This window comes from Leptidea sinapis, chromosome 23 (genome assembly GCF_905404315.1).
Source record: "Leptidea sinapis chromosome 23, ilLepSina1.1, whole genome shotgun sequence".
In the NCBI taxonomy this organism is placed as follows: Eukaryota; Metazoa; Arthropoda; class Insecta; order Lepidoptera; family Pieridae; genus Leptidea; species Leptidea sinapis.
Genome location: NC_066287.1, coordinates 8,705,255 through 8,849,433, shown reverse-complemented (window position 1 = coordinate 8,849,433; position 144,179 = coordinate 8,705,255). Strand labels below are relative to the sequence as shown.

Genomic DNA, 144,179 nt, shown 5'->3' with positions numbered 1-144,179 from the left:
ATCATAACGAACGAAACAAACAAAAACAATATCGGTCAAGCCGTTTTTGAGTTTTAGCGAGACTACCGCACAGCAATTCATTTTTATATATATAGATATCTAATCAGAAATTATAATCGCATTTTTGTAATTAAAATGAGATAGTTTTAACTATCACTGCTGTAATGTGAGTTCTAATCATACACTTACAATATACTAGCGTATATACAAACACAGAACATCTCTAACGAAGATACATCATGATACACTGACCTACTACATACCACTGGACTGGCGGCTGTCAAAGTGCTTTTGTGCCTGTTTGATATCCGCCATTTTGGCGCTGTAGCGAGTCTGTGGTACTAAAACTAGTGACGACAACCTCCGCAAACATCGATAGATGGAGGGAAAGTATTTACATCTTAATATATATAAATCTCGTGTCACAATGTTTGTCCTCAATGGACTCCAAAACTAATGGTGATTACTTCATGGAGTACAGTTTGGTCCAACTTGAGAGATAGGGTAGTTTTTATTTCGATTTGGGACCCATAAATATTTTTATTTTCAATTTTTGTTTTGTATGGACATATTTTCTATGAGAGTATTTAGTGACGCACGGTTTGACAGTTCCGCTGTGAAACAATTTCATTCTAACAACAGGGAGCATATTTACGAAATAATTTTTGATGTTTTGAAATATAAAACAGTTGTTTTTTTACTATCTACAGAGCAACGTCTGTCGGGTCAGCTAGTATAGTATAAATAACACGGAAAACGGACGAAATTAATTCAAAATGCAATAATACTTCAGATTACTCTACGCTTTATACGCTGATCGTTTATACGCTAGAAAATTAAGTCTACGATTCAAATAGGAAATGTGAATCAAATCAAATCAAATCAAATCGTCTTTATTTGCAAGATAAGGCAATAATAAGATGTTGTTGGCATAAGGCATGCAAACTTATAGTGGAATACATAGTCAGTTCACGTTTTAATTTCTGTATCAAATATAATATACTGTACTAAACTAAAAAAAAAAACACCCCAAACAAACTTAGCTTAACATCAATCATACAATAGTTATAATTTCATAGGCTTATTCATTTTAATTTATAATATAATGTCATTAGCTACACAATGATATTGAGTTCAGTCGAAGTTAATTTTTATTATTTACTATTTTATCGTCAAGAAAATCTTGTAATGAGTAGTATGCTTTTTTTATTAAGTAAGATTTGACTGACTAAAAGTAGAATATAATATATTTTAGCGCTTAATATTGTCAGGTAACTTATTGTAAATTGTTGGTCCCATGCAAAAGATGCTGTTACGATACAACTCTGTTCTGGACTTCAAAGGTCGTATCTTTGTTGTCGTTTCGTTTCGAAATTAGGGTTTCATATTTATTGAATAATTCTTTACCATAACTGCTATTTCATAAATATATATTGAAGGCATGCTAAGAATATTTAATTTAATGTGTAGTAGTAAATTATAGTCATATATAAATTATCATTTCTGCTTATTCTAGTACCTTACTGTCTCCGATGTCACCTTGTCCGATAGTCACTTTGTATCGTCGTATCACATACCGTTACTAAAATATTTTAATTTAAACATTAGATAATAGAAGAAGGCAATACGAGCTTGTATTGATTCAGGACATTTTATAAAGTAAAGTAGATTGCAGCAAACTACCTACTTGCAAAAATTTTCTTATTAGTATATTATTATTTCAAATGCCAAATATACCAATTATGAATTATGCTCGAAACTCCGCTCTGCGGAAGAAAATGCTGTATTGCACAAACATATAACATTTATTATTCTAACATAGATCTATTTCATATGTCGAAGTATAAACGAAAGTAACAAAAATGTACAGAATAAAATAAAAACACGCAATAAAATCTACCATCTGCGAGCTATTCTGGCGTGCGGTGTAAAAACCGTTGGAGGAAATTGATATCTTAAATAGTCCTACAAAAAAGCCCGCGACAGCACATAAGCTATCTTTTATGTGTTATCGCCAAAATAGTGAACCATAAATAAAATAAAAATTAATAAGTACTTTATTTCTAGTGCCATTAAGTAGTAACAAATTATCCTTATATCAAAATTAATATATGATATTTTAACTATATTCTTAATAGTTACGACGATGACTCAACCGAGTGCGCGACACTATGGTGCGGTCCGGCGGCGGGTGAACTATTGAATAAATTTAATTCAAATTTGCAATTTCACCAAGAAGTCAGGACAACATATTGTCTACATATTGTCAACTAGATGCAGGCATAAATATATATATAATAAATAAATAAAATAAACATATTATATATATATATATTGTACAAACCTCTAGGATTTCTCTTTTTTATAATCTTCTCGGGCCGAATAGTTCTACGAGGTACGTCATCTTGCAGGTGCCATTTTGTCAATACTGGTAAGAATTTCTCTACGCAATAGCGTTCCGTCCAATCCAATTTTCCAGACATTATTTTCTAGAAAAGAAGGAATAAGTGGAGCTTACAATAACATTAAAAATTACTCTTCTGAGAGAAATTAAGTAGAATCATGTGCGTTGTTTAATCGAAATAAAAAATAACCGAATACAACAAAGTAACAGCAAATTCAAACTAAAAAAAACACATTGGTTCATTTAGGTCTCATTACACTAATGAATGTCCAAGTTATACATTTGACCATTGCATGATTGCATCGAGCATTGGTCCATAGCAATATAAACTCTTCACGGTTATATTTAAAATTACCAATAAACATGGTTTATTCTACATAGACCCGACCTATTTTTTTTTCGATAGTAAAATTGCACCAATTATTCACGTTGCACTAATGTAAGCAGAGGATATCCGACGAGAACAAACAAAAAAAAAAACTATCGAAGTTTTATTTATTGTTGCAGTAAAATTTGTAAAAATCGTTTTAGGATTTATTGTACTAGACTCGCTCCTGCACACAAACTGTGTAAACAGTTTTACAGGATTTTGTATTAGTTTAAGTTTATAATAAATAAAAAAAAAGCGAGAGGACAAAAATAGTTCTTAGAATATATGTTTGTCAGTTTGTTTGTGCATTTGTTAAATTATTACTCACTGCACTTACTACAGTCGTTAAATACAACCTTAAGTATTAGACATATACCTGACCCGTTGAATGCAAACTTCGCCAAAAGCCGATTCAACCAAGTATTCAAGATCAAATTCGAATAACAATGCGTTGAGCAAGATAATAGAGATAATTGATTCAAAGACAAATACCACAAATTGAATTAAACTGGGCTGCGGAATGGCCGCGTCTAGGTCCACGTCGTCTTCAGTTGCATCGAGGAATTCCTTCATAACTTTCGGTTCGGGGAACGGCATTCCGCACGATAGCGCCCGCTTGCGGAGAGACAGCTCCCGTTTTGTTTCGGCAACTCTAGCCCTAAGTATAATAATAATAATTATTATTATTTAGACAAGTCTAAAAAAAGATATGGTTACACAATGTTTTGTACCCTACCCTCTGCGGTAGGATAGGAGGTCAATGCGCCAGGTCGACTGATATAGTTAATTGTTGGATGCGATTACTAATTATGACAGTAATCACGACCGCCATGCTCACGAAGCCTCCTATACAAACATTAAATTTAAGATCAAAAGGTTAGAATGGAAAATTTATATTAATAAAATTTGTTCTTTATTACTTTTTATGAAATATTTCATCTATTTAATGCTTTTAACTTTGAACTAGATTCATATATTGGATGATTGGATTGGACCTTACAAACTAATTTGTTATGTATATTACAGCCATTGTAAAAAACTCTATTTGATTGAAAAGAGTGGCCGTTGACCATGTTCTCTCGTTTGTTCGTTCTCTCTACTTTGTCCGAACATATTATGGGAGATTGAGTAATTTAAAAGAAATATTTATTTAAAGTGACGATTCAAAAGCGCTTAGCCTAATTAAAAAGAATTAATTTGACTTTAGGACCTTACGAAGGCTTATGACTTGATTATTGGCAAACTATTCATAAACTTATAATGCCTACTACTCGGCTCAGTCGAGTTAGTAAGTCTTTTGTGGGGCGATGTATATGCTTTTATGCAACAAGATCCCAGAAATGGTCAAAACAAAAGTATTACGTTATTCAAAAGAATTGTTGAAAACGTTTGTGTGGCAAAGGTTACTATAACATAAATGACTTTCTTAATGATACCACAGATCGGGGATGGAGCGACCGCCTTCAGGCTATTAAATAATTAGTTTAATTGTACAATACTACTTTGTAAACATTTTTTTGATGAGAAATAAAACCCGGTGAGTTTGTTGCGCCCGTTCTTCTCAGGTCTGAAGCATTCGATTTGGAATGGGTGGTAGTTTTTGACTTTCAATAAGTGATGTCACATACTATTTTGAATAAAAATATTTGAATTTTAAACTCACCAAAAAACGAAATTATTTCATCCGCGCGCCGGTGCTTGCGTGCGTTCGTATGTGTGCGTGAGTGTGAAATTTTGTTTATGTTATATGTTAGTGTGTCAAACTGTTTTACGTGCACAAGATAAAATAAGTGTCAGTCTAGATCTTTTATACGTCTAGATAGACTATTACAGCTGTGAAAACGTCGAACACAGATTGAGTTTAGAGTAAACCTCTATTATGTGGAATGCACGCACACTGACACACAGTGTCATACAAGTCGCGAGTGTAAGACGTCACCATCACTTTAGCCTCTTACCCGTTTACCTCCTCTTATACACAAAAAAAGCCACCATGCAACTATAGTTACCACTTATAAAACAAATCACTTTTAAAAGATTTAGCCTGAGATCTATAGAGCGTACTTTGACTTTGCTCAGACATTACTTACGTAAAACTTAGCTGAGTGTAATAAGCTTAGCATAGTAAAATAGGTTGGAGAGGAGTCCCAATATTATTTTGAAGGTGATAGCCGACAGACAGGACAGCGCATTGAAAGCGCACTGGATGTCTGCTTTAGTTTGTAATTTTACTAATGATATCAACTAAAATAGAATAAGTTTGTTACTAACATATATGTAATTTATTATTGTATTTCCTAACATAGGTTAGGACTATTTCACTAACATTTATATATGGACCTTTAGTTGTCTTAAATAAATAAATAAATAGTAAGAGACCCCGCAAACTGCAGACTTTCGATCGGCCGATAGTTTGGTTGAGTTCGGCTGTTAAGTGCGCACACTGGCCCGACTAAACAGTTGGGTCTGTGATGAGTGCGCATACTAGACAACTATCGGCCGACAGTTTTTTAAATCGGCTATTGATGAGTCTGGCCGACTAAACAATCGGTGGTGTGCGCGCCTAGAAGAGCGCTGTACTGATTTAACAGTCGGCCGATAATTTGCTGACGGTTCAGTTTGAAGGCAATCGTGTAGCCCATCAAACTTTTTTGTCGGCCAATACCGAATCGTTATAATGTGCGCACTCTCATACATCTTCATACTGATTAAGAAACCAACCAAACTATCGGCCGATCAAAAGTCTGCAGTTTGCGGGTTCTCTAAATAGTAAAAATAATCTTTGATTTCGTTTTTATAGTCATAATCTTTGATTCCGTTTTTATAGTGGTTTGACACCTGAAATTAGTCTGTGCTTAAGCTAAGACAGCCCAATGCAAAAGTCACGTTCGCGTTTTTTCACACCGAACTGAGTTTAACGTAAGTAAAATCTGAGCAAAGTCTAACGGCCTTACAAATAAAATTGGCATAAAGTTATAACTAATAATAAACCAAGAATATGTAAAATTTTTACAAATAGACTTTTGCTTACGAATGATTTGTTCGGACGTATAACGTTTCCCGCGTTTATTTGCAAGGCAGCTTGTCATTCGGAAAACTTCAGAATTATCATTGTATTGACAGTGTTGTCAACGATATTGTAAACATTTTGCATATTCTTTGTTTATGCTTAGTTATAACTTTAAACCAAGTTTATTTGTAAGCCCGTAAGTATACAGGACTTTCACCAGTGGGTGGCTCCTTTGCACTAGATGCCGGCTAGATTATGTGTACCACAACGGCGCCTATTTCTGCCGTGAAGCAGTAATGTGCCAACATTACTGTGTTTCAGTCTGAACCCAAATATTCTGAGTAACATGTTAAGTCTCATTTGCACAGTAATTTCACAAGCAACGTCGCCTTTTAAGCCAAAACACAATTTGCGGCAGAAAAAGGCGCCGTTATGATATCCATAATCTAGACGGCATCCTGTGCAACGGAGCCTCCCATTCGTGAATGCCCTAAGTCGCCACTTACGACACCTTTAGGCCTGGGACTTCCATAGTCTTTTTATGCCCGGGGAAAGCACAGGGCTTACTATTACAATTTTTACAAGCTTAGCTTACTTGTGCCCTAAGTCATTGCAACCACGATGCGAAGCACACACGGGACAGCCGTTCTTGAGATGAGTGCGTCCAACGTGCCCACACCGATCGCACCTTCCCGGTTGCGACACCCAACGTTCCTGCTCCGTGTACTCCTTGGTGTCTGTCACCCAGGACAACAACCTACAAGTTATATCGTCTATATATATATATATCTGCACCAAGGGCGTGCATTGGTTTTCTAGCAAGGTAGGCACTGTAGATCTAATAAGGCGTAGTTACGCTTTAGGGACTACGCGCACTTTTTCAGCTCCATTCGCGTTTCGCTGAACGATTTTGGTCACACTTATACATCTCTGCTTCTATCAGCCGCGTACGGCGTCGTAAGAATGAGAATAATGACTTTAAATCACGTCTGCACTCTTTAATCTTTGCGTGCATAATGATTACGTCAAATCAATGCAGGAACAATACAGGACGCAACTTGTCGACAACGAGTCCCGAACCATCCCTGTAAAGAGCTGTTCCGCCGCAATCGACGGCGAACAGCGCTGTACGCGGCGGAACAGCGCCGAACGCTCTCTATAGCATTCGCATAATAAAAACACATTTATCCTCATTTTATGCTTGTTTGCCGCGAAAGCAGAATGGACGCGGAAAGCTGAATCGACGCGTACACGTCTCCATACAAAATTGTTGTTTTCTATGGACAAAAGCTGAAAAGAGCTGAATAAGTGCGCGTAGTCACTTACTCCGACAATACGACATAAGTTATATGAAACGCTTTTTGCATCGTATATGCAATCTGTAGACTCCCTATCGTAGGTAATAAATTAACTCTCAACATTTAGCTTCATAACGAGGTACTGCCTAATTGCGTATATTATGATGTGCACGCCCTTGATCTGCACAGAAGTGGAATAATCTTCCACCGTGAATAACAAAACGTCAAAAATTTTCGTCGGAATTGTTTGCAATGAAAAGCTTTGGTTGCATTGATGGTGAAAATATAGTTGTATTTCTCTATTATAGAAATATTCTTGTCGCTATACTTTTAATTGAATACTTATGAATGATTTTATTATCGACAATTATATGAGATTTATGTATATACAATATAATAAATTATTTATTTTATTTAGAGCGCACTATATCTTCAGAGTTAAATGGTCGAGTAAATGCTGTTTCATAGCTACGGCCGTGTCAAAGATAATCCTGAGTCGGTGGCCCATTTCCGGCACTACACAGGAACTTGATCTAACATTGAATGATAATTCAAACATTACTTAAATACGTTCGTTTTGTAGGTACCTTAATTTAATTTTATTAAGTATATCCTATGAGTGTATTGTGAAATAAATGTTTTTTCTTTCTTTCTTAAGGTTTGGGTTTTTGGTATTGTGGAGTTTTATATTGTAACAAAAGTGCCCTTGAATTTTCGTCACAAAAATACAACAGCGTAAAGCACTTATGGATTAAAAAACCCGTACAGTTAGAAAAACAGATTGCAACTACATTTGAAGATGACTGTACCGAGTACCAACTACACATTTTTGACACGTACCTACTAGACCATCCCCCATCCACAAACAATATTCTAACATTGTTATGTTAGAATATTGTTTGTGGATGTTGGCTAGGTTTTACAAAATAGTCAAATGGCAGTTATTACTAACACTTAAAACACCACATCCTAAGATTTACCTTGATATGATAATACTATCTGGAATCGTGTGTAAAAATGACAAAACTGTATTTATTGAAGTACCACACGCACCGACTCCATAGTCGCAGCCACAAAGAAGTGCCAGCGCAATCATCTTTTTACGTCCAAAGCCTAAAACACAAAAAATAAAAAATACACACAGATTTTATCTCTGTGGTGTACCACACTACCACACTTTTTCTGTTGACTGTAGTCAACAGAAAAAGTAAGGTAGCCATTTTAGTCACAGTTAAAGTTTGTTTAAAAAGGCACTGGACAAATTAATTAAAGATTATAAATAGATCATCTTCTTTTGACGCTGACTGTACACGTAAATCTAGCACCCATCCGTGCCAAAAATTATAAAATGTTGGGGAAATGATTTTGATTATGCGGGAACCACCACCTTTGCACGACACGCCACAAGTTAGGATATCATCCCCACCATCTGGATGTGTGGCGCTCCTCCATCAAGGAGCTTTCTTCCACGTACTACAAAGCTCTGGAATGAGCTTCCTTGTGCGGTGTTTCCGGGACGATACGACATGGGTACCCCTTCGCGTACACCTTCCTTAAAGGCCGGCAACGCTCTTGTGATCCTCTGGTGTTGCAAGAGAATGTGGGCGTGGGTATAAATATATAAATTTATTCGGTGGTGAAGCGTTGCCGGCACTTTAAAGAAGTATACGCGCTTTTTTTGATAGTACCCCTGTCGTATCGTCCTGGAAACACCGCTCAAGATAGCTCATTACACAGCTTAGTTGTACGTGGAAAAAAGTTCCTTGAATATCGCACTGTGGAGGAACGCCAAATATCCCAGATGGTGTGGATGATATTATCCTAATTTGAGGCGTGTCGTGCGAAGGTAGAATTCGGCGGCAGGAATCAAGTGAAACAGCTCTTCGGAACACTCCGCGTGATAATTGGGGTAGAAGACAAACAATGAAGTGACGTCCCAACGCAACGCCAAGTTATCTAGCCGTTCACAGAGCACTGGGACTCGACTAAACCTACCATTAGTTTGGAACATCTTCTCAGCGTCGTAGAGGTCTACGGAGCCCTGCATCGCTCCTCCACCAGCTGAACTCGACACGCTAAAGTTACGATATACGCGCCGGGCGCCGTACGCGAAACAATCAGAGTCCTGAGATATTACTGCATCCACGAGCTAAATAAATACAAATAAATTATTTATAATAAGTATATAATAATATCTCTGTTTTATGATGATAGGCGGATTTCAGTTAGTAACGGATGAACGTAGTTCAGTAACGAACGCTTATTTTAAGAAAATAATTTACATAAAAAGTATTTACACCAACGACATTGTGAACTGTGAAGCTTAGTAATATTTTAGTTTTAGTAATTTGACACCGGAAATTATACGGAGCTTAAGCTGAGACAGCCCAATGCAAAAGTCAAGTTCGCATTTTATCACACTCGGCTAGATTATGGGTACCACAACGGCGCCTATTTCTGCCGTGAAGGAGTAATGTGTAAGCATTACTGTGTTTCGGTCTGAAGGGCACCGTAGCTAGTGAAATTACTGGGCAAATGAGACTTAACATCCGCAAGACGTTCAGCTGAGGGTAATTGATATGCCCTGCCAATAACAATGCAATGCCGCTCTGGATTCTTGAATAATACCAAAAATTCTGAACGGCACTACAGTTGCGCTCGTCACCTTAAGACATATGATGTTAAGTCTCATTTGCCCACGGACGAGTAAAAAAAAGGACTCCGCGCCGTGATATTAGCAAGTGAAGCACCGTTACTGTGTGTGCGGTTACGGGGGATACTAGTTAACTAAATTTTAAAGGGTTTTTGGTTAAGACCCGGTCTAATATTGTATATAAGGCCTTTTCGTAGTAATGAAATTTCGGGGGGAGAAAGTTGTGTTGTTGAAAGATTTTTGACGCGCATATAGAATTGGTGGACCGTGTTTTGTGCATAATCGTGATAGGACTTATTATTTTGACTATCCCGTAATAGCTGTGCCAATTTCCTAGACTGTATTTGATATTTTTCTTGTACTAGTCTATTGGCTAATTCCCGCGCTTTATTGTCTAAAATGTCAAACTCGATATTATGTCATTTTAAATGTCAATTCGGAATATAACACTCTCAAGTAAGCTTGAGATTGTCTCTAACTGAAAACCAATATCGGCACTCTTTGTTTAACCATATTTGTTTACATTTATTTACGGCTATAGTACTTACGAGTGAATGTGTTTTAGATCGGATGTTGATATAATTAGGGATGACTTTTAGATGTTTACACTGTTGATTGAACCAAACTTGGTCAACTTGATGTATAATTTCGCCTGTTCAGCTATATCTGCCGATTTAAGAAAATTTATTGAAGTAGGCGTTACTTTGCGGAAATCCATAATTATACAAATGATTAAAGTTTTCTTTAGTGTTCATTCCGCCAATATTTGTTTTTAAACAATTCGACACGTGTTTCGCCTTTACACGAGGCATCCTCAGGACGTGTTGTGTCGCCAAATTCTGGCACGAACGACAGTCTTGAGTCTTGTGCCTATAATAAATTAGATTTAGTATTTCATTGCATAATCATGAAATGCAAATTACCAAATACACAGTGTAAACAAATTAAAAATTATTTTATGATTAAGGCTGCAGTACATTATTCAGTATGTATGTATGTATGTATGCAATCTACGAATGTGTGAATAATATGGAAAATGCATCTCTAAATAATTTCTAAACAAACATTGATTGATTCATATTATACACAAAACCCAATTTTCTTCATACATTCAATTATCCGGATTTTCATATAATCCTCACGACAACAATTAGTTCTGTTAATCGAGTTTCTATGGTACAATCATCAGATATTATTAAGTATTAAATGTAACACTAACCCCCTTAGCATTGAGCCTGGCACATGTGGCCTCTGCCTCGCCAGATCCTTTAACACACCTTACACCCATACTCCGTAAGAGGTTTTCACACTGTAATTTTATTTGAACATTAGTTATTCTACTATATAGGTACACTTAATGTTAATATGAACAAGTAAAGAAACAAGGAAGGCTAGTTCTATACTACTTACTTAAAAAAGATAATTAATAATATTTAAAACATATAAAGCTTCTACTTAGGTTATAGGTTATCAAAGGCTACTATCCGCAACTCGGCGACTATGGCGCGCCTATTTTGCGTGGTGAGGTGGGCGGCTAATCTTGCCATCCCAGCTCCTCAAGGTAGTTAATCACACCACTGATGTCACCCATGACCTCGGGGAGTGTCCTCGGAGACCCCAGGTGTTTGGCCCGGTAAGTGGCCACACGCCGACACTCCAGAATGATGTGTGTCTAGCATTAGAGTAGTCGCTTTTACCCGGTTTCGGTATGAAGATTACTTTCACCTCCCTCTATTTCCTAGGGATGTATCCATGCACTAGACATGCCCTGAAAAATGTTAGTTAACCGGATGTGAAGGGACTCTCCTCCCCATTGCAATAATGTGGGAAAAATCTCATCCGGTCCCGCCGATTTAAAGGGGTGGAAGGAATTTATAGCCCACTTCGTCTTATCGTTCCTCACAACCAACAAAGCTTCTACTTAATATTTATGAATCATCAGCCGGAAGACATCCGGACTGCTCGACAAAGGCCTCCCCGAAAGATTTCCATGACAATAGGTCCTGCACTGCCCTCATCCAATGTATTCCGGCATTTATTAATAATGAAGCAAAATTTAAATAAAATACTATCCCATTGATCAAGCTATCGGAGCAATTTAACACTTTAATTCAAGTGTGAGAGGTTGAACAATAATCACTCTTATTATTTTCATATGAACCCATTAATAAATATTGAGTACAGTATAATAAGAATCCAAATACTGTAGATAGTTTATATATATGTAAAGGTCGCATTAGGTAATACCTGTAATGATAGTTGCTATGTGTGTGAAATAAATAAATATTTAAATTTTCGTTACCTTGCCTTGTTTATATAACAATGTGACTAAAATTGTTTTATTTTGTATTGTTTCTTACCAAAACATAGAAAAAAAATGTTTAACTAACTTTTGGACAGTTAGAACCTAAAGGCTACAATTTATGTAAAACATACTTCTTTCAAGACACCTTTAAATCTTGCCCTAGTTACACTCGGCGCCTTGCTTTTGGCTGTGTCAGATTTAGGAGCTGCCCCTCGAAACTGAATAGCATTCCTAGAAGCCATGACATCCTGTTTCAGTTCTGGAGCATCACCTTCAAGAACAAACACTGGAGTGATATCAGCCAGTAATAGATATACTGTCCTGAAGAAAAGGTTCCTAAAACAAACTTAATATATTTAATTGATAAAACTATTACAATCTCGTACAATTGTAGCCTGATATATTAACAGTAGATAATTTACAAGCTCTCCTATCAGTTGTTGAGTGTAAACATAAGAGAAATATTAAGATGATAATTTTTTTGTTTTGGTAAATTATAGATAATTTTGTCACTACTTGTGAGATGTATAAGGTGCTATTTATCTATAACAGCCTAGTGATTAAGAGTAAGGAAATGATATATATCATCCCCACCATCTGTATGTGTGGCAGTCCTGCACAGTATGTATGTAAAAAGGTCAAAATAAACAGGTACACATTCCTTAAAGGCTGGCACACTCCTGTGATTACTCTGGTGTTGCCAGAAAATGTGGGTGGTGGTGATCACTTAACACCAGGTGATCCATACGCACCATACGTTTGTCCTCCTTTTCCATAAAAAAAATATGTAGCCAAATTGTTATTGACTCTGCCTTATATGCCTAGTTTGTATCAAGATAATTTGTGTAAATTGTGTCAATATTATTATTATATTCATCTGCTTATTCACGTTGGAATCTCATTGTAACCATATTATATTTATTATTTAATTTATTACCTTAAGTATAATTTCGGTTGAATATAATAATCAGTTACGTTTTGGCTGTCACAGACCCAACCGGAAAGATCAACGGCAACAGTTTCTCCTCTTATCTGTCAATGCACAGTTTATATAATATTTAGGTGAAATTAATAAATAGAAATAAATATTGGCTTTTCACTGTGTTGAAAGTACCTCGTGAAGGGATTTTTTCTCGCAGAAAGGAGATAAAACGCTCCATAATCCCTTGATTCCCATATCATTGTATTGTTATAAACAAGTTTTTAAATTTTCTCCAGCAACCAATAGTAAGGAATCGGGTATATAAATATAATTAAAGAATATTTTAAATCTGAATCCTGATTAAGTAATAAATAATAATATAACAATAACACAATATTGACAAAGAGCGCGACGTTTTGAAATTAAATAGTTCGTTACTGCCCTGCCAATGCAGGTCAACAACATTTAGTGCAAAGTGTTATCTGAATTCTGATTAGTCTACAGTTTGACAGATGCCACTATTTTAAAATTCAGAGCTGAGGCTATCAGCTTTTAGCCACCTTGGCATCAAAACCAAAAGCCACGTGGCTCTGAGAGAGTACTTTTAGCTGTTATTCTTGGCTGTTTCAGTTAGCAGCAGAAATGACAATTAGTTGAGTTGTATATTAATAAGCTTAACTTTTTCTAACCTACGTGAAATGGAATGTACTGAAAAGGAACAGACCAACACAAAACAATAACTTGAAACCATTTTGCTTCATTTTGGTGTCTAGTCTCGTGATCATCTCGTGTGTGAATTAAAATAATGTATTAAAACAAAAAAAAAGTGTATTTAGATTTACATTATTCAAATCCGTAGCATTGGAAAATCAAATGAAGGCGAGAATTCCTCATTCAACAGGTTAGTGTTATGAGCTATTTTTGTGTTATAAAATATTGAATTTTGAATTTACTTTGTAAAACGCTTATGTTTACGGTTTTAATTAAATTACTCATAATTTAACAATTTTTTTTGAAAAATATGCTAAATATTTGGTTTCATAGTGCTGTGCAAACACAATTTTGTTATCGATACGATGGACTTCGTAATAAATAGTAAATATGACTGCTCCAAATCAAATAGATTGTATTACCTAAAAAAAAACACCAATTTATCTGTTCATAAAACTCTGGGACCAATAAAAATTTGCCATGCTCTTCTTAAGGTACAAAATAAGTAAGAAAATCAATTTTGTTTTCTACCGATTATATTGTTATGTGGATGACAAGAAAAACAAGTTCTTTGCAGACATGCTGTGCTGACCATACTCAAAAGTTATCCTATTAATAATGAATGGTATAATCCAAAATATATATGAATAAGCTCTCTTGCTTCCCTATTGAAATTAAACGCCACATATCATTTCTGTCTAAGTTTCCTTTTTTGTACTTTTGAAGTGAAACTTCTTTAGAATCGTTGTGATTTGAAACCGGATAGAACGGAAAAAACTACAGTTAAGAGACACAAATACAAAAATGTGTAGGATGAAGCCGGCAAAGTATGAGACAGAAATATGCATAATATTGAAGTGAAAACTTCTTTATCATCGTTGTAATTTGAAAGTCAATGAAACGAAAAAGCGACAGTAAAAAGAGCAGACACATCAATTCATAATATTTCATAACGTGGGAGATAATGAGATAGGAAGCATAATACAATGTTTTGGTACCAGGCGATCATAGTTAAAGAAGAGATTGTCTTAAGCATGGCGCGAGTATACCTTAATATATTCTGACTCCTAGCGCACGACGTATTACTACATAGACACTAGGAGAACATATTATTATATACATATATTAGTGGTGGTAGGAATGTATTTCATAGCTGTTGAAATCATGTGTCATCCTAGCAACACCTACCAGGAATTCACATACAGTATAGAGGTTCATGCACCATGCAGGTTTCACTTCTGACATGTGTACTTTGTACACACGCAATGTTTTTTTATATTACAGTTCAGTTCACATTTCATCGGAAAGTATCATCAAAATTGGTTCAGTCATTATTGATAACACACCTCGAAAAAAGATACTTAAGAATATTATTCTGTAACAATCAACAATCTCTTCACAGCGTCTCAAAGTTAGTTAACTAAAAAAACGTTTACAACCTTATTAAGCGTTGAATAAACGTTATAATTAATTATAAAACTATTTTATTTGTTATTCAACTGCAGTTTCAGCTCGCGGCGAGCAGTCGGAATGTTCTGTTAGGTTATCAATAATTCTCTATAATCCATACATTCAATTTTAGTATTACAAACAATGATAATATACTTCATGCAAAAATGTATCGGCAGATTTTTTGAATTTCTTATATTGAAGATTTTGAATGATTTTTTGAAGATAGTGAATAAGGTTTCTGGATACAAGAGCTACATTAATTTAACCCAACAGCATGTTTCATTATTTCTTATATTCATATTATTATATTATTTGCTTCCTCGGGGCGTAAAAAGAATAGGGTAGTCCCAGGCCCAAGGGTGTCGTAAGAGGCGACTACGGGCTTATTGAAAGTGGGAGAGTCACGCTACCGTCTCTTGACGTCAGCACTATCGGGCCAGACTCGTCCGGGTTACTTACCACACTCGCACAGAATACCGGCGTAAAGTATCGGCCTAGTGCCGCTATGTTTCGCATAGGTAAGTGTTGAGGACCGGAGGCCATTCCCCCCCCCCCTTCCTCCAACAAAATATGAGAGCGGTATTTAAAGAGAAATTACCCCGAGCATTCGCGCTCGGGCTGCCCGTCGTATTCTGGGGAGGGCACAGTACCACGTATGTCACAGGACAAACAGGGCACCAACACTATGGCACCCCACTCCACGCTTAATGTGGACTTTTGTAATATCAGGGGAATTCACTCCAACTTAAACGCCGTCCACCACCACCTTGAGACGAAAACCGATCTCCTGTGCGCTCTTTTCTCGACTCGACTCTTGACGCCAACAGAAAAACACCGCTGACCATCCCGCGGTTTCAGAGCTCTATGTCTGAAGTACAGTTCAGACAGAAAACTGTTAGGTAAGCTCTGTTTTCGTTGGAAGGCAGGAAGGCGAGTGGGCTGGATGGCATTTCTCCAATCGTGCTTAGAACTTGTGCCCCTGACTTGACGCCGGTGCTAACGCGTTTATTCCGGCACTCTTATTCAAAAGGCGTAGTCCCTGACTCATGGATGTCAGCTCTTGTCCATCCGATCCAAAAAAAGGAGACAGTTCGGATCCGGCAAACTACAGGCCTATTGCCATTACCTCCCTCCCTGCTCTCCAAAATCATGGAGAGCATAATAAGCCGCCAGCTTTTAGTATACCTGGAGGGTCACCAGTTGATCAACGACCGACAGTACGGCTTTCGCCATGGACGGTCGGCAGGTGATCATCTGGTATACCTAACACATAGATGGGCGGCGGCTATTGAAAGCTAGGGGTAGGCCTGGCAGTTAGCCTGAAGTAAGAAAACTTCCATCATTTAGGCTTCCTGAGAGCTTATGTAAGTGACCTCCAGCTTCCTCACTGGGCGCAGCATACAAGTCGTTTTTGACGGTTTTTGCTCGAATCCTATGCCCGTGAACGCTGGAGTGCCCCAAGGCTGTGTGCTATCTCCCACGCTGTTTCTTCTGCATATCAATGATATGTTGGACACCTCCAACATACATTGCTATGCAGACGACAGCACTGGTGATGCCGTATACACGGGCTATGCAGGTTTCTCTCGGGAAAACGTCGACCAGTGCCGGGAGAAACTTGTGATAGAAGTGTGTGAATAGAAGACTATCGAGTCCTCTCTCGAGAAGGTCCCGCAATGGGGTAAATTGAACCTTGTCCAATTTAACCCCCAGAAGACTCAAGTTTGCGCGTCTACCACTAAAAAAATCCCATTTGTCGTATCACCGCTCTTCGATAACACTTCCCTTAAAGCCGCGCCTAGTATCGGAATATTCCGTGGCCATCTGGAGGGCAAAGCCAAATTGGCTTCGAAGAAGCTGGGCGTCATCAATAGAGCACGGTAATACTTCAAGCCGGCCCACATTCTAGCGCTCTACAAAGCGCAGGTCCGGCCACACATGGAGTATTGCTGTCATCTCTGGTCTGGCGCACCCCAGTATCAGCTCGATCCATTGAACCGCGTGCAACGCAGAGCAGCTCGAATTATTGTCGGGGACCCAGTGCTCTGTGAACGGCTGGATCACTTAGCGTTGCGTAGAGACGTCGCTTCATTGCGTATCTTCTACCGCATTTATCACGGGGAGTGTTCCGAAGAGCTGTTTAACCTGATTCCTACCGCCGAATTCCACCTTCGCACGACACGCCACAAGTTAGGATATCATCCCCACCATCTGGATGTGTGGCGGTCCTCCACAGTGCGGTTTTCAAGGAGCCTTCTTCCACGTACTACAAAGCTGTGGAATGAGCTTCCTTGTGCGGTGTTTCCGGGACGATACGACATGGGTACCTTCAAAAAAAGCGTGTACACCTTCCTTAAAGGCCGGCAACGCTCTTTTGATTCCTCTGGTGTTGCAAGACAATGTGGGCGGCGGTGATCACTTAACACCAGGTGACCCGTACGCTCGTTTGTCCTCCTATTCCATAAAAAAATTCACACTTTTTTATTTATCGATATTAAAGTGGCAAGCAATACCTGACTAGAATAAAAAACGGCTACATATTCATTAGAATTGAAGTTGATTGCCGCATGTCGTCTCCTTCTATCGCAATCCTAGGTGTATTATTTGATCAAAGAGTGCAACAACCTAGAAAATAAACAAATAAAATCGCGCTCTCCAGGCTAATTTATATTGCTCCGCAGCTCTGTGATCAAGTTATCATTGCTTTACTAACCCGCGAGGCAATCAGACGTCTGACGTCTGCTATCAAAACTACCTTTGAGTGCCAAACCGGACGTCGTACGTCTGCTTGGCACGCAACGGTAGCAGATATTTTTTCGTTAAATATACACAGTATCTATTGTTTATGTAATCTAACAAAGCGCTAGTTTGTTTTATAACAAAAGCATTGACGTTCGTTTTTATAAACAAGCCGAAACACTTCAAAAGCAATAAATTTTATTGTAACACGAGCCCGTTGAAATTGGCGTCGGTAACGCGCGGCGTCTTAAGACGGGCATGAGCGCCACGCGCTTTGTGGCAGCTTAGCCAGTGACGGGCTACCAATATTTCAATATTTAGGTGGCAGACGTCAACTTGGTTTTCAGTTGTTACTGTACATTGTTTATCATTTGTCAGTAATGTCAATTGTCAAACAATATTAAACATAATATTGTTATTACTAGCTAAAGTAAAGTACAAATGTACTTTGTACTTGTAAGTTTTAGGTTTACTGATAATGATAATGATGTATGAAATACAAGATAATTATTATTCAAATTCTTATTTACAATTCAGAATGTGTTATCAGCACATTCATTATGTATTGAAACGGACTAAGCGCTATTATTCTTCTCTTATAACGATTAAAAGATAGCGAGTTGAAGAATTTTTGTTGCGAAACACGTTTTGTTGTTCTGAAAAACATGTATTTGAATAGATTGGTAAAAAATTGGTAAGTATATTATCTTGTTCCCAATCAATTGTAATTGTTAACTTTGTGTTAAAAGTTACACAAAAATACGTACTCAGTACAGTTAACTATATTTGATAGCATTATAACATATATTTGAAATGTGTTATGAAATATTCTAAAAATGAAATAATACAGACAATAATTATCTTAATGGCTTCACATGAGGTTATGCCCTCTCATTGGACTGATGAAATGGGGCGAAACAAAAGTTAAAATTGTTTTAAAGCCACATAAAAAATTCATATTTTTAGTTATATATTATACATATATTTTTTTTTTAATGAAAATAAGGGATGAGACGAGCAGGATGGTCAGCTGATGGTATTCGATACGCCCTGCCCATTCCAATGCAGTGCCACTCAGGATTCTTGCTGCAAAACCAAAAACCCCAAAAATTCTGAGTGGCACTACAACTGCGGTCATCACCTTGAGACATAAGTCTCATTTGCCCAGTAACTTCGCTAGCTATGGCACCCTTCAGACCGAAACATAGTAATGCTTACACATTACTGCTTCACGGCAGAAATATGCTTCGTTGTTGTACCCAAAATCTAGGCGGCTTCATGACGAAAATTAAAGTCAAACGTCAAACATATCTCCATGCACCACCACTCTGGAAAAGTTAAGCTTTAATGTGATTAAGTGGCAAGAACTTCTTTGCTTCATTTATAAGAAATATTTATAGTGATGATTCAAAACCGCTTAGTTTAAGCCTAATTGAATAAAGTTTATTTGACTTGACTTGACTAAAATTTATTCACCGATATTATGATGTCAATGTTTGGCAGATTTATATCTGCCATATTATTATGGGTTAGGTGTGAGGGGACCAGTTATAGTATAAATATTGTACTATACACTATAAATATTAGGTAGTTTATTGCATTCCAAAATCAATTTAGAATATTATATTTACTTATTGGGTCTATTCTATTCTATTCTTTCTACTATGGCTCCTGTGGAAGGTATACCACAAGTTTGCCAATGTCACGTTAAAGTAGACCACCAAGCTTAGAGAGTTTTTGTATTCTTATTTGATTGGTAGTGATTGGTGCTAAAGATTGAAACAAGTTTTATTTTCTTATTTAATGATATTTACAAATTAACCTTATTTTTGTTGGGTGATGTATATGCTTCTATAATATGATCCCAGAAAATGTACAAAACAAATGTGTTACGAAATTTAAAAGAATTGTTAAAAAACGTTTGTGTGGGAAAGGTTATTATAGCATAAATGATTTTCTTAATGACACCACGGACTGGGAATAAAGCGAACACCCTCAGGCTCTTTAATTATAAATGTTTATTGTACGATATTTCATTGTAATCCATATTTTATATTAAAAAAAAAGCCCGCTGAGTTTCTTGCGCCCATTCTTCTCAGGTCTGAGGCAGTCTCTTTTGAATGGGTGGTAGTTTTTGACGTTCAATAAGTGATTTTAAATACTATTTTGAATAAAAATATTTGAATTTGAATTCTTTTTAATATATTTACACAAAATATTTACAAATAGAGTGAAAATTAGGGAGAGGAGACATTTAAAGGAAGTTGGGCGGGGAACTTCAGGAGGTATAAGTAAGGATGTATAAGGTTGCACAAAGAAGGTTGCATTAAAGGGCAATATTAGAATAAATGATCCACATTTCCCTCATCTAGACCACATTCACAAAGGGAATTGTCCCTAATTGTATTCCAAAATCAATTTAGAATATTATATTTACTTATTGGGTCTACCGACAGACACTTCTATTCAGAATAAAAAAATAAATTAGTTTATTCTGAATGATTGACACATACAGTACCTCAACATCAGTGTTGGTGAATACCAAAGAGTTCATTTGATATTAACTTATCAATGTAACTTACAGGATAATTAACTATATTAAGACTATAAAATAATTACGACTATTTTCATGATATCCATATTGTTACAGGCAAAATCTTCATCTACAAAATGGATTTAGATATAATCACACACAGACTATCAAAGATGTACAAAGGAGAAAAATAGCTAAAGTACTCATTGCAAACCGCGGAGAAATAGCATGTAGAGTCATTAGAACTGCAAAAAAGCTTGGTATAAGAACAGTCTCTGTCTATTCTGATGCTGACAAACATGCAATGCATGTTGAAATGGTAAGATCTAAATTTCTCCATATATAATAATATCAGGAGGAAGATGTCCACTAGTGGACAAAGCTCTCCCCCAAACATCTACACATTGATCTCTCTTGTGTTGCCCTTATCCAATATAAGTTTTTATTGAAAACCTGTATACATAATATGTTACTCAATACATATCACTTTATATGATATACCAGTGAATATAACTTTTTTTTAACTCTTACATCAGTCATCATATTATAATTAGACACATATAGACATATTCCACCTTCGCATGACACGCCACAAATTAGGATATCATCCCCACCATCTGGATGTGTGGCGGTCCTACACAGTGCGGTTTTCAAGGAGCTTTCTTCTATGTACTACAAAGCTGTGGGATGAGCTTCCTTGTGCGGTGTTTCCGGGATGATATGACATGGGTACCTTTAAAAAGCGCGTTCACCTTCCTTAAAGGCCAGCAACACTCTTGTGATTCCTCTGGTGTTGCAAGAGAATGTGGGCGGCGGTGATCACTTAACACCGGTACGCTCGTTTGTCCTCCTATTCCATAAAAAAAAAGACATGTATATGTTTGTGTTAACTGGGGTCATATGTAAGTTTTACAGCTTTAGACTTATTGGTATGTGCCTTCCTCCTGTGAATATATTTTACTTCAATGCATTCTAATGCAGGAATGTTTGGTTAATTATATATTGAAAGAAAGGTTTCAATTGGTCTATGGTGGCGAGATCTTTGCAGAAGATGCGGGCTAAATGGGTACCACAATGCCTTTTCTGTCATGAAGCAGTACTGCAAGCATTATTGTGCTTTGGTTTGAAGGCAGCCGTGGCTAGTGAAATAACTGGGCTAATGAGACCATTGTTGTCACCAGAATTTTGTATTGAAGATTCCTGTCACAGCATTGTAGTGCGCAGGGCATCATGTGGTCTAGCCTTTCTCTGATAAAAATAATTTAGAGGGACATATTGAAATAAAATGTTGGGATATCTTGTGCTTGTTTTTATTTTATAATATACTATAATGTGTCAAGAAGATACTGCTTCGAATATGCGGCAGGGCTTGATCTCGAGCTATAGCCTATAAGTATGAGTGGCAAACACAATAGTTCAACTCTGAACCCAGTTTATAGGACTCATTACGACTTGACAAATAAATAAATAAATTATACTAATTAAATTTTATAATATTTTTATGTTTTTTATTTTAGGCAGATGAAGCTTATCATATTGGGCCTGCAGCTTCAGCACAGAGCTATTTAAATGGGGAAAAGATATTACAAGTTGCCAAAAAATCTCAAAGTCAGGCAATACATCCAGGCTATGGATTTTTATCAGAAAATGTTGAGTTTTGTGAAAGGTGTGCAAATGAGGGTGTAATTTTTATAGGACCACCTACGTCTGCTATTAGGGATATGGGCATAAAAAGGTATAAGCGTTCAGTATTCGATTACATATTTAATAGAATGAAATAAGACCCTATTACAAATTCAATTAACAGTGTTGTATAAATAAATTTGTAACCAAAATTTATGAGTAATGCATTTAGTAATTGATGTTTGAGTATTTTTGTTGCATCACTTTGCATATATTGTAATTTAAATTATTTATAAATTTAATTAATAATAAGAACTTGAATACCATTCTGTTTTGAAAAGAGCAACCTTAGATTGTCTTGCTCGTTCAGAAAAGAAAAGAAATCTGAAAATACTTCCAAACAAGCTGTATGAAAAAATGACATTTTTCAAGTGTTATGCAATTTACTTACGAAATAAAATATTTTTGGTTTGATTTGACTTGATTTATGAACGATGCGGTACTCAAACCGGCGACCTCTAGGGTTCCATCCGAGCGCTCTTTCCAACTGAGCCAACCCTACGAGGTTGGGGTTGAGCAGCTTATCAACTGTAAAGTAAATCCTGTAGATATAGCCACAACCTGAGAGTTGAACAAGATATTCCAAAATTTACGACCCATGCGCTACTCAAACGGTTGGCTCAGTAGGAAAGAGCGTTCGGACGGAACCCAAAAGGTCGCGGGTTTTAGGCACGCATCGTTCATAAATTTTGGTTACAAATTTAATCTGTATGATTATTAATCCCAGAAGTGAGGGTTATCACTTTTAAAAATAACAAAATTAATAGTATTGGTCACATACCAAAATAATAGTGAAAATACAAAAAAGGATTTAGTAAAAAAAATCCGTTTGAATTGCGTTTTTATTTATGTGGTGTTTTTTTTTTAATTTAATGTAATTTTATCTTAGTACTTCAAAGGCGATCATGTCAAACGCAGGAGTGCCTATAGTGAAAGGCTATCATGGGGAAGACCAAAGTATTGAAAAATTGAAGGCAGAAGCACTAAGAATAGGTTTTCCTATAATGATTAAGGCTGTGAGAGGAGGTGGGGGTAAGGTGAGTCAATGTTTTCATGTTTGTGATACGTAATTTATCATTATTCCTGACTTTATATTGACTTCAGATTCAATTATTATAAACACCTGAGAAATAATGAAAAATAATAATGATAATATTAAACACTTAAACGATTATTCGAGATAATACTACTCCTCTAATATCATTAGATTATCATCAGAGATAAAACCAAAATTGCCACAGAAATAGCAATTCCTACTTATTTTCAAATAAGAAATGTCAATATTTTTAGCACGACTTTTTTCTGCATCAAGTGTAATCTATATACATATATAAAAATGAATTGCTGTTCGTTAGTCTCGCTAAAACTCGGGAACGGCTGGACTGATTTGGCTAATAATTTTGGTCTTGAATTATTCGTCGAAGTCCAGAGAAGGTTTAAAAGGTGAATAAATATGAAAATACTCGGAATTAAAAAGAAACACAACAATATTGTTTTTCTTTTGAAATGTGGGGGTCGTTCAGAAATCAAATTGAAAGAATAGTTTATAGTGAATAACTAATTATAACTTTCTCAGGAGGTAAAAAATAAACTTAATGTTAGCTAATTATAGTTTTAGATTTACTACAATTGTTAATTATCTATCACATTATTATTACATGTATGTATGTAGATTGATAAATCTTAAGTTTTGTCACAAATTAAAATCATTATTCTATTTATTATATTATACAGAACAACGTCTGTCGGGTCAGCTAGTGCTGTAATAAATACTTGCTTTAATATGGACTTGTCTTAATAATATTATGTGACTAGTATCTATTATTGAAGTGAAACTTCTTTAGCGACGTAGGAGAGAAATTTTATAGCAAATTGTCACAATTTTCGGTGACGCGCCATGTTGTTTTTGTAAGCCATACAACAGACATCTCTGTCATTTAAAGTTTATTAAATACTTAGTCTATGCCAATTGAATTTTTGAAGTGAAACTTCTATATCGACGCAGAATTAAAAAAAAGAAAAGAAATCGTAACACTTTTCTGTGACGTTGATGATTATGATGTTTATAATCACTACATATTATAAACCAGTCTGTCTGTTCGCGATAAACTCAAAAACTACTACACCGATTTTCATGCTGTATTTACTAATGGATAGAATGGTTCTCGAGGAAAGTTTAAGTATATAATCTGTTAAGCTTTTGTATACATTATTTTTATGGAATAGGAGGACAAACGAGCCTACTGGTCTCCTGGTGTTAAGTGATCACCGCCGCCCATATTCTCTTGCAACAACCAGAGGAATCACAAGAGCGTTGCCGGCCTTTAAGGAAGGTGTACGCGCTTTTTTTGAAGGCACCCATGTCGTATCGTCCCGGAAACACCGCACAAGGAAGCTCATTCCACAGCTTAGTAGTAAGAGGAAGAAAGCTCCTTGAAAACCGCACTGTGGAGGAGCGCCACACATCCAGATGGTGGGGATGATATCCTAACATTGGCTAAAATGGAACGATATTTATTGAGCTCTGACGCGCACTAATTACGCGATCTGTTTGAAAAATCCTTTATTGTATAGAACACGCACTTGCCTTATAACACCAATGCTTGTTTCAGGGTATGAGAATTGCTATGACAGAGTCTGAGTTTCTGCCTCAACTTGAGTCGGCAAAAAGAGAATCTCTCAAATCATTTGGTGACGACAACATGCTGCTGGAACAATACATCACGGACCCAAGGCATGTTGAAGTACAGGTAAAATAAAAAACATTATTATATACACAATTCAAATTCAAATTTTTTTTTATTCTTATTGAAAGTCAAAAAACTACCACCCATTCCAAAATGAATGCCTTAGGCCTGAGAAGAATGGGCGCAACAAACTCAGCGAGCTTTTTTTTTCATCGAATAAATATGTTTACAAAGTAATATTGTACAATTAAACTTATTATTTAATAGCCTGAGGGCGGTCACTCCATTCCCAATCTGTGGTATCATTAAGATTGTCATTTATGTTATAGTAACCTTTACCACACAAACGTTTTTTAACAATTCTTTTGAATCACGTTATACTTTTGTTTTGAACATTTTCTGGGATCTTGTTGTAAAAGCATATACATTGCCGCACAAAAGACTTACTAACTCGATTTAGCCGAGTAGTAGGCATTATCAGTTTATGTCTGTTCCTGGTGTTAACATTATGGTTATGACAGTTTCTGGCAAATTCACTTATGTGCCTTATTATGCATTATTTACGGTAGTATATGAATTTTCAATTCTATCAAGGAATTGGAGTTGCATTGTATTATTATTAAACTGTCAGGTTTAAATGTATTTATATAAAGGCCAAAGGGTGCCCATTACTAATAACATTCGCATATACAATTCCGATTGAATCTGTTAAGTGCTTGAAGTTAAATTGTTCTCAAAGCACGAGTTTTCCTTTATGTTAGAGTAGGACGAACGACCACACATATACACAGAACACAGAAATATATATATATATATATATATATATATATATATATAGTTTTGTGCAATTCTGCAAATGTTCATTTCATCATTCAATTCTAGTAGGCTTCATAAGATACATAATAGCTTTAAGGGTAAATGTATACACTTCTATAATAAAGTCCCAGCCACTGTTCAGACATTATCTATAAATAAATTTAAATATTTTATAAAAAAAAGGTTCTGTCCTAAATCCTATTACTCCACTGCTGAATATCTAAATGATCGGACAGCCTGGGACTAGATTGTGATTATTTTATAGCGATAGAAATGACTGTACAATATTGTATATTTTTATTGAAAAGAGCGCAAAAAAGAATGCTGGGAGAGTTTCTTGCGCCGCTTCTTCTCTCTCAGAGCGCCATTTGTTTCCGAAGCGGTAGTAGTATCTAGTTGTTATTAGAAATGACATCAAAAATAATTCTAAAGGAATCAATTTTGAGAAAATAATTGCCTTTTATGCCTTTTTTTATACGCGCTCCGTATATCAGTCCGTTTATAACAACCGTTTAATAAATAACTACAAACTTTAATTACTTAATAAATTTATTATTATTATTATTATATTATTAAACTGCCGCTTGAGAGTGCAAGAACGATAGCCAAACTTAAAACGTATGTACCTAATGGAGGTATATCGTGGCGGTGATGATAGTCGAGGTTGATATTCATTTAATTGTATACGTTTATTCTATTGAATATATCATTAATCTCAATATTTAAAAAAAAAAACTACATTTAAAAAAAACCGACTTCAAAAACTGAAAAGTATCAAATAACTAAAAATTTAATTTAATACACCTTTACCTTTAATATTAATAAAATGCTATTATTTATATGTGCTAGCTATTGATAGGTTTTAAGTCGGTGCGGTCGGTGCTTTTTTTACTTTTTAGTGTCAGTTAATAATTATACTATAATATTAATAACATTCAGGTTGATTATATATAATCCTAAAATAGCCGTACACTAAATACAATTATATCATCGAGGTAAACAAAAATTTTCATAAAAAATGATCATAAAATGAAAACTACTGGGCCAAACTATGTAAAATTTTTATGGGACCAAATGGCATGTATTCTGCATCGAACTAAAGAAAAATTACATAAATCGGATCATAAATCTCAGAGAAATCGGTGTACATACATAAAAAAAAATATAGATCGAATTGATAACCTCCGCCTTTTTGAAGTCGGTCAAAAACAAAACTAGGTAATTTTTTGAATCTTTTCTTCACGTATCTTTCTTCAAACCATTAATTATTCTTTGATGCCATTGTACCCTAGGTATTCGCTGACATGTATGGTAACGCCGTCCACTTGTTTGAACGTGATTGCTCCGTGCAGCGACGTCATCAGAAGATTATTGAAGAAGCGCCAGCGGTGAGTTTAATATTAATGAGTGCTCATATAGAAAGCTAAGCTAGTGAAATTACTGGGCAAATGAGACTTAACATCTTATGTCTCAAGGTGAAGGTTTCCTAGAATCCAGAGCGCCACTGCATTGTAATAGGCAGGGCGTATCAATTACCATCAGCTGAACGTCCTGCTCTTTTCCTCCCTTATTGTCATAAAAAAGTTGCTTCTTAAGCCGTTTACCGGGTGCCTCCTATAAAAATCTGTTTATTGTGATAATTTTGAATGTATTTGGGATAGTTGTATAATGTTTTGTGGAAAAAGAGATTCTATTGATGGTAAGTGATGACAACACACTCTCTCTCTTGTCACAGAACCAAAAGAGTCACAGAAGTTTCGTTACACGCTATGTTTAAAGGTATCTATTTCGTATTAATCTGGAAACTTTGTACAAGGATCTATATTCCACAGTTTAGTTGTACGCTGACGAAAGTTCCTTAAAATATTTACATTGACCGTATAACCCAGTAGACTCTTAATATCGATGTAGACATATTTGCCATACAAACAGTTCAGTCAACCAAGTGAGGTCAGCGGGCGTGGGTTCTGAATGCTCATTGGCCAGTTAGTGATCACAGCATTAGTACAAAATATCTAGAACATTATGTAAGATGTGTGTTCCTAATGTGGTATCTAAAAGCTTTCGGTCTTTATTAGACGTCTCGTGTTATGTTAAACTAATTTTAACACGGACGTGCATCCGTTTTTTTAGTACAAAACTTAATGAGTTCAATAGAACTTTGGTTATAGAATAACTGAACCTAAACTAAATGAACTTTAACACTAGTGCTATATATATACTAACGAGGTAGGCACTGCCTAATTCCCTATATGGTATACACGCCCCTGATTTGTAAGATTGCATATCCAGTGCCCTGGATTCACCGTTTTTATCATTTGTTTTTTTTTTATGGAATAGCAGGACAAACGAGCGTACGGGTCACCTGGTGTTAAGTGATCACCGCCGCCCACAATCTCTTGCAGAGAGAATCACAGGAGCGTTGCCGGCCTGTAAGGAAGGTGTATGCGCCTTTTTGAGGGTACCCATGTCGTATCGTCGCGGAAACACCGCATAAGGAAGCTTATTCCACAGCTTTGTAGTACGTGGAAGAAAGCTCCTTGAAAACCGCACTGTGGAGGACCGCCACACATCCAGATGTTACGTACTTTGTAAAAAAACACAACATGCGATTTCTTTATCTTTTTTTTTTTTCACTAAATTATAGCCAGGCTTATCAGAAGAGACACGCCGTGCGTTAGGAGAGGCTGCAGTAAGAGCAGCTAAGGCCGTCGGCTATGTCGGCGCTGGAACGGTCGAGTTTATACTGCACAGACAGACCCATGAGTTCCATTTCATGGAAATGAACACACGGTTGCAAGTTGAACATCCTATCACCGAAATGATTACAGGTATCCCACCTGAATTTTTAATTCATTCCAGTAAAATCAACAGTAGACCTTATTAAAAACAGTATATTAGGAATCAATATCCAGACGACCGAGCCTTGCTCGTATTTTTAAGAATGTACAGAAAAAAATAGGACATCTGGATTCGAACCGGGGTCTTCTGCTTTCCGGATCACCCAATGTCCCTATATAATCTTTATTATAGTCTTTTATTTAGTGGCGAAATTTACCTTTGTATTCTAATGTTATTGTAACTGTGTGTTATTAAAACACGGATAAAACTACATTTTTTTAAATTGAAACCTAGCTATATCTATTTATCGTCCCCTAAATCCCCTGTATACAAAATTATATGGAAATCGTTGGGGCCGTTTCCGAGATTCAGATTATATATATATACAAGATTTGCTCGTTTAAGATAGAACAAATTTCTTTTTGATGTTAGTCTTTCTCTTTCATTGAACGAAGTGACAATTTCGCCCATGTAGTAAATCTATAAATTATACTAACTGACCCAGCAAACGTTGTATTGCCGATATTAAAATCGCGATACAAAAGTAACTGTTGATCGTTGATGGGTGAAAATTTGAAGTTGTATGTATTTTTAATGCTGACTCATAATCAAACAAATTTAAAAAAAATGTCAAAAAATTTAAAAAAATGTTTCGTGTGGACCACCCTTAACATTTAGGGGGATGAAAAATAGATGTTGCCCGATTCTCAGACCTACCCAATATGCACTCAAAATTTCATGAGAATCGGTCAAGCCGTTTCGGAGGAGTTCGGTCCCGCACACCGTGACACGAGATTTTTATATATTAGATATAAGAGATTTCCACCTATGTATTGACTCATCACGATATCTCTGGAACCATAAGGCGTAGAACCATTAGCTAGTATAGTATATAAATCTTATTTCATTGCAATGTTAATTCTTTTCATTCTGTCACTAACATTGTTTTTCTTTTTTCATTTTATTCCTCTGTTACACGAGGGAGTAGCACGTGGTCTTGAATACATCCTTCGTTTGCGCTTTTTATAAAAATCAATCGTGCTTTCAAGGTTCTTGTTTTAAAATACTATCTGACTTGACAAATTTTATCATATATCCCTCGTTCAATGGGTTAGTAAGGTTTTTAACATTCAAAATTCACGCTGTACCGTTTAGCATTTTGACGTTTATTAATTCTTAATCTCGAATTAATTCTTCTAAATTATAATTTAAATCCACGTTGGAAGTTTCAAGTTTTTATTGTTTTATAGTTACAATGGCTCAGTGAAATGTGTTTTGCAATTTTCGCTAGTCGTTGTGCAGTCTGAAGATGGCCGCGGACACGTCGTGGCTCACTCGTTCGCTTTAGTCACACCTCCATGATATAGATGGCGCCAACACCCTTGTATATTTTGTGAGACATTATATAATAACCCATAGCAGCTAAGGAGTGTTTTTTCTCATACTGACTTAGGTCAATAGAAGAAGACAGATTGAGAATTAGCAATGCTTTAAGTTAGCAGACTATTATGAATAAGGGGGCATAGGTATATTCCATCGTTAAGTATCTCAGTGACATGTGTTACGATCCAGATCATACCGACACCGGTGTGGGCAGATTATGCCATTTAGCACCTCTAGTTCTGCCACATACTTCCAATTTATAAAAATATCTCTCTCCAGGCACTGACTTAGTAGAATGGCAGATAAGGGCAGCCGCGGGTGAGCCTTTGTCAGTGACCCAAGATGACATAATCCGACGCGGCCACGCTGTAGAGTGCAGGATATACGCCGAGGAGCCACGCGCTGGTTTCATGCCACGGGCCGGGACTCTTCATCGTCTCACTCAACCCCTACCAGAGCAGAATGTTAGGGTGAGTGATAACGTGACAGCTTAGTTATTTTATTTATTTCAATCGGTTTAGGTTCAACAGTTTTCCAATACACGGGGTTCACACATCAGTTGCAGTTACTGCAAAATGAAAGATCCGGTGCAGTCGCATAGCTCATTCAATACACGGGAAGCGATGTCAAGCGACATAAGCATTCGGTCATTTGCCGGATCTTGGAACCAACTGTTGCTCGTCTTTGTAGTATTGAGTTTAACCACTTTTTTTTACCACGTCGCTGATGGCGATAAAATCAGTATACTAAAAAATTAAAAACGTTTTGTTGCAAATTTTATAGGCTTAATTCTTAGAAACTAAAGTTATACATTAGTAACATTTTAAACTTAAAAAAGATAAAACAATGAAAATAGGCATTTTTAGTTTAGTGTAAAAAATTCAACAAAAATGTAACATGTTATTTAATTTTTAATAACTGGTATTGCCTCCTCGAGCTCTGATTACAGCTTCGAGCCGATTTGGCATACTGAACACTAGGTTTCGGAGCCGATGTTGGGGAATATTCTTCCATTCTTCTACCAGGGCCTGCTTTAGTGCCCTGAGGGTAGTAGGTAGTGGTCATCGATTTCTGACTAGCCTCCCAAGCTCATCCCAGGCGTGTTCAATCGGGTTGAGATCAGGACTTCTTGATGGCAAAGCCATCACGACCTCCTGTATATACTCTTGTACGATATAAGCCGTGTGTGGCCGGGCATTATCATGCATCAGCATCGATCCATCAACCATATTTGCTAAATACGGCCCTGCATACTCATTGAGAATCTCTTGAGCATATCTTTGCCCAGTGAGGGTGCCATTTTGTATGGCTACTAGCTCTGTGCGACCTTCTGAAGATATGCCAGCCCATACATGTACACTGCCTTCACCATATTGGACTCTTTCTGAGATGCAGGCTTGAAGGTATCGCTCACCAGGTCGCCTGTAAACACTTCGCCTTCCATCAAAAGTGTAAAGGGAGAATCGAGACTCATCTGCAAACAAAATTCTTGACCATTCTTCTTCATCCCACTGCATGTGTTCACGGGAGTATCGCAGTCTCGCTACTCGATGCTGTCTCTCGAGTTTTGGGCCACTCGCTGGTCTTCGGGGTTTCAAATTTGCTTCAGCAAGTCTTCTTCTCACTGTACTGGCACTAATGTAGTCCCTCCGGGTCTGAAGTAGCTGTTGCTGGACTTCAACTGCATTTTTGTGGAAATAATGGACAGTGGAAATAATATAACGAACTTCTCGGGAACTGGTACACCTGGGTCTGCCATTACAAGGTCTCCTCAGATGGTGTCCAGTCTCTTCGTACCTTCGGTTTACCTTCTGGACCCTTCGTACCGTCACACCCACCATTCTTGCAGTACGACGCATACTGATGCCTAGTTCCAGAAAAGCCATGCACATTCTTCAACTGAAAGAGGCATGATAAATAAATGTTATGTGCTTTTTAGCATCAATCTTGAAAAAAATTTAAAACAGAAAGAAAAATGTGATTGGTAAAATTGTAATTCGGAAACGTCCACTTTGAAAAAGGAATGGTTTTGTTTTTGAAGTTTTTTTTCAGGCAATTCTTAAAAGAAGGTTACCGACTATAAAGTTTTTATGTACAAAATTAAATTCTCTTTGGAGTCCTTTTAATTTCGAAAGTATATCTTGTGAACTTAGAACGTTATCCCAATTTTAAAAGTGTGATACTTACTTTTGAAGGCCAGTGTATAGCAAGACTTCATGTCCATTGCTTCCACATGAGGGATAGTCTCTCATGTGGAAGGCGTATTCTTGCAAAAAACCGGATGGTGTGTTCACACGGGATCACGACCGCCGGATACGGCAATGCAAGAAGTGCTGTGTGACCAGGGGGCCTACTCCTAAAATCGAAATTCGATATATCGTTGCATTAGTCGTGTCGAATCGTACTCTTAGTTGGTTTATCGTATTCAATGTCGAAACGATGATTGAACAAACGAAACATTTTTCGATATTATTGGTCCTAACCCTACTCTTAGTTGAAAATGTCAGAGACGAATATTCGAATTAGACAAACAATCAAACGTCATTTTTACGATAATCTCATCGACACCTTATAAGCTGTCGTTGCTTTTATCGTTTCAAGTTGTATAGATATATTTGCCATACAATATACATGCTTAGTAAATAAAATTAATATAATTATATGTGATTTAGAATAGATGTTGAATAGTCAACAGGATTTATTTACTACCAAGTAATTTAAGTCATTTTGTTGATCGTTTATGCGTAGAAAGTTATACAAATGGCCGCCTGAGAAATAGGAAGTCGACGAGAAGGGTTGAGTTATATTTTTTTTAATTTTATTTTCCGCAAGTTTTGTACTATTTATTCAATTTTAAATGGTCATATTATATTCATTACATAATTTTTGAATATTTACGTATTTACTTTGTTTTGACTTTTGACACTTAGCAGTGACATATCACGGATATACATAGTTTGCGCATAATTCATTCACTCTAACATCGTAAAAAAATCTAAATATGTTTCTATGGTTACGATGTTGTTACGATAAACGATATGGAATACGAACATTTGTTAGAGTAGGCAGGTGCGATATATTCGGGTTATTATCATATCGTTCCGAATATATTGCGAGTAGACCGCCAGAACCGATGGAAATAAGTTTCGGCAAAATCTGACTGTGTGATCGTAACGTAATTCGGATCAACAAAATGTGTGTTTCGGGACGCCCGAAAGAAGCGATAACTTAAACTAAGCTAAATTGAACTATTTAACATTGAATTTGTTTAACTTGTGAAAATCTTAGGTTATTACTTAAATTCTATGTATATTAATATGATAATATAAGGAAAGGTTACTTATTAATTGAATCTTTTATTGATTTTAAAGTTTATTTTATTCATAGTTCAAATTCATGAATATGTGTATGTACATTATTAAATCCTATAAGAGTAACAATTGGTAAAAGTGAGAGGGGAGGAGCCTGCCTACCGCTGCCGTATACGTGAGAGAATAGAAAGCCATACAGACTGGCGTCGTAACGCGTTACCTTACGAAGCGGTTTACTCTACCATAAGAAATTATCACTTCAATAAAACCAATTTTAATCTATATTTTATACGCAAATAAAATTTGAAAACAAAACTCAAACCTGAGAGTTGAAGAAAGGATAGATGATTTTATGACGATACGTCACTCGAACGGTTAGCTCAGTTGGCAGAGCACTACCACGGAACGCTAGAGGTCGTGGGTTCGAGTCCCGCATCGTTCATAAAATTTTGTTGTCAAATTTTATTTGTGTATTAATCCTAGAAGTGAGGGTTATCACTTTAAAAAACATAACGAAATGTCTATATTTTTTATGTATGCAGGTCGAAACTGGCGTTCGGGAAGGTCAAGATGTATCCGTGCACTACGATCCCATGATTGCAAAGCTTGTGGTATGGGGCAGCGACCGCACTGAGGCGTTGGCTAAAACACGAATGAAGCTATCTGAATATCAAGTATGTACATATTATTCGCTACAATTAACAAGAGGAGGCGGTTTGTAAATAAATAAGGGAATAATTATACAGAAGTACAGATATTAAAGTTTTTTATTCAAATCAACTATTCAATGTGAAAGTTGCTATGGGCAGGGACAGATGGCCGTTGGGGCAGTAAAGCCCTCGAATGGAGACCACGTACTTGAAGGCGGAGTGTTGGTAGGCCCCCACACGATGGATGATGATCGTGATCTGCTCAATATCCTCGGTATATGTTGGATGAGGGCAGCGCAGGACGGATCATGGCAATCTTTGGGGGAGGCCTTTGTCCAGCAGTGGAAAATCCGACCTATCCCGGCGATTTAGACCAGATTGTCGGTTCATCTTGTGGGCGGCCAACCAACACTGCGTCTTCCGCTATGTAGTCACCATTCGAGGACTTTACTGCCTCAACGGCCATCTGTCCGTCGTGCTATGTGCCCTGCCCACTACGATTTCAGTTTCGCAACCGTTTGCCATGTCGGTGACTTTGGTTCTCTAAGGATCTCCTCGTTTCTAATTCGATCTCGCAGTAAAACTTCGATCAGTAGGTTATTTTTCTGGTAATTAAAAACTAGTGCGGTGTATAGGTGGCTGGTTTAGAGACGAACATAAACTTCCTGCTGCGTCTTAGCGGTGCGAGCGCGTTCGTAGCCGGCGACGTGCACACTGCGTTCATCCCACAACACGAGGCGGAACTGTTCCCCGACAGCGACCTGCATCTCACCGAGGAAAGAGCGATTCAGGCCGCTCTTGGACATGTGAGTAGATCTCATTTTCTTTACATAGTTGACTTTAACCAATTCTAGTAGGCTTTGTAAGATATATGATAGCTTTAAGGGTAAATGTATACACTTTTATAATAAAGTCGCAGCCACTGTTCAGGCCTTATCTACAAATAAATTTAAATGTTTTATTTAAAAAAAATACCGACGAATTGAGAACCTCCTCCTTTTTTGAAGTCGGTTAAAATGGCTCTGTCGTAAATCCTACTACTCCACAGGTGAATGTCTAAGTGATCCAACAGCCAAGGACTAGATTATGATTATTTTATAGAAATAGTAATGACAGTACAATATTGTACATTTGTTAAAAAAAGAGCGCAAAAAAAGAATGCTGAGAGAGTTTCTTGCGCCGCTTCTTTTCTTCTTCTCTCTCAGAGCTCTTCTGTTTCCGAAGCGGTGGTAGTGTCTAGTGTATTAGAAATGACATCAAAAAGAATTCTAAAGGAATCAATTTTAACATAAATGCTTTTTATGCCTTTTTAGTACTAGTTACTTAGTGCTTAGTCGCGATTTGCCATATGAACTAATGTCGTAACACAACCGAGACTCCACTAGTGAGACACACATGTTGACCAACGACTTCATTCGATTTCTCGCCTTATTTTGTTATTGCTTTTTTCCTTTGAACTTTTAATAGAATAAAAGTCCGTTAAATTGTGTACAAATTTGAACAAAGACAATGAGATGTTGGCATACAAAAGTTAACTTACTTTGCAAATCCAAGTACCACAAAAAAGTAATTTCATTTTTCATGTTAATATATAGCCTATAACACTCACAAACAAAGTGGCTTTGTTTTCAAAATCGGTTCAGTAAGTCCAGAGGTTACCCAACCGCACAAACTTAACTCTTTATAATATTAGTATAGATAACAGGGATGTTGCAGATGCCGATATTTTCACATCCGCGGATACGGATGCGGATGCGGAGTTTAGCAGGCTCACATCCGCGGATGCAGATGCGGATGCGGATGTATAAGATATTATGTAAATAAAGTCTATCCATGAAGAATTAAAACAATGACAACGTAATTATTAACATTTTTATTGTAATCAAACATAATTAAGTACTTATTTTTATGTTAAAAATATAAGTCATGTATAATGTAACTGAACACCTTCTGTTTTTTATATCAGTAGTTGAATTTAAAAATAGGAGCATTATACTTGATGAAGAGTAGTATTGCCGCCTTTTCTGGTTCTAGTCTGTTACGCAGAGGTTCGTAAATTAATCCCGCGCTACTAAATAGTTGTTCGCTAGGAACACTGCCCGGTGGAGCAGATAAAAATCTTCGTACTATCGGCGATAATACCTTGAATTCCCCTCGATGTACACTCCACCAGTTTAAAGGATTTTCACTCACATTTATTCTTTTTTTAGTACGGTAAGCAAGTAACTCTTTTTTTAATACAGCTTCAACGCTACTATTTTCTGGCTCATCTTGACTTTCGTCTTCACTCGACGAATCTAACATCATAGCCAGGTCGTTTTTTAAGCATGGCTTTTTGTTGAAACCTGAAGTCCCTGGTCCTAGTTGTTCTGTTTCATTTTCCATGCAATCAGTTATTTTAGCCCTTTTGGCATTGGTATTAACTGATTCAAAATTGTCATTCTCAATATTTATCATTTTTAAAATGTCATCTTTAATCTTTTCTTCAGTCACCGGTGTGAAAAATTTGTGCTTATAGCGAGGATCTAAGTAGGTAGCGATGGTATATAAATTGTTTTCTCCCAAGCTAGAAAACTTTGTAGAAAGTTCGTTTTTCAAAGTCGTTACAGCCTGACGAATCGGATCAAACTCTTGCGATCTTGTTAAATATAAATAGTCATCAACTTTTTTTTCAAGCATTTGTATTATCGGTATCACAGATGAAATAAGAGCAGAAGAGCTGCTCAGTTCCCGTGTTGCTTCCTCAAAAGGTCCCAGTAATTGAATGAAACTTTCAATCATTTTCCATTCTTCTGGTAGAATAGGGTCAATTTCATTATCATTCATGTAAAGGCTCAGAGCATCCTTTATCTTTGAAAAACGCTCGAACATGTAGAATGTACTGTTCCATCGTGTTACACAATCTTGAAACACTTTCAGGTGCGGTTGATTCAGTCTGTCCTGAATTGATTGCAGTTGTTTCTGGGCAATGGTAGAGTGATTGAAATGGGTCGTAATTCTCTTACATTTTTGTTTTAGTATTTTTATGTTTTCTTGAGAACCTAAACAACTACGGATAGCCAGTTGTATCTTGTGAACAGTACAGTCTATATCATTTAATGCTGCTAATCGCGCGGCTCGTTTCATATTAGACCCTTCATCTCTGATTAGGCAATGCAGTTGTTGTTTTTTAATGTTCCATTCAGAAAGCATGTTACTGAATTTTTCAGCAACTATGTCACCAGTGTGACGGCCGTCAAATGTCTCACATTTCAATATTATCGATGATCTATCAAAGTTTTCTGCAATTCCATGGCAAGTCAGGCTAAGCAAAGAAGCGTTTGAGCTAGGATCCGACCAAATGTCAGACGTAAACGACATGTTATCAAAATTTTCGATTAATCCTTTAACTTTTTGAGCCACTTTGCTATATAATTCCTTGCATACAAAATCTGTAAAAAAATTGCGTCCCCTAAAGTTATATCTTGGTGCTAATTCTTGCATCAGTCTACGAAAACCTAGCCCTTCAACAAAATTAAACGGCAAATTTTGAAGTGCAATCATTTCTCCAATGAGTTTATCAATTTTTTTAGAATTCAAGTTATTGACGTCCCACTTCTTTTCTTTTAGAACCATTTCCTCTAATGAAAGTTGTTTCTTTGATTCTTGCAGAGGAGTGGTAACTTTATCTGAAAAATACACAAATAAATAAAAATTTTCGTTGTAAAAAACTATTTACTTAAAAGTAATTAAAAAGTGAGGACATTTTAAAACACCAGAAAACCTTTCTATCAAATGTCCAACTTATATTGCAAAAAATAAAAATAAAAGGAGTTTATTCCTTATAAATATTTATAAGAAGGAAGGATCCCTAATGTTTTCTGGCATTAACATTAAATATAGCGTGAAGCTAAACTACACTAAAAAGAAAAGGTACACTTTTTGATAGTGATAAAATTTTTGCAATCAGCCGAATAGTTTTTGAGTTAAGTAATTCACTATTCATATTTTAATATCATATTAAAAATATACATTTATGTACAGGTTGTTTTATTTTGAAACAATAAAAAAGTAGATAAATGAATTACATATATTAGTCTTTTTACAACTGACGTTTTATATGACAGCAAATAACTATAATATTGAGTGGAAACTTAGCCAATAAACCACAACTAAAACTATTCTTTTATTAAACTAACCAAACAATGCCTCAAGTAAATATTAATTAATTAAAACTATTAATTATGAAACTTACTTGCGTCAGATTTCATCTGTTGTAATTTTTTTTCTTTACTAATGTTCTCAAATGTAGAAAATTCTTCTGAGTGCATCGACTTAAGATGGTTTTTTAAAGACGACGTGGTGCGGCCCTTGCGAGAGTAGCTTTTTTTGCATATTTTACAATCAGCTTTATCCTGGTCTTCTTTATTTGGTTCAAAATAATCCCATACATTACTTTTGGTCGGTGGTGACATTGTTGACTAAATAGTTAGATAGATAAACTATCAATAACGGGAATCACACTGGAAAAATAACGAATTTCGTCATAAAACGATATTTTTTCCTACAATAAAACGTATTACCGGCGTAATATAATAGAAGTTACCCTGTGATCTTATGGATATTAGTCTTAAATAATATAAAGTTTTCTTGTAAACTCTTCTTATTTACACACTGTATCACAATAACATTAAAAATACCTATTTATCTTTATGATACGATAAGTAGTTCACTTTCACTTCACAACGCAAACAAACACGTATTTATTCACTTCCACTTGCAAGGAAAGGAACAAACAAATGATGCACTAGCGAAAACAAACAAACGTGTCGAATCTTGTCACTAATTTCTTCGCTCCCATTGGTTATTGTCACGTGCGACCGGCACGCGTCAATCACCGGCCCCGCCCAATTTCTTTCTTGTCGCTACTTGTATAATATTCGCATCCGCATGAACATTCGCATTGATTAATGCGGATGCGGAAGCAGATGCAGATGTCCAAAACAATGCGGATGTTCCGCATTTGCGGATGCAGATGCGAATGTTCGCAACATCCCTGATAGATAATACAAAGTTGCTGTCGATACATCTGAATCTCAGAAACGGCTCCAACGATCTTCATCAAATTTAGTATGTAGATATGTATGTATGTATATAGTAGTAGAGTGCAATATAACAATGCGTTTCGTAACCCCATCTCTACTGGGGTTGCCATGGAGGTGTAGCGCGTCGGGTATGTTTGCGATGCACAGGGTTGACGATTTTTATACTGTAATGTGTAGGGCTAGAGCGGGATTTCTGACGAGATTATATAATAATCGTAAAAATTGTATATTGAAAACGGTAAGACATTACCACCGAAATATACAAAAATTTTTTCTTATATAATAATGTTATTTTTAATATTTTTAATTTTCCATTTGTAATTTTTAATTTATACTTTTTAATTCTAATTTATATAAATTTTCTTTTTACTAATTAATGTTATCTAATTAATTAAGTAATGTTGTATACCTTTTTTATTTTTATTAGTACACAAAATCGATCTAGCTAGGTTTCAATTAAAAAAAAAAGTAGTTTTATCCGTGTTTTAAAGAGAAACAGCTACAATAACATTAGAATACAATGGTAAATTTTGCCACTATATATAAGACTGTAATAGCTCAGATGGGACATTGGGTGATCTGGAAAGCAGAAGACCCCGGTTCGAATCCAGATGTCCTATTGGTTTTTTTTTTTGTACAAGTTTTGTACATTCTTAAAAATCCGAGCAAGGCGCGGTCATCCGCATATTATAATTTAAATAATATAAAACTATTATTACAATATAACCTCCACCATACTCGAGTATTTATTGATACTTTTTTTTCTGAATTTCAGCTCATTAAATCTAAGTTAGAAAGCTCACCGAACGACACTTGGAAAGGGATATCTGTTACACCGACCGCGTGGAGACCTAATTATCAGCTGCAGAAAACTGTACACCTGAAATTTGGAGATAAAGGTATCATCTATTTCGAATTTTTCATAAGAGTTATATGTAAATGTAATTTTTTAATAACTTGCTATGATTGGTTTACAATGAGATACTGCTCAGGCCCACCTACTGCTAGGTCGCTCGCGCATATTTTATATTGAGCACTATACGACATTTATGTGTGCTGGACACTGACCTCTACTATTTACCACTGGACTAGTGGCTGTCAAAGTGCTTTTGTGCCTGTTTGATATTCGCCATTTTGGCGCAGTTGGGCATATAGCAAGAGTCTGCGGTTCTAAAACTAGTTATGACAACCTCAGCTAACCAAACATCGATAGTAAAACTATTTACAAAAAAAAATGTTTACTATATTACATTGATTCCTGAAGTATAAATAACACGGAAAACGACCGAAATTAATTTAAAATGCAAAAATACTTCAGAGTACTGTACGTTTCTCTCGCAGCCATTTGTATTATACGTCAAAATTAGTTCTCTAGACGCTCGCGTGTGGCGCTTCAAATAGGCACAAAAAATTTGCTCTCTAACATATGGAACAGCCTGTCAGTGGTTTATGACCGCCGAGCCGAGCAAACCTAAGACTTTCAGCGCCTGCTGCAGTTCGATCTTGAAGAACCGTGTCTTTATTTATACAGTCCACCGCCAACAAGTTTCCTTTAAGGCGAAGAGTAAGCAGACAAGCAGTTTAGACAAGTTTTGTGGTGAAAGTATAGCATTTGGAGCAATGAACACTACATAATACTGTTACACATATACTTAAGACTTATTTGTAGGTTGCTAATGCTTGCTGTTGGTTATAGTTAACACTGCCGAGCCTTTTTGAACACCACATTTCTTTGAAGTTAAACAAATTTTATGGCATGGCGTGACGCATTTTTTTGGTACTTCTCTCAGAAAAGTTATTCTTATAGCTTGTACTTTTTTGTGTAGGTTCATTTATTCAGATTAGTAGTGAATAACGAGGATTGTAAGCATATAAACTGTTTTCCACGCAAGAATTTTGAAAATATTGGCTATGTTACATAGATGGCGGGCCGGCAGCCGTGAACTCAGATTGTTCAAGGTCGCTGGCATTTAGTGTCGCCTTAAGATAATATCGAAACTAACATGCTGTCAATTATTAATTTCACATCAAATTATTTCAGATATCAAAGTATCAGTTAAATACGAAGACAGTCCAAACAGTTACCTCGCGCAAGTAAACGATGGTGCATGGGTACAGACTGAAGCATATCTCAAACAGAGCGAGCTGGGTCTTAGACTTGTAACTAAGATACACGACAAAACCAGCAACGTGGGACTGCTGTCGTATGATCGAGAAATACACGTTTACGACGAGGTAATCTTTTTTTTTTTGACAATAAGGGATGACACGAGCAGGACTTTCAGGGGGCCTACTCCTAAAATCGATGAGAAATAGGAAGTCGACGAGAAGGGCTGAGTTACTTTTTTTTTACATTTTATTATGCGCAAGTTTTGTATTATTGATTCAATTTTAAATGATCATATTATATTCATTACATAATTTTTTAATATTTACATTATGTGTAAATGATACCAAATTGATGGTGCAGTCTGGAATGATCCTTAGCGCCTAAACTATGTTTTGACTTTTGACACTTAAAAGCGACATAGCACAGATAATATTTAGGTTTGAACATATTTTATTCACACTAATATCGTAAAAAAATTAAAATATTAGTCTATGGTAACGATAAACGATAAGGAAATCGAACATTTATTAGAGTAGGACAGTTGCGATATATTCGGAGTATTATCGTATCGTTCTGAATGTATCGTTGTCGATTTTGCGAGTAGACCTCCAGCTGATGGTAATTGATAATGCAGTGCCGCTCACGATTCTTGAAAAACCCAATGATTTTGAGCGGAACTGCAAGCTGTCCACTGGGAAAGTTTTTATTTAAACAATGTTTAGAAGGATGGTGGCTGAGGCGAGGAAGCGGGGAGGTGGACGAGTGGCAAATCGTACGCCGAAGCCAGGCACAAGTTTTGATCTCACTACAATATGTGTCGTTTTACAAAAAACAAACGCTAAAAGATTTTTAACTCAATTTTCCCTGTTTGGAAACCTGGTCAGGCCACCCAGGTCCCCGGATATCACACTAGCTAATATTTTTTGGAGATACCTACTGTCTAAAGTTTATTCAAACCAGCCGCGTACAATTAATGATCTTATAACAAATCAAAACAGAAATCGAAAACATTTCTCCGCAGCCCTGTAGGAAGGTTTTCATCAAGTTATAGACTCGCTTACAGGGGGCTACGATTGGATGGCAATAAAAGGCCGATAAGATACGAGCAAAAGTTTATTACTGTTTAGACTTTTGACTGTTTAGAAGGCTCTTTTTCCTCTCACAGAATAGATGCACACACACACACTCGCGCCTTGTTCCCGTGGGGGTAGGCAGAGACAATAGAATGCCATTTGCTTCTATCCTTACAAACCTCACGCGCTTCCTCTACATTCATTACTCTTTTCATACATGCTCGCCGGTTGCGGGTGCTTCGGACCTCTCCTTTTCTCAAAACGTCCCCAATTTGGTCGACGAATGTTCTACGAGGTTTCCCGCGACCGACTTGCCCACACACACTTGCCTTATATATTTGATGCGAAATTCTTTCTTCACTCATTCGCTCCATGTGTCCAAACCATTTCAGCATTCCTTTTTCAGTCCTTGTCACAACATCCTCTTTCAAACCACAGCGAGCTCGTATTACCGCATTCGGAATTCTATCAGTCAGTCTTACCCCACACATACTACGCAGTGATCGCATCTCAACTGCGTTAATTCTGCTTTTATGCTTCTTCTGCCATACCCAACTCTCACTTCGATACATTAACGTGGCGAGAAGCACTCCATTATGTACAGCCATTCGCGTTTCTATTGGCACAGTCTGACCGTTTATAAAGGCATGCAGCGCTCCATTCACACAATTTCTCGCAGTCACTCTCCTTTCAATATCATCTTCATATCTTCCGTCCGTTCCGTCCAGAATAAATACTGTATAATCAAAGAGATTTACTGCAACTGCAAACTTACGCCACACCCCTAATCTTCTGTACAAATATAGAATCTCATCATTAAAATGACATATAGAATCTCATCATTAAAACAATACGAATTTGTCTTAATATAGGTAGGTCGTAGGCTTCAATAGATTCGAATATCTAATATATAAAATTCTCACGTCGCGGTGTTTGTAGTTAAACTCCTTCGAAACGGCTTGACCGATTCTCATGAAATTTTGAGTGCACATGGGTAGGTCTGAGAATCGGACAACATCTATTTTTCATTCCCCTAAATGTTAAAGGTTGATTATAAGTCAGCATAAAAAAATACATTTAACTTCAAATTTTCACCCATCTACGATCAACAGTTACTTTTGTATCACGATTTTAATATCGGCAATACAACGTTTGCTGGGTCAGCTAGTCTTAATATATATATTTCTTTTCTGCGTCTGTTGTAACTGAACTCCTCCTAAACGGCTGGATCGATTTTAATGAAACTTTCTGTGTGTCTTCAGGTGGATTCGAGAATGGTCCAGATTCACAATTGAACTACCTCCTTAAAGGCTGAACCGATTTTGATGACTTTTTTGTGTGTTCCAGTGAATTTGAGATTGGTTTAGATTCTCAATTCCGTCCATATAATATAATTCTCCTGCTCATGTGTATGTTAGTGAACTCTTCCTAACGGCCGGACCATTTTTTCAAATTTAGGACGTGTGTACAGGACAACGTCTGTCGGGTCCACTAGTTTTTATATATAAAAATGTCGTGTCACATTGTTTGTCTGCGATGAACTATTGCACTGCTTAACCGATTTTAATCAAATTTTTCTCACTATGTGCAGTTTGATCTAACTTGAGAAATAGGATAGTTTATATTTCGATTCGTGAACTTTAATATCTTTTATTTTCAAATTTTGTAATTTTTGGCGCCCAGTTTATTAGTTAGTTCTAATCTAGAATCTAATAAAATTATTGGTATTAGCGCATTGTGGATAAGAGCGTGGCAATAGTTAATAGTTAATGAATTATAGTTTTCATATGGTACATCGATGCGAGATAATGCAAGTGACATATTCAATTAAAAAAAGTTAATGTGTGTTTTTTTTTTATTTTTTTTTAACAGGAAGGACAAACAGTGGTATGTCTCCCCGCTCCTAAATACCAGTCGATGACAGGGTCTGCCAATGCGGCGTCTGCAGATAGTGCCAGTTCACCTACACCTGGGGTGTTCGAGAAGATACTTGTCAGTAAAGGGGATAAGGTAACTTTAAATTTGATTGAATCTAAAATTTTATAGTTTTAATATATTGACCTTAGGTCATTTATACGTCTAAATTGAATGTGACAGCTGTGAATACGTTAAAAAAATTGAGGTTGACATTTAACCTCTATTTTGAGCAATGCACGTACACTACCAGAAAGTGACACAACAAATCGCGAGTTTAAGATGTAGCTTGTCACGCACTCTAAAGTTATAAACCTAGCCTGTTTTCATCGGTTGTCTAGCAGCAAGAGGCTCTATTTAGACGTATAAATTATCTAAGATATTGACCTTATAACTGGTAGATGCATATTAAAGGGTTTTCAGATATCGCATTATCCACTATCGGCCGTTTTCAATAACCTATCTATCCTTTGTTTAACTTACTAGAGGTAGACAAATCTGTCCTTTTACGCTTACTTACATTTCAATAACCTATCGACATAAAGCATTGGACTATAACTATATTGGACATAACTATGGATAGATAAGATCTTGTCATTAAACGGTGACAGCAATGTATCCGTAACTAGAGATACGTTATTGAAAACGGCCGTAAAATGACATCAATAACCTTCTAACCGTTTAGAGCTTCAATTCATTGTTTGTGTAAAAATGCTTCGTGAACGTGATGGTCGTGATTACTGTCATAATTAGTAATCGCATCCAACAAATACAATGATTTATTAACTATAACAGGTCGACCTGGCACCACACCCGAGTTGACCCATGTAAATAACTAAAATTTTCTCGCACAGGTAGTGAAGGGTCAACCACTGTTCGTAGTGATAGCAATGAAGATGGAATACGTGGTCCGGTCTCCCCGCGACGGCACCGTTGCGGAGGTGACCAGCTTCAAGCAGGGAGACCCGGTGGGGAAGGGTGCAAAGGTCGTCCAACTGGAACCAATCACCGAATAACTTGATTTAACAACTAGATACTAGGATTGACTAGCAATATTTAACATATCGTAGCATAATCAATTTTATGCAACAGTTGTATAAAGGGTCAAAAATACGAGTGGCGTGGCTTCTGCAATAAATGACGCCACGAGAGTTTTTTGACTTAGTTTTTCTACGACTAGGTAGTTTTAAATAAAACCAAAAATTAAACAAACATATATCACGGGTTTTCAAGTTGCCGCTTAAAAAAGCGGGTAATGTATTATATACATACTTATCTCTAGTGAGTAATTTCATTTTCCTTTAAGGAATAGCAAAGGTACACGTTGGTAAAATTGAACGACCACAATGACAACGTAAATATATCATTTAATATTACGTAGTGAAGTAAAATAAAAGATAACTTCTTCTATATCTCTCGCTCGCCACATATACTCTTTCTCTTTCGTTTCATAGCCTTCTTACGCCGTCGTTAGTTATATGTGAATTTGGCCTTAACTTTAAATAAACATCAAATCTCGCCTTTCTACCCACAGTCTGCTTTGAAAGATAGTGAAATCTTTTAACCATAGACTTAATTCGTATAGACGACCTAAGGTCCGATAATGTAACAATGGATTCTCTTTCCTTTTCTATGTTCCTGTACCTATTGTAAGTATATGGTTCTGTCACATTGAAATGAAAATCAAAGTCAAATATTTTTACTCACAAACACTTATGTATCGTTAAATATTTTTTTAATCTACCAGTGATTCTTAATTCTACTTATGTTGAGAAGAACCTATATATTTATAACATCATTACAGAAATGGTATGAAGGTACCTACTGTTATCAAATAATAACATTTAATTAAGCGGAGGTCAAATAATTAAAAACTAAATGAAAAGTTTTTTTATTTAATAATAAATAATAAATTAATGCTAATCATTATTATAGTGTGGAAAATCAGTTATTAATGGTAACATTATTTGGTACCTGACAGTTTTAGGCCCGGTATCCACCAATGCGAAGAGGAGAGGAGATGTATTTTGATAACCAATCTGATTTCGTTATTTCTACATCTCCCATCCGCCTAGTTTGGTGGGAATGGATCAAGCGAAGAGGAGAGGATATGTATCATTTTTCTATAAAATTTTGTGCCGCGTCGAGTGCCCCTGCAGAGCGGACGTGTAGACGGGTGACAAGGCGGCGCCCTCGTTCTCGCCCCTTTCCCCGCTGACTTCGCCCCGCGCCTCGCATACCTGAACGCGTTGTTATAAGTATAGCACACCTCCTCTCCGCTTTAGTGGATACCGGGCCTTATACTTATGTACACATTTACATTGTAATATCCTTCCTGAGTAAAATTCGCCTAATATCACTATTACATCTATTTAAACTCAGTACCACAATATATTCTGGAAGGTCGTTGAAAAACCTCACACAGTCAGTGAAATCTTAAAAGAGCCACTTTGCCAGTTGTAAGGTGCTATCAAATTAAAACTCAAAAATATGTGTTCCAATATAAATATTTACTTTACATTTTTCTAATTGTAACCGAATTACTGAACATAAATTATACGTCTAGATAGAACGTCTTGTTGCTAGACAATCCATAAAACAGGCCAAGTTTATTAGTTTAGTAGTGTGTGTGACAAACTATGTCTTACACTCGCGATTTGTATGACACTTTGTGTTAGTGTGCGTGTGTTGTTTAAAATAGAGGTTAAAAGTTAACCTCAATTTTATTCGACGTTTTCACAGCTGTCACAGTCTATCTAGACGTATAAATGATCTACTTAAGTGAATTTAAATTGCTAGGAAGAGAGAAACTTTTATAATCTGTTTTTATTTATTGTGTTAGGTTTTATGTTAAGTTATACCATTGTTTGCATTTATTTTGTAATTCTGTTTTTTTTTGTTAATTATATTTGTACAATATTTTACCGTGATTAAATGTCGCCGGTGCTAGACTAAGAGTCTAGTATTAATTTAGCTTTTAATGAAAAAATTCAATAATTTTTACAAGAAATATATTTTTTAATAAAGTTATTGTGTAATAATTTAATTCCTCTGGTGTTGCGAGAGATTGTGGGCGGCGGTGATCACTTAACATCAGGTGACAGGAACGCTCATTGTCCTCCTCTTCCATAAAAAAAACCCAAAGATTGGTACTAATTTCATCATCATCAGCCGGAAGACGTCTACTGCTGGACAAAGGCCTCCCCAAAAGATCTCCACCACGGTGTCCTTCGCGCCAATGGAGAGGCCATTGCCCTCTGAGCGACCATGAGCTTTTCCTCATCAGGCCAAAAAAATGTACAAAATTTTTGTGTGTAAATAAGGATTATTTAGGATCACCTATATCTATAACCTTATAACAGAATCCCCCAACGAAATTATTACCACCTTCAAGAATAAAGAAGTCAAATTTACTTACTTGAAAACTACTACTAAAATTACTTAGATAATTTATATCTCTAGACTCTTGCTACACAACCGATTTAAACAGGCCAGGTTTATTAATTTAGTGTGTGTGATAAGCTGCGTCTTACAGTCGCGATTTGTATGACACTTTGTTTAAGTGAGCGTGCATTGCTCAAAATAGAAGTTAACTATCAGCCTCAATTTTTTCGACGTTTTCACAGCTGTCACAGTCTTTCTAGACGTATAAATGATCTAAGAGTGATAACATAACTTTGGCCTTATATTGATACCAGAGTCATCAGAACAATTTGACTTACTTATAACAAAACGACTTTTTAATCAAACGGTATCATTACTTACAGTACTTTATAAGCTATTTTGGGATGAAATAAATTATAGTTTAAAAAGCTAAAAAAGCACCCATCCACGCACTTTTTTAATTTTAGGTAGTTATTGAATGAAAATTTAAATAAGCCGTATAGAAGACACTTGTAAGACAGTTGAAAATCTAAGCGACCTTACATATAAACTTCGTATAAAGTTATACCTGAGAATAAACCAAAAATATGCAAAATGTTGACTATATCGGTGACAACACTGTCAATACAATGATAATTCTGAAGTTTTCCGAATGTTAAGCAGACTTACAAATATACGCGGGAATCATTATACGTCCGAATAATGATTCCCGCGTTTATTTGTAAGTCTGTCCAATCATAAGCAAAATGTCTATTTGTTTACATTTTGCATATCCTTCAGTCAGTCCGGATAACCGCAGAAATTGGCAATCGCCGGAGATTTCGACATCCAATTTTCCTATACTAGGCTGGGCAATAAGGAGAGTTCTTGAAGAGCGATGATACGACATATTGAGTGTTTAGTCATTAACGCGCTACTGAGATTTAAATTGATCAAGGTGTATTTTACCCCATACGGCAACCTTGTCATGATTCGATAGAAGAGATTACTGCTGGACGATTTCACAAGATAGACCTCCAAGCGGTATCTTCAGCACTGTTATCTGCATATCCGTCCACAATGATATGTGCCAAGCCTACGCTGTACTGTGTCAAGTGAGGAAGCTGGTAGTCCACTTGCATAGTTGAAGAGCCTTAATGATAGAAGTTTCGAGAGAAGCGCGTTGTACCTAACAGGATCGAAGGTCTTTACAATATCCAGACAAGTGCGAGGCCTTCCCCTTGCTTGCGACAGCCTCCGTCCATATATTCCGTCCGTATTCGCTATACCATCGCCGATCAACCATACAGAAAGCCGAACTGTCGGTTGATGGTCAATTGGTCTTTCCACTGCCGTTCAGTAAAGGTGATTCTGCATGTTCAATCTGTTTGCTGAAGGGAACAAGAGCACATTTAGACAACACCCAACCTTTCGTGTTCCGGACGGGTACTGAAAGCTACTCGACGATTATGCCAGCGTACATTTCGCATGGACGATTTTTCGCCTAAAGAAAACCTTTTTTTTTTCATGACAATAAGGGACCAAATAAGCAGGACGTTCAGCTAATGGTAATTGATACCCATTACAATGCAGTGCCGCTTTGGATTCTTGAGAAACCCAATCATTCTGAGCGGCACTACAATAATTGCGCTTGTCACCTTGACACATAAGATTCTAAGTCTCATGTGCTCAGTAATTTCACTAGCTACGACCCCCTTCAGGCCGAAACATAATGCTTACACATTACTGCTTCACGGCAGAAGAAGGTGCCGTTGTGATACCTATAATCTAGCATCCTGTGTAAGGAAGCCTCCCACTGGTAAATGCCCTGAGTCGTTACAACACCCTTGAGCCTGGGACTTGGATATGAAGGCACGGTTGTGTTTTCTCTTTAGAACTTTGCAGTCAGATTATTTGTGTCCAGCGCTGCAACTCAATACACCCAGGCAGCTGCTGCTTAAACTGACTCATCTAACCAGGGATGTAAATATCTTTACCCACGCGCGCTCCATTCTATTCACATGTATTACTGTTTGTTGCATATAATTAATTCCGAAATAATAGTCAATAATAGTCAAATAGTGTAACATTACATATTTTTGAGTAGCCAGTGAAACGACCTAACTTTTGTTGAAATCAGTTGTATAATATACGAATTTAATAAAACGTAATCAGTGATTAAAATTCAAACTTAAATTACGTGTGTCGGTACAATCAAAACTATTCATAAGCGTACTTGTTTGTGCCGTCAAGTCTGTCATCGTGCGTGAGTCATCTTCACCGTGCAGTGCTGCGTTCAAACGAGCGAGTCAACTTGCCAGCCGCCGAGCTCCGTTTAATATCGTATTTCGTGCTAGTAAGTTTATAGTCGGATCGGATAAAATATATTATGTCGCAAAATAAAACAAAATTTGGATGTTGTGAACGCCAGACTACTTCATCAAACATTTTAAACTGTGTTTCCTGCAGATTCAAATTTCATTTAAACTGTGTCAACATTAACAAGGGATTAAAGGACTTATCGGAGGAATTTAAGTCAAAGTGGATATGCCCAGGTTGTCATAGTAAGCAGCCTAAATCGGATAATACCAATATACCAATTCGACCAGCCGTAAATCACCAATCACCGGAGTCATTTAGTAATATAAATTGTAGAAGAGGAGGACAAATAGTACAAAACAATACGTCAGAAATATCAATAGAAAGTGTTCGACAAATTATCCGCGAAGAACTCCAAACTATATCAGACAATTTTAAAACGAATATATTTACACAATTTGAAATACAAACCAAAGAACTACTGGACAGTTTTAAACGGGTATCAGATTCCTTAAATACAATTAAGAAACAACAAGAAATCAACACTTCAGAAATAAAACAGTTAAAATCCGAGAACGAGACGTTACGGAATACGGTCTCAGACCTTAACTCAAGGATCACTCGCATGGAACAACACGCTCGAGCCAGTAATCTAGAAATACAGAACATTCCCGAGCACAAATCTGAGAACCTAATTACTATTGCTAAGCAACTTGCTTCTGTTACAAATTATAAGTTGAACGAGGCGGACATTCATCTATGCACAAGAGTTGCTAAAATAAACAGTGGAAGTCCCCGTCCTAGATCCGTAATTGTAAAATTCAGTTCTCCTAGAATTAGAGACGATTTTCTTGCAGCGACACTCAGATTTAATAAAAAAGCAAGCAACGCAATTGATAAGCTTAACACATCTCACATTGGTATCAGTGGTACAAAAAAACCCGTATTCGTTGTTGAACATCTCTCACCATCACAAAAAGCCCTCCACGCAGCGTCCCGTAATAAAGCAAAGGAGCTTGGTTACAAGTTTGTCTGGGTAAAGTCAGGAAGGATTTTCATGCGTAAAACCGAAACATCAGAATACAAATTAATTAAAAGTGCTGAAGATCTAACCCAACTAACCTAGACCTTATTCCTTATCTCAATTTAATAACCTAAATAGTAATTCTTACTAATTATAATAATTAAGTATTGCTAATTGTTTCAATTTTCGTCAATCTTTGTCTTGGTCAATTACATATTTATTATTAAATACATACACAAATTATCCTTACCAATTTGTATGTCAACTGATAACATTAAAATTTACTATCAGAATGTAAGAGGATTGAATTCTAATGCAGCTGAGGTACGTCAACAAATGCTAAATAATAACTATGATATTTATATATTTACAGAAACTTGGCTTAATAGTGGATGTTTTGATGCTGAAATTTTTGAAAAAGGTTATTTAGTATATAGGCGGGACCGCGAAACTTCTTCAGTTACTAGTTCCATAAGAGGAGGGGGGGTGCTGATAGCAGTATCCAATCAACTGAGTTCTAAGCGAATCAATGAGTATGGAAGCAATTGTGAGGATCTCTGGGTGTCAGTTACTACTGCTGGAGCTCGACCAGGCAAAAGTGCTACATCAATTTTATTATGTGCTGTATATCTGCCACCGCCAATCACCAATGAGAATGTAAAAATTTTCGTTGGCAAAGTCATTGTAAATCTGGAAACCTGCACCAATTACCAATGCAGTTTGATTTTAGGTGATTTTAACATGAGTGGAATTACATGGCTATCAAATCAAAATGACGAAATATTGAATTATACAAAACCTTCAGGATATGAAAACCGTGAACTGCTTTGCAAATTCGTAGACTTTATGATGCTCAATGACCTCAAACAATTTAACTATGTGACAAACAAGCAACATAAAATTCTTGATTTGGTACTATGTAATGAAGATCTTCTACAAGTTTCTGAATGTTTGCACCCTGTAAGAAATTTTGATAAATTACATCCTCCTCTTGACATCTTGTTAAAAGTTAAAACGAAAAGAAATACCATACCACTCACCAGTCGACATAATTTTTTTAAGGCCGATTATAAAGCAATTAATAAATACTTAGAATCTGTACAATGGAGTGATGAATTTAAATCGTGTATATGCGTAAATGAAATGGTAAAGAAATTTTACGAAATATTACGAAAGACTATTAAAAAGTACGTTCCAATGACAAAATCTGGAAATTTTTCTTACCCTGTCTGGTTTTCTCAGCACTTAATATATCTGCTAAAGCAAAAAAATAATTATTTTAACAAAATTAAGAAATACAATAATCCTTTGGACAAAATAGAATTTGAATACCTAAGAGATGATTGCAAAAGACTGATAAAGGAATGTTACGTCAAATACATCAATGGACTCGAATATGAACTTATGAAGAATCCGAAAAAATTTTGGACACATTAAAAACATGAGAAAGAATAGTTCGTTGTATCCAGACACTATGACCCTAAACTATAATGTATCATCAAATCCTAACGATATACCAGACATGTTTGGAATACATTTCTCTTCGGTATATGAAAATGATATTAGCGATAACAACAACGACTTAAAAAATCCAGAATCATGGACTGAACCACTAGACGTCATAGGACATTTTGAATTCACGCCTGAAGAAGTCGCAAAGAAGCTTAAAATGATTGATACCACTAAAGGCAGAGGTCCAGATAATATACATCCACTATTCTTAGTTAATTGTGCTAATATGCTAGGCTTTCCCCTCGCATATTTGTTCAAAGAATCCCTGCTGTCAGGAACATTCCCAGATGTCTGGAAGGAAGCAAGAGTAGTTCCTATATACAAAAACGGAAAGAAAGACCATATAACTAATTACCGCCCAATCTCTATCCTATCTTCAATATCTAAAGTATTTGAATCACTGGTGCATAACGTTATTTATTCACATGTACAAAAATATATTACCACTAAACAACATGGATTTATGGCTAAGAGATCGACCAATACAAATCTTACACTTTTTATGTCCGAATTGAAAGAAACTGTAGATCAAAACATACAGGTAGACGCGGTCTATACTGACTTTTCAAAAGCGTTTGACAAGGTTAACCATAAAATTCTCATTGGAAAATTACATAGATTTGGGATAACTGATAACCTTCTTAAATGGTGTGCTTCCTACCTTTCTGAGCGATGGGCGAGAGTAGTAATGGATGGAAAAGAATCTCAACCATTTGTTGCGTCTTCTGGTATACCTCAGGGGTCCATTTTTTTGGGGCCTCTATTTTTCAATGTCTTCATCAATGACATAATTCGATCTGTAAATCACAGCGACGTTTATCTTTTTGCAGACGACCTCAAGTTGGTCAAGACAGTGAGAAACAGCTCTGACGTGAAATGCCTTCAGAATGACATTGAGAAAATTCATGATTGGTGCACAAAGAACAAAATGTTTCTAAACACCTTAAAATGTCAACATATAAAGTATGTTAGAAAGCGATGCACTTTGCAATCCGGATACTTCATTGACGGACAAAAGCTACATGAAGTACCAAGTATTCGAGACCTCGGTATCCAAGTAGACAGCAAGCTACGTTTTTCGGATCATATTGATAAAATCTCGGCTGAAGCAAATCGATCTCTGGGCTTTATTTTAAGAAGTACTAAGGGCTTCAAAAAACCAGCTACAGTAATTAAATTATATAACTGTTACGTTAGGAGCAAGCTTGAGTATTGTAGTACAGCTTGGAACCCGACTTATAAGGTGCATATAGATAGACTGGAAAGGGTACAGAAAAAGTTAATTGGTAGTCTATCGTACCGATTCAAGACTCCAAATACAGTCAGGACATATGCAGACAAACTGAAGCACTTTCAATTACAGCAGCTATCCTCGCGACGATCTCATCTCGACATGTTATTTCTCCATAGGTTAATAAACGGCGGCATTGATTGTCCAGCTCTGTTACTTAAATTTAAATTTAAATTTCCTGCCAGAATACCACGACATCTATGTGACTTGTTTGAGCCAAGTTTCTGTAAAACCAATCTAGGACGTGATTCACCTGTGGTACGCATTTCTCGTCGCTATAATGACTATACAAAGAAAAGTCCAAATATCGACATTAATTTTGATAGTCTTAACAACTTTAAATTAAAGCTTATTAAGTGTGACCTATCTACAGCCTCAGAATGTAATACCTAGATAGTCTTATATAATAAATTGATTGGAATACTGCATTCACAGATTTGTAATTAATATAAATAGCTCGTAATTTACTAATTTTAATATTTTTTTTTTCTTTTGATTTCTCCTTACTAATAATTTTTGTAACACAAAGCATGCTGTGATTACCTTTAATTGTAGGAAAAGTTAAATTTTATAAGTAAATGCAATGTAATTATTAAAACTGTAACTACTATTTCTTATGTTGGTGATCCATTAAATAAATAAATGTAACTCTCCATCGATCGTATCTAGCTTGGTATGAAAATATCCATGTGATCATCCAAAGGAAAACAAACGAACTAAATAATCTAATAAACAGCCCTCAGCTCAAATCCTCAGGATATGATACGATCTCAATCTGCTGACTTGTAGACCACTACACAGCTGACCAGGCAATTTCACCAATGTTCTACGAGGGGCGAGACTTGATAAGTCTCAGGATGTTTAGTCAGCGACGCAAAGAATTTGGAGTGCCCGACAGTCTCGTGTGCATCGTACAGGACGTCCTAGCCAATCGTAGTTTTCGCTATCTAATCGAAGGCACGCTATTGATCCACAGACCCGGCAGTACGGTAGGAGTACCACAGACTTTCATGCTCGACCAAGACGAGTTTTTTTAAATGATACCTATTCAATTTTTTACCCTTCTCGAATTTATCGAAGTAAACTCAACTAACACATTGGCAATTTTTCAGTAGTTCATCGCTTTACGATAGTCCGATCCCCTGATAAGAAAAGGTCGAATATTTAGGTGTAACGTTGAATAGCCTTAATAAAAGATAGGGCAATGTCTGATCTAGCGAAACTTCGTCATTTACTAAATGTGAAAAGTTGACTGGGACTTTTAAAGTAAAGGTCTACAAAACCTTTTATTCTGATGATGTCATATGCCAATCTCGTATACGTACACGTTTCAACTTGTAACTATACCAACTTCAAATTGTACAAAGCATGTCTATGTGTAGAGCCACGGGGGCTTTATTTTACAAACGCAGTATCCACTTCATCGCGACCTTGAGCTGCCCACCAATTTCAGTATTATAAAAAGGTAGATATCTAGTGGCTTCTTTGACAAAGACCTTTAAAATAATAATTTTCTAGTGAGGAAGGATCTAGCTTTACTTTGTAAAAGCTCTTCACCATTCCAATCCTCAGTGTAATAAGCTGTGGACTACGTCTCCACATTTTCAACCAGCTTTTCCATAGGAGGTTTAAGTATATTCATTCCAATCCAGACGATCCTATCACCTTGTACATTCTGATACACAAAACCCCATACCACACAATGTTCGCTGCCATGGACAACCTCCCACAATTATTATGACCTGCAGTCGTCATTATATGATGGCGAGGCACACTTAGAATCCAACCGCAAACAACATGAAACTATACAGGGAAAGAAATCAGCTAAAATTACAGGCGTAATAACTTTGTAAGCGTTTAGTAAATATTGAAAGATACTTACTATAAGGAAAGGGAAACTCTTCAGTATCTGCTAAAAATCAGGATGACGTCATCGATTTCTCAAAAAAAAATTGTAGTTTTTGCACATCACTGCTATGCACAAACGGCTTACTTAATCTCTCTGCGTAGCCCTAAGCCGGACTACAACTAAGGACCGTATGTCTAGTGACGCTCCAGGTAATCGGTAAATCAAACAGAAGCGGCGCTAGGCTCTTCCTCTAATATCAGGGGTATAACTACTGTAAAAAAATCACCGTGCAAAACCATTGCGGCGCACGTCCGAAAGCAAGATGGCAACGACGCAGTCTTTTGTAAAAAAAAATATCCGTCTCTGCCCGTTACGATACCGCTGTTTAATCTCAAAAATTTACTAAATTGACTGTACTTTCAATTTAGTAAATTTTCGATCTACTGTACTTTCAATTTAGTAAATTTTAAGTCAGTCAGTTGAGAGATGTGCCCTGACGCCATCTAGTGACTAGGTAGTGTACAAGAAATCCCTTTTGAATCCCTGAAAGACATTTGTGATAAGCGATCAATATAAGGAATTTGAATTTATACATAATATAAAATGTTATAATATATTCTTAACGATCTTTGTTCCTATAAAATATTTAAACGGTAACTAGAATGCGATTATGTAACTAAGTTCCAATCTATATTGTAAGAACTAAGACTAGGTTTTCTTGTTACCAAGCGCTCTAGGCTATATCAAACAAGAGTCGAGATAAATGCTAGGATAAGATAAATCATACCTTGACAAGTTGTGAAAGTTGCATTAAGATTGTTGCGTACATTTGGTTTGTAAATTTCAACTTGGCTTTCAACGGGGGCGTAGCTCAGATGGTAGAGCGCTCGCTTAGCATGCGAGAGGTACCGGGATCGATACCCGGCGCCTCCAAATATTTTTTTTGTTCTACTTTTTTTTATACAAATTCAAGATTTAATATCATTTTCGATCGAATAGAAGTTATTTTGAACGGTTCAACTTTTCATTGGCTCGAAGAAAGGTATTGTCAAATTGTCATTTCTGCTCCAATTTAAAAATGAGTAAAAACTGGTGATTGATTAAACTAATATTTTCAGTTAAAAAAAATTACATATTTTTGATAATATAGGTAGGTAAAATAATAGTTTAAAATTAAATTAATTAATATCTATGTAATTAATTATTTTATAATGTATGTTGTATAATTTGTACGTCATAAATATGGCAAATATGTACTTTATAATATTTATGTAACATAAATTAGACATGTTTAGGCAAATGAAAACATTGACTTGACTTTGACTTTGACTTGAGTACACATTCGGGTCACCTGATGGTATGTCTCTCTCTTGTAACACCAGAAGAATCACAATATCGTTGCCGACCTTATAAAAAGTAAAATATAGCACATTCTATATAAATATTCATTTATCATATCAATCTACGTTTGATATTTACGCACCAAAATAGTTGTTACAAGGTTCTCACTATCAAAATAATCGCGGTTTGTCTTCGCCACGAGTCTTATCGGTTCTTTGAGATACGACACGATCGCTATTTCTATCGCAACCGCGATGTTACCGCTATGTGTAAGTAGGTCTCTGTCGGTGGAAACCTGCCAGGCAACAACATCTTTTCGTTTCATGTGTATTTCCACACCATGACCGCGACTTACGAAAAAAAAAACTCATTTATTCACTTGTCCAATCTGTCATTCTTACTTTCTTGATTGATTTATGACAGCCACTGCATTAAACGATTTTTTCGGCTGACTTGTTGACAGGAATTCATCAACAATTATATATTGTATTTATATTGTAACTAAAATTATTTGTATCGATAAAGATGAAGGTGTAAATGTTGATTCAAAAGAGTGGCAATGAGTTTATTGCCACTTCTTTTCATTAAAGTTCAACCTTTTCCGAAGTGTTGGTAAAAAGAAAACTTGACATTCATAAGTGTCATTTACTTGATAAATAAAGTGATTTTGATATGATTTCAATTGCATCAATCATTTTCAAAAAATCTAAATCACTTCACTTCATACACATGCTACGGATACGGGTCACCTGGTGGTAAATGATCACCTCCACTGATATCTAGCAACAGATAGCAGATGTATGATCGATCTGTCAATTGAAAAAATTAAAAATCTATTAATTGTTATCAATTAAAATGTAGGTTTCGCCAAGAGTGGCCAACGCAAGGTCTGCATGAGGAGTTAGAACTTCATAAGTTGGACGCGCGCACGAAGTGTTCCGTACCCATTATCTATAAAAATCACGTTTGTTGTATGGGAGCCCCGTCAATATTTATTTTATTCTCTTTTTAATATTACGTATGAGCGTCACATAAACGTAAAATACCCACAAAGGAAAGTGATGAGCGTGCGAATATGTAAATACCCATGTTTATTATAAAATATATTTGCAAGAGCCTTTTGGTGGCGTTAATAATAATCAAATTAATTATCATCAGCCCACAACCCAAGTTAACACCAGATAAATACGTTTTTCTATCATTCAATTAAAAAAGCTGTCGTGTAATAGAGGAGAGATATTTTATAACTAAAGTCGACTTAGATGTAGATTAAAATTATTAATGAAATATTATACAAATTTTCTGATATAAGTTGCAATAGTAAGGCTTTTGAATGTAGAGTTAATTTATTAATCTATGTAAACTTAACAGAATACATTATTTAACATACTTAATCCCATTTAGTGAAAGTGAAAGTTAGACATTAATGATAATTTGCTTAATTATGTATTTATAACGACTAAGTAGAAGCCACAACTATGGTTATAATGTACCTCTAATAAGCGTTCATTCATCTTGTATGGTAAATAACTTTTTGTCACGGCTACAATTAAAATTCATATTGCATTTTTATTTTTGCGTCATCAGAATACTTTTATTGGTACACTGTGATAATTTATCTTCATTCAATTCAAATGTTCTTATTCAAATACGATTTAAAATCATTTATTGGATGTCAAAACCTACTATCCATTCGAAATAGCAGAAGCATGCCTCAGACCTGAGAAGAAAGGGGGAGAAGCAAGAAACTCAGTGGGCTTTTTATCTTAAAAGTGTTCGTCGTAAGATTAGGTGTAAGGTTAGAGTTACACCTAAGCTAGAATCGCATTTTAAACCAAGTCTTTGTTTTACAGTTTACAGCATATAATATATGCCAATTTATTCTGTGGCAGTTCCCTTGATACTTTGATACATTGCCGAAACAATTCTGAAGAGACCGAAACAGGTGAAAATCTAAAGGTGCAGGTTAGGGTTATAAGGTGGTTACTACACGGCCAAATTATCTCGGCCTTGCTGGAACGTGATACCCCCTGCCGCCACTCGTCCTGTTGCGTCAGTACGGTTTGCAGTTTCATTAGCGTTACCTATATGTCGTGATATTTTCGTGCTGTCACTGCTTTGGTTTCGAAGTTTTCATTGTTACACTGCTTTGGTTTCGACTTTTGTTATTAATAGTTCTGTAGTTGCTGATGTTCTGTATCGCTATAATAGTAGTGTCGGAAAAATAAATCATTTTTTTTACTTAACCCAGATTCTTTCATTGATCTTTTATCATTATAAATAATAGTCAGCATTACAACACAACACAAATCGTAGTTAATTTATTTATAATAATATCATAGTGATGCTTGTTTTGCACACCGTAACAAAGCGACGATGTGACGTGATAATGTCAAACTCTCTTAATTTTTGCTGGGTGGCTGAAGATGTGTGTGGTCTAGAATTATCGTGATGAAAGCCCCTCAATTACCCTCCCATCCCACCAATTTTAGGATGTTGCCGCAGTCTGTGAAGGTTGGCCTATCTTTGACTACGACCCGATTCGGACGTTTTATCGTTCGTGATCCACTTTTCATTACCAGTTTTGAATCCCTTCAAAAACGGTTCGATTTCATTCAATTGCAATTCATTCAAGGCAAATGAGTACATGGTTAATTAAGTTTCCTTCAGTGTGTCAATTTTTATACGGCTTGCCTTGTTATGTCAATTGTGGTCAATCTAAATAGTTCCATTGTAACGTTTCCACACATACAAGAAAGTGTTAAACTTTCTTTTGATCTAAAATATTGGGAAACTCCGCCCCTGCGAATGAGATGTTCAATTGTCCTCGATTATATAAGATAGTAGCTAGACTATCTAGCTAAAACTATCTTATCTTCCTCCGATGGATAAACAGAGGCAACTTTAAAATCTGTAAATCAAATCAACATCTCTTTATTTATGTGGATCAAGGAAATGAATGATGAACAGCCCATATGGCTGAGAGTTTCTTGTCAGTTCTTCTCACTCTTTTACGAACTGATATAGCTTCATAACGTTTACCAAAAGTTGTTGTAATGTGTTATGTTATTGTCACTCCCTATGATAATTGTATATTGTGATACAAGTCAGCTAAGTTTAGTGTCAATATACAGGAGGCTGTGCATGGGTTGCAGCCCGAGCCGTAAGCGAGGATGTAAATCATTCAAGTGTCTAGTGAGCGAGTTGCTCACGAGTGTATGACACTTTTTCAAAACACTTACGAGGAAAAAAAAGATAATATGTATTGCATAAATCATTTAATTGTATAATGAGAATATTATAGGAAAAGCGCACAAGTTTTTCTTTGCACGCGCCAAAAGTATGGTTAATGATTAATGTAATCATATAGTCTTCAAAATTATAATTTGAGTGATAAAATGCATAATATTATATTTTACAACAAATAATTTTCTGATTTATAAATAATTTGATAATAATAAATGTATTTCCGTCTTTACACATTTATTTATTCCAAAAATGTAAATGGATTTTCAGCGGCATAAAACCTTTTTGGTGTTACATAAAAACTGTATAACCCGGTTAAATTGGTAATGCTTATTATAATAAAATTTGCAGTTAGGTAATAACTTAACTTAGGGATAATTCTATTATGCACGTGTGTTATAGTTCGGTTTATAACCCTTAGAACGATGAAATAAGGCTCACTTTAGGAGTATGTGCAAAATATATATATTTCTATTACTTTGAATGTCAAAAGTTTCCTTTACTCTTTATATTACCACCACTTCGGAAAAGGTAGAAATTTAATGAAAAGAGGTGGCAAGACACTGTTTGTCACTCTTTTAAAATCAATATTGTATTCATCGTTTTCCAAATTATTTCAATTACAATATATGTAAAGTGATGCAACTATGCTTTAGGTGTGGGAGACTCGTTTACACAGGATTTCGGCTAGGTTATGGGGACCACAACGGCGCTTATTTCTGCCGTGAAGCAGTAATGTTTAAGCAATATTGTGTTTCGGTCTGAAGGACGCCGTAGCTAGTGAAATTACTGGGCAAATGCGACTTAACATCTTATGTCTCAAGGTGACGAGCGTAATTGTAGTGCCGCTCAGTTTTTATTTTGGGTTTTTCTAATTCCTGAGCGGCACTGCATTATAGTGGGCAAGGAGTATCAATTACCATCAACTGAACGTCCTGCTCGTCTCAATCAATCAATCAAATTCTTTATTTGCGTATAAACATGGTCTGTTGCGATGGTACAATATTACAGTTTCACATGCTTCGCCAGGTTTAACTAAGCATGCAAATTAATTGAATACAATAAAATATGGTATATGTTATTTATTTCGTCTCTTATTGTCATTTAAAAAAAATACTCAAACGTGCATAGCGGCGGTCATCAGATGTTTCGATCTCTTCAACATATCAGGTAGAGAAAGAAGGGTATTGAAGACTTTTATTACGATCATATTGACGAACTTTCCAACTATACAATTATTTGTAGAAGGGGCTGGGCAGGCAGCTGTGTTTATTGACAGTTTTTCTATACATTCCGGCTACAGCTGATTGATATAACTGGATATAACACAGCACCTGATTTCTTATGTAAGTGTGTGTTGAAGTATTTTATGCATTTCAAGGTTACATACAATAATCTTTAAAAATATTATTATTACAAAATATATTAAACAATTTAGTAGAGGCGTTCCAGTAAGTTGTTCACAATTGTACTGGGAAAATTTATAAATAATAAAAAATAGTATATACTAATATGCCTTATACAAATAAATTTGCAAACAAAATTTATGAGCGATGCGGCACTCGAATCCGCGACCTCTCGCGTTCCGTGATACGCTCTTCCACTGAACCAGCCATTCGAGTGACGTATCGTTGATAAATCTAGTATGTCTTGTTCAACCTTCGGGTTGTGGCTCCATCTACAGGATCTACTTTACAGTTGATAACCTGCTCACCCCCATATCTGCATATTAGGAAATTGCCTAGAGATTTTTTTAAGTGAGTCTATTTCCTAATATGCGAATATTGCGGTTGAGCAGTCTATGAATCGTAAAGTAGATCCTATAGATGAAGCCACCTGAGAGTTAAACAAGACACAAGATTTATCAACGATACATCACTTAAACGGTTGGCTCAGCGGAACTGTTTAGGCTACTTTATATAATACCATCCAATTTAAGATGATTGTATAATCTGCTATAATAACTATATTATAATAAGCCTTTTTTGCCAAGGGAGAGAGAGAGGGAGAATGAATCCGCTAATTAAGTACCGAGGGGAGGCTTGGTGGTACCAATTAGACCTAAAATAATAGTCTTACAATAATGGACAAAGATAATATAACTAGCTGACCCAGCAAACGTTGTATTGCCGATATTAAAATCGCGATACAAAAGTAACTGTTGATCGGTCATGGGTTGAAGTTGTATGTATTTTTTAATGCTGACACATAATCAAACAAATTAAAAAAAATGTCAGAAAAATAAAAATAAAAAATTTCGTGTGTACCACCCTTAACATTTAGGGGGATGAAAAATAGATGTTGTCCGATTCTCAGCTCTACCCAATGCACTCAAAATTTCATGCGAATCGGTCAAGCCGTTTCGGAGGAGTTCGATCCCGCACACCGTGACACGAGAATTAGATGTTAGGAATATACACAGATACAGACAAGGAATGGCTAGATCCCTACCCCAATACCCTTGCACGACTCGCATCCTGCCCTAGCTGTTAATCAGCTTTAAAGAAAAGACATCCTATTGTAGAGAATTATGAGTAGTTTTCGCACTCTGAGGAGAGAAGAAGCATGCAATACATTCGCAGAGAAGAAAAAAAGTGTGTGTGTACTTATGTATACAGTATGCAAGCAAGAAGTTATACTTCTTGGGCCTAACAAAGCAAAAATCCTTAAAATTATTTATATTCGTACTATTCTACGTTTGTAGAAATAACAATACTCGTATTATACAAATAATTTAAGTTTTCTTTAGTGTTAATTCCGCCAATATTTGTTTTTAAAACAATTCGACACGTGTTTCGCCTCTACACGAGGCATCCTCAGGACGTGTTGTCTCGCCAAAATCTGGCACGAGACTCCTCTTGAGTCTCGTGCCTCTCTCAGGTTTTGGCGTGTCGAATTGTTTTAAAAACAAATATTGGCGGAATTAACACTAAATAAAACTTAAATCTTTTGTATAATTATGGATTTCCGCAAAGTAACGCCTTATTCAATAAATTTTCAATACTCGTATTGTAAAATTACTTACTTACTTAAGAATCTTGCAACGATGGCTTTGACAATTAATTATTAAATAACGAATACGGCTGTACGGGCTTGAACCCTTCGCCTATCCTAATAATGGATGTAGAAAGCAAAAAAAAACGAATGTCGCAAACGTCAGAATATTTTACGCGCGCGCATCTTATAATTTCAATCTCATCATTTTTTCATAACGCGCCTACAGAAGTATAACTTCAAAAATATTTAACCCATACAATCGAACTAACAGTGGCAAAATACATGATTGTGAAAATAATTGGAAAAGAGCTGATATTACCTACCTTACCTTAGCATCTTGCTGCTTCTTTAAAAAAAATCTATATTGAGGTACTTATCATGATAAAATACTTATCTTAGATCAAAGATAAGTATTTTATATCATCGATTCATTAACTGAGCAGATGATAAGAAATAATGATGAATTACTATATCCGTTCCTGAATACCTTATTAAGATAAGTTAAAGGATTGGTTTCCGCTGCGCTCCAACTAGATACTGCACTACCTAAGAACAATTGCTTTTTTATTACGGCAACTCTCAATGGCATCTTTCAGATTTTGTAACATACGCGTGTTATTTTACATTGAAATTAATAAAATACAAAATACTTAATGATGATATGTGATCCCAGTGTCTCTCTTATTTCTTGTTGTATTATTTTTACATAGTTTTACTACGCAACGCGGCATTTTAGTTTCAATTATTAGCAAAGTTTAACAGAACATGTGGCACGTCAACGTTACGCATTGTTCGAGACCGCGCCGGCTCGAGTACGCCGGTACGTAGTATTAGTTGCCGCACATTGCGACTACGCCTGCGGAATCTACTTGAAGCGCAGCGGAGACTAAACCTTAATCTAAGCGAAATATATATAACGTTACGTACCTGTATATTGTACCAAATATTCCATTTCCCCAAGATAACCAACGATTTCTTATAGTGGTTGTGATATATGGATCATTGTTACAATGATGGGGAAACGTGTTTCAAATTCCGCAGTAAACTAACCAAATTTTCAGCCTACCTTAGCTTACGCCTGTGGTATCTAGTTGGAGGGCAGCGGAAACCAATCCTTAATCAATATTATTAAGATTTCAGCCAACATGCCTTAGCAGTAACCATAAAAACATTAAAAGCTTTTAAAATGTACTCATTAATTACTTGAATAAATCTTAAGTACTGGCATTTAAGTTTTATTGTTTCTTTCAACCAATATAGTAATTAATTAATCGAATTTATTGAGTAAATTTTAATTAACACGCAATCATTAAGTGTTTCGAGAATTAAGAATTAAGTTTTCAGTTACGATGTTTAATGAATGATTATAAAAATATTTACATTTTTCTTTACGATTTTCACATTCCATCATATCTATAGCCTCAGCATAGATCTTGAGCACTATGGGGGTGGGAGACGCCTTTATCTTGGCAGGAAAAAATTCCGCAACTGTTGTGTGTTTAGTAAACATTTTGGTAACTTAGACAAAAGCAATTAAAAGTTTTGAAGTGACACTTCTTTATTGACGAATGAGAGAAATTTTTTAGCAATGTCGTCACGATTTTTGGTTACGCGCCATTTTGTTTTTTTTATCAAAATTCATTATAGTGACGTAAAGAATAATATACACATCAAAAAAGTCTAAGCAACATGTATTCATTTAAATTTTAGGATGGTTTTCACATTATAACGCTGTATTTTATTTTTAAAATAATATGTATAGGGTCCTATGATGTAAAAATAACAGCTGTTGTCTTTATAAGTTCTTTTATAACAGAAATTAACAATATTAGATTATACTGTAGAAACTAAGGTACATGAGCAACTAATCATTTTTTTAACAAAATGAAATATCTAAAGAAAATGAATTTAATGTGAAAGAATACGATAATTTAATACAAAGTATGGCCTCCTCTGCTATTCAGAACTTGTCAGCAACGATTATTCCTTGAATTAATGACACTGTTTATGTCATCTTGCGGTATTCGCTCCCAATGGAATTGTAGCAAATCCTTCAGCTGTTGGGTTGTTGTCACTCCGTCCAAGTCCTTCAAAACACGTCTCTGGAGCATGTTCCATGCGTGCTCGATGGGGTTGAGGTCTGGCGATTGTGCAGGCCAGGGCAATACCCGGACTTTCTCCGTTGCCAAATATTGACTGGTTCGCCGAGCTGTATGTGAACGCGCATTGTCATGCATTAACGTAAAGTCGGAGCCAAAGGTTGGTGCAAATGGATGGACATAAGGTCTGAGAATATCCTCAACGTAATTTTCAGCGTTCATGTTTCCATTTACAAAAACGAGCTCAGTTCGAGTGTTCTCATTATACCCGCCCATACCATAACTGTTGAGCCGCTCGCTGTATGGATGAACTTCCTGAATGCACCTGAGCCTTTCAGTATTTCCGAGCCCACGGTATACTCGCACCCTTCTTGTATCAGGCCTAAACCCGAATCGCGACTCATCGGAAGACATAATTTTATCCAATTGATCCTGGGTCCATGTTCTCTACACCATTCAATTCGACGAGCGCGATTCCCGTGACGTATCGGTGGGCACCTAATTGGGCGTCGAGCTCGTAGGCCGTACTCATGCAGTCGATTTCGCACAGTTTGGGGACTTACATCAACACCACTTGAATTTTATAGCCTCAAACTTATCTCTCGAGCGGTTAACATCGGCTGGCGTCTTGCAGTCAGTTGTATGTACCGGTCTTGCCGAGTGGTTGTACTCCTTTTACGGCCTGAATGCTGTTCAGCGGGTTCCCTTGTATTATTGTAGCACTGCCAAAGACGACAAATAACACTTCTATGAATGCCAAAATGCCGAGATACCTGAGATTGATTACTTCCCGCTTGCAACATCCCTACAGCTCTTTGCATTTCATTTGCTGTCAAATAACGTCGCTCCATGACGTAAAGAATATCTAACAATTCAATTTTGTCGCTAACTTTATTTAAATGGTTGGTAAAATTATAAAATTAAGACTTTTTGCTACTTTTAGCAATAAAAACGCACTTAAAGTCAAACAAATTCGCTTTCATTTAATTTTATGAAAAAAACAAAACAATCGATTTTTTTTAACCAGCCAGTATGTCATCAATAACAAAAAAGTTTACATACCTATGCACTTTGAGTGAATAAAGACTTAACAATTAATTAATATAAATGGTAAATTTGCAATATCATGCATGTTGCTTAGACTTTTTTGATGTCTGTATATTAGTTTCAAAGTTATAAAATAAAAAGACTTACTCACGTATAAGTAGCTTTATTTTAATACAGAAAAAAATTTAGCCTTATCTACCCAATTTCTGTGAAAATGTAAATAGTAGTAAATTACATAATAAACAGAAGTGTCTCTTCTTCTCCTGTGTACTCTGCTGGTACACATACATATTTTATTTTATTTGCTTATTTGTTAACTCAACCTTATTTGTCTCGAAGTGGACACCTATATGCAAAAACCATTTGTAAGTTTTTTCGCCATAATATTTGAAAACTTTAAGCACTTCTATTTGTCCAGCTGAAACCGACCGCATGCCTTAAACTCGAGTGTAATTTGCGCTTCTGATCGTCGTGGTTACCTGCCAAAATATATTTAATGTGCCATTTCACAATCTGCTAATATTTCGTAAATTTAACACTATTTTCTTCTGCATAAAATATCTGTATTTGATTGTATTTTTGAGCAATAAATAGCTAAATAATCACTACGGGCTTTGCTACAGGGTAGAGATGACTTAGACTGAGATCTATAAAGCGTACTCAGACTTTGCTCAGTCTTTACTTACCCACATTTGGGTGAGAGTGATAAAATGCGAACTTGACGCATTGGGCTGTCATAGCTTCAGCTGTCAAATGATTATAAAACGAAATCAAAGATTGCGCTAAGCTTAAACTCAGCTTGAGTTTTACGTAAGTAAAGTCTGAGACAACAACACACCCATACGATCAGGGGCGTGCATTGGTTTTCTAGTAAAGTAGGCACTGTGGAGATCCACACTGTGGAGATCCACGCCTTAACTACGACTAGTTAGATAACTAGTCGTAGTTAAGGCGAAGAGTAAGCAGAAAACACGCAAACATGGTGTTCTTAGACAAGTTTTGTGGTGAAAGTATAGCATTTCGAGCTATGAACACTACTTAATCCTGTTACACATATCCTTAAGTCTTATTTGTAGTTTGCTAATGCTCGCTGTTGGTTATAGTTAACTCTGCCGAGCCTTTTTGAACTACCACTTTTCTTTGAAGTTAAACAAGTTGTTAGGCATGGCATGACGCATTTTTTTGGTACTTCTCTCAGAAAAGTTATTCTTATAGCTTGTACTTTTTTGGGTAGGTTCATTTATTCAGATTAATAGTGAATAACGAGGATTGTAAGCATATAAACTGTTTTCCACGCAAGAATTTTGAAAATATTGGCTTTGTTACATAGAGGGCGGGCCGGCAGCCGTGAACTCATATCGCTCAAGGTCGCTGGCATTTAATGTCGCCTTAAGCCTTGGAATATAAAAAAAATTATGAGTGGGTGATGAATAGAAGATTGGTTAAAAAATAACGGAGCCAAATTAAACAAAATTAACTTTAACACTAGTGCAATGTTTATTGAGGTTTATAACGAGTTAGGCACTGCCTAATTGCCTATATGATATGTACGCCTCTGCATAAGACGGTCCGACGATCAGATCGCCGGAATATGTTAGATGAGGGCAGCGCAGGACCGATCGTCATAGAGATCTTTGAGGGAGGCATTTGTCCAGCAATGGACGTCTTCCGGCTGATGAAAGTCTGAGAAAAGTCTAAGTTAGCTCTATAAATCTTAGCCTTAGCTTAGATTTTACTAGACCATAATATATCTAATATATACAATTCTCATGTCGCGGTGTTTGTCGAAGGTTCCTTCGAAACGGCTTGACCGATTCTCATGTGAGTGCATATTGGGTAGGTCTGAGAATCGGACAACATCTATTTATCATCACCCTAAATGTTAAGGGTGATGAGAATTTTTTTTACATTTTTTTTTAAATTTGTTTGATTATGAGTCAGCATTAAAAAATACATACAACTTTAAATTTTCACCCATCTTCGATCAACAGTTACTTTTGTACCACGATTTATTATCGGCAATACAACGTTCGCTGGGTCAGCTAGTGTTCATATAACTATCATGACCATAGCCCTTAGCTTTATAAAAAAAATCATTCTCTTATCAAGTATTAAAATCTTTTCCATAATTTGTACCGAACATGAAACATTTCTTTACAAAAACGTGCTCTATTTAAATTACACTTCGACTCAAACGTGACATTCACACGAACGTGACCGGTATTACGGAATAAAACAAGTTATGACAACCACATTTATTATGAAAGAAATTATTGATTACACTAATTAAATATTGTATGAAATGATTTAGCATATTTTACATTTTTGTTGGATCAGCTCAAACCTAGAACGTCTAGATAGAGCCTCTTGCTGTTAGGCAACGCACAACAGGCCAGATTTATTACTTTAGTGTGCGTGCGATGCTGAAAGCAGGAGTGAACTGTCCACCGCCGTTTTTTCGACGTTTTTTTTATAACAATGACAACGAGACGGACAGGACGTTCAGCTATGCACGAAAATCCATAAAGAGGGCCAAAATATGCATACAATTAAACAGAAAAAAATTTGTCATGTTTAATTTTTTTTTTCTTTTATAAAAGCTTGTACTGTCAATCGTATTTGTGAAAAAAACTATTACAAGATATACCTACTTAGTTAATAATGAAATTTAAGATTTACCTTTAAATATGTACTACTAAGTACTGAATATTCTGTAGACAAATTGTGTCTACGATCGCTTAATAAATTTTTGTAAGCGGAAAAGGAGCGTTCTACGACTACTGAGTTTACTGGGCACAATTTAAATTTGAGTGCAATGTTTGGGCTTACTATGAAAAGCAACGAACGATGAGCGAGATCGAGCGTAAATATGCATAGTTATTTTTTTTTCTAAAATATGCAACTACCGCTGTAAAGGTACTAAATATGCAAAAGCATATGCAATATGCATTTGATTAATGAATAAGTATCTAATATATTGCTAGCTATAATTTTAAAAGTAAATTTAAAATATTTAAATAAATATTATGTGAGCGCAATACCTATATTGCAATAACGTTCTCTACTTTTTATAATGATGGAGTTCGTCCGTTATTAATATAAAGTATTTATGGAAGTGTGAAATAATAAATAAAATAATAGATTTACTTTTTAGAAAAAAATTATGTTTTTCATATAGTATTATCTATGGTACAGAGTCTGTGTTATTAATAAACGCGAAGTAAAGTTATTAAAAATTTAAAACTTTTTGTCTTTCTGTTACGTTTGTCACTACAGGATTACATGACAGGGAGAAGTAATTTTAAACTTGGAGTAACTTTACATTACGTTTATTAATAAGATAGAGATTATATGTTTGTGATAAAATTTAGATAAGATCATTTCGTATTGCAATGTTAATCCTCGATAATTTTTCGAAGAAGGAAATATTAAATGACAGATTATTCACTAAACGCCTGCAGCTCGACTAACTTGATTATTATGTAGAATGTGTTAGCCTTAATATTGCTTTGTTAGATGTATTACGTTTCAATGTTGAATTTGTGCGTAGATGTAACGAGGTCGCCTTAATAGTGTTGCATAAGTGGGGTGCATCTGCTTGACATTTGAATTGACCCAAAATCCGAATAGAAACTGTGTCATGTATTAGCCGGCAAGCGAACGGAGCCTCGGTGGGCGTCGGGCGTCGCGTCCGAACTCGGCGACCGGCCGCGGCCGGCGTCGAGTTTTGCAATACTGTAAATGCTTCTCTAGTCTCTACTAGTACTACACGTGCAGAGCCGGCGCGCTTCAATGTCGTTCGTAGGCGGCATACGCTGAAAATGGCGAACCTGCCCGAAAAGAAAGCCTCTAACCGAAAGCCCACGAACTTCATTGTCTTCCGACTCACTTGCACGCACGTAATTCAATAACAGCCGTCTCGCTCTCCCGAACAGCTGAGTATCAAAACAAAGAAGTGAGACGGGCGGTCGCCGCTCCCGCTCGCCGGCCGGCCGGTGCCTCTCTCACGCACGCCAGTTCTCGTTAGAACCGTGTTGTAAAAGGTTGTCTGTTACTAATTTCCGCGCAAAGTTTATTGCCGCGAAAGGATTCCTTTGTCCTGATCCACAAGGATCCCTTCTTCGTATTATGAGTCCGCGCGAGGTCTGCGAATTATCTCGGCCCATTGATGAGCCGGATCGTATAGAACGTGTGGATTCCCGACGAAGTTCTCGTAATCCGACAAAATTTTGTGACGGCTATCCCGCGAAACTTTTACGCCGGGTGATTTGAATTTTTTGAGTGTAACTGTGGTTTAAAAGTTTACTAGGACTTTTAGAAGGCCTTGAGTGGTCGTGAAGTGGTTATATCGAGAAGATCTTTTGGACTTAAGCAACAATGTCGACCGGGAAACGTCTCGCGAAGCGCTCTATCATCGGCACGCGCGTAGCGGCGCTCGGGGACGATGGACTTTACTACTCCGGAATGATTCAGGCAGTGAAAACACCAGCACCCTTCCCGGAGAACAATAACTGTATCAATTTAACCCCCAACACCCGGTACACGGTGCGCTTTGACGGTGGCAAAATAGTTAGAGAATATCGTGACGTCGAACTGATTGGGCCTGGGTTTCGGGGCATGACTGGTGTTTGTTTGAAAGCCGGTCAGCGGGTTTTCCTCACGTACAACGGCCGGGAAGTGCGCGCTGACGTCATAGAACATAACCACGAGACTGATGAGTTGCGTGTTCAGGTACACGCGCCTGCTTCAGAGGTAAGATTTTTTTTAAACCAGGCGGCCATCTTAAGAGTACTGTACATCGTCAGAGGAAAACAAGAGCGTTATTGTTTATCGTTATTTACGTATTTCTGTAGCAACCATAGACTTGGAGTATAGTAGCATATAGACCTGATTTTTTTCCCTAGCGGCGGTTTTTCTTATAATCAAATATATTGAAAAATTATTTAAATATTCTTCTTTTATTGTATTTTCGTTTGAGCTGATGGTCTTGCTACCTATGCTCTAAAAATAAAACTAACCAACTAAAAGACCTGATAGCCGGATCATGTGTGACCAATTTTGATATGTCAATGTGTGCGTAAGCTAGTGTTTCAATATTTAAAATACTGTAGCCAAGTGTGGCTGACTTTTACGACCTTCAATCAAAATTGGTAACAGTGGCAAGATTCGCTTTCCGTTTCTATCATCCTGTATCATGTTCTTCTCTCTCGCACGCTGTTTGTCTATATGCTAGTGAATTGTAAGATTGCTAGTCTATGATAGCAACTAACTGTTGTACTTATGTCAGTCATCACCGGTCAACCTCACTTGATGGTATGTGATCCACTCATTATATCATAATAACGCGCCGCTGAATGAATTTTTACTTTAACCTTGATCACTGAAGATATTAATCTCTTTACGTTCGTCTTCTTAACAAACTTCACCATTTGTGAATGGGGAATCGTTAAATGACGGAATTGAAAAGTAAATGACAGCACCCGAAAATACTGCACCAAAAAATATCAAATTAATATAGAGTCAAAGTAACGCGACCTAAGGTGACTCTATTTTATTATCGTTCTTCAACAAAATCAACGACCTGGCAGGAAACATTTGTGACACGAAAACGAATCAATATGTTATTTTCATTGTCCTGAAAGTCATGAAACACTCAGTCATTGACATATGACGTAGTCACAATAACAATGTGCGCGTACAAAGACGTAGCGGGGAGCTAGCGGCGTTCAACAGCGCGCGTACATCTTTGTAACGACCTCCACTGCAAAGTACACGTGGGGTGCAGTAAGTACGTTTATACAGCCCGTACAGAGATCTTTTTTATGGCAATAAGGGACGAGACGTGCCAATTACAATGCAGCACCACTCAGGATTCTTGAGAAACCCCAAAATTCTGAGCGGCACTACAATTATGCTTGTACCTTGATACATAAGATGTTAAGTCTCATTTGCCCAATAATTTACGGCGCCCTTCAGACCGAAACACAATAATGAGCCGTTGTGGTACCTATAATCTAGCCGGCGTCCTGTGCAAAGAAGCCTCCCACTGGTAAATGTCCTTAGTCGCCTCTTAAAACTCCATTGGGCTTCCCTATTCTTTTTATGCCCAGGGGTAGCACAGGGCTAAGGTTATATTTTATTAAAAATCGGGTTTTGCTTTAACTTATTTGTCTTATGAGTCTACTACTTCCTTCTTTATAGTTTTTATATTCATTTCTCGATGTGGATGTTCGTTTTTAATGTATCTACCATGGAGCATTAGTTAATAATTAGTATCAGTAATTACATGTCAAAGTCATATAAACTTTACTCAATTAGGCTTAAAATCAAATTAAACTAAGTACTTTTTAATCGTCACTATAAATATTTCTTTTAAATTACTGATTACGGAAAAAGTAGAGCTTGTGAGAAGAACATACAAAACTCAACGGCGACTCTTTTCAATCAAATATAGTATTTTACAATGGCTGTAATATACAATACAAATTAGTTTGTAAGATGCTGCATACAATATATGTGTCGTGTTCAAAGTTAAAAGCGTTTTTAATATCAAATATAATAATAATAAATGAATAATAAACTTCATTTCACAAAAACAGAGGTTCACAACACTTAAATATATATTATGTACTACGTCTTAAAAATTAACTTATCTTAAATAAAATACAGTGTAGAATTGAAACTCTGATACCCATGATAAGATCTAACTTGTGTTATGGGTACCAGTGTTTGTGTTAATCAATTTATATTTCATAAAAAGTAATCTATCCTCTATTGGATGCATCAAACTTTAGAGCTTGAAATTATTGTTTGTGTTTCTTGAGTTTAGTTTTAATTGTCAATGAAAAAAATCCATTCATTCTTCTTTTGAAGTCAAATTGCGCTAGAAATAAAACATATCTCATACAGCTTAAGCGACCAAGTTTCATCAGTGGTCGTGTAGTCCGTAGTAGTAGTAACTAGCCTTTCACCTTGTCGTTCACTTGAATACAAAGAGATTATTTAGTGATACTCCCACCATTTTAGGGTATTTTTTTTTATAATTCAAGCGGTATCTGCCCAGTATAATGTCGATATGATTTGAATCCGAACGGATCAGAAAATTACATAATATGGCGTTGCATACAGCGATACGACCCAGTGACATTGCACTCACCCGTTAAACTGAGTATAGTACAATTAATATAGCACTTACTAGTTCTATATAGATAATGTATTTGTAGTAGTTTTGGAGGAAAAAAAGGCTATCAATACAAAAGCGGCTTAAAACATTTTTACCAACCTAGTTGATGATGGACACATTTAAAACACATCTCCAACAAGCATAAAAAAATGTATCGATAGACTTGCATCTTATGTCATAAAACTTACTAATTTTTAAATAGTTCTGTAAATCTTGTATGCTTTGTTCAACTCTCAGGTTGTCATCGTTCATAAAATTTGGTATTTCAAATTTTATTTGTGTATTAATCCTAGAGATGAGGGTTATCACTTTAAAAACATAACAAATTGTTTATTCTTTATCTATCAGATAACTCCAGTAGCCTGCAACATTGTTATACGCAACTGGTAAAAAACAATCAGAAAAACAATCAAGGGCGTATCGTACATTACTGTCATACAAGGATTGACAAAGATTATAATATTAAAGATTGCAGAACATTCTATATTGAAATATATGTCCGTGTTTACTGCCTACATACTTGTCGCGCTAATGCGTCATTTCCCTATCGCGTATATAAACAAACAAATATAATCAACTCGTCATATCCGCCATAATGTTTGTTGTCGAAGGCTTTCCCCAAATTAGAACAAAACAAGCATTAGATACTGATATATTAATACAATTTTATCGAGGAAATAGAGAAATTTGTAATTTTTCACGTGATTAGATATGGGTGCATCTTAATTGTCCATTACCACGTGTTGCAGTTCATTCTGATAAGAATACGAAAGTTATCAGTTCATCACGTACTTAACAATAACATATTCATGTAATCTTGACATCTACGCTCGTGAATCGCGTGGGGGAATAGTATTGTCAATATTGCGTGCTCGCTTGCACTTATGGTAAATAACGCGATGAAACTTCTGAGAATGTAAAGACGCTCTCTGTTGCTATTAGACTAGTAATGGTAAATATGTATGTGTATGTAATATTGTACGTAGAGAGAGATGTACGTGTACACCGTTACGGTAATTCCCACTGAGATGGAATTTCAATTTCTCTTACATACGTCATCACCGGCCTGTATTAACATTGAATTGCGTGCGTACGGCGCGGGCGTCACATACGAACTTAACAATATTATTTGTAGAATCCAATAATTGACAGTAAAAATAAATTTTTTAAACAATTAGTGGCATTTGTATATACAAGTGGTCGTCCGTTATAATTCGACAATTATTCTTTTTTTAAGATACACCGTTATTTAAGGTTTTTTTTTAAAGAATGGTAATAGATTATAACCTCTATCGTAACCTATTTAGTTTTGTCATCAGACAATTAAACTAAGTTATATTAAAATGAGAAAAAATTCATTTATTTATAATTTATATGTTTGTTTGTAATGGACATTTAGCATTGGGCTAAAACTGTTTATCTTAGATAATTTTTACGTCTCAATACTAAAAAAAATTTGCGGTGAACAGTAAGCCTCTATTTTGGTCTGTTATCATGTCGTGACTAACAGCAAGAGGCTCTCTATATATTAATAATTTACTACAAAATAATTTCCTATATTTTTACCGATCAAGCAATATCACTATGAAGTCGGGACGAACTTCTAGTATTAAAATAGTTTTACGACTGTGTTTTTTACCATAATCAGTAAGAATAGTTATAGTAATAATTGTATACGTTCGATATTGTAACGTAATAACATAATACGGTCAGTTGCGCATGCGCAGCCTTACGCCACAAACTCGTTATCAAACTAATGACATTAACCACAATTTGTATGTAATTTCTCATTTAAACAAAATAACTGATAATTTATAAAGTTGATTGACCAGAATACTACGTACTCCATATCACGGTGCGATTACTGTGTCCGTAGGTTTTTATTTTATTTTATTCGGAAAACTTAGTTTACACCAATACAGTTTTTACTTAGATGTATTAACAATAGCAATTATTGTAATATACAGTAATCTAGAGGTAAAATACAACAAGAATTCTATAAATCTATTTAAGAAAATACTTAATTAAATAGGGTTTCTTACTCTATACTACTAAAGAACATAAATTAAGGGCATGAGCATAAAATAATATTAATAGTCAGAACATTGGGTCAGAATTATAGTTAATTCAAACTAACATTAAATTTAATATATTATAATTTACTAAACCAATATTTTGAAGTATACCTACTACAGTTTCTTGGTCATAATTATTAGTGTTGACATAATCAAAAACTTCTTATATTTTTTAATTTACACAAAGAAATATCTTGATATTTTTTTCTGTGATATTCTGTTAGTATACTCTTATACTAATGTCAAACCTTCGCTGCTTGCGGTACCATATCAGGCCATTTACAGAGCGAAATACAATTTCGAGTTTGCCCAGTGCCGAACTTAAAGAACGCCTGCGTCACCAAGTATTACAAAGTCATGACGTCATTGAAAGCGTATCGTATTGTGTCGAGTTCACTTTTACTTTGACCTCTGAAGAAAATATAAATTAATTTATTATAACCGCTCGGCAATATTATTACATAATACATATTATTAAATTAAGCGACAAAATAAAAGTAGAATATACTAGAAATATATTTATTTACCATAGACAATAACATAACACATTGCAACAACACTTGGTAAACGTCAACGTCACTACATCAGTTCGTAAAGGGCTTTGACACGGGTACAAGAATTGATAAGAAACTACCAGCCCATCTTTTAAATCATAGATTAAGAAAATTTCTTACTTTATATAATACAATTTAAGGTGACCTGCGCAGAACCAGTCAAGAATCTGCTATAATATAAAGTATGCTTTCATTGTCAAGCTTTAATATATTTCTTAAATTTGTGCTCATAGAGTCCTAGTATACTGTCCGATAAAAGAGAGAACCCTTAACCCTTGCGAATCTTTAACACGGCTCTCTCTATCTCCAGAGATATCGGAGGGTCGGTCCCTCATGTCTGAGGAGCACCGGTTTCTGTCCAACGCGTCTCCTACAACCGTGAAGAATTTGGATTACAAGTCTTTTATTTGGTCGGTCCATCTTGTTGGAAACCACAGCTTCTATTTCCTCTGCGGCGGTTTATCATTTCTCGTTCTTGTGCCCGTTTTAGCATGAAGAATCTAATAAATTACTTGCGTATGTAGATAATTAGACGTACTTTAAAGTCTTACATACAAATTACCATAGGGTCAAAGGCTATTATTTATATCAATGTCACAACCAAACGATATCAACATAAAATATTTTACAAGAGATACGAATAATTGCGCGGAAGTATTTACAAACGATGTTTACAATCACGCGCCTATTTCAAGATAGAATTGTTCGTTATGATCGCTCACAATACACACAACCGATTCCAAATCTATGTTTACTAAAACGAGTACTTTAACAATTCTCAATCAAGATAACTTATATTATTTACGCTAATCTTAAAATGTTTACTGTCATAGTTCGTCACACTTTCGTTAGTAATTACTAAATGTGATTTTATGTCCTTCAACAGGGGTCTGTTAATTTGATTATGAATTCCCCTCGGAATATAAGAGGAAATGATACCATTGTGACGTGGTATTTCCCGGTATAATTGCGGTTTGCGTCACTTATTTACAATGATTTGGTCGGTTATTCAACTTAATATGAAGGTAACAAATATTATTTGAAATCATATTTCTAACAATTACCTAAAACCTTACCTGTAGGTATACTATAAACATTTTATAGGTTATTATTTGTTAGCAAAACGTAATAAATAAATATAGGATAAAAGAGTATAAAAGACGGAATTTCTTTTTATGATTTAATTACAAATCTATAGTTTTTAGATTTTTCCGTAATATAAGACGGTATTATTTGCCAAATTTCATAGTTTTAGGTCAACTACCCCATACAATTTGATTCCCTTGAGAGTGTCGAAATTTACGTTTTTTTCGGCAAACGGCCGTATTTTTTTGACGTCAACTAAAAAGTGATTTTTTTCACAAATTCAAGAGAGCGGAGACTTAAGTATAATATCGCTTTATTTTCAACTCGATATCTTCACGCGTTCCCGAGGTAAAGGCGAATTAGTTAAAGCGTGTTATCAAGGTAGTAAAATAATAGTTAATCTAACAAAAACCTCAAATGGAGAACAGCAAAGAAATAAGGTCACCAGTTGTGAGTCCGGAACGGCCCGCGGCCACGGCATAACGGTATGAGTTACAAAATCGCGGCAAGAATTATTTTCACGTGCGGCTGGCGACTGCCGCGTCATCAGGCCCGTTACTTGTGACTTCCTTGGTCACTAGCCACGCTTTTTACAAGTTTACAACCAGTATGATTGTTCATAACATATAACATTACTCCCCTCTAGGATTCCCGTGCATCCTTAACCATTAAAAATTCCTGGAAATGTACTTATTTATATTTAAGATACTGTAGGCACATATGTGTTTAATATGCTTCATATTAATTATATATTTAAAAAAAAATTATAAACGTTTAATATGAAAGATTTTTTTTAAATACAGAAGCTCTCTGTTACAAACAAAGAGCCTGTTTAAACGAAGAAATAACGCAAACAAAATAATAAAAAAAGTCGCAAGAATTTAACATTAAAAATTATAATTTTAAATAGTACAAGTAATAATTTAAAATACTTTTTAAAGAATAACTAAAAAGGGTGTAATTGTAATTTATTTTCTTTTAATAGTTTTTTTATTATAACACTTGTCTTAAATGTTTAAGAAGTAATTTATTTAAAAGTAATAGATACTTACTCGTTTTAATAAAAGTTACCTAATCCTCCAATCCAAATAGAAAAAAAATAATTTATTTGCAATAAATATTACTGATAATAATTATTAAGCCAAATTCGACCAACCAGTCATTTTTGTTTTATTTATGTCAAATGTCAACAACCAAATATTTAAATTATACTGACATTGACAATTCTTAAATACTAATAATAATACTAAAAATATTACAGTTATTGTTTGCGGTAGGTCAAATTAGCAGCTCTATTATTTCATAGAGTTACGTAAACATTGAACAGTGATTTCCCTGCGCTTACAACCGGCTTGCCTTTCATTTGTTAAATGTACTAGTAAACGGGGCGTCGCGATTTGATCACGACTAGCGGGCAACACTGCTTCATACAACCACAGACAAGCTGAGCGTGAAAGTGTCAAAAGCACCTGCGTTGTCCGAATACCGTATATATTCACTTACATTCTTTTACAACTTTTAGCAAATTACCATCCGTTATTCTACATGCTACAGAATATTATTAATTCGTGTGTAATTGGAGCAACTTATTATCATAGTTAATTATTGTATAGGCGTTGTAAACTCACTAATACAATTAAATTAAACGTTTATTGTTAGTGAATCTTCCCCTTTTCTGCTTTAAAAGAGATAGAAAAACGATCGTATATCCTGATGTTAAGTGATCACCGCTGCTCACATTCTCCATTAACAGAGGAATTACTTGTCGTGTTGTGTTGTGTGAAACATAGTACAAGGAAGCTCATTCCATACTATGTTAGCACGTGGCTGAAAGTTTCTTGAAAACCGCACTGAAATCTAAATGATGGTGATTAGATATGATGCATGTCGTGCGAAGGTAGAATTCGGCGGCACGAATCAGGTCAAACTTCTACCTTCTCTAACACAAAGTTAAACATAATCAAGTAAATTTAAGCTCGATGACAAAAAATAATTTGTCTTGGTAATTTCCTTACATACAACAATAGCTATACGCTCCGTTTTGCTTGTTATTGTTTGTTGGAGAAAGCAATGTAATTGAGAAGTAATTTATAGGCGCTATTTTTAAATTTCTCCGCCCGAGTTATTTTTTTTACATATTATAACGAACACACTTACGCTCATAGTAAGTCTAGCGTGGAAATCGCGTGTATATTATTGTCAATTTCACTTTTGACTGTTGCGTTTTGTACTTGATATGGTTATAAGCTATTGAATCATTTAAAAATTTACCTATTTAATCGATTTTTATCGACTAACTACATAATAATTTTTAAGCGTGTTTGGGAACTCTCACTACAAAGAGTAAATCACGCTATAGAAATAACAAGCGCCAGCAAAGATCAAAAATCCTTAACAATGCTCAAAGTTTCAGTTTGCTTAATATAACACTGAATGAATAATACAATTTATTTCATGACTTAAAATATTAATAACATATTTATTTGTGAAATATATTGTGATACAAAATATATAATGATAAGCAAAGCTGCAGTTAGGCAACTATTAATCTAGACCATAGACTAATACTCTATGCTTTAACTTTTACGTGAAGTAGTACACTGAGTAGACTAATAACATGACAATGTCATTTCTTTGTTCCATTCTGTCAATTTCTCCACGGGAGCATCGTGTACTCATTTGTTTTTACACTGGTATAGAAATAACAGAATGTAAACATCGATGAAGTGATCATGAGCGTCGTAACATATTTTTTTATTGTATTTGACCTACTTTTGTTAAAGTAGCGATCGAGTGCAATGTAAAGATATGAGACGAGTATAATGTAGAATGATTTTAATTCGTTATTCAATGTGGCTGTTGGTAATGTGGTTTTCATTTTCATGTTACAAATAAGAAATATTACTATTTTTACGCTTGCAACACTAAGAAGATTATTTTCTTAGATCATTGATACGTCTAGAATGTAGACAGACTGTGACAGCTGTGAAAAGATCGAAAAAAATTGAGTTTAGGAGTAACCTATAGAGGTTAGCGTGTGTTAGTGTGCGTGAATTGCTCAAAATAGTTTGAGGTTGTAATACAAATCGCGAGTGTAAGACGTAGCTTGTCACGCTCACTAATGTATTAAACATGGCCTGTTTTTATCGGTTGTCTAACAGCATGAAACTCTGTCTAAGATTATTCTGTTTAAAATAATCTGAACTGTTTTTCTTTCCGAGCTTATAATCATTTACTATGATATATTAACTAAGTAAAAATAAATTATAAAGTTTTTTTTTTAATCCACTTTGATTTAGTATTTTAGTGTAATATGATGTATCAGTTCTGCCACTGGGTGACGGGTATGGTCGCGGCGAAGGCAACGCCGGCCCTTTATGTCTGACCTCGATAGATTCGCCTTGAAATAGTTTCATGATTCACTTATCTAAACTCTTAGAAAATTATACTTCATCTATTTAACGTTAAAATTACAGCAACAGTTATTTATTACGTTCTACTCAATGCTATTAAATAGCACAAAAACAATATGGCTGACGTGTGGCGTCACCGGTCATTCGTTGAGTCAGAGACGCAAAATAACTCGTTTTTAGATTTCGTTTAAAGTAATACTAGTACCGTTACAGCGTGGGCGGTTTGGTAGAAATTTCGGCGCGTTGTGTCGTCGAAATTGTTATAATCCTTGACGTAGAACAATGAGTGTTACACAAAATGTTGTAGAGGCAAAGGTCGTAATGATTCACTTAGCGACAGCAACGTGTGTAGTAACCGATGACGCAAGTCGACGCGTTTGAGTGTTGCCTTCGATCACTTCAGCGTCCGTCCGAGCCGGCGTCGTGAAGATCAGTTAGATATAATAACACGCGCGACGCGACACGCAGCGTGCAGGGAGCGCTGTGGGCCTCTAGCATACTGACCCACTAACCTAGAATCACTGATATTGAACCAAACGTGGCAATGGCGTCGCTTAGCCCGCATCAAAATTTACCTCCACTCGAATTTGCCATTCTGAACACGTAAAAACAAATTTTAAAAGTCGTAGACTCATCACAGAAAATTGAATATTACCTTAAGTATCTGAAGCCGTCCTAAAGTCAATAAATAAAATTATATTTAAATTAATAAATTTATAATCACTTATTGAACGTCAAAAATCTACAACCTATTCGTAATAGTTTGGCCTCAAACCTAAGAACAAAAATTTCAACAAAAATAAAAAAAAATCAATTAAAAATCAATCAAATCAAGTAATCTGTGGTATTATTAAGTCATTTATGTTATAGTAACCTTTACCTTTTTTTGAATTTGGTAACACATTTATTTGTACATTTTCTGGGATCGTGTTGTAAAGCATTCATTGTAAAAACATTCTATAATATAAAAAAAAACTGTTTTAAAGTATTAATTACGACATATTAAATTACGAACAGAATTTTATAATGGAAATTGATTACATACGATAGCTACGGGCCAGTAACAGCTTATTAGGTCAACAGCGTAACGGTTTGCAGCGCGTAATATCATAGCGTTGTCAGTCTGTACATACAGAATATTATTCATGACGGACAGGTTCCCGGTATCCGTTATCAAGTGGCACGGGGGGCGGAGGCCCCGATACGTTTTTGGGTCAGGCTGGGTCATGACGCCTGCGTGATCAACCGACCCGACCTCTCGAATTAATTCGCAGCTATTTTGATACTATCTAAGAATAGAGAGGCGACCATGCACAGAGATAATCCAAGGTAAAGCGCTCACTTTTCTAAGCGAAAATGCCTCCACATTCTTGATTGTGTGGTAACAAGCTTACGCAAGTGTTCCGCGCATTTTTACATCAACATCAAATTAATCTAGCTTGTGAATCGCCTGTGACGTCATCGTCACGTCATGCCTACGCTTTCTACGTATCGAGTGACGCACAATCTGAAATTGTAGTGCTTACGTCACGCAGACTTCATGAATGAGCTAAAAGTTGTCTCGGCTGTACAAAATATAATTTTAATTTGTGTAGGCGATATGTTCGCAAATGTACTGAATATTGTTCCAACTGCAGTCCAGACTCCTAGATTATAGTTCGCAGCTGAAACTGAGGATCTAGGTCGGAGCGAGTACGCCAATAGGATAAGGTCGTGACCTGTATGTAACTCGCCAACTAGGTCACCCACTTTAGCCATGCATCCTGGCATTCCTATCTGCGGCTAACCGATAAAATACTTCCTTCATACATTGCTTAAAAATAATCGATTTAATGCCGGTTATAAACCGCATCGAAAGCAGATCTTTAAGTAGGTCTTAACCGATTTATAATTCTCCGTAAAGTACACAAATTTGCACAGCAAAGCAGATTAAATTAGATTCGCAGTATCAAAGTGTATAACAGTCGTTTCAAGGAGAATGGCGGCAATAAAAACGCTCGTTGCATTTTGACTTACACGTAATGTAGGTCGGCCATTTTTGGGGCAAGGTTGGTGTTGCAGAAGGTTCGGGCTATTCGCGTGCTTGGTAACTTGCATCCGCTTGCAAACACTTCGTATTCACTGATCATACAAGGTTGAAAACCAATTGATTGATTTAATAGTACACATCCGAACTATTAGTTAATTCCTTACCAGTTTGAACATTTCAAGTATGCTAAGGACAATTAAATACGCCTCGAATTTAAGTTTTATAAACGAATTAGTATTATAAGTTTACTTAATAATGTTTTTTTAAGCGAAAACTTCCTAAGCCGCGTTGGACACTTTTTGGTAGGGGAAAATTTTATGCATTTGCATCACCGACATGTTTATGACGCTATAAATAAATAATAAATATATTTATTATAATATAAATAATACATTATATATTATATATAAATATAGTTAGACACTTTTTGGATAGGTGAAATCTCTAGTTCGCGTCACCGAAATGCTTAAAGCAGTATAGCTGTAGTTATACAGCTGACGTATTTAGATTTAGTGAAAAGTTCAATGTATATATATAATAATATACTGTGCATTGTTGAAATAGTGTTTTTAAATTTTTTAAAAAATAAATTGAAATTAATAATATGTTTTTGAACATTATGAAATTTAAAAGTTTAATACGTAAAGTTCTAAGATTTTACTTCTATCATAGTCTCAACAACTGCCAATTTTTTATCTTCTATTTAGGATTTAAATTAAGGCTGTGTGTGCTTTTGGTTGCTATTATTTGTATTTCTATACTTTATGATAAAAGAACTTCTATGACGTGAAATTATATGAATGCATATTAATTTGAAACGCGTGTTAAGTTGAAACAAAGCCCTAGGTGTTATAAAGAGCAGTTGACCCATTAAATAGCACACGATCCTTGTCACTAAATAACTTATGCATGCGTGCTATCGTGACTATTGACTCGAGTCTCGCGGCCAAAGACTACTAATCTAAAAGGAGACGTTGACACAGCAACAAACCACTGTTGTACTGTTAAAAATAATTGCGTATTTTGGCATCAATTTGATCTTATTGTAATGTTACTTATGTTACGCAGGATGATCAATTTAAGTGTAATTATACCGGCTTATTTTTTACCTATTTTTAACAATAACATGATTTGGTGGTGAGTGCGACCAGCGACCCATCCCTCTGGCTATACACAGCATTGCGTACTCTAACTGCTATAGACGCCGAGATGTTTTTATCGTCAATGGCGTCTCTATTTGGTTAAGTACTTTTAGCCAAACTTAAACTGCAATCTTATTGAATAATTGATACGTGTCATTTATCTCGACTCTATCGGTTCAAGTTTTATGAACAAAAAAACATTTAGTCCATTGTCCTTTCAATTTAGGTCGGGAAATTTGTGATTCAAATACTTATTTTAAATTTCAATAAATTATACGGCTACGACCTCTATTCTAATGACAAAAACATAGTTTGTCTCACAGATAAAGCTTAATAAATACTCCTTTGTATGTAATGTCTACATAATTTTAAAATTTCATATATTACTAACCCATGTTGAAGGAAATAAAATGATTTAAAAGATATTTATTGAAAATATTTCCATTGTCAGTAATGTATTTGCATAAGAATAAAATCTTTAATTAGTAATAAAAAATGTTAATGAACAATCTACGTTAAGACTTTTTCTTGCACGTAAGACACTGTTTTTTCTTTATTTTCAATGCCAAGCAACTGGTATTATGATATATTACGTAATACGGAACAACGCGTTCATCAAGAATCAAGATGGCGGAATATTAGCTGATATGATTTCTAAATGCGCAATAGACGTTGTTTATAAAATGAATATTTGCGTTTGAACTTGAACTATTCGCGTAATTCCAAACTACTCTTTACAGAAAACAAATACTTAATTATGGCTATGAGAATCTGATGTAGTCAATTTCCAACGAAAATATACCGTTAGTATAGGGTCAACTGTGTGTCGATGAGTATGCCTGCAACAGCAAATTAAAAAAATATTCAAACTTGAAACGTTGTACTTTCCTACTATAGATAATATAGAATATTGTCAACATCGGCAAGTTATTGCTACCAATCTCTAGAACGTTCTAAGTCCTAAAATATAGACACAGAGAATGTACAATAAAACGGTAATCCGAGTTCTCAAAAGTGCCTACTATAGGCCTCATGATGGCTTTATATGTCTCAACCATGATTATATTTTTTATATAGGGAAATGGAGGACAAACAAGCATATAATATATGAGTAAGCAGTTGATAAAAATGGATGTCTAAAGTACATTAAGATTTTTTTGCCTTAAACCTAAAGGGCGTTTTTCAGGTAATCGAGTATATTGAAAAATGATATTCTATATGATATAAATATTCTTCTTTCATTGTATTTTGGTTTGAGCTGAAATCTTTGTTACCATTGCTCTAAATAAATAAAACAAAGAACAACATCTATTTGACAGCTGACAGGGTCTGAGCCTATACTCTTTGGCTACGGTTGGTAACTGTTTTTTTTTTTAATTTATTTAGTGGCACGGGATTGGTAACTGGTGTAGAAATAATATAGCCATCATCAGCAAACACGCAACGTATCGTATCGCCAATGACTCGCGGATTTTCAAGTCAATGCCACTTGTTAGCAATAACTTTCGCTTGAAATACAATACATACGTAATTATACGCAGTCTTGCGAGTCACCGCGAGAGATTTTGACTTGGTTAGATCTTCCGTCCATTATTGCTTCCATTATCGTAGCTATTCAGATACAAGCACTGTATTTACACTGTAAAAGAAACTTTTTCTTTATTAGATACCTACTTTCTGGTTCAACCCCATTCACCAGATCAATTCTATGGTATATCATTAAGTTTCTTTTAATTTTTTATCTTTTCTTTTCAAATGATAAACCTTTGTAATTCAAATTCAAATGCTTCATTTATTGCAAACCGATGGTTAAGGTATTACCTATAATAAGACTTCCTTTTGAAATGTCCGTTACAAAAGAGATTGTGATGTGATTTCCTTATGTTGGTAAAACATAAGGAAGTTATAAAGAAACGTTCTGTTACAGTCAGATTGGTTTTTCGTCGGCGGTTTAGCGGTCTAAATTGCCTATCTAGGCCAAAATCGAAATGGCTACTTACAAACTTGCACTCACACTTGGAACTTTATACATTGTACTCCACTTACCAACTAGGGACAGGTTGTTTGCATTTAAAACTCATTATATCAATCGTTTGCTTTTGTTACACAGAAAACGCACACAGACATCGCTAAATGTGGTATATTGTTTTTCGTTTCGTGACATTTCCAATCAAAAAGGATGTAAATACTAGATACTTACGTTATAAGAGGCGGGACTGCCTAAGTAGAAATTGAAATTTAGTTTAGTATGAAATGTGCAGTGATTTGAAATTAGTTTGAAATAGTAGTAGGTACCTAATTACAGTATCGCGATTGTCCACGAAATATAACACAGCTAAGTTTGAAAGTGAACAGATGCTTAAAACGTAGTGAATTTTGGCTATCTCCGTTTTTTATAAGATTATTGACGTCATCTGTCAATGACTGCACGTTTCATACAATCGAGTTAATCGCTTTTTCTTAGAGAGTTTCGTTAGCCTGTTTCAAATTTCGAATTCCAAAGGAATACTTTAAGATATAAACCGACTCATCGTTGTAATATTTTAATTATAAAATCAAATACATTATAAAGTAATGTAAACACACGTAACGGTTTCGCGAAGCGGCGCGAGCGATACGCAATAGAGCCGGTCGAACTTTCGCAAACCAGATTCCTGTTATGTCTAAGCCCTGCCTACTTTAAGATAATTACGGCTGTTTAATTATAGGTACCGTTCGCACTATTAAAGCTTCAAAACATTAAGGGGGAATGCGTATTTTAATCTTAAATATTTATTTTCGTCTAAATACAGCCTCTTGCTGCTAGACAACCGATGAAAACAAGCCAGGTTTGTATGTCACTTTGTGTTAGTGTGCGTGCATTGCTCAAAGTAGAGGATAACTGTCAATCTCGATTTTTTTGACGATTTCACAGCTGTTACAGTCTATCTATATACACGAATAAATGATCTAAGATTTTCATTAGTTATATTATGTAGGTATAATATGTATTGAGTGCCATTATTTATTTTATTCGCAAATCGTATATTTGCACTCAATACAAGCACTGGATTAGCTGGATGAGATAATATTTATGGGAATCTGTCTGCTCCTTTCCTTTGATCCCTTAATTGCCATGCAGAATATCCCAAAAAATAAAATGCACAATTAGGCGATGACATGGGATTATGGATTCATGTTTCCATGCATCGCTGTTTTTCAGCGATCCGCTCCTCTATCCTCAATGCAATGTCTTATTATAATATAATAATATGCAATCATTAAGTAATGATTGATTATACGGAGGCATTCTTTCCGGGAACTCATTATACATAGAGAACATAACAATACTGACATCTTGACCCTGAACCTCAGCATTATTCTTCATATACAAACATAATCTTAATATATATAAATTATGTGTCACGTTGTTTATCCCAGTGCACTCCTAAACTAATTCACGGATTTTAATGGGGATTACTTCATGCAGTGTAGTTTAGTGCAACTTGAGCGATAGGGTAGTTTTTATTTCGATTTGGGACCCATTAACATTTTTATTTCCAATATTTGTTTTGTATAGACATATTTTCTATGAGATAATTTATTGACGAACGGTTTGATAGTTCTGCTGTGAAACAATTTCATTATAACAACAGGGAGCATATTTTACTGCTTACCCATAATCTAGCCGGCATCCTGTGCAAAGGAGCCTCCAACTGGTGGTATAAAACTGTACAAAGAAGGTTTCATTAAGGGGCAATTGAAGAAAAAATTATCGAAATTTTCCTCAGCTAGGACTTATTTTCAAAAGGGTATTTGTCTCTAGTTCTAAGTTTAGCTTAAGATACTGGAGTGCAAGCGTGGATAATAGTAATTAAATTGATCAAGTGCTGAGTGATTCTAATCACTAATGCCATAATAATAACGCGGTTCATAGTTACCGTGTCAAAGTCACTCGATGACTTTCACTGGCATTTACTGGCGGCCAGGTTTCGACACCAGATGGAGTTGATTGTTGTGTAACAGTCGTCACTTTTTACATAACCTGAATAGAGCTGAGGAAGTGAGAGGTAGAAGACGTGTCTGTATCTATAGCGCTCTAAACCTTGATACTATATTCGCATATATGTCAGTTCTTACACTATCATACTAAATAAATGAGAAAGTTTGTACGGTTGAATGTTTGTTACACAAGCACTGAATTATCTGGATTAAATTGGTAATACAGAATATTTATGTGAATCTCTCTGCCCTTTTCCATTGACCGTTCTCTGTAAAGAAAGAAGTTAATAAAATAAAGAAATTCTTTATTGCCATACAGAACATTACAAAAAATATAATACATAATTAGGCAATGAGATGGGATTATGGATTCATGTTTCCATGCAGCGCTGTTATTCAGTCATCCCATCCTCCCTAGGGTCTTGAATGGGAGTGGATGTGTATGACTCCCCGATTACCTACTTTAAATACTATATATAAAAGTTGGGCGCATATTCGTGGATTGATTACAGTCGTAACATATTACAAAAAGAGCTATCGCGTAGCATACTGAGATACAATCGCTTACACAGCTCACTGAGCACGTCACCATGATACTTTAACATGGTATGCCAAATATATCTGTAAATTCACTGGCACTCACGCTCTCAAACCGGAACACCCCAATATTTATATTTATTTCATAATATTTTAATATTAATTTTAAATAAATCGAATACAAGAGGATTCCTTATTACCAAATTCAAATCAAAACAATCAGGTGAGATATTCTATATGATCTGATATTATAACTCTTTGTAGAAATTGGAATGTAACTTTAAATTTCAAATGTATTTCTCGCTAATCCAATGAGTATTATAATACAGAGTATTCGAAAAGTGAAAGGCCTCGTGATATGCCTAGAAACACATCCACGAGAAACGGATATTATACAGCTTAGCTGTCTATTAAAGTTTATTTTTATTATTAAAGACCACCACGCTACCTTCGTAGGGCATTAGAGAGGGCGGGGGAAGGGAGAGTGGAAGGTGTTGTACTCCTCCAACCCCCACTTGCTGGAGACGCGTTGTTTTCGGAACATTGAGGTCTAACTTCCTAACCTAACCTTACATTAATTGTATAGGAGGAAATTCCTTTATATATCCCTACGCATACTCCCTTTCTATTCAGAGGATTAGACGTTAATATCTACTGAAACTTTCTCCAATGTCTCGAAAATCTTGCCACTATATTAGGGGAATTCTGAGTTCCTCTATGGTTCGTCCATAGATCTAAACTTCCTAACCTAACCTTTCTTCTCTTACTATTCTTTGACTGAGAGGAAAGACCTTTACATATCCCTGCGTAGGAGGTAAGGGCGGGTACCCTTTCTATTCAGAGGATTACACGAAATTAATTTTAACATTAAATCTACTGAAACCTCTTCCGGTATCTCTTAGGATATGCCTTTTTGCCGTATTCCTGCCAAGGCAACGACATGATGTACCGGTCTGTTAATTAGTAAAAGGATCCAAGAATGTCGTTTCTAACACTTCCTAAAATCCTACTTGCCCCTGGCCTCAAAGTTCCTTCTTCGAGGAAAACCACTCAGTTAGGCGACGTCTACTAGACGGCGACATAGATTCTTCTCGACGTGCCACTAGACTTCATCTAACCCAACCTTACCAAAACATCAAAAGATATTCTTTAATATTTCAGACTTTTTTTTTCGTTTTACCAAAACTTTTTGCCTTTAGTTTAGTGTACTCCGATAAAGTTCTGTATTGTAGAACGCATTTTTACCTTTTTTGTTTTTTTTCTCCTTAGAATAAATCTAAATCTTTTTAATAGCACTGAATTTAATCTTTTAGCAGTTAGTAACACGTGGTTAGTAACGATAATTTTTTTACAATAAAAACAATTATTTGCGATATAAAAGCAGAGCATGAAAACACGAAGAGTCTCACAATATAACTATAAACTGGTTTATTTCTAAACTCATCCAAGTTAGTAGGAATTAATAATAATAAAATTAACATTTCACAATTCAGGCTAATGATTGTTAATAGCGAGCGTGTAACCTCGTTTGATTGGTATAATGTTCATCACTCCATTAGAGAACCTCATTTGTGAACATAATAGATACAGGCTTAAAATGAGTCTCGAATGCCCAAAAAACTGTGATGTGTCTTTTGCCAGTAAAATAATTGTATTTTTCGCATTGGTGTTTCTATTACGCATATCGTTGTGGTGAGGACCACAGTATTCCTTAAAATAAATAAATTGATCTTCTTCAGAATAACTTTTACTTGCACTACCTTAAATAAGTATTTCGCGGGACCTATAAGAATCGAGAGGACGAGACTGCACCTTTATTAGACCCATAGTTACTGAATGTCCCAATTCTTTTTCATAGCCCAAAGCCTAACATAAAAAACCTATGACAATTAAATACAACTTAAAAAACCAGTTGTACAAATACGTTCATACGTAATAATATAAGAGGAAAACTACATTGACGCAACACATACATCATTTGATGCACAATGTAAATAACACTGTATAATACTCGTATCTCCAGTTGACGTGAACATTACGTAGAACGGAAGAATCGGACGGGCGTTATAGCGTCATTTACATATAATATCATTTTTTTTTCACGCCCAGACAAAGGAGAAATTGCTACCCTCTGGGATAATGGGAGGGAGGTGGTGAATGCTCATGCATAGGTGGTGATGTCGGACTCACAAGCACTTACGTGCCTACCCCACTAAACATCACCTGAGGTTGGCTCTGAGCAACCTTCTCTTGGGGGGAAAGAGGGGCAATCGGCACTCCCTTGGGAGTATACCCTGGGATATAGCACAGAAGGTGCTATCTTATTGGGACTAAGTGACATCAGATGGATGATCACAAATGGGAGGTGAGTCTACATGTGTCTGATCATTCCCGGATACCAAGAGGCTATCCAGGGCAGACGAGAGTTTGTTAGGAGGATCTGTGGGGGCGTTTTTAGGCCTCCGGACTCGGTAGCGGGAAGGAGAACTTGATTAAGGAAGCTTGAGACGAAAATGCAATGTCAACAAGTAATTGAATGATATTTTCAAGTTTGTATCACATGCTTCGATTATTCGTTTGAATCACGGCCGCTTCAATGCTGTGTTGCATAACATATAAATCTATATATTACTAATGTTTGGCCTAGTAGGGTTAAATAAATTTGTTTTAATTACATATTATTAAATTCCACGATTAGACGCATTCTAGAATCTTTGTAGATAAACAAAATAAGCAGTGATCTTCGTCGAAGGTAACTATGTCCAAAAATATATATTATAATAATCATATATACAGGTTCAAGCGAAATATAATAATAAGCCATGCATTGCATTTAATTTTGAGTATTGTCATTGAATTCGAGCAATCGACTCTCAAAAATCGCTTACAGTTGGGCCATACCCTTTCGTATGTTTGGATTCCCGTAAAACAGGCCCATGAAACATAACCTACAAGTCTTAGTGACGACTAAGACTTGTAGGTACTGACGTAATCTACCAACGTATAATAAGAATATTAGTTTTTTAAGTAGGCCAACACTATATACTGACATTACGAGTCATTGATTAAGGTAACATTACATAAGAATAAAGTTTGTGACACGGAACGCATCTCGCTCCACTTCCATCGCTAGGTCATGACGTCACTTGCCTGTCTCGCGCGAAGGTCGCCAATATTGATCCTACACATGCAACACTTTTTGAATGTCTTGCATAAGTGGTCCATAACAATTGCATTTTTTTTTTTTCAACCAATGAATTTAGTGCTCATGTAAACGACGATGACAATCAATATTCAACCTCTCTGGTTTATTTGAAGTTATAGCAGAGCACATTTAATTTTTTAACGGAATATAATAGCCAAAATCAAATAATTAAACGTCCCATACTCGAAAAAAACTTGAAATAACAACCATCAGTAATATAAAAGACATTAAGGAATATTCATCATGTACTTGCATATAATTCCTCATGGATTTGTAGGATAGATTATTAGTTTATATATAAAGAAACTATATCAAGTCTTCTCTTTTACAGGCTCCAATAGAATTAAGGAAAAAACTGGATGAAATTCGGCTGATGGAGTCCCGTAAGTCTGCGAGGCTTGCTGACGTGGACACAGACTTCGCCAGACTTGCAGACATGGCAGGCGACCGTCGCAGGGCATCTGCTACCATCGAAGTACCAGCACATCACATGCAAGGGTTAGTATTAACAACAATTATTCAGAATAGAAGGAACTTTCTAATTTCAACCACGTATAACTATAGTGTGGAATTGATGACATTCCGTTCTATTTGTAATTCTATATTTAAGGGCATGTAGAATGGGTGCCTGTGCTTCTGCTGTGAAGACTCCAAACACATCCTAAATGCGAGGCCAATGACACAATCAGTTTGGAGTGTCTTAAAGTACCTTTACTTAAAGCAGAAGACATGCCCTACCTACACCATCTGAGGATCCTACGCCTCTTAAAAGTCATGATGGAATATTTAAATCTCGGCACCGTCAGGGCACACGGGTTTCCTAACTAGTAGCCTCGATTTCCACATCTCATTTTTTAGATACAGGGAAATGAGGGCAGGTACGCCAGCGCAAACAGGGGACACAATAGATCACAGGATTTAAGTGTATTTTAAACCCCAAAATAAAAAGGACATGCAATCAATTTAGATTGAAACATGGTAATTCCTATATCTTAATAGCAGATAAATGAGATGACAAGTGAGCAACACTGTCCAAATGAAATAACGTTATCTTCAAGTCTTGAGTCTTGACGGGAAGAATTCAACAATACTTGGTGCATCAGGATAATTCAAACTTCCTAACTTTTTGTTGGCAAAATAGCACGACACCTCAATTTTCTGCCCTTCGTTTTTGTTTCCCGCGTCTATCAATGTCTTGCGCTGGTTATGTGTTGTGTGACCCAAACACAAATGCTACTAGTTGAAAAATCTATTTATTTTAAAGACGATTTATAAAAAATCATTAATTTGCTTTAAAGATTATTCTACTGCAGAAATAAAGTTTTTTTTTTATTATAGAAGTGCAACGACGGAGTACGCCAAATCCAACACGTATTCTAGTGGTTCTGACACACACTCCAATTGTGTCATGACTTTTGTTAGTTTACCTATTGTAAAAAAAAATGCCAATAATAAATCTTAAAATGAAATATTTAATACTCGAATCTTCATGAACGGACAAATAGTCCATCATAAAATGCCACCAGTGTAATGAAACAAGTTTTTTTAAATGTTGTTTCCTCATTTTATTGTTGTTTTCACTACATAACTGATTTAAAAATATAAAGTTATTAGTTAACTAAAAGCATAATATAGTCGTAATCACTGTTAAAGTCAGCAAATAAAACAGGTGATAACTTTTAATTTCAAACGAACAAGGAAATGAAAATAATAATTACATTATAATAATGAATAAAAATTAACACCGGCAGTATGTTGCCTTGGATTAGCGGCTCACCTCGCCGGTAGCTAGTAGAAGGTCGTTTCATTTCTATTGCAAGCAATGTAACCTTGCAATGTTTCCCTTATCTATTTCGCATGTTATATTCAATTAGTATCCTTTGTTGCTGCAATCAATCGAAACGGAAATACTGACAGGACCTTGGTAGTCAGAGGGACAGATTGGAAATTGGTTTGAGATCGATATTGCGACGATAGATAGAAGTAGAGGATGTTGGGATGTGATACTACTTAGAGACCTTGAATAGACTCAGACTATACTTACGTAAAAATAAGCTGAGTGTAAGCTTAGCATAATCTTTTATTTCGTTTTAATAGTCATTATGACGGATGAAATTATTCTGAGCTTAAGCTAAGACAGACCCATGCAAAAGTCAAATTCGCGTTTTATAACACTCGGCAAAGTTTTGCGTAAGTAAATCCTAAGCAACGTCTGAGTACACTCTCCTCAAGAGAATACTCCGACTTAAGACAGACTTAAGAGTCGGCAACGCGTCTCGTGGCTTTGGTATGGCCGTGTCAATGGGCTTGACCTATGCATAAATTCCATCATCGAATCGGGAACGTTAGGTACTGAAAACGGGTTTGGTCAAGTATAGAAATAAAAAAACTTTTAGTTATACGTTGGTTTCAGTTTATACTCAGTCGTGTCAAATGGAGATCTATAGCATACCCTATGGGATACAGGCGAGATTATATTATTATGCATGTAAGACCTTGGTATTTCTCTGTTCTCATGCTCTAGATAATACCTTGTGCTATGAACTGGTTAACGTGTGGGTTTAATTGCTAACAGGCGTGCATCGGCGTGTTGAGGTGTGCGGGTAGTTGCGAAACACAAACGGAGCGCGTTAGAAACTGGAAGTGTTAGCGCGGAGTACGGGCGTGCCCTTGTCACACTTGCCTACATTCAAGCACCGCCCGCGCCCCGCGCCCCTCAAGCCTCCTCCACCATAATTCAACAGACAATGCAATACTGCGATTAAAAGATTCCTATAGTATCAAGGCTCAACAATATTTAGGTCATAGCCATGATTTACGATTCACGGCTCTATAATTATTGCACTTGATATAACAAGAAGCCGGAACAAGCAGCGACGAATGGCGGGCCATAACGCAGCGGTTTCACTTTTCATCGAGACGCCGCGCCCGGTGAGAGGTAAGACCTCCATCCACTGTTGCTCCAAATTTCTCAACGTTTGTTAAAAAAGAAAAAGTACGACAGATATTTCGGCTTTGTACTTGTAGAGATTGTCTGTTGATTAAACTCGTGAATGTACGCTTTGAGATAAAACAGCGGGTATTACAATAAAATATATTTAGGTAAGAAAGTATGAATCTTATAGTCAATACATTGTTCCTTTGTAGGCACTAATGCTAAGGAAATTAAGTACTTACAATCGCGTCGAATGGTCATTAACACTTCTTACAACATAATCCGTTTAGAAAAATCTCACAGATTTCTTTACATATTTTTACTGCTCGAAAAATATCTTTAAAGTTCACGTAGCATTATGTCAAACGTTTAATTATGTGATTGCAACTTTCGCTGGACGGGCCACACGTAAAGTGAAAGTAGAATTTACTGATTTGATTCAGCAAAATAATCGCCTTTGTTACATTCAATTAGTTATTAAATCTTAGTGGATTCTGCCGCTTTACATTTAAAGTAACGAATTAACAGCGATAATAAATTTTAAAGATTGCGCCCCAATCGCGTTGAGCTTGGTGCGGCCGCCATGACACAGTGACCCAGTTTCAAAATGGAACGCAACGACATACTCGTAGTAGGTATCTACTGTTCGCAACGGCCAAATACATAAGACAAAACGATTTTTACAAGTCATTCGAAATAAAATTCACTGCTTTTGATTTAATTAAAAGCCTTTCGACCTGATTGTTTCGTCTACCTCTATGACTAAAAGTCATGTGTAATACTGAATAATCACAAATCTGTGACAAGTTCTTATTTTAAAACAAAAGATAAAATTTTAGGTCTACACTAGGAATTTTATTGGTCCCGTGTTAACAGATGATTTAAATATTTTTCTTTTATTGTATTTGCGTTTGAGCTAATGATTTCGTTACCAATACTCTAAATAAACAGAAAAATAATAAAAATTGCTTTAAAATTGTCATTAAATTTCATTATTTTGAGATCCATTGCTAATTAACTAGCAATACATTAGTTATGAGGTGATTAAGAATGAGTTCTGCTAATGTCAATGTGAAATTCCTGAGCGTAGTCTCTACTAATTCTGATTCTACGGCCGTCCTTAACTGGTTAATAGGCCACTTTACAAGTAGCATTTTGATGTCGCAAGACGACTCATTTATCACGCCCTTCGCTGTGCTACTTCGAGTGTTGATTCCAGCTGTGATAGCGATTGTGTCGATCACATCCACAATTTACATCAACAGCACGGATCATTCACACTTTCGCGACAGCTTACCGCCATGTTAACTAGCTTTGAGAGTTTTTGTCTGCATGTTACACAACATAATTAGGTGTAGCATTATCATGCTATTCATTTACTACAATAAAATTAATATTATATATACTATTATGCAATATTAATTATTTATAAACTTATTGTTATGGTTATGTAATATGTAAGCACAACATTTAATTGTTTATTTTTTGAAGTGAAAACTTTTTTCGGAAACTTATGGGTTCCCGTCACGGTTGATGTCGACATGTTCATGCCCTATTTAAATGAAAAATTTACCAACTACTACTCTATGCACTTTAATCTGTGACGTATCACATTTGATGTTTGACAGAAATTTGAAAATTGAATCAAAATTATTCGTTTTATATTTAATTTCCCATGCTCAGCTTTTGAATATTATGATGATAAATTATTTTTGATGAAATATGTATTTGTATAATTTATTAAATTTATTTGTTTTTATATTTGTAATAATAGTTCCTTTTTAAAAAAAAATGGATAATAAACTTTAATCTTAAAAACTATCTACTTTATGTATAATAAGTTGTTAAAATAATTTCTAGTTAAAAATAATTCTTAAAATATTTATATTTTTCAGTTTTTCACTTCTGCGTTTCTGTTGTGTTTAGTGATAATGCTAGAACAGAGTTTTTCATTTTATTTAGTTAGTTATTTAGAGCTTTGGTAACTAGACTATCAGCTCTAATTATAATACAATAAAAGGAGAATATTTTAATCATCTTTCAATATACTCAATCACAAGAAAATTCCCGAGTTAGGTTTATGGGCAAAAAAAAATCGTAACGTAGGTTAAACTCATTATCACACAACATTACTTTTATCAATTTTGAAATAAAAAAACAAATTCATTCAAAATCGCACTATATAGTTTTTTAATATTCTTCCCTTAAATGTAAAAGGCAAAGGCTAAGAGCCATGCAGCCATAACATTCTATAGCGATTGGAATTTGGAACTGTCAATGTATTTATGCTGACAGATTCTCAAAACTTTGTGGCTACAAGTCATCAATTTTTTTAATGGTTTGGAATAACCATTTTAATTTACGACTTATTGTCGCCTAGCCTAGAATTTGAATCAATATGCAAATGAAGTAATTGAAAACCAGGGGGCAAAGCGACATGACCCAGCGACACTACGATAGCAGTACTATATCGGAAAATAATAGACGATTGTATTAACCTAAATGTTACCAGTACTATTATTTTAATGTGCTTTATTTAAATAATCTATTCCGATTATTACTAGATATAGTTTTTTTTACAGATATATACTGGATTAAATCGCCACATTCCAAATCATATAAATATAGTAGAATGCAGATTTTAAAATGATCATAAATGTATTAAATATACAATTATTTTTATTTAAACTGTTTCATCAAATAAAAAACCAATGAATATTGTAAAATATCTTACATTATTAATCGGTTCCTACCTAAGTTTTAACGTGAGAATTTAAATAGCGCGCCATTTTAACTTGCCTTTGTAATCTCCGTTGTCTCAGAACTCGGTTCACACATACACATTTGCGCAACGGCAAGAGAAGGAAGTAAGTAGGGGGGTGGAAGCGGCACTTTCTCGAAGGCCTGCGCGGGCGCACGTTTGCTTTCGTTCGTGTGGTAAGCCCCGTTATCTCATTTAGCAGGTGTAGGTATGCGGACGAGTAGCCGCGGCCGTAGAGAAAGTGTTTCAAAAACTTGCATTCAATATTATGCAAAACACATGCTGTTACAGTTTAGAAGTAAAATAGCACTGATGTCTTAAACGAATATGAACTGTACATGAATTGATACATTTTTCTATTGGAATAAAGGGAACAAGGAATAGTAGTACTTGTTCAGTTACTACGTACGGAAGAGACTGGACCTCACGAAACAGGGAATCCTAGTGTGAGGCCAGAATACTTGTAATATTAAAGCTACTTACTTTGTACCAATGTATACTTTGTAACAGATATTTAACAGTAACAACTACTATGTAACTAATATTGTACCCCAATTAATTATTCTTATTATAGAATAGTCTTACGTTACTACGGCTCACACACCACGAACTTCCATAAACCTTCTCAAGGCCAGTAATGCTTTATTATTGCATAAAAGCATCCACCGAGGTTGTCAAAAAACACAAAAGGGTTTCCATCCTTTAGTTGGTATATCATTGGGTATCTGCGTTTTTTTAAGCAGTCATATTATATCGAGTTGGAAACACAGCGCTATGTTCTAATATAATACTAATACTTTATTTATAATAAGTAATACTTTCTTTTATTTTTTACGCTCACTGCAAATTGAAGTTAAGTACTTAATTAACAATGTTTATTATATAATACTAGTTAATTATTTACATGGTTTCATTGTTAATTGTAATTAAATTCCAAAACGGTTTTGCAATGATAATAAAAAGGGTGGGTCCTCTCACCCCGAAACTGGTTAAAACTGTATCAGTGTGATTCTGATTCCGATCTGCGTCAGTGATTCTGACGTGGTAGTTCACCACAAGCATGTCATACTAATAGTCAGATATCACATATTAAAAATATTTGTTTGTTGTGGATCGAGTTAAATTTTCTCTGCATCTATGTTTTAAACTGTGTTGCATTTACTGCATTGAGTATTGGCTAGGAACTATTTACATTTGATTCATAAAGTGAGCATTGCACAGTTAGTCTTGTTGTATTCGTTATAGTAGAGGTTGAGGTTATCACCAATCTAGAAATGATAACGGAGTTTGTCAGAATTGTAAAAGTTGTGCCTATTGTTAAAAGCAAAATTAAACACTCTTTATTTTAATAGGATTAACAAAAGTCACATTGACAATCATTAACATTTGTTCTTCGCTAACAAAGCAGAATATTGTCATCAAATTAAACAGTATATTTGATAATATTAATTGTTACAGCTTTATGTAATTTATAATATGAATAGCCGACCATTATAAAGTCCCAGACGCTTATTGTTAAATGCGACAATATGTAACTATTTTAATATACAAATAATTATGAGTGAACAAAATGAATAATTACAGATCCGAGTGTTCAACTTCTGACTTTCTGTTGACCTACCCAAGGGTTATTCCACCTTGAGCAGGAACAAAAAGTATGACGTGCAATCCTGTAATTATTCTCCGAAATATGTCTGCCAACGTTATTTTAAAATCATCGTTTCGCGTAATTATGGGTAATCGACCAAATACAACTAATCAAAAAGGTTCGCATAAATCTTTATTAATTTTATGTGCATTATTATTGTACAAGTATCCAAAGAATTTCAAATGTTATTCCAACTAGTTTTTCTGTTATGACAACATTTAAACCAAGATAATAGATACAGTTGTGTTTATATATCGATTAAATCAATGGCTTTGTTATTTTCGAACGCTTATTATTTCAAAACGTGTTAGTTCACTTATATTTGATGAAAATGCATTTATCTACGGTTTACGTTATTTCATGCAAAAGATGGACAAAATGGCGTGAAGGTCATCTAACTTACAAGAACGGTGCCGACCTTTCACTAAACTCTTGCAAAACTGTGTCTACGACTCTAATCAATAACTAGCGAGTGATTCAACAAAAGTTCAAAGTCAAAGTTATATGATTTACCACCCCTACTGCAAGCATGATACATCAACATTCTATGGATAAGGTCAAGCCTAACATACCTTTATAGGAGCAATCTTTATATCTATATTTATTATATATATCATGGTCTTTGTTTGAGGCTCAATCACGCCTAAACCACTGATCGTATCGACATGAAACAACCACCATTCTATGCGAAATTTATTCTAGATGGTTTATGGCTACTTATTTTTCGAATTCCAACGTTCCTTCATTATTTTATTTCCTTTTAAAATTCGTACGGTGAAGCGGGCGGTAACGGCTAGTAACTAATAAATAAAAGCGTTACGTTCACCAAAAATACTAATTTGTTCTATTATTCTGTCTTCGCAAGCATAGGTTAAACTCATCTCTAATGAGATCCATGTGAGTAGATTATATAAGTCAAGTATGTACGACTTGCTCAGACTTTACTTATGCAAAACTGAGCTGAGTGTGACCTGAGCATAATTTGCATTAGGCTGTCTTAGCTTAAGCTCAATATAATTTCAGCTGTCAAATGACTAAAAAAACGAAATTAAAAGTAATTTAAAGCTAACACTTAGCTATGTTTTACGTGAGTAAAGTCTGACCTCAAAATCTAACCCCCTTATTCATAATAGTCTGCCAACTTAAAGCATTGCTAATTCTCACTCTGTCTTTTTCTATTGACCTAAGTCAGAATGAGAAAAAACACTCCTTAGCGGCTGTTTAAAGTTAGCGGACCATTATGAATAAGGGGGTAAGTACGCTCATATAGTTCTCAGCCTGTCTCCATTTTTTTGTCAAAATTTCCGCTCACCTACGCAACGTTAACTAACAACGAAAACCATTCACTGAAAGATATTATTTCTTATATTAGAATAATTGAAGTATTATTCATTTAAATTTTCCTCTTTTTGCGGTTGCTGCCATTCTCTTGCCGGATATTTTTTGTTACCTAAACCAAAGTCGGACCAGGGTTAAATACAGCATACAATATTTAAGGTGACTGTATCACTAACCGGCTAAGTTGTTCATTCACCTATGAAATTTAATTTTAATTTTAAAACACTTCTACCTGCAATTGTCAAAAAATGCATCTAGATGGCGTCTCATTCCAGAAATAATAAGATAAGGTAACAATAATCCAGCTTATGTTATATTTATTTATGTCAGCCTGAACCTGCACCACGTATTGTCTCTTAAATTAGTTAAGTTATTATTTTATTTATTTTTTTACAAAACAATCAGTCATTTACAAAACTAAATGCAAATTTATAACTATTGCTTAAAATTAGACCTGGAGTTTCCTTACGGTATTACAAACAGTGAGAAAGCTGTGAGTATTTAAATTATAACATTAAGTTACAAAAAATAAAATTTATAATGATACTAAAATAATAATCGTATAATTGTGAGTTCACCATGATAAAGCAATAAATATCCCAACGCTTTCAAAAAATCGTCTTTTTAACAGCAAGGAAATAACCCACATCCCTTTCCTAAATAGTTAGACACAAAGCACGAATTGACTTGAAACGCTAACCACAAAGTCGCGCGTAAACGAGTTTAAATAATCATACAACAGCGCTATTCTATGCGTGTTTTGTAGGTATCGTTATTGTTGAGGCTGTCTGGTTAGGTCATTCACATTTTATATCAACGAAAAAACGTTCACGACCTAAGACAACTAACTAGTACATACAATGACTCAATAGTTACGATACTCGGTATAGTTTTTGTAAACAACACAAATACCATACAAAATACTGTGACGTCATACATTTTAAGGATGTTTTGGGGCTACAAATTATCATACTATACTTATAAGGTATTGTAATGTAAATGGCACGAGTATATGAATCAATCTTTATGGTACAGGTAGCATGACGTATTGATAAAAAATTAATTTGTCTCGCTCCGAATTCGGTGCGATTATAAAATATGCGATAGTCAATTGACTTGAGTTTATTTTATCGTATTTTATTATTTATGACACGTTTCCGTTTTAACCACTAAATAAGTGTTTAATTGCGCCGTTTTTTTATGGTTTTTCAATCGTAAACAAGCAAACATTCTTCTAAAAATTCTCTTTTGTGGAGCCGCTGATGTGCAAAGAATTATGGGTAGTGGTACCACCATGAGATGATCTGTAGGCTGTGTTCTTGATTGATTAATATTGATCCTTATTATATGATACAATCTAAAATATTATTAATGTTAACATACAGCGCGTGTTAAAAGGTCGGCCAGGCAACAACTGACAAGGTCGACACTGAGTTACGTATAAACGCGTATCACCTACTCGGTGACTGGCCATACGTCACAATCGCAAAATAAAATGTCAACAAGTCATGTACACCGATCGACGAACGATAGCTTATTTACCGGCCGGCACCCGGTTATATACCGGCAAGACTTCTTGAAGTGTTTACAACGGTGAAACAAGTTTTTTAATATATTATCGATATATGTTTCGATGATAAAATCAACCTTCGTGTGGGATTGTGCAACGTGTATTGGAATTCCGAAAGCCAATCATAATTTTGCCACAATTTTCTTTAGCTTGTGAAAGCGTGTAATCTTGGCCATCTCTAAATTGTATTGCTGCCGGATGTTAGTTACATCATCGTTATTTTTGTTGAGAATTTTGAGGCCAATCAATAACAACATTTGGCAAGGCTGTTAAGCCGTACGTTTTACTGTTTACTTTAAAAAAAAACATGCATTTATTATCTGTCTGTGGATAAAATAAGACTTGGCTGTATGGGCTTTTGACCCCTTTGCCTGTCCAGATGGACGAACAGAACCAAAAAAAAAATGTCTGTGGATTTTGCTACCCAGTCAACATCATGAAATGCTCATGACGTTAAGATGTAATCGTTATCAAATCGTAAATATAGCAACATCCAGTTTCCAGATTAAACTTCTAAAGAAGGTTATATTACTTTTGATTCTTTTAAAAAAAATCAGTTATTTATGCATTTATTTTATTTGAATGCGGATGACTTCTAGAACTTAATTTTAATATAAATGGGCCGTTCAGTCGTATTAAAATTGGGTTCTATTTATGGAATTTACGAGGAAATGTGTGAAATCTTCAAGAATAACAAGCATTCGTAAAGCTATTTAGAATGTACAACAACTAGTTTGATAAACTTAAACCTGGAAATGATTATTCATTTAATTTTGAAATATTTTTTGCCAAATACCTCGGCGCTGTCGAAACTAGTCATAAACAACGATACATCGAAACGTGTCGGTGAACTCATTATTATGTGTAAATATGTAAATTTTTATTAGTATATGTTTAGATAATAAAAACGTCTGGATAGAGTATTTTGCTGTTAGACAACCGATGGAAAACAGGCCAGGTTTAATACTTTAGTGTGCGTGACGACGAGAGGTTAACTGTAAAACTCAATTTTTTTCTACGTTTTCACATCTGTCATCAAAGAGGATGTAAATACCACGTAATAAGAGGCGGGGCTGCCTGAGTAAAAATTGGAATTTATTTTAGTATGAAACGTGCAATCAATTGACATAAGTTTGAAGTAGTGCTATACTAATAACAGCATCGCGATTTGCGACGAAGTCTAATCCGGCTAAGTTTGGAAGGGAACCGTTTTTCTACAAGATCATAGCTGTCATCTGTCAATCTAGCAATGGATGCACGTTTCATACAAACGAGTGAATCGCTTTTTTCTTAGAGAGTTTCGCTAGGCTGGCTAGTCGTAGAGGTATAAATGATCTAAGAGTATATTATAACTTATATTATAAGAAATGAGAATAAGGTAGCGGGCTGTAACAACCTACGGAAGGTCGTGCTTACCACGAATCACGAAGGAAACATGCCATGAAACTTGTTTACTTAATTTTCTGTGTTTGCCTTCTATAATGTCATTACTGTCATTGCTCTGCTTGGAGCGTTTTGTATGTGGCTCTATGCGTGACACTTGCTGATTCATATATCATATTTGTGAATGAAATGGCTCCTCTAACCGACTTGATAGTATCACGAAATACCTCGTTAACATGTTCAAGAAAGGCTTATATCTATTAATTAGTATGCAAAAAGATGACGTTTCGAGGCCAACATAGGATAAAATCTTTTTTTTTATCCCGTTGATAATGTCAAACCATTTAGCGTTCGTAGGTAAAATACTCAACAGTAAATCTGAAGATTTCATCTCGATTATACGTTATTCATGTTAACTACAATGTAAGTGTACAAAATTTTTAATTAAATGTTTTAATTTACTTAATTCTTTTTCAATTAATTAAAAGAATAAAAAGATACTAAAATAAATAAAAATCTGGTAACTAAATTAGTAACTACCTATTTATACAATTTAAATACTAAGCTAAAATAAAATAATTAATAACTTTTGAATTATAAATAATAAAAAACAAAAAACTTCAAAGAGATGAAAACTTCAAAAAGCGGAGGTTTACAATACGAAATACAACTAAATTAACAATATTTATTTATACATACATTAAAATTGTGCATAAATTACTCTGATCAATGAAGCTCTGACTAATTCATAGACTATTCTTTTTTTTATGAAAATAAGGGATGACGCGGGCAGGACGATGAGCTGATGGTTATTGATACGCCTTGCCCATACAATGCAGTGCCGCTCAGGATTCTTGAGAAACCCTAAAATGCTGAGCGGCACTACAATTGCGCTCCTCACCTTGAGATATAAGATGTTAAGTTTCATTTGCCAACTAATTTCACTAGATACGGCGCCCTTCAGACCGAAACAGCAATGATTACACAATACTGCTTCACAGCAGAAATAGGCGCAGTTGTGGTACCCAAAATCTAGCCGGCATCTTGTGCAAAAGTGCCTCCCACTGGTGAAATTTCGAGCCGATTGGTTGGATTGATTTCATTGAAATTACACATCTAAAAGTATCGTAAAGTTTGATTATATAAATATTTACAACATTATCGCCCGCAAATTATAACTGTTACATTATATTTATAGAAAGATGTTTTTAAATTTAATGTAAACTGTAACATTATATATTGTTTGTTCGTGGTTCAGTGTTCTCATAAGTCAACGTACTGTCATTATACTGATTCTAAAGGACAGTGACGTGATAAGCACCTATAGCACAAGTACCTATACCATATTTGATACACGTATTGTTTTATGGTGGTATAACTTTTGGTATGTTAACATCTCTATAGCTTTAAACATATTATCAGTTTTTTTCGGGTAGCTCAGCCGATGTTCTGGTAACATCGCCTTCAATCAGATGGAACCTTGAATACCTTTTCAATTAAAACATTTCTTGCCTCCATAATTTCGAAGCAAAATTTGGATATGAGCTGAAAACAACTAATGATAGTTACATATGAAGAAAAATCTTTATATTTACAAAACTTTCCCATATAATGTATAATAGTACCTACCAGTAAAATAAAATTAATAATTTCATGTTGTGTTTACCTATAGTTATATATTTTTTGTTCCTTTTTATAAATTTTATTGTAATAACTATCAATTGGTAGACCTAAAAACGAATAAATATATAAGAACTTTGTAAAAATGTGCCGCTGGAACTTGTTTTATAAATACACAACAATAGCCCTACGCTAAGTATTCGCCAAGTATTATTCGCTATATAAAAACAGTCATCGCCAACCGTTTTTCAGACTCTGCGTCACCGCAATGTCAATTACAATTTTTATAAACGCAAGAATAATCATTCATTGTCTTATCGTTGCATTTGCAGCAAAATTTGACCGTGGAATCTAGAGGTTAGTAGGTATATTTATTTCTTATCGGTCATCAGTAACGGTTCTTCACTTGGGCTATCAGCTTCTAGCAAATAACGCTAAAACACTACACAGAACAATAAATTAAAGATTGTTTGTCATTAACAAATTATATACTTTTAAATATTCTACAAAATCTATTTTTCATATACTCCACCTGCTTCGTTAAGTTTCTTATCGATTGAAAACTTTATAGAGTTGTTAAACAACTATGATTTCGTTAATATTGCCAAAAGTTCATTTCTCTCATGACCTACACCAATAACTGTATTGTAATGTCAAAGGCTGCCGAACCAGAGGTTGGTGAATAGCGGAGGTTATCGGCCAGACACGGCACGGGGCAAACGCCTCGCCTTTTACGCAATTCCAAAGACATTTAAGACTACCCAGACATTGCCCTATCTGCGATCATCAAACTCCACGACTTATAATCCAAACCAAGCCAATAATACTTTGACAAGACCAAATGAAGTACACTAGAAAAATATAATTTTTGACACAAAATGTATGTTTTGAGAGCCGAATTATGAATCGAATTACAATTACTACCCTAATTGCTTCTAAAAAAGGATTTAGTTGGTGAGCAGCTTAAAAGGGTAACTTAAGAAATAGATTTATTACTTATTATTAATTAATTAAGTAATTCAACAAGAAAAGAGGAAAGTCGGAACTAATTAAACATCAATTAATATATTCGATCTTAATATCTCAAGGACCATCCTTTCACATCCGAATGCGTCATATACATAATAATACTACCTGTTGATTCAAACATAAACAAGAGAATTGTCCTCTACAAGGTTTTATAGACCATATTTTAAAAGTATTGCTCTTTTCCCGTTTTATGTAACATGTCCCAGATAGTAATAATTTATTATAATAAAATTATTACTTACGAACTACTGATGACCTCCAAGGTCATTGACCGAAAATCTCTCTTTTACGCGACTGGAATTAGTTTCTGTATATTCTTATTTTTATTTATATTTAATATTTTGTCCTCAGATCTCGGAAGCGTGGTCCCAGCAGCTCGTACGACTTGGGTTATGTGGAACGTGACGAAATGAACGAGTGTAATGCAGCGCTGGTACTCATGTCTTTGAGTTGCTCACCTAACTCACCCAGGCCCAGTAAGTAAATCTATAGTTTAACTGCACAATTTAAACACACTTATTGTTTTTAGGGTTCCGTACCTCAAAAGGAAAAGACAGAACTCGGTAGGCGAGTTCCACTCGCAGTAGTCGGTTTTTTTAAGGAATAGCGACGCGCCGTATTAGATTTTAATAACTAACACATAACTTTAAAATTAACTAATTAACCGCCAAGAATCTGTAAAGCGAAATAATAAAAGCATAATTTGACTATTATTAAGACCCTAATTTTTAGTTTGATATTTATTGAATAAATTACTCAAAATAGACACCAAGCTATTTTCCAATATCTTTGCCCGAATATTTAAAATGACGTTCATTTAGTAAGTACAAATTTCTTATACATTAAATTATGTAATTATTTGCAATATACATATTGAGGGCTATGAACCAATGTGTGGCATTATCATTTCATTTATTGTAAAAATTTTTTTCATTATTAAAATTTATTTTGCAATATTTAAATAGTATTCTTATATTCAGTCAGTAATGAGACTTGATTTATGTCTGTTACGGAGTTGAATAAAAGCAATCAACAAATATATCGCAGGTGTTGCCAGCTGCCAATGCAGACTTAGTTTCTTGCAACATTCTCATATATTACATAAGTTACCAGGTTATTTCTGAAGGCAACTTTCATTAAACTATGAAGTTGTGTTCATGAGGATCCCTGAACTGAAGCTAAGACGTATAAAACAAAATCCTGGTCGATTAATAAACAAAAATAGTTTTAGCATCTACTTTTACCACTAAAGAAGGAATAGATTAGGAATGAATATATCTTAATTAACGTGCTAATCTGTTCTACCATGAAAAATCATTAAGTATAGTTTTATTGGTGTGGTTGGTTTAAATACTCACTTAATTATAAGTAAAAAAGTCTACATATAAAAATGATATGAAGGATTATTTGTGAAGACTAGGCGCGACAACGCAAATCATTACCTTATCGCTACAATATGGCCGCAGCGTAAGTAGTTAAAACTATTTTGAATACAAACCATATCGTTACCGTATTTAACTTTTGTCATATTATATTGACAGTGTAACTTTCTAAATTATTATTATTAATTGTAGTGTCTTTCCTAACCTTTGGTAGTTAAGGGAGAGAAGATTTGTTACTTGTTAGTACACAAATAAAATTTGAAAAACAAAATTTTATGAACGATGCGGTATTCGAACCCACGACCTCCGGCGTTCCGTGCCGGTGCTCTAACCAACTGAGCCAACCGTTCGAGTACCGCCTCGCTATAAAATTCTGTTTGCTTTGTTCAACTCTCAGGTTGTGGCTTCATCTACAGGATCTACTTTACAGTTGATAACCTGCTCAACCCCAATATTTGAATATTAGGAAATTGACTTGAGATGTCGCTCTTGTAAATCTAAACAATATGTTATGTTTTTAAAGTGATAACCCTCGCTTCTAGGATTAATACACAAATAAAATTTGAAAAACAAGTTTGTTTTGTATTTTTGTTTGTTTTGTTAGTAATTCACAAGAGTATCTAAAATATATAAATATCACTTCATGCTATAAGAATGTACAAAAAATGAGAGATATATATTGGCTAAGAGATAGTAAAAGAGCGCGACATAATGAATTTACTCCCATATATTTCATTCCCAAACGCGCTTTATAAAGTATAACACCAATATTGTAACTGCTGCAATACTTTTTGTTACTTCCCAAAATATTGGCACGTTGTGTAACAGTTTTGTATCTGTCAGTTCTATTTATACATTTGTAACAATAGCAAGGGTAAGGTTTTCCTTTCCCAGATTATGTTAAAATATAACATTTTACAGGTGAAATGTTTAATTTGAAGATAATACAATTTGGTAAAGCTACAAAATGTTAATATTGTCTAGACTGCTGTCTAGACTTTGTCTAGACAGGTATTCTGAACAGAGCACATATTGTGAGATCTGTCCCGAAATTCGCTCTCTTTATTCCAGAATTAATTCCCGAAATCGAGTCGTAATCTAACCCTGATTGAATATAAATTATCACAGCAGTGTTGATATATTTTAAAGTTCATAAAGAGTTTTCTAAAATTACACGATACAATTATTGAAATTCTTTTTATTTTTAAGGCTTTTTTCTTTAATTTGCAAATGGAATGAACAGATTGATTATTTAGGTCGCTTCTACGGAAAATAGCATTGATATATATTATATGATCGTTAAGGTCCTTAAAATCTTTATTTTTATCTTTTATACAGTGGGTCAAGTTCAATTAACTTTTAAAAAGTAATATAACTGAGAAAAAATTAATTCTGATTATTTTATTATTCCCGGGCTGGTCATCAGCATTTGCACACCCTGGTTCCGGTCTATCGTTCAATTTTAGGACACTTGTTTATAAAGTTGAAGTATATTTATTTCTGCTGCATAGCTACTAGTACTTATCGAATTCATCACAGCGTTTCCCCAATGTAAAAGCCGTTTTTTATCATAAATAATGTAATTTAATTATTAAATAATTGTTTTACTTTTAATCATTGATGAAAGCTCTAAAGATTGATACATCCAAACTAATTTGTTATGTATATTACAGCTACAATAAAATACTCTATTTGATTAAAAAGAGCGGCCGTTGAGTTTCTTGTACGTTCTTCTCACGAGCTCTTCTTTTGACTCACGAGCCTAATTGAATATAGTTTATTTGACTTTGACTTTAATTATTGTAAGTGATCACGTACCTGAAATAAAATAGTAGTTTGGTTGGCAGCCCTAGCAACAACTTACGGCGCATGAGTTGCAATGGAACTTGCGAGAATAGCAGTGCTGGTGAGTGAAAGTGAGTGTTCCGTTTTACAGAGTCGCTTCTACGCACTTGCGCAGCGTACATTATACCTCGTTTATTATTGACAACCTCAATGCTGCCAGTTTCCATTTTGAAATGTAAATGTAACGTTATTTATTTAACTGCTATATTATATTACTATTTTTATTTTAAGATAGATGCCCTGGTAATGTGGTTAATACTTACCTAAGTTAAGTCCATATTATGGCCATCGTGATGTCAACTTACTGTGGCCTTAGGAAGTGCGCTGTAGTGGGACGCGACTTGCGTCGACACTCCGGCTCCTTCTCATGTCCAAGTCAGTTCAGTTAGTGCTGGGGCTGCTGCTTCGACTGCAAAAGACAGCAAACATCGACTTACATCTTTGTGCCGTTTGGTGTCGATACACCTGGCCCGTGGGGCCAAGTGTAGTGTTACACACAGTTTTACACAAATTATCTTGTCCCAGCTTGGCAAAGCATGTACTACAGATGCAAGTCAACGATATATTTAAAACAATATAATCACCTAAACATACATAAATACATAAAATCATCCATGACTCTGAACATCTGAAACATCCATGTTCATCATATAAGTGTTTGCAACTACCGGGATTCGAACCTGAGTCCTCTAGCTCATTAGGCAGTAACTATTTATATTACTAGTACTACCTTATTTTATATTTTGTGCCTCATTCAATTTTTAATTCAATTTCATACTTATTTTATATCAATATAATATCTCTGTGTAGGACGTATGTAGGTCTGAATTTGCCTTCCTTCCTTCCTAATTTAAATTGAAAATTAATAAATTAAAATTATTATCAATATTTTTATAACACTTCCTAAATTAATAATGCGGAAATAAAATAATTCTAGGGCAATATGACACATTCATCAGTTATCCTTAAATACTACTAGAGGACGGGTGCAGGTGATCACCTACCTATCACCTACACCTACAAGCTTGTTCGTCCTTCGTTCACATAAAAACCTACCGATGTCACTTGAAGTTTACGTGTCATACAAAATTATTTAAATAGTTTAAAAAGTAAACAAAGACTGCAGTTGTTTAAGATCAACAAACATATTATATTAATAAGTGTATTTTTCCCCAGGTGCGTGGGGTGGCCGTTCTTCAGTGTCTCCAGGAGCCAGCAGCAGCTCGGGGTCTTCATGGCGATCTGGCACACCGTCTCCACCTCCCGTCTCGTCATCATTCAGCGACGAGGGTATCGCTATGGATTACGAAGATCCACATCCCCGCAAGAAGAGGGTAAGTTCTTACCCCACCTTAAATTAAGAAGGAAGCAATTATTATCATTTTGTATACGTTTTAAAAAGTTTTATGTCATTTAAAGAGCACATATCCTTACGCGTGTAATCCTTACTGTTAGGGCAAAACTGATCGATTTTAATCGCGATTAATAATGTAGCATACGAGTGCTATTTAAATGTATGTTAAGCAATAGGAACTGGTCACCCAAGACTATAAGTTCAGGAAAAAAAATATTTTGTCAAACAACTTCATCTAAGAGAATGTTGACTATTAAGTTTTGACTTTTGACATCAGACATTTTAAATTGATTTTGGAACGAATCTCTAGTCTCTGCCCTATTAGTGATTTGACATTGACAGTAAAAATGTACATAGTTGAACAACTACAATATTATATAAAATACGAACAACAACCTAAAAATTATATATAAAAAAAACTACAATATATAGTCATCCTAAGACTCATTATAGTATCTACTCAATTGTTTTTACTATACAAGCTACACTAATAAATTTAATACTTAAACTTAATACTACTCAATTGTTTTGTCTACTCAAAGATAGATTCTGTCGTCGTCCCGGAATGTCACACACGGAAGGTAATATATACATACAATTCGACAATTAGTTATTGAAATGATTCGTTCTTGGCCGGTTGTTAGTTCCCATAATGTCGAAATTAATACGATCCAAGCGCTGCCAGTTGCCACCACGCACCGGCTATTGGGCCATGACACAATTCTGCAGCTCGCTTTCATGTTACGAACGACTCAATATTACGTACACTGCTCTACGAACGAATCTATGCTCTTTGTACTGTAATTGTGGCGGCAAAAACATTTTTGGAGTTGTTTTTAATCGGGGTCAATGCTAACGATTGGACGTCCTCAAATCCTCACTTTACATATTATATTGTAATTGAAATGATTTTTAAAAAGATGAAACTGTACATGATTTTTTTAAAAGACTGGTAATGAGTCTCTTGCCAAATCTTCTCATATATCAAAGCTCGACTGTTTCCGAAATGGTGGTAAAAATAAAAATAAAACTTTTCGTATTCATAAGTGTCACTTCCTTGACCTACATGAATAAAGTGATTTGATCTGAGGTTATACTTTGCTTCAGTTGGTGCTTTATTTCTTTTATTATTGTACACCCTTATTTAAATATTACCAAAAATGGGTGTATCGGTTACTAATAATTATTACCATTATTAAAAGACAATCCCAATAAATTATCTCACGATAATAGGGATTCATTAACAAATTTCGATATACACAAACTATTTTATTTATAAATCGCTTGTTGTTGTTGGCCCCGCCCTACTTAATGCCCGGCACCGGTAAGATTCCTGCATTAATACACTTTCATTTATGAGTAGGTTTTTTTCATAATTATAATTCTCTAGATTTTTTTAAAGTTGAAAATGTTAAGCCACAACATAAGAGTTGAACAAAACGTACAAGATTTTATGACGATACGTCACTCAAACGGTTAGTTCAGTTGACAGAGCACTGGCACGGAAGGCCAGAGGTCGTGGGTTCGAGTCCCGTATCGTTCATAAGCTTTTGTTTTCAAATTTTGTGTAGTTGAATATGTTATCATTCTAATACTAGTGAAATTACTGAGCAAATGAAACTTAACTCACTTGTTGTAGACTAAACCTTAGATAATTACATCTAGACAGAGCCTCTTACTGTCAGCCAACGCATGATAACAGTCCAGGTTTATTACTTTAGTGTGCATGACACGCTTTATGTCACTTTTTTTATGACAATAAGGGATGAGACAAGCAGGACGTTTAGGTGATGGTAATTGATATGCCCTACCCATTACAATGCAGTGCCGCAATTGCGCTCGTCGCTTTGAGACATAAGATGTTAAATCTCATTTGCCCAGTAATTTCACTAGCTACGGTGCCCTTCAGACTTAAACACAATAATTCTTACACATTACTACTTCACGGCAGAAATAGGCGACGATGTGGTACCCATAATCTAGCCAGCATCCTGAGCCTCCCAATTTGAATTACATCCGTGCGTTGTTGAACAGTTCAGCTAACAGAGGTTAACAGTTCGTACGCTATTTTTTCGACTAGTTCACAGCTGTCAAAGTCTATCTAGTCTTAGATCATTTATCTAAGACTTAAACCTAACAAAGCATCATAATATCGTACTTATAATCTACGTGTTGACTTGATACAGGAAGCAAGTTCTTTGTTTGAAAGCTCGCTGTAACTCCTAATGCAATTTTCGATGACGCATTATTGTGTGAGTAAGACACAGATGCAACTCTTATTATCTAACCCTGTCCTGTACTCGTGCCACATAAAGTTAAATAAACAAAGCGCTTTAATCGTTTATCATCCGCTTTTGTTATATCTTCACGTGCAAGTATCATTCAGCAAAAAATTATAAATCTTCAAAAATCTTGTCTCGTTCAATAATAATCCTTTGATGACATAATCAATCATAATCAACATCACAGCACATACAAACTGCTCCAGTTAACTATTAATTTGCTTATTTTAATACACTTATAAACTACTTTATTTTGTTTTTCCATCCTTTGCTAAAACATTTTGCGTGTTTGATATTTGTAAGCACGACACATAATTTAGTTTTCTATGGAAAAAACAAATTTATTTTAAAGTATTCCTGAAACTTTTAAGCGTCCTATTTTTTTATATATTTTTAATTAAATAGTATTTGAGTGCTAAATAAATTATGACACAAAAATAACTACAACTGTTTTCATATGCTGTAATCTTACCTCCCTTAAACCTTTGATAAGAAACTCAACCTTGGCTCTTTTAAAATCATTATTAGTATTATAATACAAATACTACGCTCTACTATAATATTATCATTAAAAAGAAATTTTACATATTTAGATTATTTAACAGCTTAAACATATTATTTTATTAACATTTTTTATTTTATTTAACAGCTTAAACATATTATTTATTAAAATTTATTTCATTCTCGTCCATTGGTTATGGTTCAGTAGACATATGAGTTAGAAGAGTCTTATAGCTAAAGTATGATACAAATGGTCTAGTTCACCAGCTAACGTCAGGGTGTTGAATTTGGGTGTCAATATGCGAGTGCATCGTAAAAATTCTATCTGATAATTTATTCCTTACAAAAGAATTAAAAGAAACTTATTAAAGAGCTATATTAAACAATAACTTAGTGATATGACATGTAATTTGAGTTATTTATCATTATTCGCCTGAACAAACAGTTCTATCGCTTGAGTACTCATTGATTGTATAATAGCTTTTATGAGTGAAATAAAACGTAACTTTAAAGTCTATTTAAGTCCAACTTTGCCATGTAACTATATAAGTAACATAACTGAAAAACCGGCCATAACATTAACTACACTTCGAAGTTAATTATGACATAATAATAACCTACTCTTAAGCTATACACGTGTATGAATGACGCAGAGTACGATAATAATATATGTTCTGTGCAGCTAGCACAAAGCTGCAATGTCAAGGTGCAGCCGAGTCGGTTGCGTAACAACGCTGTAAAACTGTCATAAATATTATAACGACAACTGCGACATCGTGACAATTGAATATTATCTACAAAACCTTTGCCTTCGATGTTGTAAAAAAAACGTGATCTGTACAAGACAATAAGACAATATACAATTTATTTTTAATACAGCCTAGCGAAACTCTCTAAGAAAAACGTACACTCATTGACAGATTGACAGGTGACTGGTATAATCATGTAAAAAAAATCCATTACTTTTTAAGCAACTGTTCGCTTTCAAACTTAGCCGGATTATAGTTCGTGGCCAAGCGGGATACTGTTATTACTACTATTAAATTTATGTCAAAGTAGTACTTACATCCTCTTTGTTTTAAACACGATAATCTAAATTCTAAACTGACTTTAAGAATATTCAACAGATTATGATTTTATTATTTCTATTCGGATTAGAAAATAGATTCTACAAAAACAAGCGACCAAGGCCGAGTCTAAACATATAATTAATTATGATTATGTAATATATTCTTTGGTTGCAAACAGATGTTGATATAGTATAACAAGCGGGTCAAAGCTTACGATAAAATAGCATGATGTTATTTCATTGGTAACTTAAATAACAATTTGGTTGTGAAAGTTAAAATTATATAAACAATACAACCATTCACCATGTTATTGATTTTATGTGAAGATTTTGATTACAATCACCAGTAAATTAAATTTTACGAGTTTTCAAACACAGGAGCGGTGTGCCCTCGTATCAAATTTGTACACACACAATGAGAACCTTGAAAATAGTACGCATGGTCTCTAGTTTATATACAGTTGTAAAAACAAACGTATAATATACTCATTGTACGTAAAAATAGGTCAAATAAATGAACGAACTCTTTGTTTATGTCGTACTTGTTACGTTTTACGTAAATGTACAACTTTAACGAGTAACAATACATGCGTAGGTATAAAGTGAGATTTAATTCAGCTTATTTTGAATTAAATAAAATAAAATGTACGCGAATATTACATTAATAATAAACTGATTGTATTCTCTAACATTATACAGTAATTGATTATGATAATAAAAATTTCGTTATGTAAAATACAGAAGTATTCAATAATTAAAATTACATAAGTAATTATTGTCTGTCTATGAATAAATCTTTAGAGCGTACTTAGCCATTGCTCAGTCTGTACTTACGTAAAACTTAGCCGAGTTTGATAAAATGCGCACTTGACTTTTGCATTCGGCTGTGTTACCTTAATCTCAGCACAATTTCAACAGTAAAATTACTATAAAAACGAATTCAAAGTTTATGCTAAGCTTATACTCAGCTAAGCGCTTTTATGTAAGCAAAGTCTAGTAGGTACGCTCTATAGATCACAGTTTTAGAATATACGGTTGAAAAATTCATATTATATCGTATTGAGGTGTTTGATATTATTGTATTGTACAAGCATGTGAGTAATTTACGTACCACTGACGTAATGCTACAAATTATTATAAGTAAATAAGTCGTTACTACGTCTTATATTGAAAAAATACCGTACGTAACTAATAGCTATTCACATTGGCGTATAAACCCCCACGCGCTGTAACCTTGTGACTACGCCAAAATACCGTAGGCGCAACGCAACAACTCGTCTATATTTTCGTCTAATCTTACGTAACAACTATTTACACTATGCACACTGTGATATCATCATTCACATGAGTAATGTTTAGAGCTACTAGCGACTGCATTAAATAATCCGTAAAACCAATGAGAAACGATCGGAATAATTGTAAAGAAGATTGTCAATTGCAAGTCTTAAGGTGTATTAAGTAAAAGTTCAACTTTACTACTAATAAAGTAATTTATACCTACTGACTATGTAAAAGTTAAAGTCAAATAAACTTTAATCACTTATTTTTTTTTATGGAATAGGAGGACAAACGAGCGTACGGGTCACCTAGTGTTAAGTGATCACCGCCGCCCACATTCTCTTGCAACACCAGAGGAATCACAAGAGCGTTGCCGGCCTTTAAGGAAGGTGTACGCGCTTTTTTTGAAGGTACCCATGTCGTATCGTCCCGGAAACATCGCACAAGGAAGCTCATTCCACAGCGTTGTAGTACGCGGAAGAAAGCTCCTTGAAAACCGCACTGTGGAGGACCGCCACACATGCAGATGGTGGGGATGATATTCTAACTAGTGGCGTGTCGGCGGCAGGAATCAGGTTCAACTTAGGCAAAACTCAGTGCTTTTGTATCGTTACTATAAATATTTCTTTTAAATTACTGAATCTACCTCATGTTCGGAAAAGGTAGAGCTCTTGAGAAGGACATACAAGAAACTCAACAGCCACTCTTTCAATCAATAGAGTATTTTACAATAGCTGTAATAAAAACAAATTAGTTTGTAAGGTGATGCATCCAATATATGAATAGTGTACAAAATTAAGTGCGTTTTAAATATCAAATATTTCATAAAACTAAGAATACATTGTATTAACATAAATTATCCAATATTGGATGCATTAACCGTAATTAACCGTAAAGCTTCAATTCATTGTTTGTGTAAGTCGTGATTAATGTCATAGTTAGTAATTGCATCCAACAAATACAATGATTTATTAGCCCTACGAGTTACGAGTTTTCTTAAAATGTACACAGAGCTGCCCTTCTGCCTAAATAATATATGAAAGTTTTAATTGTTTGATGAAGTCATAAACATGAAAGTTTTAATTTCTTTATTAGTTTTATTACTGATGGTGATACTGCATAGATCACCTCCTAGATTTTTGAGATGTTTATATATTTTTGGGGTCGGGAGGGGATATTGAAGGGCCGTTGGGACAGTAAAGTACTCGAATGGTGACTACCTACCCTGAAGACGTAGTGTTGGTGATCTGGTCAAGATCGCTGGAATACGTTGGATGAGGGCAGCGCAGGACCGATCGTCGTGGCGATCTTTGGAAGAGGCCTTTGTCCTGCAGTGCACGTCTTCCGGCTGAAATGATGATAATGATTGAAATATTGTGCTCATTGAAGTATGGCCTGATGAAGATAATAATAATCATCCCACATATTAAAGTTTTTAGTAAAATCATGACACACAATCTGATAGAGAAATCACCTCTCTAGAAAGACTCTGCGACCTTGTCAGATCTAAAGTTTTCCCAGCTGTGATATATATATTCTTTTTTTTTTTCATAAAATATTGAACATAATAGAATACACCATGTTCGCATATCATTATTACACTACCGCATGCATTACAAAACGTTTGTAAAAACTTAATGATACCGTGGTGTGTTGGAAATGTTGTATTACTTTTAAATCGATTTCCCAGAAGCGAATTCGCTTATCAAGTTTACCTACACCATAAAACTATATTGCGAGTAACCTGAATTATGAAAGTAACCTATAATTACTTGAAAAGTGAATCTAATATAAAATTTTCAGAAATAATTAATTCGCTCATCTCTGTTATATTTTTAACAATATAGCAAGGGGTTCGGAATATAATTATTAGAGTCTACAGAATTACCGGAATCACTTGGAATTACAAAGTAGTAACAAAAGCGTTGACGGCTTCTAAGATGTACAGCACTTTGAAAACTCTTTGAAGGATAGTACATCCAAATGATAAAGAATCTAGCTCCCTTTGATGGCAAAAAGTGTTGTTTAAAAGCCTGACAAAGTATTGGTAAGGATATTTAATGAATTCCAACCAAACAACGCATGACAACCATAACCTTAGATAACTCATACGTCTAGACTATGACAGCTGTATACACGTCGAAAAATAGCGGTGAACTGTTAGTCTCGATTTTTAGTAAATGCACACACACTCAAATAAAGTGACTGATGTATCGCGAGTGTAACACGTAGCTGACATAAAAAATAGGAATCGTTTCCACAAAGTGAGACCGGTGCGTCCGTCTGTCCACAGCGAGTTAAAAATAAAAAATGCAGTCTTATTACGCTCTTGCGATTGGCAATAGAATATATTTAAGAACAGACTTAGAGTCGCCAAATGATCCGACAACTGCGCAATCATAAAATACGTGCATCGCTCATGTGGATATTATTGAAAATTGTTCCTTGGAAATCGGGTAATGATGATGGCTTTGAGGAAAATAGATATGAAGCTTTCACGTTGCAAGTTCGACGACACCTTTATTACTAACGCACATTTGCCAACAATTCTTTCATTGCCGAATTAATTTTGCAATAGTATTTTGAGACTCTTGGATAACATAGCTGTTATGTTTGTGTAAAATGCTTGTCTACTATGAAGACGCTAAAAAGCTGAGTATCACATTTCCGAATTTATCGTGTGATTAAAGAAATCATGGTGTAAGTTCTTGTTAGTCTGTCTTTTTTTGTGAAAATAAGGGACGAGACGAGCAGGACGTTCAGCTGATGGTAATTGATACGCCTTGCCCATTACAACGCTTAGGATTCTTGCAAAACAACAAAAATTCTGAGCGGCACTACAACTGCGCTGGTCACCTTGAGACATAAGATGTTAAGTCTCATTTGCCCAGTAATTTCACTAGCTACGGCGCCCTTCAGACCGAAACACAGTAATGCTTACACATTACTGCTTCACGGCAGAAATAGGCGCTGTTGTGGTACCCATAATCTGGCCGGCATCCTGTGCAAAGGAACCTCCCACTGGTATTAAATCTTACTGTGTACTTAATGGAATGTAAGCTACACTACAACTGCGCTGGTCACCTTGAGACATAAGATGTTAAGTCTCATTTGCCCAGTTATATCACTAGCTACTTCGCCCTTCAGACCGAACGAAGTAATGCTTATACATTACTGCTTCACGGTAGAAATAGGCGCCGTTGTGGTACCCATAATCTAGCCGGCATCCTGTACAAAGGAACCTCCCACTGGTATTAAATCTGTACTAAATGGAATGTAAGCTAGACAGCTTACGACTAGACTAAGGATGAGATCTATAAGAGCATACTTAGACTTTGCGCAGGCTTTACTTACGTAATACTTTGCTGAGTGTGATATAATGGGGACGTGATATTTGCATTTGTCTTATATTATGCTCAGCATAATTTCAGCTGTCAAATAAGTATAAAAACGAAATCAAAGATTATGCTGTACTTGTTTGCTAAGTTTTACGAAAGTAAAGTCTGAGCAGAGTCTAAGTACGCTCTATAGATTTCAGCCTTAGACTTATTTAAAACTTATTCAATAGTATCTTTCTTACTTTATGTATTATTTTGTTTTCGATAAAAAGAACACACACAAATGATTAATAATAAAGTTGAAACTGAAGACGTTATTACGGCTCTCGTTTTGACCTATTTGCTAAATATAGATCCGTTGTAACTTATCTTTCAGTATTACAACTGTGGGGAGATCTTCTGAATTTAAATGTGATATAGCTACAGTTTAAATTTCAAAACCAATTATTATTAGTCGATATTGTTTTATCGACAACAATCTACTTGACCGTTTATACCACACCTATGTATTAAAGGAAGTTACTTCTTCGGTATACATTTTGAGAGTAAAGTAACGTTTCTTTATACTTAAGTATCACAAAAGTGATATTAAGCTGTCTTCTTTCTTCGTATCGTTTTAAACCACACTATCCTTTTCACATAATTTCAATGTGTGAACTGTCAATGTCACTGTGTAAACTGTCAATGTCAATGTTGCAACTGTCAATGTGCTATGGGGAAGACGTTTCTGTTTTTTTTTTGTGAGTATTTAATAAATTTATTCATTATAACTAGTGACGACAAACTGACACTCGCGTCTCTCTTGCTTCGTTGGTACGTTCTAGTAAACAAACCTCAATTTCAATGTGGGAAATGTTTTAACCTGAATACTTTTTGATCCCGACCACCTAGAAACCCAAACTAAACGTTTTTTCAAGCTTTATTCATCCAGATCTTTCGAACGATATGGGGGTCTGTACCTATTTGGTCAGTTGCTAAAGAATAAAGCTTCCAACGCAGTCTTTGTGATTTATATCTATAATATTTAATATTTATAAATCTACCTATAGGTAGATAGCATTGTATTTCGTGCTGAATATAAAGGATCATTTTAAATAGGATTTTTAAATAAAATGACAAGCGACGTTACCTCGTCCTCTTTCAACATAAGAATACATTTTATATTATATTTTGAATATACACCTAACCTTTTCGTTTACACTATAAATAATAAGCTACTCTATTTCAAAATCCTGAAAAAGTTCAATTTAAAGTTCTAAAGTAATTTATGTAAAACATCTATAATTTTTAATGATGTTTACGCACTTCAGACGGTAGTTACATTAATTTCGCGAGTGTTAATAGTGTCATTCATCTACGGATGAATTATCTTATGCGCTGTCAGCCCTCGGATTATCGGCCTTTGAGTTCACTAACCCCATGCTTGATGCACACATGTGATCTTAGAACCAGTTCTTGTGCACCATTTATTCTTCATGACACGCTATGGCGCTATAAAAGATATTCTATTAAAATTCAGTAATACTATCTTTCTAACATAAATTCCGAGCTGTCCAATTATGGTGGCATTCAATTTTAAACAGATAATGTACCCGCAAAAATTAAGCATAATTTAGGTACCTTGACAAAGATATACAAGCTTACGATATGTAAGTTTTTTACTACTGACCACATTAATAATTGCAGTTGCAGTTTATTTGTTTTATCATTTTTTTATTCAAAATGCAGCCTAAAAATCACTAAAGAAGGTTTTATTCCAGACTGCCCTGTTCAGAGACAGTGTAAATAAGACGTTTATAGATGTCAAATGTGTGTTCAGCTGTCAAACCCTTTAGTCATATAATATAGCATCATTATAAATATCTTCTAAAGTAACTCATTTTATGCATACATCTACTAGCCACTAATTTCCCTTCGAGATTGTTGATTAGTGTAATAAATAAATTATACGACATACGACGTACACTGTCTCATATAATAGCAATCGTATTACATAATAATTGTTATTGGTATGACTGTTGCCATCCGTAACATAGATGAACAATTCCGTTGTTACCCAGTGTAGGAGTGACGCCAACTGCCAGACCTTGGCTAAGGACGCGACTGCTATAACCAAGCAAGGTCTCGCAAACTCACTCAATGCAATATTATAATCCGTATGTACATCTTTTACCTCATTAAAAATTTAAATAACAATTTCGGCTCTAGAGCATTTGTGATATAAAAATATGAACTTGAAATAATAATATTCACACACTTTTATATAAATTATCTGGCCCCAAACTAGGCATGGGCTGCAGGATAACGTAAACAACATCATATAATTGTTTGCACCTACCGTGAGTCGAACCGGGACTTCTAGCTCAGTAGGCAAAGCCACTAGCCACTGGGTTATATGGGTATTACAATTATTTATAATTGTTATGATAAATAGCTACCCAGCAATGGTAGATAGATACTGTAGTGGTTGTTAGTCTAACATTGTAGAGCTGATAAATGACATCGTCCACGCAAGAACTATGACTTTGAAAAAAAAAAAACGCTGGTGACTCCGCCCCCAGGGCTGACGTCGATACCAACGACAGTAGGCCTGTTGCATCACGAGATGCCACTCTGGGCTTGTAACTGCTAATGCAGAAACATTCATTGCATAACCAACTATACAATGCACGTCTTTATGCACACGATACTTCCATCTGCATCAAGCAACAACATCACTATAACCTACACTGGAAATATAGTTTAGTTTTGAAGTGCTGTGAACATTAAAATTCATATCCGGGTATGTTGTGTATAAATATCGTTTATTTTAACACGAAAACAGATTTTACTGTGTTGACATTATACCGCAAACGAACTTGTCAATTAATGATCTGTGTAACCTTAACTTTTTAAAATCAACCTCGCAGTGTAGGTAACCTTGGTAACACACGATACGCTTGCAACTATGTATATTGACGTATCTCGACTCGCGATAACAAAAATCAAGATTTATTGCATTTATATTGACGAAGAAAGCACGAGCTGGAGACGTAGACACGTGTAACCTCGCGTAGGTACGCGTGGCGTAGTAAACCTATGGAACTATAAATACCCTTGCACATTTTATATTTCTATTTTTCACAATAATAATATGCGAAACCGCGATAAGGAATTTGATAAGTAGATGTGTTACACGGGTAGACAGGTACCTATATTATATAATTATGTCATAGTTTATACACGCCATTATGTATTATTTTTAATCTCGGCTCCACGCAATCGCATTACAGCTCTAGGTTAAGATCGAGGACACGGCTGCAGTTTCTAGACTTGTTAATAAATATACGTTAGTTATGTAATATGTAGTTACAAGTAAAACAATGATGGCACTAATGTCACGACATTGTACACATGTTATATAAAATTAAATAACATTTAAATGCTTTTGGTTGAATTATTACTTACCACGAAATTTACATACAGGTAGGTACAGCTTATAAGAGGCACATCACACAAAAGGGGGTTATGTTTATTTGGTGAAATCCCGTCATCGTGATTCTTTTGACATTGACATTGTAAAAATATGAAACCTCGCACCTCCTTCGTTCCGCAGCGTCAGTCGTTTTTAAAAACAATCTGTCATCGAATGTAACGTTAACATAACGCATGTGACGAGAGCGACACCTACACGTACGTCAATAGAATACGTGTTATATGAAGGCCACTTTATCGCCGAGCAATGATAAAATAAGCCAATTGTTATCTGGAGAGGTGGCAATACGACTTCCGCGTATGCTCAGGGCCAGAATAATTATGCTTTAATAATAATTAGAATCGCAAATCATCACAGCACTGCGAATATCTGATAGTGTTGTTGATTTTTCAATGTCTTATCACGTTCTGTGTTATGTCTATCAGGAGCTGTAGAAAATTATAATTCGAAATAAAGATATGTACAAAAAGGTTTTATCTGGTTTGTTTATTATTTGTCGAAATAGCCTTCACACTAAATTGAGCTTCAGTTTTGAACGGACACGTCACTACCATTACAAATTCTGTTGTTATATGCAGATTGCACGCTTTGCGTTTTGAGACACGTATATAGGTAATATTGTCATGCTCAAATCAGACGAACTATTTGAAGTGTTTCGTAAAGTTTCGTGCTGTGCTCTATTTAGCGGTTGTACGTTTAACCTTATTGCGAAGTGTCGCTTGTTGCCTCAGGTCCGCTCAATAAACAAAACATGTTTTTTGTGTTTCAGACTTTGCTCAAGGTTGTATAACGTTGCACTGTATAATATTTCCACACGGTATTCGCGGCCTTCGCGCTATATTTAAAACGCGGAAGACATTGCGGTATTAGAAGCGCGCGGATAACTATACAGTTAGGAGTAAATATAAATGGCAAACATAGAACAGAACTGGTTCCGTACACGGTATACAGTTAAACAACTCCCTGTTCGCATGTCGCACTATAACACTTCTTGGTTTTTTATTTCCCTAGTGACTAGACGACTGTACAAAAGCTGTTAATGAAACTTAGCGTTTCACATCTTCCTGTACTTACTTAATTGTATATTAAAATCGTAAAAATATACACTATATTGTTAAATCTAATTCTAAAGCAATACTAAAATATACGCAAATGAATAATTTCTTTACCTACGACATAGTTAATTATTTCTATTTATCATATTATATATTAAGTAGTACATACTTTCACTTGTACTCATTTCTTATCAATTGACACGCAACGATACAAGGTTAGGTGTGTGGAATTTGTTTTAAAATGAGCCTACCTCTTGTTTTTCATTTTTGTTATGTTTACTATAATATATGAAATTATTAGAGAGTAGTATTACCAATATAGCGCGCTCGCTTCCGCAAAGCGGCTACAAGCGTAACTTTGGTTGGCTTTTATTTACGGGCCATATTTTATTCGAAATTTGCCAAAACGTTTATTATAACGACAATTTATTTTGTTGATCACAAGAGGCTAGTTTCAAATTCTTCGTGAAAATTGTATCTATCTACTTTTGACTTCTCTAGCGATTGTCAGTCTAAGCAAATATACCAAAAACTACCATTTCAATTCTTAGCCGATTTTCACTGGATTGGTAGTTTTATCATGTTTGTTATCCAAATGATAAAATGTAGTTATAGCTTTTAAAGTCCATTATGTCAAATACTTTATCGAAAGAATAAAATTGTTACTGCGTTATGGACATTATGAATTTTGGTCTTCATTGAGTGACAATCATGCCTTTGTCTCGTTTAATATATAGCAAATTGTGAAATCATCATCAATACCATTACTAACATAACATTATACAAAGATTGACAAACTATATGCAATATCTATATAATAAAGCAAATTACACTTTTATTGTTCTGTACATAAGGTGTGAAATAAGTTGAAACGACTCGGTAGTAATAGCCGTGCAGGCGTTGTGCAATCGTAAATTAGGTTACATCCAAAGCGACCTAGATACAGCGATTACACGAGCTAGAGTCCTTTGTGTTGTACTAAAGCTAAATAAGGTCACAATTTGAATACAAAGCGTATTAAAGTCTTATCGGATAGATAATAGAGTCCTTTTTACTGTGTAACCGGATTTCGATATGTCCTTTGTTTGAGTTTTTCGACAACGCACACAGGAATGTGGTACAGCCGCACGAACTTCAGTTTTGTTGTCTTTCTGTCTCGCTCTTCGGGTCATCGGCCGACACGCGGCGTCTCCCTCGTTCTAATAACCCCGTAGTATATCGGTAGCACGACTATTAATGTAAGGTATGCATCTACATATTCATTACCTCAAAATATACACTCTATATATACATAATATAATCCCGCTCATGTAATGTTTAAGTATAAAAATACACTATTGTGACCTTTATTTAAGCTGGCAAGTAACATAATATCCTACATGTAGGTATAATAAGTTAAATTAATTATTATAACTTATAATATATTTACAGAAAAGGTAAGATTGCCAGCTTTAGGTGCACACCCTTACCTGCCGACTGTGAACTTAATGATAATACTTACTATTTAAATTTAGAAAGATTGTGTAACTGAATACCGAATCATATTATTATACCGATTATCCAAAAATTAAAAAATATTAATAACTATTTTAAATATATTAATTTGAACCGTTGTAATGTTAAAATGGTTGTGTTTTTCTTGTAGATTAAGTGCAGAAAGGTGGAATTAAAGTACATAATAAATATAAAAAATATACATAAGTATTTATATACAAACCCAGAAATACCTTATATTTTCGTTTATTTGCGTCACAGACAACAGCACATTTGACAGATTCAACAGTTGGCGGATGAAGCTGTTGCAAAACCCTTTATTTTTTAATTCAAATCATATTAGTTCAGCCGTGTTGCACAAACCACCCAAAAAGTTCACGAAATTTGCACATCAGAGCAATGTGGGTGGTTAAAAAGGAAGTTTAGAGCTTAAACAATTTACCAACAAAATTATTGTTAAAAATCTAAGAGATCCAAATTTTTTTACAATAAAAAGTTAAGGGGCGTTATTACAAGACTTGCAACCAAGAATCTCACAGATAAACTAAATTATATTTATATTTTTTAAATATTTGCCCAATAGACGGTTGAACCCTATTTTCCTGAGCGCAAAGGCGTTTCTCGGCAATGTCAGCGGGTAGGTGGAAGCGTTTTTTTAACCGGCATCGTCAGGGCAATGACTCCCAGAGACCGGAGCACTGGCCGTTCTTGACAGTTCAAATGTTTATATCTCGCAGGATCACTTGCTACTTACGGCTAACCACTCATTATTACTTTGTGATTGACTCTTTTTTAAATGAGATGTAATTTGTATAATGTGAAGACATAAATAAGCAAGCATATGGTTTTGAAAAACAATATTTATTTACTTATCTATAAAATTGTGCGTAATTATTAGTATGGAAAAATAAAGGAAATCATAATTTAGTTCCTTGGCAAAAATAAGGCTAAAAAATAAATATTTTATTAAATATAGAACTAGAAATAAAAACTGATGTTTGAAAAGGTTTGTTAGTCTTTTACCTAAAATATTACATTTAATCCAATTGTTTTAAGTTTTCTCAAGTGTTAATTCCGCCAATATTTGTCTTTAAACAATTCGACACGTGTTTCTCCTTTACACGAGGCATCCTCAGGACATGTTGACTCGTCAAACTCTGGAACGAGAGGACTCCTCTCGTTCAGCGAAATACGTGCCGAATTGTTTAAAGACAAATATCGGCGGAATTAGCACTTATGAAAACTTAAAACATTTGGATAATTATAGATTTCCGCAGAGTAACGCCTACTTCAATAAATTTTATTACATTAAACATAAATAAAATCAATGTGAAGATCATTCTTTGCTTTTCGCATTTCTATGCAGGAGGTCTTTACCCCTGAGGTTTTCGCCCGAAGGCCTTTGACCGGACGTTGTAAACTAGAAGAGAAAAAAAAGTTTTCTAATATCCCCAGTGGCGCCAACCTCTATTATAAAAACAGGCATTGGATGCATCGTTGTGAACATAGACGCTTACGATCCCAGCTGTCAGTTAATTATTGTATTATCTATAGGTAAAGTTCATGGCACCTTGATAACAATTCGCAAACCACGTGTAATAATTTTATTATTTTATTACAGTATATTATAAGTTATTATTTTTTTTATTAGTTAAAAGGCAGATAAACTTTGTGTTAAGCATGACAGCTACTCTATTCGTGAAATATACTTCAATTATTGCGTATTTTTGATCCAAGGGTAGATTGCTATGTGACTTTTATAAGGTTACTTACTACCTCAATATTATTTTCATATTAAATAATAAAATATATACACAAACGTATACAAATAATAAATTATTAATATATTTGTCAAATTTATAAATTTTGGCTCACTACAATTCTTCGGTATAAAAAATCATTATGTATGCCAAATCTTACACTTCAATACTAAAATTTAACATCTATGGCGTAACATCGACAAACAATGGCATGTCGAGCTCATCCAATGATGTAATGAGAGGTCCTACGGGTTCAAAAAACTCCCTATTTTCCATGTGAAATATGGTTCATGCGACATCAAATCTGTAACAATAATTGGCACACAATGCTCTCAATATATTTCTTAGTTTACACTTGAAGTGCTGCCAGCAATGTTGACACTGTTTCTCAACCAATGGCGACAGTTTTCATAATCTCTTCACATTGAACCCGTTAGTGTACAAAAAAATAGTCAAAAGCGAGTAAACACTTGCACCGAGTGTTTTATTCTCAAAGTCAAATACACTTTATTCAATTAGGCTTAAACTAAGCGCTTTAATTCATTAAACTTAATCTAACTAATCGTCATTATAAATATTTCTTTTAAATAACTACATCTACAAAAAGTGAGAAGAACATACTTACAAGAAAATTGGTAATGAAAGCACTGAAATATTTTTAAATATTAAATTATAAACTTTCATATTAATATATGTACCTACTTATAGCTTAAATCCATTATACTTTTGGCTGATTCACACGATGAGTTAAGGGGAAATAATGAGGCTCTAGGCCCTGAAGGTGTACGCGGGTTTCAAGAAAAAGTGAAACTGTAACAAGTTGGAACCAGTCGAGGTCGGTGACCACCGAGCTGGCGTCTCTACATTACACGCTGATTGGCGACTCCATCTCCCTACTGACTCATCACCGCATTGTACCTTTGAGTGTTTACCCAATAATAGACGGCATACAAATACAATAGCCTAAACTGTAAATCCGATCGGATTTAGTATACGGCCCATCCAACGGACGCGGTCTGGCACCGGACCATATTCAATGGTATGTCGCATTGTCAATCGCACAAAATTATTATAATTAATGTCCGGACTGTATCAAGTACAACTCCGCGGACCAATTGGTGCGAATGGCCCAGCAGATCGTCGGATGATACGGTTATACCATGTGCTTAGGCTGAAACGAAGAAAAGAACCGTGGCCATTACATTTATGCGGGTGCATTCTTCTTAACGTGCCGTCTCCTTGCGAAGGTTGGCAATCATTAGGGCAATTTCAACTTTCGACACAGCTGCTCTAAATAAAGATCTTGTGCTCTTCCCAAACCATTGGCGCAAGTTTTTAAGCCACGATATCCTTCTGCGGCCAGGCCTCCTCCTGCCTGAAAGGAGTTCATATTTCATGTGCGGGTGCATATTCCCATTCAAATATTTTATTTCGTGAAATGTGCTTAACGTTCCTTTCATTACTCTGTCAGCGTCTCTTGTTCTACGCTTCATTGTACTGGTGTCTCCTTTCGGTAAAACACTTCAAACTGCGTAGCTCACACAGTAGGACTGTTACTGACTCATATGACGCACCGCTATCAACCTTTTGTTAGCTCGTTTGACGAAATTAATAATTCCTGCCGTCGAGTCACTTCATAATATGCTGATTTAGGAAAGCTGTATCCTGTATGTTATTATTATAATAAAAAATCAATATAATCGATTGTAAATTAATTTTTTTAGATATCTGGTGCTATAAACCATTTGACAGGGCTTCAAACTCAGTCAGGTATTTATCATGTGTAGTATGTTCTACAAAAACTGAAAGCTTATAAAAATGAATTTAAAAATCATACAATCCCCTACATCAAACTGTACTTTTTACCTTTGAGAACTTTGAAATTCCTAAGAATGGGAGCAAAAAACTTAAATTGCGTCTGGGACAGAGCGCGGGTAAACGGCCTGGCCGGCTTTTTGATTGGCTACGGTCCGCTACGGGTTGCGCGGGGTATCCCACCTGTGTGTGACGTGTGTTATTAAGGTATCTGTTGTTTTTTGTCATTCAATACTTGAATTTGACTCGAGTGAGATTGTACATTTAATTAATCTTAAGATATCTTTATTATCAGATCACAGTCGAATAATTTATACATAAGCAAGTGTAAAATAAGTCTTACCATCATCATAGGAATTCGTAAATTAGAATTTTATTAAATAAACATTAGTCATAACAACATCATCAACGTAAACAAAAATTATCATTAAAAATGATCATAAAATGAAAACTACTTGGCCAAACTAATTCAATTTTTTATGGGACCAAATGGCAAACATTCCGCATCAAACTAAAGAAGAATGACGAAAATCGGATCATAATTTTGAACTACACTTAATTCGTAGATATAATCACGATTTTGGCTTGAATATATGATGTTTGCATATATTGAAATTATATCTGTTTTGTTAATAGGAAGATTATATTCTTCAGATGGACTAATCATACTATTTGATATTTAACGTAAGTTGCATGATCTATTAACATTATGTTTTTTTTTAATAGTAAGTGATTGTTACTTGTAGGTGTACATAATAGTTCATTGACCTTTCGCTACTTTTCCCCTTCAACATGGGGTACATTCCGCAAAATAATAGCGTTCCTGGTATACTATATGATATATAGAAGGGTGCTATTTCTTTGTACTTGTTATTGCAATGGTCTAAAAATAAGTTAGTCGTAGATACATTCAATACAGAGAAATTTAAACCATATTAATCACCAACATAGCTATACATGTAGCATTTGTGTTTGTAAACACAAATCTAACATCCGTACGAAACATACTTTCAAACACGTGTTTGAGAATGCAAAGGATTGGCCACGTGAACCTAACTGTTGATATTTCCAAACTTAGTTTTCAGCAATGAATAGATCGGTAGGTCTTTAACGTATCAAATTCAATTTCAAATATTTTTATTCAAAATAGCATATGATATCAATTATTGAAAGTCAAAAGCTACAACCCATTCGAAAAATTATGCGTCAGTCCTGAGACGAACGGGCGCAAGAGACTTAATTTTTTTCTTCATAAAAAATAATATTATATTTTACCAACTAACTTACTTATCAAATAAAGCTTTATTATTATTATATATATAAACCTGCATAAATGCCTATGATATTGTTAAATACTTCTAAATTAAATCACTATAATCATATTATAATTTTTTTAATCTTCGGTCTCTAAAACCAGAAGGGTAGATACGTTAAAACAACTTATCTAGCCTCAATATGCGAAGTAAATAAACAGAAGGTCACTCGCATGAGAAACAGCTATGATGCATCTGTACGCGGAAAAGAGATGCAATGAAAACAAATCAATAAGTCATAATGACGTTTCGCCGCAGAAAGAGATCGCTATACACATAGAAGAACAACAAGCGTTTCACTCGAACATGTAGCACAAATATGGCGCAAGCAAAATTGGTCCTAAAACGTAACGGATTACGTCACAAAATTAAATAAAGACGAATCAGGAAGCCAGTAAACATCTTACGTCAGTTTAACAGGTTGTCAAGCCGGTAAGATATTAAAAAACACGCAAGTGTTATTCTTTAGATGACCCATACAGCTCTTTAAACAAATAAATTGTATCGTATTGAATTTTTCACGTGAAAAGACAGGGTAGGTAGGTAGGTAATTGATCACAACGCCTCATACTCTCTTGTATACCAGATGACCAGAGTAACATCATGTAACGTATATGTACTATTCTAATCGAAACTAGTAACTAAAGTAACTGAACCCAATTGGGAACAAATATTAAATAATGAAGAACGCCTTAACCACTTGAATTCAGTCTATTTATTGCACTTAGCTCCAGATGCTAGATGTCGGCCAAGTCGTATTAAATCATTAAATGCACTCATATATAAAACATAACTACTGCATAGCATCCAATAATATCTACAAACGCCTGCAGTCCATAATCTAGCACACATACAAAAGTTCCGGCACGTGTAAGTGTACGGATAGCACACACAGAAATCAGGGTCGCTACTAGATTTTATATTGTTATAGTATTATATTGTAGAGCCAACTCTTGATCATGTAAGTACAATAGTTACTCTGCTATTTATATAAAAAAAACTCAAATACTTAAGTATTATTTATTCAAGCAGGCATAGTATAGGCTACGATTGAATCGTCAATTTAGTTTGATTTTCTTTTATGAATCTATCGTATTTGCGGAAAAAGGAGAGCCCGTAAAAAGACGATAAAATCAACAACTCTTTTCATTTTTTATATTAATAGTTCTTTTTAATTTAAAAAAAATATTCATATGATCGAAAACAAATCGGGCATCACAATGTTCCGTTTTGCAAAGTTCTGTGAAATGGAACTGATTGTCACCAGCAAATAGGATACTAAATTTCTGTGGAACGTGTTCACAAAATAGAAGTAGTAAAGTAAGCCTTGGGGAATTATTGAGGGCGGAAAGTAGGTCATTGGTGCAACTAGGGTTCGGCCCTCCTGAAACTGTAAACCAAGCCCGCCCTGTTTTCGCGTGAACGTATAACAACTGCGTATATTTGTCAAAGTATAGAGATATATAATCCTTTGTTACTTATTCTATGATTGTTTCATTAATATGTGTTACTTATCTTTACTTCTGTTTAATCATGTTGGAAAAGATTACAACTAAATAGTATTCTTTAAAAGTTTATTATCTTAATTAACAACCAACGACATAACAACGTAAAATTATAAGAAATTTCCTTGTTAAGTAGGTCATACCTTATTGAATCATCAAACTGTCCAAAAGTTATTAACAATGCGTTTATGAGCAATGGGTGCGTCGTCCTCAGTTGAATCATATCCTCCGGGTACTATCCAAATATTATGACTTAGCTCACATTAAATAATATTTAACATTTCTCCGTATAAAAGATGGTCGCAACCTTCGTGGAACCCTTGGCCGTGCTGTATGACCTAGATCTCCCCCCCCCGCCCTCTCCCCTGCCCCTCTGACCTAACCTAGTTTTAAATGCACTTGATATTGCTGTAGTTAGCGACTAAATCGCTCGGTATTATATAACCCATTTCGTGTCCCTGGCACGAACGACGTTGCACGAGCCAACTGTAGCTATAGTTCTACGTTTTAATTAAACAAGAGCGTATTCATAATCGTTTTGCATTCGTTGATTGCAATTTTTCTTTTTTTTTTGATATTTTGTTCTTGCAGCGTTTTAAGTGGTTATACATACGTGACATTCACTACCATGGGCGTGGTTCATGTGTAAGGATTGCACAAGTAAGTGTATGAGGCACACAACATCAAGGCTGTGGCCTAGAATCGACTTTGCGCTCGTTACCTTCCTATGTACTATTACGTACATAATACGCTGTTTCCTTCTTACGTTCCGTATCACATGTATATACAATGTGTCCTTTGGTTTCAGGTCAACAGTATTGTTTTCGAGTGTACTTGGAGGGGCTGTGGCTACATCACACACACTTGCATGTCCATTGAGTCTCACATCAGGCAGTCACATTTAGGGTGTGTATTCTGTTTATCTATTATGCTTTGTCGCAAACGACTGTTCTGTATACATAGTGACAACTTTCGCATTACTGTATATTGATTTTCTTTAAATCTGTGTATAATTGTAGGATATAAAAATTTTGCAACTTGTGCAAAATGAATTATCCAACAAGTCTCAAAGAGGATCTAAATACTACGTAATAAGAGGCGGGATTGCCTAACAAAAAAATGAAATTTAGTTTAGTATGAAACGTGCAGTCATTTGACATAAGTTTGAAATAGTAGTAATAACCATAACGCGATTGTCCGCGAATTATAATCCGGTTAAGTGTGAAAGCGAACAGTTGCTTATAAAGTAGTGGATTTCTGCTATCTCCATTTTTTACAAGATTATTGTCGTCATCTGTCCATCTGTCAAGGAGTGCACGTTTCATACGATCGATTGAATCGCTTTTTTCTTAGAGAGTTTCGCTAGATTGACAAGTCTGGCCATAAAGATTATTACAGCTTAAAATCTTCTAATTTTAATTATTTTGAATTCATATTTCTAACGCGCTTATGATGTTAGAAACTTCAATCATTTACCGGCATTTCACACATTTTATCAACGACATTAAATTAGAATAACAGATTGGTAAACGGAAACATAATTGCAGTGATTGCCTTGCACAAAGTGTCTAAAAACAATGTCTACAGTTAGTGAGACTGACTAGATCAAATCGCTTCTCTCGTAGCAAGCATTTTTCGTATCGATGCGAGTTTAAATTACAGAAATTTCGTTTTCACTGATGATAAAATATAACAATTGTAGAGCATTACGACAAGCAACATGGCAAAGTGTACGCTCCTAGCCCCAAAGAAGCTTGAAAAGTGCAAAATTGTCAATATTCTGCGTCAGTCATGGTGTGGTTCACCTTTTTACTTGATCCCACAGCTTCAGTTTTAAAGGAGTGATGTGTATCAAGAGACTGTCTTTGATCGCGTTGTGAACCCTCTTAGCAATAGGCTTTTCCTTGGACTATCCAGTAAGACTGCACACGGCCCTAGTTTAGCCCTTAATTGAACCTCTTGGACTACAAATCATCGATTTCAAAATCACGTCACGACAGCATCGATTCCCTTAAGAATCCTCTAGAGTCTGCTGTGGCTAAATTTCCTATGGAAACAGTGGATAAATCCTATAGGTTATTAGTGGCCGCATATATTAAAAACCTACGTTATCGTCATTTCAAATAGAATTATTTTTCGTTTATTTATATGCCTTTACTAAATAAATACATCTAAGTTGTATTAAGATTACATTGCGTCAAAAAAATGCATTATTATTTGCAACAGAACTTAAGGCTAGACCCAGATGCTATGTAAATATTTGGTTGAGTAAAAAAGTCTCTATTAAGCTTTCAAGCTTATACATTACAATTAAATATTTACTTAAGAGACATCATTCGTGATGTAGGCTTTATCTGACAATATTTTGACACAGTGCTTAGTGCCTTAAAAGCTCGCATCGTCAAAAATACCGTAGGATAAAGCGATGGAAAAAGTTTTAAAGTCTAACGTCAGCCTTTTTAATAAATAAATATTTCAGATGTAATAACTTGTTTATAAGTGACTTCGCCAGCGAACATTTTGGCATATTGTTTCAATTACTTTTTTGTAACGAAACAAACGTTTATTGTAACGGGAAACATGCCACAATACTTTAGTGAATACCATATTCAAACCGGTTTCAACAATAACAACAAACGAAAATTCTAAAAGCCATTTTTTTGTTCTCTCTTACATAAGTACAAAATATAAATTGTTATATTTCCTTTGATTAACGCGAGTGTTACACATTTAAATAAAACACTTATTGCGTACAAGTTACAATTTTATTATTATTTCAGTTAACCCGACGTTTCGAGACCTTTCCTGGTCGCGTTTCTCGAAACGCCGCGCCGGGTTAACTAAGATAATAATAAAAAAAAATATGCAAAATGTAATCAAAATTACCACAGTTATTATTTTAATCCTTTAAAAAGTGTTTTACATAATATGTAATTGTTTCTAATTAGTACTATGTGTTATTCGACTGCAAACCTTTACAGAGAATATGGGTAATAATATGATTGATCATCTGACAAGAGCTCAGTAAACCAGACCCGGAACGTACCGGCGACATTCAAGGCTTAAAACATTGTAGCCTATGAGCTCCTACTCCAAGCCCTTTTTAACGAATACTGATACAAGGTCGACCTCTGTACCACATTAACGTTTGGCGCTTGGCTTATTGAGATTTGAATTGAGCGTGAAAACTCTGATACAGTACATATATCAATCAGCAACAACAAAATGTAGTATATATATATATAGTTTGTAGGAAGAAATGTATTTTGAATTATATCACGTTGAATTATTTTTTTGAAGTCATTAAATCTTTAAGCTTGCTGTGCTCGATTATGTAAGGCTCGTGAACAAAATTTACCAAAGTAATTAGTATTAGTACACAATTATAATTATATAATTGGTTAAATATTGGAATATAAAACAAAAAATAGTTCATATTATGTACCTCGCAAATAGTGAAATTTTTACTTCTTTCGTGTAGTCTATGCGCACACAATATTTTTTTTGAACGAGCTCTTTGGAATTACCAAATTCGTCGGACTTCAATAATATTTTTTTTATTTTATCATGTACACGTTCAGGACCGTATTTTGTCCTTAGCTTTATATTTATACGTTAATTATTAAGCCGGCTAGATTATTGGTACCACAACGGCGCCTTTTTCTGCCGTGAAGCAGTAATGTGTAAATATTATTGTGTGTCGGTCTGAAGGGCGCCGTAGCTAGTGAAATTACTGGGCAAATGAGACTTAACATCTTATGTTAAGGAGACGAGCGCAGTTGTAGAGCCGCTTAGAATATTTGCAATATTCAAGAATCCAGAGCGGCACTGCATTGTAATGGGTAGGGCGTATCATTTACCATAAGCTGAACGGCCTGCCCGTCTTGTCTCTAATATCATAAAACATAATAATAATAATCTACTATATTGTTTAAAGGCCAAAAAAGGAAGGTGAGAGCGACCATGAGGAAGAGTTTTACTACACCGAACGTGAGATCTCCGTCCCAGCACCTCCTCCCACTCTCTCACATCGGGACATGTGCCGCCCGCCGCATGAGGATCCTGACTACCAGCGTCAAATTGTTGGATCTTATCGGTAAATACCTCAATATCCATTCCTCCTCTATTTTTGACCCTAAGGAAGATTTTTGATACAACCAATGGATTTATTAGACTTTGTCGATATACAGTTTGTCAATGTGTGCGGCTGTTTGGTGCTAGGTTACTTACAGGTATGTTTCAAAATGATATTTTGGAAAATTAATTGATTTTGGTTAGTTGTGTATTTTTTTTTTTAATTTTTTTTATTCATTTAATGTTGCGCTTGTAGCGCCACGCTGCATAGCGAACGAAGGCGTATGGAAGATAACGAATTATGAAAGAGGCGGCTCACCAAAGATGAATGAAAGGGATGGTGACCATTTTTTGTTTCGGCTTCCGTTTGACGCTGTTCTTTGCTAGACAAGGCCTGATATAAATAAGACTGGCCGCACACTAGAGAAACATTTTGACATGACATGCAAATAGTGTCATCAGAGGTCTTACTTTAATTACAATATATATAATTTTAAGAGACAAGGCAATTTTTAAATTTACCATGTAACAAAACCATTAATTACCAAGAACCTACGTATGGAATACAAAATGCAAGTACATCGAAGTAAATTTATCTTCTACATCTGTTTATTATTGTGTGTCGCGCCACAATTTATACGCCACAAATGATTGTCGGGTATGCCCAAATTGCCCCACACACGCAACAATCAATTTCAGGAATTCAAAGATGACAATTTCGGTGCATAAATACCGTCTACTACATGGTGTGTCAATGTCATGTTATTTTTTTAATCATTTATTACATGACAGAAACATATCTACGTTTTGATCGGTAGGTAGGTACAGTATTTCGTGATTACAACACTAGCAACGCCATTAGGTAGTAGTGGTACTCGACATTAGTATGTCGAAGATTACTTTCTACTATAGCCAATATTACACCTAAACTGAGTATACTTTCAACCAAAACAGTTCGTAGTCCGTTGCCCAATTTATCATAGCAACGTTTAAAAAACTGACCATACGTCAGTGATGTGTTTCTTTAAAAAAAAATAAGCAACATGGATGATGATGTTTTAGAAAGCTTAAAATCGGAAATAGCTAGCCTAAAGGCATGTACGAATTCGGTACAGCCTGACCATCAGTTCTTCCGGTGGGCGCCGCGCAGCAATTGTCCCGGCGTCTAAATCGGTACGTTCCAGACGACACAAATAATAATGTGACATACCATCGAATATGGTCCGCTACCAACTGCCGCTACTAATAAAGGAATCAATTTTGAGAAAATAAATGCCTTTTATGCCTTTTTCCGGACCACGTTCGATGGTTCGGCCGTACTTAATCCGATCATGTGTTTAGGCTATTAGTTTAACATTATGCCACGCGGTCAGAGCTATCTAGTTGTCAACTGTAGCTAAAAATACACGACAGTGATAGAAAGAGAATAGCTATAGAACGATTTTATCTTGACTAGGCCCACAGTGCAGAATGTAGTTACATAATTACCTACAGCTGGCGATAAACAAGAACGTAGCTAATATAAATACGTATTTTTGAAGATATTTTTACTTCATTATCTGTGTTTGCTTCAGGCAAGGGCTTCTCTCAACCATGCAGAATAGTTCGGCGAGGTCCATAAGCATTCCCGTCACTCATTCCTGGTCAACCTCACATTCACCGGTAATTATACTTAATATTTGAACATCATAATAATTATATGCATAATACTAAAAAATTAAAAAAAAACATTTAGCTCACGATATCAATGATGTGCCTACAAATTTAACCTTAAAACTGGAATAGTTCCACATAAACTGCGTTTTTTTTTAATGTTGGGTCTTTGTATCAGCTGAATTAATTTGTTATACAATTCTTAGATCCCAGAGATTTGAGACTCACAAAATTTTGCCACCAGCTAGTAATTTGAAGGTTCATGCAACACGAATGACACCTAATACTATTTAATTTATATTGCAGAAACACATGAAGATTTCAGGTGCGAACGGTTCCCCGGGAAGTCCGGGACGTCGACCCCGCTCAGACAATAAAAAGTGCCGCAAGGTTTACGGCATGGAACAACGGGATCAGTGGTGCACTCAATGCAAATGGAAAAAGGCGTGTACGCGCTTCGGTGATTAGCGTTTACCGACACGGTCGCAACCACCACGTGTTGTGTCGAATCCATAGACATTCTGCTCCGGCAATGATTCCTGTGAGGACAATTAATCGCCACCGAAAAGTATTCCTGCACCAAGTTGTAGCGAGTAACGTTGAACGGAAATAATTTTACTTTAAGATATATACGGAGTAATACTAGATTTATTATAATGTTTGAGGGAGACATATTTTTATTCTAAATGTGCTATCGAACACGTGTTTTGACGATACAAACGCGTTTGCCCACGTATTTATGCAGTGCAGATTGCCTTATAAAAATATCTACGTGAATCGTTCTCGGTTGAGACTGTGAATATTACTTTTAGGTATTTAGATTTACATTTAGACTGACGTAATGCAGTGTGAAAACGTGTCTTTGCTTCGTAGCCCTATCACTGGAATAGTTAATATCGCTATTTTGTTACTACGTTCACTTTCAGCTTTGCAATAGTTTTGAGATAGAGTTTTAGAGCCCTGATACTTAACAAATATTTTTTATAGTAGCAAATATTTTTGTAACCACATACTTCAAAGTTTATAAATTCAAAAGTATAAAGTAAGATATGTATTCTCAATTCTTTAACGTGAAATTCTTTGGCTTGATTCTGTCACAAAATTTAAATCGTAAATAAATCAGATACTGAAGGTAATCGAGCAAATTGTAGTTGCGCTATTGGTACAGGTTCCTAAATATATCAGACGGCTATTTTTCGTTATTGTGTCAGTAAATTCCGTCCATATCTCAAAGTGCGCCTTTAACAGAACTATTTCCTCGTTTTCACACTGCTGTATCAAAAACGTTCACATTTTAAGTCGACTTGGCATTCCAGTCGCGATTTGGTCAGTGATATATCACTGCTTATTTGTATGCATTGACTGAATAATTAGATATCGTAATAATTATAAGTTTTCTCAGGTTTTACTAAAAGACTACACAATGTTAGAATTAAATTTTATTACATATCTGTTGGTAAACACGTCGGTTCAGTCGGACAGATAATACTCAATTGTATTCCGCTTAAATGCTGTTGTAAGGTACTTGTAAGCCTGGAGAGAAGACGAACATCGGATTGACAAGGAGCGGGTGAACAAAGTAGGGTAGAGACCACAGTAAAATGAGAATAATATCGCTTAAAAAGCTATCCGGTCTGAACACAAGTCGTAACACTAAAATTGCACTGAATTTAGATACCGGTGATAATGCGCTGCAACTTCAGACCGGATTATTAATTATTATCTATACCACCGATAACTATCAAGTGTCAATTACTATTTGATGATGTTTCCTACACAGTTTTTTTTATGACAGGTTATGGTAAATGTTTGTAAAAATTAAATCCGGGAAAGTTGATGACATGTTAGTTTTTGTTTTATATCCTGAATCAGATATAAAAAGCTACTGTTATTGTGGTCTTTACTATTTGTTGTGGTATAAATCGGATTGAGATAATTAGTAAGGAGTTCGTTGAGAGGTATGAGAAAATCAAAGTGAAAAATCTATTATTCTTGATGGTTCAGGAACTCTTTGAGTGCTTTAGATGGGTGTCATGTTCGAGAACAATAATTGCACTTTTCTGGTAAAGTGTTATATCAAGTGAATGACTTATGTGTTATTAAAGTGGACTATCAAATTATAGGACGCTCAGTTTGATACGGAAGTCGGAACAACATTGCGAGATGCAATATTATTTATTATATTATATTAAAGTATTATTATTAAATGTATTTTGTACATAGATAACTTTATTGAGAATTATATTAATATATTCTATTCAAAGAAAGCAATGTGTACATATAAATTTTTATTCTTAGATGTTGATATTGTTACTTAATGTGATGGTTGAAGTCGATAAATTTTATAGTGACGCTGTGTGTGTTATAATACGTTAATTCTAGATTTTAAGCATAATTTATAGGGGAATCTTAAAAATCGTGTCTTATGCTATAAATAGGCGTGGTGGTACTAAAGCGCGATATTCGTGTGTTTATACAGTTACAAGTTACCGTAGAATACATCGACGAAAATTTCAGCTTAATATTAAATATTATTTAGTTAAAAGTGCCAATTACAGATTCGCTGCATCTGAAGTAAGCGAATAAGTTTGTTCATTTTTGTAGATTTTAAAAGAAATCTAACGCACATTTACAGATAGTTATAGCTACGATCGTACGTATAGTAATAAATCGTTACAAAATTTAAGTAAGCAATTGAGAGCTTTCTATATTCTAAATTTATATCATATATTGAAATTTTTTGAAGATATTGAAGCCTTTGATTGGTACAATTTGAAATTGTGTGTACAAAACGAGAATTGTAACGATTTGTAAAGAAAATTTAATATTTCATAATCTTGCCAATAAACAAATTTAATGAAACAGCAATTTAACACGCCAAAGTTTACGTGAGACCTAAATTAGGAGTGCTTTTGCTCCACCTTCTCACACTGCGTAACTAACTTTGACAGCAGAGGAAAAGTGATAAAATGGAGAGCTAACCATCATAAATATTTTTTGCCCATAAACCTAACGGGGGCTTTTCTTGTAAATAATCGAGTATATTGAGAAATGATTTAAATATTGGTTTAAGCTGATGGTCATCTCACCAATGCTCTAAATAAATTAAACTCAAATAACTTTGACACATACCTAGTACTGTTATAAACTGTTAATCAAATTTAACTCGGCCCGCGTCTTTGGACTCTGTAAGTGCACCCATTTGAAGTCTGAAGTTAATTTTGGCGAGTTAGTAGTTAAAACGAAATATCTTATATTAAGGATTGGTCTCCGCTGCGCTCCAAATAGATACCGCACTACCTAAGAACAATAGCTTTTTATTACTGCAACTATTACATGCTCGTGTGCGTGGCATCTTTCAAATTTTGTAACATACGCTTCGTGTTTTTTACATTGAAATTAATAAAATACAAAATACTTACTGATGATATGTGATCCCAGTGTCTTTCTTATTTCTCGTCTTATTATTTTTACAAAGTTTTACTACGCAACCCGGCATTTTAGTTTTGATTAGTAGCAAAGTTTAACAGAACATGTGCCACGTCAACGTCACATTGTTCGAGGCTGCCTCGAGAACGACCACTTGCGCGTAGTATTAGTTGCCGCCCTTTGTGACTACGCCTGCGGTGTCTGATTGGAGCGCAGCGGAGACCAATCTTTAATCTAAGCGAAATTTATTTGACGTTACGTACCTGTATGTTGTACCAAATATTCCATTTCCCCAAGGTAACCAACGATTTCTTATAGTGGTTGTGATATATAGATCATTACAATGATAGGGGAAACTTAATTGAATTCCGCAGGAACCAAACCAAATTTTCAGTTTTAGAGTAAGGCAACAACTCAGCTAGCAATTAAATAACTGCCATATTTTAAGGACCTAGATATAACAGCGATTAGTTATAAAAATAAAAATATATCATAGAATTATCATACGTTTAAGCTGAAGTCATGATGTACTAGGTTTTTAATAATAATTCTAAGTACAACACCGAAATTTTAACTTCTACTGAGAACTTTTAATTATATTGTGCTGGATCTTCCCCTCATTCTAATTTCAAATTTGAAAGAAAACCTTTTTTCGTCTATATTATTTGGGTGTCTATACTTTTTCTTAACTGGCTAAAAAGGTTTTACTGATACACAAATAGCCAGATGGTGCTTGAGTTCGCACAGCTCGCCAGTCGCTGAATCATAAATCGATCTCAACTTTCATGAAGCTATTAGATTAATTTTCTACAAATATAATAACTAAATCCTATCCCATTTTCTTATTTGATATTTTAGTAAAGACATTTATTTACTTAGGTCAATTGAATTTTGTTAGGTTCGTATTTTTTAATTTATTTAGCCAAATTTGCTCAATGTTGTATACACTCAACACCAAAGTCATAATAAGAAATTTATATTTTATCTAGCAGTACAAAGAAAGAATAAAGGCAAAATATATGTTATATTTTTTATTTTGCTTATAGCTTGCCGACTTAACGTGGGCTCGTGTTCAGTGCCCATTTTATTAATTATAATAGCATACATAATTCACCACCATGATATTATTACATAACATAATAGAAGAAAAATACATGAACGCTAGTCCAGTCTAAGTCTTCTTGAATAGCTGGATTTCTTATTTAGATTATTTTTCAGAGTGTATTTTATTTACATATTTTGTATAACTAGGAACCGTCTACATAACCACAGAACAGTTTAAAGAGATCTCTTTTACCTGTTCTGTGAATATAACCTTATGTAGCATTAGGTATTATTTTTACCCATAGACTAAGATAGAGTAAGTATCTGTCTAATAATTAATTCATATTTCGATATCGTACTTAGCCTGAGGTTGATTTTTATTCATGATAGATTTATATAGACATTTAGCCATGTATTGCTTTCATTTCGCGATTCAATCGAATATTTTCCAGTATTATAAATTCTTTCGTAAATGCTGAATGTGTCTAAAATTTGCCTTAAAGAGTTTATCATCTAAACATATTCTATTGCTGACATGTTAAAATCATACACAATAAAAAGATTGCGCATGTAAATATGTACATTATTGTACCTTATCATAGATATATCACAATTTCTTTTCGTACGATAGAATAGGTACCTACTTGGTCTAAATAATATCCTGCTGTTTTAGAATCGTAAGTTCAAAGACCGTTCTAAGTAGGTATAACTAAATTCCAATGCTACTTCTTATCAATGATGCAAGAAATAATACATCTTTTCTTATTCATATTCTATACTTTTTTTTATATATGAGAGGGGGCAAACGGGCAAGAGGCTCACGGGATGGGGACCTATTCCTATTCGGATACCTATTCTGTTATTCTTATTTTATCATCAATCGTTTCCATTACCTAGGCATTTCATTGCACCTATTATCTAAGTATTGTTTTTTCTGTATTCATCTCGTTATTGTGGGCAATAAGCTTTCTGAAAATATGTCTCCTGTTTCCTAAGTGATAACATAAGACCTATGTAAATATCAGTGTATTATGTAAGATTTATAACCTAAATTTTCTTTTTCTTCTTTCACATGTACATCACTATCATATAACGCCGAATATAGCAGTTTACATTTAAGACATTTCAACTTCATATTACGTTGTTAATTATTATTAATTAAAGTAATAATAATTACTTATATCCGTTTGAATTTTCAGTAATTATATGTGGTGCTTAATTTGTTACGGATTTATAGAAAGTACACTGAGCTATTGATTTTTATCAATAGCTCAGTGTACTTTCTATAAATAGGTAGGTAGGTACATGATGACAACCTCATTCGATAATTTTAGAAGATAACCATAAATAATACCTATGGAAGGTGGTACTGTTTTATTTTTGAATTTTTAAATCAATCATCACAGACAACGAATTATTTATGTCTATGCTGTTGATTAATTTCAAACGTCAATTAATTATTAATTATTATTTTCATTTAACTCAGAAAGTTTGCAAATCTTTTATACTTACAACAAAAATTTCTGAAGAACTCTTTTTAATAAAAAATTAATTATGTATCCCACCATTTTTCAGCTATTCAAAATTCTTTAGTGCTCCAGAATAGAGTTATTGCATCATGTTTAATAGTTACCAGTAGATCTAAGGACTAAAATATATATAATGATAATATTGATCAATAAAATTGTATTGTTTGTTTACAAATAAGTTTGCTTGGGTAAGCATATCCAAAAGCGTTGTCAATATCACAGCAGTTTTTACCGACACTGTCAGCATCGGATATGTCAATAGTTTTGGATGACATTCAATCTACAATATTCTCTTTGTTCATTTTGTAGCAATAAAACATTCGTGGAATAAATGAGAGAAGGTAGAAACTGGCTGGCAGTTGATCTACTGTGATATTAATAATCTATTTATTAATCTTTAGAGTACTATTATTTATAACTTTACAATGTTGAATATTAATTATAATTGTAAGTTGGTTATACTTTACAGAATTAGGTATAGATAGAGTTATTTTGTATTGTACCTATGCGAAGGTCCAGAATGTGTTCCGAAGATAGTTGAATTATTGAAGATATATTTAATTGCAGTAATTTTGTTTTATATATTATGATTCCGGCGTTAAACATCACAAACTAGATTTCGTTTGGATGTAGGTACCATATAAGCTCTCTATATGACTAATTGCTATGGTTTGTGTAAATTTTTAATCCCAATAATGTCAAACGCTATCCCAAAACTTTAATACGTCAACTCAAGCTAAGACATTATTGACTATTACAAATCACAATATAAATAACACTTAATTTTAACGTAGTTCTTGGCTGCAATTAGACGTTTTGTCTGGTTTATTATACCTCAATAAGATTAGAATGAATTTATGTATGAGAAAAAATATCGTCTAATATATTATTAGCTATATTATATTTTTTAATCTTCCAACCTTGTCGCATTATTTTTCCGATCCTTTGTTCAATTGTCGCGAATAGGTGAATGAAAAATATGTGTGCAATAGTTTTTAATTGAGATTAAATAAATGGTAAATCTTTTTTAGTTCCAAATAATGTGTGAAAAATGTATAGATCTTTTAATTTATTTAATGATGTTATTGGTATATATTATAATATTTACAAATATATAAACTTAGATTCTAAAAACTTTTGTTTTAATCAGCGGTAACAATTCATATTTGACGGTATTGTACCACCGTCGAAAAAAATAATTAAGGTCTCCGGATTTGTATGTTATTTCTTCATTCTGATTCATGAAGCGAAGATCCTCAACTCTCTCATCTAGACTTACTGGAGCTCCTCAACTTTTGTAAGCTATGGCAACATCGCAGTTCGCAAATCATCGAATGAACAGCATAATGAAGCACCTGATCATATTTATGAGCAAATCCTTGCGCAGAAACCGTAACATTTTAACAGGCGCAAACAATTTATATGCTTACAATCCTTGTTATTGATTAATAGTCTGTA

The 144,179-nt window shown here is 35.1% G+C and overlaps 4 protein-coding genes and 1 non-coding gene across 10 annotated transcripts in view; 3 read left to right on the top strand and 2 right to left on the bottom strand.

The window, feature by feature from the left end:
* LOC126971197 (flap endonuclease GEN) overlaps positions 1-13,394 on the bottom strand; it is a 24,756-nt gene extending 11,362 nt beyond the window's left edge. For 3 of the 6 annotated variants that reach the window (XM_050817363.1, XM_050817362.1, XM_050817361.1), the window contains exons 1-9: positions 13,155-13,394; positions 12,978-13,072; positions 12,172-12,376; positions 10,955-11,044; positions 9,078-9,231; positions 8,063-8,195; positions 6,380-6,541; positions 3,267-3,432; positions 2,345-2,489 (exon numbers count right to left, since the gene is read on the bottom strand). In XM_050817363.1, coding sequence (XP_050673320.1) covers positions 2,345-2,489; positions 3,267-3,432; positions 6,380-6,541; positions 8,063-8,195; positions 9,078-9,231; positions 10,955-11,044; positions 12,172-12,376; positions 12,978-13,072; positions 13,155-13,217 — 1,213 coding nt within the window. In that variant the 5' untranslated portion in view covers positions 13,218-13,394. Of the gene's footprint in view, positions 1-2,344; positions 2,490-3,266; positions 3,433-6,379; positions 6,542-8,062; positions 8,196-8,230; positions 9,232-10,954; positions 11,045-12,171; positions 12,387-12,977; positions 13,073-13,154 lie in introns of those variants that run through there. The other 3 variants (XM_050817365.1, XM_050817364.1, XM_050817366.1) reach the window with 3 other exon arrangements.
* Positions 13,395-18,356: 4,962 nt separating this feature from the next.
* LOC126971200 (methylcrotonoyl-CoA carboxylase subunit alpha, mitochondrial) lies at positions 18,357-46,979 on the top strand. Its single transcript, XM_050817369.1, has 14 exons — positions 18,357-18,558; positions 20,515-20,716; positions 21,915-22,132; positions 22,970-23,117; positions 24,693-24,830; positions 26,876-26,971; positions 28,231-28,414; positions 30,087-30,277; positions 33,661-33,792; positions 34,404-34,574; positions 39,628-39,751; positions 40,894-41,087; positions 43,908-44,045; positions 44,804-46,979. Exons 1-14 carry the CDS (start codon positions 18,530-18,532, stop codon positions 44,963-44,965), a joined length of 2,127 nt encoding a protein of 708 aa, XP_050673326.1. The 5' UTR covers positions 18,357-18,529; the 3' UTR covers positions 44,966-46,979.
* Positions 35,627-38,811, bottom strand: LOC126971203 (zinc finger BED domain-containing protein 4-like). The gene is made up of 2 exons (XM_050817371.1): positions 38,003-38,811; positions 35,627-37,436 (listed from the first exon to the last, which is right to left on the bottom strand). Exons 1-2 carry the CDS (start codon positions 38,220-38,222, stop codon positions 35,731-35,733), a joined length of 1,926 nt encoding a protein of 641 aa, XP_050673328.1. The 5' UTR covers positions 38,223-38,811; the 3' UTR covers positions 35,627-35,730.
* Positions 46,980-56,167: 9,188 nt separating the features above from the next.
* On the top strand, positions 56,168-56,240 carry Trnaa-agc (transfer RNA alanine (anticodon AGC)). Its single transcript has one exon. It is a non-coding gene; the product is annotated as a tRNA-Ala (tRNA).
* A 13,832-nt stretch (positions 56,241-70,072) lies between these two features.
* LOC126971209 (zinc finger protein 395) lies at positions 70,073-143,855 on the top strand. Its single transcript, XM_050817386.1, has 8 exons — positions 70,073-70,789; positions 91,574-91,740; positions 105,878-106,002; positions 109,930-110,087; positions 131,801-131,898; positions 134,930-135,088; positions 136,641-136,728; positions 137,026-143,855. The coding sequence occupies exons 1-8, from the start codon at positions 70,415-70,417 to the stop codon at positions 137,185-137,187; spliced, it is 1,332 nt and encodes a 443-aa protein (XP_050673343.1). The 5' UTR covers positions 70,073-70,414; the 3' UTR covers positions 137,188-143,855.
* Positions 143,856-144,179: the final 324 nt, after the last annotated feature.

Excerpts from the sequence above, each read along its gene's own strand:
- LOC126971200 (XM_050817369.1), top strand. The coding sequence starts at position 18,530 with ATGTATTTGAATAGATTGGTAAAAAATTG. Across the intron at positions 24,831-26,875 it reads CAAGGCATGTTGAAGTACAG|GTATTCGCTGACATGTATGG; the intron begins GTAAAATAAAAA and ends ATTGTACCCTAG. Across the intron at positions 34,575-39,627 it reads TTCAGGCCGCTCTTGGACAT|CTCATTAAATCTAAGTTAGA; the intron begins GTGAGTAGATCT and ends TCTGAATTTCAG.
- LOC126971203 (XM_050817371.1), bottom strand. The coding sequence starts at position 38,222 with ATGTCACCACCGACCAAAAGTAATGTATGGGATTATTTTGAACCAAAT. Across the intron at positions 37,437-38,002 it reads ACAGATGAAATCTGACGCAA|ATAAAGTTACCACTCCTCTG; the intron begins GTAAGTTTCATA and ends TGTATTTTTCAG.
- LOC126971209 (XM_050817386.1), top strand. The coding sequence starts at position 70,415 with ATGTCGACCGGGAAACGTCTCGCGAAGCGCTCTATCATCGGCACGCGC. Across the intron at positions 131,899-134,929 it reads ATCAGGCAGTCACATTTAGG|GCCAAAAAAGGAAGGTGAGA; the intron begins GTGTGTATTCTG and ends TATTGTTTAAAG. Across the intron at positions 136,729-137,025 it reads GGTCAACCTCACATTCACCG|AAACACATGAAGATTTCAGG; the intron begins GTAATTATACTT and ends TTTATATTGCAG.